We start from the raw sequence: 121,896 nt of genomic DNA on the forward strand, positions 1-121,896 counted from the left end.
GCTGGCTGATGAGGCAAGTCTTGAACACAATTGATTGTGGACTATTAACCTACGCTCAGAAATCAATATTCACTTAACATCACTTTTTAACAGGCAAATGCAGTACCAAATAACAGCAGTTACACAGTGCACACATTTACACACAGAATAAACAGGTCATGAAATAGAACTTGCAGAGGAGGGAGGAGGTTGGGCAGGCAGTGTGGAAGGGGACGATGACAGCTTGAGTACGTCAAGAGGTACAAGGTAGTTGCGGCTCCCAGAGATCTTTTGCAGCTGAATGTCCCAGGGGTTTTGTGGTAAATACAGCTTCAAAGAGCTATGTGCATCCTCTCAGCATTACTGAGAAGGTTTGTCCTGGAGCCAGGCACAGTCATCCTTTGCTAGATAAGACTAAGTTTACTGGAGTTGAGCACAGAAATCCATCTTTAACCATAAAGCCCAAGTCCGTTGCTAGCTGTCATAATGGATGATATATATATATCTGTTGCAAGGGGCAAAACAGAAAAGAGCGAGCATATAAACTGGAGTATGGTGTCCTTGATCTGGGATGGGATTTTTCATGTACTTGAATTAATTTGACAAGGGAACTGAAAGTAATCCAGAACTGGTGTTTACCAGGGACTTTATGTGCATGTTTATTGAGCTTTACTTGCAACCCACCCTGGAACATGGCCGTCTAGTCTTTAGGATGGTATGCTGTATTCTGTGCCTTGACAGACCCACACAAACCTCATCAGGTTCAACAAGGCCTGTTGAACTTCAGCCTGGAGAGAAGCTCTGGGGAGACCCCACTGTGGCTTTTCCATATATGAAGGGGGTAAGAAAGCCTTTTTACTAAGGCCTGTAGTGACAGGACAAGGGGCAACAGGTTTAAACTGAAAAACTGTAGGTTTAGATTAGACATAAGGAAGAAAGGTTTTATTATGAAAGTGGTGAGACACTGGAACAAGTTGCTTATAGAATTTGTGGATGCCCCCACCCTGGAAGTGTTTGAGGTCAGGTTGGATGAGGCTTTGAGCAGCCTTGTCTGGTTAAAGATGTCCCTGTCTGTGGCAGAGAGGTTGCACTAGATGCTTTTTACAGGTCCCTTGCAACCCCAGTTGTTCTACGGTTGTATGCCTGAGGAGTAGCTCCAGAAGCGGTGGTGGTAGGACACGCTGTCAGGTCCCTCCCTGGAGTTGGAAACCAAACCCTGCACAAGTTCTGTCAGAACTCAGACCTCTGTTCTAAATTGTGCTGGAATATTGGTCTGACTGCTACTGAAAATGCTAACGCGGTGGAAGCAATGGCTGCCCAGCATACCTGCAGGGCTCAGCGTAAACTGACTGGGGTAAAGTGGGGTGCAAGTCGGGGGAGGTTTCCAGGGACTGCTGTTCTGGGTTAAGGCTGTTCCATTCCTCTTTTCTGGAAGCCGCCTGTTTCCCAAAGATAAATCAGTAGTGGAAGGTGCCTGGATATAGAACTAGATTAATAATATGGGAAAGAAAGATGCCATTTATGCAAAGTTAACGTGGGCTCAGCAACAAGGGCAGCAACAGTGCCAGTGACGGCCAAGAAATAGCAGCTCCAGAATATACAGAGGAGGCCATAGGCAAACTGCTGTGTTTGGAGATGTCTCGCTGTGTCTTCCCTTCAGCCACCTAGGAAATGAAAAGGAGGAATGAATCTCAGTTAGACACGTTTATGCTCAAATGTCTGGCTGCAGAACCTGCAGTTCTGAGCACTGGTGTGAGACTTTAGGAAACTCCTGTGGCCTCATTTCTGCTCGTCTGTGGGAGAAATAGCTTGAGGTGAAGTGGTCCAGGGTTCTGCATGCATGTGGCATCCCTCGCTTTGATGTCCAAAATCACACATTTCTAGATCAAGTACCATCTCTAAGCCATTAGACTCGCTACTTTGTGAAAGCTACCAAGCAATGCATACCTGGGACATTTCTGAAGCAAGAGATGTGCTGGCACTGTCTCCTTGGAAGCTTAGGGATGATGAATAAAATAAGTCCTCTTGTCTTTCTAGAGCTGTCTGCTTCAGGTGCATTTGAGACCAAATGGTATTTTCTGCAAACAGAAGGAGCGCGAGAATCTTATTGTGCTTTTCTTTCGTACACCTTGGAGTCTGGTGAACAGAAGTCTAGGGGAGCTATTTTAGGAAATGCACTCAGGGGCTGTATGGCTTTGATTTAGAATATGCTTTTCTCTGTTCAGTGAATGGCCTGTTAGTTTGTGGGTTCACTCGTGAGGCTGAGCAGACTGCAAAGGTAATTTGCGCTGTACCCAAGGGCCTCTGGGACTTTCCCAGCTGTCTGTTTGGTAAGGGGCAGGCATATAGTATCTCAGATGGGGCGTTTAGGCTGCAGGTGTATCGACAGTGCTGGGTGTACGGCTTTTCTATACAGCAGGAGGTAGGTTTAAATATTAATCATTTATCTAATGATCTTGGTTTCTTTGATAGCCTTTGGAAGCTTTTACAAACATAAAATATTTAAATCTTATTAATGTCTGTTGCTAAAATGCTAGGGAGATAAAAAAAAATAAAGATTTAGGATTACATAGTTGCATGTAACAGGATTTTTGTAACCGCTATGCTGTTGAATCTAATCCTGGGGTGTGTCAGGAGCTACTTATCTTGACAAAGTGAGAGCCAAAGGCAAGCACAGGAAAGGATGGGGAAGAGGGGAACCTAAAGCCCATAATCCTGGTGCACTGATGTGGTTACGCAGCCACCTATGGACACAGCATGTCTGACCTGCCCTGGTGATTTTTTTGCAACCCCTTCATTTGAATGCTGTTTGGAAATAGCTTCATGGTGTTTGGGATGAACAGAAGTGTTGCCAAAAGAGACACTTCTGAGAGCAGATCCAGCCTGGTCCTATAGGTTGGGCAGGAGACTATGGAGACACTGCAGCAGACAGAACAATATGCAAGGGCAATGCCATGTAGGATCTTAAAATCAAGAGGATTTTAATTTCTCTGTGCTGAGCTGTTTCTCTGGTTCTGTGATATAGTCAATGCTTACCAAGGCATTTGTTGCTCTCAAACATGCCGAGTATCTGGTCACACTTCTCCTTCTGGTTCCCGCTGCTCTCGCACGTACACCACAGGGACACCTCCACGCTGGAGTTACTGATGTAGTTGGGTGTCATGGGCGTGCCTGTCCCAAACCCCCAGAAACTGCAATCAGGATTTACTTCACCAAATGAAAGACACGTTGCGTGCCCTGTTCCATTAAAGGAAACGCTGCCCTGGGGCAGAAGCCTTCCTTTGCAATATGCCTGTGACCCACGAGAGGTCAGGAGCCCCGCGAGCTGACCCAGGCCTGGGGGTCTGCCTAAGTCTGCTGGGCTGTGGGGGAGCGCAGAGATCGCTGCCCCGGCTCAGGCAGTCCGATGGCGAGGTGCAGCGATACCTGAGGCTGGCGCAGGAGTTAGACTGAAGGGTGTGAAGCATCTGCAGGGACTCAACTGTGGTGAGAGCACATGGCAGCGAAAGGTGCTCTTCTTGTGTACCTGGCAACGCTGTGTGTCCAAATGCCTTGTGCCAAACGAATGCTGCACATCTCTAGTGTGCAATTCAGCCAGGCCAGAGTTCCTTTGGCACAAAAACAAAAAAATGTCTGGAAAAACAGAGGGTACAGTCTAGATTTACAGCTTCTGAGATATTGCTGCTCTTTACAGCTCCACTTTTGAGCCACTCTGAAAAAGTATTAGCGGGTTGGCCGTGAATGCCTAAAACCAAAGACGACCTTCCTTCTAACAGCTGGTGGTGCCACATTTTGGCTGGCTCTGAGAAGACAGCGTGTACAATACTAACAAATCATCAGGAGTCTAAAAGGTAGTGAGGGGATGTCATGTGTAATCACTGCTGTGACTGGGACTCCTGCAGCAGGAATGACTTGGTTCATGCAGGCCCAGAGAGCCCTGCTGGTTCGGCATTTAAAGCACAATGCAGCAGCTGAGGATGTAAACATATGTTCAAAAATCTCCATCAAGTGCTGCTGATTTGGCAGCAGAGGATGCGACGAAGTGTGGTAAATGCCGTGAAAGAGCTCTCCTTGGACTGCATTTACCTCAGGAGCAAGAGGGAGGAGCACTAGCATCACTTAGGCAAAGGCCTGTTCACTGTTTTACTGGGCACTGTCTCCTGCAGGAGAGCAAGATGTTCCTTCACAGCATCAGCGTATGTCTGCCAGGCTGTGGCCTGAAAGCATGCAGCCTGTGTGTTTCTGTGGGTATCACTTACCAATCATGCCCATGTAAGCCTGCAGGCACGCGGCACGGCTGTGCGGAGAGCAGCCATCTGGGGACGTGTCTGCAGGTTGACAGTTTTGTTGGAAGTCAGCCAGTCGGGACCTGTGGGAAGGAAAATGAGACCATCAGCGTCGATGCTGTTCTCTTGGCTCATGTCTGCTGCTACTGGACCTACTTGCAGATATGGTCTTCTAAGCAGGAGTCCAGAAGCCAGAGGCAATTTGGTTTGGTGCTGTACTGGAAGGAACAATCGGGAACTATAGTTTTCCGGCGTCGTTCTCCACAGAGTTCATCTTTACATGGACAGAATAGGATCCTTTTGGTGAAATCCTCAGGGACTTTCTCAAAGAAATTCCTTAGCCCTTTGTGGCATTTGCGACGGTCACACACGTCCTCGCTTCCCGCTCCCCTGGTGCAGGTAGAGGCATAGTCTGTGCGCAGCCGAACACACTTCTTGCTCAGATTGCAGACGTGAGTTGCTTTCAGGCATGGATTTGTTGCATCTCCTGATAACTGTGAGCCTATAAAGCCAAAAACAAAGCCAGAAACTGTGAGCCTATAAAGCCAAAAACAAAGCCAGAAACAAAGAAGCAAGTCTCCAGAAAAGATTCTGCATGGAAACAGGAGCAGCCCTGACTGGATGGTCAGATTGGGAACATCAAAAAGAACACAGCAGATTGGTCTTGCTATGTGCCTGTAGTGTGACATGGCAGTTATACTGGTTACAAATATTTTTTTGTTTTGGTTCACATTGGGGTGTTTGTTTCAGAGAATGCATCATTGTGGGTTATTCCCTGTTTCATGGGCCTGGATCTGTGGCTATATTTACATTCAGCAGGGGGGACAAATTGAGGCAAGTATCCAGAGCAGGCATTCCTCTGATTAAAGGGGCCATTACCCCAACTTGTTGTCCTTAATAATTTTCAGCCCCAGAAAATATAAGGAAGGGCAGCATGATATCACATAAGCATTGCAGTCCTTACCTGATAACAGAGCTGCCAGTTTATTATAATCTGTTTGCCAGTGCTCTTCATTTGCTGGATTCTCATAGGGAGAGGTCTCCAAATGGAAATAACCTAGGCAAGATACAAGACATTTTATGCAGTGGGAGAAATACTTTGTGACCAGCTCTTTTTTTGTTTTTGTCTTATTTGTACCAGGTTGTTTCCTCGGGCTGGAGTTCAGAGATGCTCTGTCTTGCTCAAAGCCAAATGCCAAGAATGGTTCTGCTGGACATGCAAAGGTATTACTGTGTAAAAACAGCATTACATTTTGCCATCAGATTCCCTCTGGCTGCAATCTGGTCTGTGTTGTCACTTGTTTTTTTCAGCATCAGTACTAGTGAGATGTGCAGCATAGGTGGTCTTTAGTGGGAGGCCAAGCAGAAGCATCCCACTAAAGCTGGAAAAAGGCAGCATGCTCAAGGGTGCCATTACACCGTGTGTCATAACTGCATGTCCATTTTCAGTGATGGACAGACATGAATATTTTGAGGTGATTTTCGTGGCGGTCTCTCCTCACAGCACTAAATCCAACTGTCTCAGAGTAGCTATCTTTGTTTCTTAGGGTCCCTGGTGTATTTGAAGGGCCGGTCCCAGACCAGATCAGTTTTCTCTGCTTATCAAACAAAGCAGTAATGACTCCTCTTCACGAGGAGATGTGGTTCCAAGGCGATACCTGCAGTGCTGGGACGCGGCCTTTTGCAGTTGTGTTCAGATGGGGGACAAGAGCAAGCCTTACTAGTACCTTGTAAATTCATATTATTTCATCTCACCATCTGTCACGCTGGAGTGAACGGTCCAGAAAATGCGTAAGCAGTGCTCCTGTCTCTTCATGCGCCGGTGACACTTGCAGTGTAGCAAAGAGCTGTTTGCCAGGCCTAGCTCTGCATTCAGACATCGGACCCTGCTCTCGTGGTCCAGGGGAAGGAAGCGAGTCTTAGCAAGGGCACAGTGTTCCAGGGTCCTGTATGTGGCATTGCAGGTGGAGTCCGAGAGGCACAGCTGCTCTGCTGCCACGCAGTCACTTCTTGGCAGAGCCAGGAGGTCTCCTGGTCAAGCAAGAACACGTCGTTAGGATTACAGTAACGATGAACACCGCACAAGCACCTTGTCAGTGTTCTGTGTTCAATAAGGACTGCTCTCAAGAGGCAGAACTGCCCGGGGTCCTTCATATGAAATAGTAAGGAACAAAAGCTGCCTCCATTTAGAAACAAAAGGATGAGTATTAATGCTTGAAGGAGGAAACAAAAGGTTAAAAAGTCTCAAAAATAATTTTATTTAGCAAGCCCTTTTTTTATCACCCTTAACTCTTTCAACTTGCCCAGGATCAGGGACGGCTCTGCATTTTATGGAGTGGTAAATCCCTGTGGAAACCTTGCCATTGCCGAGGCCTGCTTTGAAGAAGCTCCTCTGTCTGGGTAATGAAAACCGCAGTGCAAGAAGCACATAGCAACACCGCCCTGTGTGCTGTGAGTCAGTGCCGCTGCCATTGCTGAGCTACACACCCGTCGTTAAGAGGTGTACTGAGAAAGCCATTTGTAGAGCGTAGAAACAGCTACTGAGCTTGGAAACTTAAGAATGCGTATATTTTGCATAATCAGAGAGATCTTAAACATAAGATGCAAGTAGTTTCGTACAGAAGTGCTGATATGCAATCAGTTTAAGTATATAGAACCCAGTCCTTGAGCTCCCTGCCAAAAACACAGGGATGCAGGCTTGGCCTTCCAGCTTTCATCTGTTCATGACTGTGAACTCTGACTGTATCTCTGTGCGTTGGTATATTTGTGTAACACATGCATACACACATGTATACACACACACAGACACACCCCAGCACCACCTTATGTGGAAGTATTAAGTAATCTCGAACTAACAATATGATCTTTAGTCTTTTTTTCAGCTTTTACATTTTTTTATATGGACTGCTGTCTCCTAAGGGTAATACTGGAATGATACCTAGCATTATGTTGTCACAAATAGGTGAATTCAGTCTATAATCTTTCTTCATTTCTGTAGTATATGAATCTGTGTCTACAGTATAAGTACAATGAACACCTGGAACAAGACTGTTTGATAATAGAATGTATATATAGGATAGTACATTTCTTCCCTTCAGGGTAGCATTGCTTGGCTGGTTTTAGGAATGACACTGCTGAGCCTTATATCTCCCTTTGATGTTCTTTGGGTACATGAGCTTCCCTATCATTCTCTTGTTCAGCAGGTACAATAGTACTATTTCAGCCTGCTTTCTCTACAGATTAGAAAGAAATCTTGGTACAGCTTATATTACCTGGTATACCACCTTCACCATCTATTTATTCTTTCACTTCCTTCGCTTTTGCTGGCTTCATCATTTTTTTTGCTGTAAGCTGCATAATTCCATGCTAGTCTACTTCTCAAACTTTCTACTTTTCCTACAGCCCAGTAATACTATCTAGGTGTCTCTGTCTCACTTTGCAAATTTCTTTGCTTTTCTAGCAACTTAGTGTGCTTTGTTCATCTGGCAGTTACATAGAGACTGTATGACTTCGTAAGCTCCCTGAAAAACTAATCTCCCATGGGAAATGCTTTGCACCCAGCACAGTAAGTTTTGGTTAGGCATTACACCTGGACACAACCTTAATGAACATTCTGAGTGTGATGACATCCTGTAAGGTTGCAATCAGTGCAAATTCCCAATAGCAAATCAGTCCATTCTCTCCAGTAGCTTTTGGAACCCTAATCTGAGTGAATTGGTCTCCCCCACCAGGCCAGACCAAAGTGCCATCTCTGCAGCATCCCGTGTCCAACAGTGGCTTGCAGCAGCTGTTGTAGAAAGCTCGTAAAAGGGCAGGCTGAGAGAGTTGGGGTGTTCAGCCTGGAGAAGAGAAGCTCCAGGGAGACCTTACTGCAGCCTTTCTGTACTTAAAAGGGGCTGATAAGAAAGATGGAGACAGACATTTTAGCGGGGCCTGCTACAACAAGACAAGGGATGATGGTTTTAAACTAGAGGAAGGAGATTCAGGCTGCACATGAGGAAGGAATTGTTGCCCTGAGGGTGGTGAGAGCCTGGCCCAGGTTGGGCAGAAGGGTGGTGGATGAACCATCCCTGAGACATCCCAGGCCAGGCTGGACGGGGTCTGAGCAACCTGAGCTGGTGACGATGTCCCTGTCATGGCAGGGGGGGCTGGGGGAGCTGGGAAGGTCCCTCCAACCCAAACTGTTCTCCGACACGATGTACTTTCCGAGCCTTAAGAATTCTGCTCAGCAATGACCTGAGCTTGAAGTGACATTTTTAGAACTTTAAAGTGATACGGTAATTGCCAAGGTAGAGCAGAGCTGGGTGTAAGCGGATGGACTGTGTTTCTACCACAGGCCTCTATCAGATGCTTCAGGTGAAGGCGCTGTAAACCTCAAATATAAAAGTCCGCCTCTACAGACATAAGTTAATAGCTATGCATTGTCTTAATCCCTAACACTTGACATGCTCTTTCATTTTTGAAACCTTGTCTTAGTACTTCAGATAATAATGTAAAAGAATGAGAAAGCTAATTCTTTCCTAGACCTATGGCCTTGGTTGCAGAACATGTGAAAGGTGCATGTATATGGGAGTCCCTTCTGTAGCTGGAAAAAAAAATTGATAAAATGTGATAATCAATGCACAGCCTATGATTATTTATACCTTAGAAAAGAGGGATAGGTAATATAATACACCTTTATTCTCCCTTTTCACTCCATGTCTTATCAAATATATATGTATTATTTCAATGCCCTTGGTGCACCATGCTATTGGTAGAGGATGACTGCAGAAGGGAAACCTTTCCTTTATTAAGCACAGTTACCAAAGAAGCACTAGTATTTGCACATGGAAGATTGTGGGAAATCTATTGTAATTGTGGCTGTGAGTGCTGTAGTGAGGTCTCCGTGCAGTCACCCGGTTTTATAGCAGTTGTTGTGATATTTAGCAGCTGCAGCTTTTTCTGAATATAAAGTGCTGACATCTCATTGCCAGAGTCTAGGAACGCTTTAGAGCAGTTTTGTAATTTCTGTGTTTCTGGTCACATCAGCCATGAAGACTGCAAAAGAGATTAATTAGGAAGAGGAGTAATTTGTATCCTCAGCTCCTGTGACCTGTCAGTACCAGAACGAAGAGCTGCATCTCTGCAGGAGCTCCTTGCGTTGGTCTTTGCAAACTAAGGCTCATCTCGGAAGCTATCAGCCTGAAGCACTTCAGAGAGGGAACGCCAGGAAGGTTGGTATCAGAACGAGCTTTCGGCAGTGTGAGAGGGGTCCGGCCCGGCTCCGGCCGCGCCGAGGGCTCCGCTGCCGGCCGCTGCCCGTTTCGCTCGAGGGGACCCGGGCAGCTCCTCCCGCCTCCCCCGGGGGACAAGCGTTCCCCCGCGGAGCGCTCTCGGCTCCGGCTGAGGCAGCCGCTCGCCTTGCCCGGCCTGAGGAGCAAGTTCTCCCCGCCGCTCGCGGCTGCCGGGCCGGTGGCCGGGGAAGGGAGGGGCGGCCCGGGAGCCACCCCGCACCGGGCGCGGGTCCCGCTCGCCCCTCGCCGGGAGAGGGACGGGGGACGCGCCGCTCTGCCCCGCCGCGCTCAGCCCGCCCCGCCGCGCCCCGCTCGCCGCCCCGCGCGGTTACCGGCTCGGGTGAGGAGCAGCCCCAGCAGCAGGGCGAGCCCCATGCTCGCGGTCGGTCGCTCCGAGCTCTGGAGCGCAGCTCGCGCACCCCGCGCAGCCCCCGCGGGCTGGGCAGCCCCCGCCCCGCCCCGCCCCGCCCCGCCCCGGCGCCCCCGGCCCGGCCCGGCCCGCCCCGTCCAGCCGCGCGCGGCGAGCGCCGCCCCGCGGCCCGGCCCGGCGCGTGTGCCCGAGGCGCGTGTGCCCGAGGCGCGTGTGCCCGAGGCGCGTGTGCCCGAGGCGCGTGTGCCCGAGGCGCGTGTGCCCGAGGCGCGTGTGCCCGAGGCGCGTGTGCCCGAGGCGCGCCGGGCCGGGGTCTGCGGCGCCCGCCGCCGTGTCCCCGGAGCGCCCCGCGGGCGGGGACGCGCTTCCCAGGCAGGGTTCGCGGGGACGCGTTTGGCAGGGGCTGTGTAGGACCGTTGATTCAGGGCACGTGGTAGCACTGGGGCAAACCTGGGAGCCGGGGCTGCGCGGGAGGAGCCCCCGCAGGGCTGTTCTTCGGTAAAAGGAGGTCCCAACAGAGGGAGTGTTGTTGGAGGGCACGAATGTTGACTGGCTTTCGAATACATGCCCTTTGTGCTTCTTTGGTCTGCAAGGGGGATGAATGAACTTCTGGATCCTCCCTGTTGGCTTTGTTGTGAAGGGTCTTATTTCATTATCTTGCCTGTTGCTGGCTCTTCCTTGGCTGAGCTGTTTGTCTGTATCCACAGTAAGGATGGTGTTTCTGACAGCCCACCTGGCATTAGGCAGCTGGGCTTCAATTTGAACAGGTCCTGCTTTTTAGTTTGCATCCTAAGGTCAAATTAACTGATGCGAAAAAGTAGCCGTCCAATGTTGCATATCAAACATTAGTATACGAAAATGAGGCAAACCTTATGCAGTTCAGTTATTTGCACAAGTAGAGAGACCTGCCCCATCTGCCCCAAAAGCCCAACAGAAAGAGTAATTATTGTGCAAACACATTAGATATTCACAATCCAACTCAGTGGTGCCTTCCTCTTCTTGGGTTTTGAAAAGGATTAGTCCTTCTGCTTACTGCAGGAAACTGCTGTGGGAGAGTTCTGAACGTGAACAAGTTGTCCACAGATGCTGGAGGCTCTTATTTCATGCTTAAGGAGGAAAAAATCATTCTCACCATGGCTCCAAGTCTAATAGTTGGAGAAGCTTAAGAAAAGTGGGACGGATGGATCGGTCCGGCTTGGTACAGGAGAATAGTTTAGAGGATATTTCAAGTTTCCTTCCAGACTGATTTTTCTGATTCTGTGATTATAAATCTTCACCCAAGACCCACTGAAATGATCCGTTAACTCAGCTTTGAATTATGCTCTGCAGCAGATAAAAAAAACATAGGGAAAATTCTTCCTTCCATGTCAAAGCTGGATGCTGCAGCAGGTTTTTCAGGTTGCCTTGGCAAGAGGCCGAGTAGAGGAACCCAAACTTAATGTTCGGTGGAGGGCTGACCAATTGACTGCACTTCCCTTGTCAGCAGAGCCTGTGACTGCAGTGGAATGGTCCCTTTCTCCATTTTTATGTACTTACACGTATCTTTGCCTGGGACCCATGACATACAGGGTCATTTGGTTATTCCTTTTCCCCGCACACATGCAGAGCAGTGCTGTAACCTCATTACACAGGTCTCAGAGTTGGATAATTGCCAGCCTTTCACAACCAGGGCTTTCATCACTCTTTCCATTTGAAATTGTATAGGCCGGCTCTGACCTATGGGGGTCATATACCAGTGTAATGCGTAATATCTCAAAAATCAGTTTCTCTAATTTCATGCCAGGTCCAGGCCTTTGACCTTCTGAAACAGCTGCAGAAACAGTGGTCAACTCTGATCTGTTTTCCTCAGCTTTTAGCACCAGTTCTATGGTTTATGTGATCTTTGTTGCTCTTTGCAGGTTCATACAGGTCCTGGCTGATTTGGGGTTAGCGGTGTCAGCAGGTCCTGTGATGAAATAGATATGTGGCTAAGTCTCATAGTAAGTAAATTCTTGTTAGATCCTTGCCAGTATTTTGTGTTACCCAAAATTCAAGTGTTAACCTTGTGCATCAAAGTTGCATGGGGATTAAACACATGCAAAAACTGGACACCTTGTTCCTTTTCTTCTTGCCCTGGCAGATTTATCCATAGCATCTTGTCAACACCTACTGCAGTAAGCACCATTCTGTTCATAAGGCAAAGCAGCACCTGGACAGTATATCATCACTTAAGTCCTTGACCACACTCGAGCTTGTGAGAACTGTTACTGTTCACACATGGGACCTTGGGGCACAGAGTTGCCCAGACTCATTAAGAAAATCAACTTGCTGGCAGATTCCTTGAGTGCAGAGCTATGCAGTCACATCCGTGTGATCATACTTTTCCTAGAGTCTAGAGAGTTTGCTCCTCAGCAGCTGCATGGAGGTTGTAATCCCTGCACAGATATGAGTGATGGGCAGCACTTCAGAAGAGCTGAGGGAAACATTCCGTGAAGCAGTCTGTCATGGTCAGGTGGGCAATCATTTACCTTACAGAACCAGAGCCAGTGTTATTACAGAGCTGCAGTTCCTTTCTGCTCAATCCTAGGTAGAGAGAGCTCGCGCTCTGACTCCAGAGTGAGCCATCTTCCTCTGCTTTCGTTCTTGGAGGTGAATGCTGCTCTGTCTGGTGCGCATTGAGATTGAAGAGGACAGCTGTATGCGAGGTGATCGGGCATCAGGTTTGCATTGTGTGTTTCATCATGATTTCATCCTCGTGGAGGTTGTGTAGCATTGACTGTTACACTGCGAATCATCAGCCAAGAGAGCAACTGCTTTTCCAACAGTAGTGGGAACTCCGTCCCCCTCCTGGAACATCGCAGGCAGCATGAACAGTAGAGCCCTGTACATTTCTTCCCCTCACCACCCCACCTCCCTGCCCGGGAATACTGCCTTGCTTTGCTTTTCATTTTTGTGTTATCATTCATGAGTCTGGATCCTCTGTACCCTGAAGTGCAGATTACAGTCCAGCTGCCTCTAACGGAAAATACTGGCACCAGACCTCACATCCTTGAAATTTATTGGAGCCACCATTGTTCATCTTCCTCATATTGCTTTCAGGCTATGAAGGACTTGGTCCAGTGCAAGGAATTTTTTCCTCTAACACATTAAGAACTCATTCAGCAGGTTCGGACACAAGGCAGGCCACATCTGTGTCATGCCTTATCATAGGCTGTGTGTGAGGCGCACGCAGGATCCTCTGTGAAACAAGAAATTCATTCACCGCACTGGTGCTGTTTCCTCATTAGTTGCTCCTGTCTTTGGTGGCAGGAAGAGCCCTACAGTATCTGCAGGAAGATAGTTTCAGTTTCCTCTTCTGTTCAAATAGACAGCACTGGACAGTCCTTTCCATTACTGGGAAGCCCTTTTGAACAAACTGAGAGTACACGTTACGAGTTTTCCTCTGAAATGACTGTACATCACTGCAAGGAGCAGTTCAGTGATGTGCTAGGCATTTCTTCTGAACATCTGCGACTGCCACAGCCAGTCCAGAGTGGGCTTGGCCAAGTAAGTATTTTGTTTGCAGTATGTGCTGCGTTAGTTGTACCTTATTTTGTGTAGTACTAATCTTATGAAGATTATAATTATAGCACGCTGGTGCTTCTGGTGCTTTTTTCAGGATTTGATCGCTACAGCCCTTCTCGAGTCCAAACCAGCCCGTGTTACCGCGCGGCGCGGAAGGTGGTGAGGCTCATCGACGGCCCTCAGATCCTGTGCGGAGGCTGTGCAAACACCGACTGCTGTGCCTGGGCTAATATTTGCAGCGCCACACTCTGCTCTTTGCAGGGCTGGAGACAGACAGCGGACACAGTTCATATTAACACCTGTAAACTACAGAAATATTAACCTAATGCAAACAGCCCAGCAGAAGTTAATGTCTATATTCACAGAAAACCAAATAAAAACCTCTTTCATTTCCTAGCACGACTGCTAGTGCCCTAAATAGCTCTCACTGCTCATTGCCAAAGGAGGCTCAGGGGTTTTACATCCACAGCAGCTACACGTAGTTTTCTGCTTCAATACGTGTGGTATTTGGCCACTTCTGGCTCAGAGTTTCATTATTTTGTCCCTATCAATAAAGCATTCAAAGCTGCTCTTGTATTTTAGACTCCGTGTGGCTCACAGCAGGAAGATCATTAGCGCACAGCATTTAGGTGTCTGTCTGGACAGGCACAAAGTCATATACCTTAATGGATAGACTGTATATTTGGTGAGAATAACAGTCTGTACATCATCCTACAAGAAAAAGGAACTAGTAATTTTTTTTTTTATAACAATTTAGGTGAGCGATTGACATGCCGAACAGCAGGACTCCAGTCCAGGGGCACTTTCAGCAATGAGAGGACTGGGTCAGCTGCCGCCTGGTGAAGTTTAGGAGGGAGCTGGAGTTCTGTGACAGGACAGTGAGCCCTTGTACCTGTTCTGGCTGAAGAGCAGCCCCACTGAAAGGGCCCGGGAGTTGCCGTGGACACCAGTAAGCTCTGATCCTGAACAGAGCGGCCCAGGCACCGTGCTGTACTAGGAAGAACATGGCCAGAGACTGAATGAAGTTATTCCTGTCTACTTAGCACTGGCATGGCCACATCTGAACTGCTGTGTGCAGCTCCCTGCCCCTGGAGTCCGAGAGGGATGTGGAAGAGCCCTAGAGGATCCAGCGGAGGGCTACCAAGATGACCTACAGGATAATCTGCACGTGACCTACAAGGAGGGTAACAGAGCTGGGCTTGTTTGCTTGCAAAGAGGTGTTTCATAGCTACTTCAAGGTGAGTTGCAAAGGTGACAAACCCAAACTCATGTTGGCAACGGCAGATGATACAAGAAGTGATGATAGCCACAATTTCTAGCTTGGGTTGCTCAGGCTGGATACTATGAGAAACATTTTTGCTAAGAAGCTGGTGCAGTGCTAGAATGGGTGATCCTGAGATGCGTTGGAGTCTGTATCCAAACTTGTAGAAAAAGCCACAGCTGGCTTGCTCTTGTGTGGGTGGTGGCACTGCCTGGCACACAGGTTTTTTATTAGAAACTCTAAGTCCCTTCCCACCAACCAGTCCAGGCAGTGGTTAGTGTGCACGTGCTTGGATGACAGCGTCAGAAGCAATCCACGTCATGAGCAGCCCAGAAGAAAAATTTGTAAAAGGAAAAGCAAAATATTTCTTCAAGATAGAGTCGCTCCTTAGAACAGCACTACTCTACTACTTGAATTCTAAATATTTTCAGAGACAAGAACATAGAAAGAGTAAGTAGCTTTAATAATGCATTACACTAGATTTTGATCCAAAGACATTTAAGTAATTCACATTGTTCTGGCCCAGGTATATCCACGAGGCATATGGCCAGAGCAGCTACTTGCTCTCTCCTCGTCTGAAGAAAATTCACATGCAGGACAGTGGAGCTGGCGGTGGCAACACACACCCATGGACTACACTGAACATAACAGACAAAAAAATAATGGACCTGGAAACAAGATTTTACTGTTCCTGTAGGCTGGCAAGGTACTTAAACAGGTATGAGAGCTTGCACAACATGTATAAGGTTATTTTCCCTTGATTCGGTAGCAGCCTTACAGCTGCTTTCCGCAGGGAAGGGACTGAGTTTCCAGGCGTTCAGGCTGTGAGACAGAGCACTCCAGGCTCTTGGGCAGCAAGGATCAGCTGCCGCCCTCGTGGCCCTTACGCAGAACCGGGGGCAGCAGGCTCCAGCTGCTTGCTGGCTGTTATTTTAATCACTCCTGAACATTTTCTCCTCTTTGCTTGTAAAAGAGATGGGCACATGGCGGGCAGCAGCACAGAGGCTGTTTACTTTACACCTTATCAACAGCATTAGGTGCTTTAGAGACTACCAGGAAGGACCCAGGTACGAGCCGCTCCCGCATGGCAGGACTTTGGACCACAGCAGAGAGCTGCTGCGTCCAGATGGACGAGGCTTTCTCTACTAGTTCTGCCCCTGGCAACAAGGTTTCTAGGATTTCCAATTTGTCTGTCCTCAAAAAAACCCTCCTTTCCCTCCTGTTATTTTAAAGCATCAAAAAAATTACTTGCCTTAAGAGCAATCACCAAGTTGGGCTGGCTGTCCAGAATACCTCACTGTACTCAGAGGAGTTTTAAGTTTTTATACAGAAGTGAAGGTCACTCAGTGTCAGAATAAAGGGAGACTCCGTGTGCCATATGCAGGGTGTTCCAGAACACAAAGGCTGTTTGGCTAAGAGAGGAGAAGGTAAGGCTTCCCGTGACAGTATATAGACACTGTGGTGTTGCCGGGATTTTTATTTTAATTAAGCTGCGCTGGAGGGAGGCTGTGTCGAGCTGAGGCACCATCACAGGTATGCTTATGCACTTCTTTTACCCCAGCGGTCTAGGCGACTTGTAATAAAAAGGTAGATGTTCTAGCTAACCCTGGGCAGGCAGGACAGCCAGAGGGCACAGGAGCACAGCAGCAGCACGTGCTGGACTCTGCAGCCCACCTAATGCCCCGGGGTGAAATAAAATCCCCTCACGTAGCCCTAAGCAGGCTCAGGAACACCAGATACTACGCAGGGCTCTTCAGTTTCTGTTTGTGCCACTTCTAGCCTAATCCCCCGTTGCTGGGAGCAGGATGTGTTAGAACAGCAGGCAGCTGTCCCAGGCGGTGGCCGCGTCTCTGGCACCGCAGCGGGGCTGAGCGCCGGGCCCCGAGCCCAGCTGTGCCCAGGACTGCGGGACTGGGCCCCCGGGTGCACACTCAGCACCCTCTGTCACCACAGCCCTTACGGACAAGCATGCACTGAGCAGTGCTGAGGGACAATGCTGTGTTTATTTCTATCATCTCCAGAGGACATGCAGAAAAGGTGACGCTCTTTTCCCAGAGAGCGCGATCTTCAGGGTCTCTTGCTCTCAGGTGGGTTTTGTTAGATAAGAGCTGATAGATGAATACAGACACATCTTCTGAGAACCGTAGTCTTCAAAAGTATTGCCTCATAGGGCAGGAGAAAGGTAAAACACACGTGGCTGGTAGGTTGCAGTTCATTTTAATCTGTCACCCAATAGAAATCTAACAGAAAAGCAGTATTTCCTTTTTTAACTCCATGGTCATCACCCCCATGCCTTTTTTAATTGTCAGGAGCTCTGTGGTGACAGGTAACTTAGCTGTAAAGCAGAACATACAAGTTCATCGGGTATGATGATTAACTCTCAATTAGCATTAGTATTCCTTCACTTTGATAATTTTCTCCCGTGTTACATACCACCTCAGAACCCATGCCAAACCGTTGGAGTGGCAGAAGGCAGCAGGACAGAGTTCACCTCGCCCTGGTCTGTCTCTGAAAACAGCCCCACAGGAGGCCATACAAACAGCCAAAAGGGAAGCTTTGGGTAGCCTGCCCTTACGGAGAGCTGTTTGCTCACCTCATCTGTTGGCTGGCGCCATAGAAATATGTCCAATTTTCAGCTTTGTCATCCCCACCCAGACTCTAAATGGAGATACCAGCAATTCTGTTACACTGAGCCACTCCTCAAAAACGAAACTGTAGTTCTAGTTTAACAGCTGCAGCTTGGGAAAGCCATGGCTTAGCAGGTGTGACAGAGTTACCCTTCTCCCGTTTTCATTGTGGATCTTTATGGAAGAATAAAGACTTATTTGCTGGGCATACCTGATCCTGGCTTGTGATGGGCTGAGAAATCATCATTTTAGGCATCCTGCATTCTTCACTTCACACTGAAGTGCCACAGGGAAGAAGGTCCAGTGCTCAAACGCTTTGGTTTGTTCCAACTCTATTTTACCAGTCAGAAGCCACAACTAACAACAAAATCCACAGCGATGTGTAGTATTGAAGCAGCCATGGTGAGAGCTCAAGCGATGACATACGCTGCCTCGCAGTCTTGAGGCAAGACAGCCTAAAAGCTGCTTTAGTCTTCAGTGAGAAAAGCCTGTTCTTTCCTGAGGTGGCTCTGGGGCTCTTACTTCTGGCTTCCTGCTCAGCCAGTGTCTTGCGAAGGGTCAAGACTTTTTAAACTGACCTCCTAATTTGTCCTCGCAGTCTCAGCAGAGCGAGGCAGGTGCCCTTTCTGCTTTTCACTGTCACAGTCTAGCTGCCTGCGGGGAGCTGGACTGCGCGCTGGAAGACACAACTCTTGAGCAGCTTCTACTCCAGATGGCGCTTTGGTGCCCCCGGTTTCCTGAAGCGAATGATCTGTTCCTGCTTCCTTTGCCCTGTAGTCCATGACTTGCACTTGGTGCAGAATTTCAGCAGCTCTACTTTGAAGTCCTGATGGTGCACTGGACAATAGCTCTGAGGTTCACAGAGTTCCTGGTAAGCGGAGGAAAAATGCATAATGTCGAGTGGCTGGTATTTGGAGATTGTGGGCAGACAAAAGTATATAGTTTATCCCAAGAGCAAGAACGTTCTCAGTGTGGGCACAATCACTGTTCATCCACATCAGCACCTACAGGTGAGACACCGGTACAGTCCCCTGGCTAAAACGAACTGGAATCAGGAAGCCCATGAGTCTCTTCAGCTACATCAGTTCCCAAGGGGAGAAAACAATCCTAGCTTTACATGAAAAAAAATTACTAGCTTTGTGCAGACGATTTGGGAGGAAGGTCTTTGGAGTTCCAGAGGACTTCCTGCTACGAAGAATAAACAACAAAACAGAGAAGAGCATTATGTAACTGTATGAACCCCTCCTAGGTCCTCTGTCTCCAGCAATGTAACAGAGACGGAAGAGACACAAACGCTGGCGGCGCGGCTGACGGAGCCGCGCAATGTGTTCTTGGCCAGAGCTGCACGCGCTGGACTCCGCAGCGCAGAGGAGCCGTGAGGCTGCGGTTCCATTCGCCTGCCGGGCAGAAAAGGCGCCTTCGCCAGGTCCTGCGGCCGCGCCTCAGCGGGACGGGCACCTGCGGCCGGGAGACCGCGAACCGCCCCGGTCCCAGAGCCCCCCCGGTCCCAGAGCCCCCCCGGGTCCCAGAGCCCCCCCGGGTCCCAGAACCCCCCCCCCCGGGTCCCAGAACCCCCCCACCCCGGGTCCCAGAGCCCCCCCGGGTCCCAGAGCCCCCCCGGTCCCAGAGCCCCCCCCCCCGGGTCCCAGAGCCCCCCCGGGTCCCAGAGCCCACCCCCCCGGGTCCCAGAGCCCCCCCGGGTCCCAGAACCCCCCCCCCCGGGTCCCAGAACCCCCCCACCCCGGGTCCCAGAGCCCCCCCCCGGGTCCCAGAGCCCCCCCCGGTCCCAGAGCCCCCCCCCCCGGGTCCCAGAGCCCCCCCCCCCGGGTCCCAGAGCCCCCCCCCCCGGGTCCCAGAGCCCCCCCGGGTCCCAGAGCCCACCCCCCCGGGTCCCAGAGCCCCCGCGGGTCCCAGAGCCCCCGGTGCGCGCGGCGGGAGCCGCTCGCGGGCAGCGGTCGCGCGCTGCAGCCGGAGCCCGCAGGCGCGAGCACGCGGGATTAGTTCCGCGCCCCCGCGCGCGCGGGGCCCGGGGGAGGGGAGGGGGCGGCGCCGCCTCTCGGCCCGGCCGAGCGCTCTGGTCCGTCCCGGCGCGCGAGCCGCTCACGCGCGGCAGCGCCGCCGCTCCGCAGGCCCGGCCGCGCGCGGGACGCTGTGCGCCGCGGCGCGGGCGCGCCCCGGAAGCGGAAGCAGCAGCGCGCGGCGCCTCAGTGGCGGCGGGGCCGCCGCCTGGCTTTTCCGCTTCCTCCCGGAGCCGGCGGCGGGCGGCGCGGCCCTCGCAGCGGCCCATGGACCGGCACAAAGTGAAGCGGCAGCGGCTGGACCGGATCTGCGAAGGTGAGCGCGGCGGGCGCCCCTCGGCAGCGGCGGCGCCGCCTGGAGCCGGGCCCGGCAGCGCGCCCGCGGGACCCGGCCCTGCCGAGCCGAGCCGAGCGGGGCGGCCCCGCGGCTCCGGGCCCCGCGGCTCCGCGCCCCCCGGGAGGCTCGGCCCAGCGCTGCTGCTGCCGGGGCGCCGGTGCCGCGGCCGGTCCGAGCGGTGTCTGCGGCGCCTGCCCGAGCCCGGGGACGCCCGGCTGGTGCCCGGTGAGCTCGCGGCTCCGCTCGGTCGCGGAGGCAGCGGCCCGTGCCGGGGCGGGGGCGCGTTGGCGCGCAGGACGCCCGGACCGGGTTTGCTGCAGGTTCCAGCAGCTGCAGTAAAGCGGCACCGTCCGGGCCGCCTCTTTTGTCTCGTTGTTGATCAACGTGATGCCGGTGGCGGAGGGTTTTATTTTTCCTAGCTTCATTTCCCTGCCTGTGTTTCCTGTTTATTTCCTTTGCTTTGACTGATCCTTTCCTAAATACTGTGGAACCCTAACAGAACTAATGGCTTGTTGGACCAGCAAATGAGGGTTCCAGAATTATTGTCTTTGATGTGGTCGCTCCTGCTGACTTTCTTAATAGGCATACGGCCGCCCATTGTGAATGGCCCGATGCCAGCGCGGCCCCTGGTCGCGCTTCTGGACGGACGGGACTGCACCGTGGAGATGCCCATCCTGAAGGATGTTGCTACAGTGGCATTTTGCGATGCTCAGTCAACTCAGGAAATCCATGAAAAGGTGGGCAAGAGAATGTGCAAGCATTCAAACACAGAGCTTTGCCTCTTAGAGTGTGCCTGATTTGGACTGTCTCTTGCTGTAGGTGCTGAACGAGGCCGTGGGAGCTCTGATGTATCACACCATTACCCTTTCTCGTCAGGATCTGGAGAAATTCAAAGCCCTCAGGGTCATTGTGCGTATTGGCAGTGGCTATGACAATGTTGACATCAAATCCGCCGCAGAATTAGGTATGATGACACCATTAGGGCTCTGCTGTGATCAGAACTGAATATGAAGTGGAACACTGCACGTGTTTTTCTGCTTTGTAGCCGAGTGCATTTAAAACCTTTTTATATAAAAAGATTTGGAGCTGCATAGTATCAGGCATCTTTAGGAAGCTGACCGATACTGGAGCTGGTGGGTGGCTTGAAAGATTGATTCTCCATTCCCAGATTGCTCTGCTATGGATGTTGGTGTCTTTGCTATTGTTTGGCATTCAGAAACTTGAATATGGTGTCTAGATAACTTCTGGTCAGGCAGCTTTGAGTTGTTTGTGGGGAAGGAATTGAGCAAAGTCTGATGTCTGAAAGCAGCCTCCAAGTGCTGATGCCGGATAAACTCACTGTAAATGCTTGATAAGTGAGTTTTCTGGTGTAATTTTTTATATGCAGGAAGGTTCTGATTCAACTTTATTATTGATTCCTTTAAAGCCCCAGGCAGGTAAAGAGTCTCTGGATCAGGTGAAAAAAAGCTGCAATTTATTAAACATATGGCTGCGAGACTTTGGGACCTTGTAGTCCCCTAGATGAGGTGCATCACCTAAGTGCCCTTCCCCTTCTTTTTCAGGTTTGTGTCAGTGGTTTGAAATTTTTCTTAATGTAATGCAGATCAGATTAAGCTTAAATCAAACACAAGCATTTACATATAAAATTGAAATAGCCATTACAATTTCTAGATCTGTAAGAACAGATGAATTGCAAACAAATGAAAAGTGCATATTTGTCTAGTGCTTGAATTTGATCTAAAGAGTCTTCTTATCGGAATGATGCAAGGGAGTAGTCTCAAGAGTTCCTGGCAAGCCCTTATCTCTCATCTAGCCATTACAATTTTGGGCTGAGTTTGGGACCTAATCTCCTCTTAGAGTTTTCTACTTAAATTCACCATCCATATCAGATTCATTCACACTCAAAGCTTTCTCTTTCCCCCCACTCCACATTCATTAACTCGAGGAGAAATGGGTCAAGATTCTTTCACTATCAGACTGCTGCTTGGCATATTTGCTTTGGAGCGATAGTACGATGACCTGTAAGCATAGCCAGATTTGCTTTTTCATGGACAATTAATGATTATTTTCATGCTTAGCCAGGCCCTGTAATTCTTTCTGAGGTAAGATACTGTTTACTGTGTGTTCTGGATCTTCAAATCAGACCAAAGGGCTGTTGTGTGTGTTTGCATTTTCTTACATTTAGGCATAATATCGCATGTGAACAGGAATTTGTATCTAGTTGTGTAGGAGACGAATGTATGTGGCATCTGAAGATGGATGAGATGGCAGCCAGTGAGATTAAAAGAAATGAGGTTTCCCTGTCTCCCGTCCTCATGTCCTCTGAGTGGTCTGTGTGGCATTATGGCACAATTGCAAAGGATTTGATAGCAAAAAGGAGTCAGATATCTCACATTGTGTGCGGCCATTGCTCTCCTGGTTCTCTCGGAGAGTGTGGTCTGAGTTCAGTCGAACGTGTCCTCTGTGGTCAGTTCACAAGAGCGTGGTGCATTGCTGAACTTTGTGTGCTTTCAGTCATTGCCTGGATTTTATTCCTAGTTTTTTAGATAGGTGATGGACTTTTGAGGAGGAAGAGTTTCCTTGGTCTGGCAAGTAGCAAGGGTTACATTTGGGCAGAGACCCTTTTTTTCCTCTAGTTATTTTTATTTCTTGGCTGCTCTGTTGAATGAAGGACAGCAGCAGTGAGAAGTGATACGCTGCCAGTCCCCTCCCACACCCGTCCTTCTTTTTCTTTAATAGATTGCTCAGGAGTGAGTAAGTTTTGCTACAGTGTTCCATCTTCCCTTTTCTGACAGTAATTTGTGCTGCCAGGACTTTAACTCTGTTTGCATGAGTAATTTACCTGGTAGTTCTAGTCACGGCCTTTATGGTCCCTTGTGGTTGTGTGTTATTCTAGAGTGGGAGTGTTATCTGTTGTTGTTCTTAAGTGTAACTTGAAATGGATTTAGAGAGGCTCCTGTGGCATCTCTCTGCATTTAATGAGTTAGTTGCTTGTTGTTGCTCCTGGGGAAGCTGGTGCTTGCATTGAACACCCGGACTGTGAGGCACGAAAGAGCTCAACCATCCGTCTTAATTCTTCTAGAGTCTGCCAGTCAGTCTGTCAGGAGTATCGCTGGAACGAGTGCATCATTTTGCATGCAGATGTTCTAAAGCAGACAGTTTATTGCATCACTTGTATGACCTAGTTTTCTCACGTCAGCCTGTTTTGGGGTTTTTTTTGGTTTGGTTTGAATTGGGGTTTGGTGGGTTTGTTTGTTTGTTTGTTTTTCCTGGTGTGTCAGTCAAATGGAAATCTATAAGGAAGGAGTAGTATTTCCTTGGGGTTAAAAAGCTGGCTGGTCGCATCTGTGTTTCTGTAGAATGAGCTTCTGAAATGAATCCCATGTTTCTTGGCAGTAGTTCTGGAGCACTGAATTGTCTTTCAGCACTTACGCCTGAAGATCTCTATGTTGGTTTAGTGTTGCAATGCTAAAAATCCTGTATGACCTCTGTGGCTTTGTAGGCATTGCAGTTTGCAACATCCCTTCCTCCTCAGTAGAGGAGACTGCGGACTCCACCCTCTGCCACATCTTGAACCTCTATCGACGTGTTACTTGGCTCCATCAGGCCATGCGGGAAGGGAATCGAGCCTCAAGCGTGGAACAGATTCGAGAGGTGGCTGGAGGCGCTGTGCGTATCCGTGGGGAGACTTTGGGCATCATTGGACTCGGTAAGTGATGGGAATAGTTAGACTGAGAAGTGGACTGTGAAAGTTTTTGGGAACCTAAGAGTCACAGACTGAAAAAAGTGATAATTTTACAGCTATTAATTCTGGAATACACTGGCATATAAGGAATGCTAGTGCCCTGTTCTGTGATGCTGGATATCTTCAAGATATGGGTGTATGTCATGGGACTGGGGATTTTTTTCCTATTCAAATGGCTAGAAGAATTGAAACGTTCAGGCAGCTTGTCTTGGTGACAGTTTCCCTGTGTGCTAGGCTGTATCAGTAACAAAGCCACCTGAAAGCTACCAATTCCTTCGCCAAGGTCTTGTAGTGAGATAGTTACTGCTGCTTGCTCAGGGTCCAGGTTTGCTTTGAAAAACAGAGCTCCTTCTAGGCCAAGCTCTGGCTACTGCATGGGGAAGGACTAGAATTAACCACGTGGGATCAGCGCTGAGGAACCGCCTCTGGATCCCTATGGCAATCCCAGGGGTTTCCAGGGCTGCAGTACCTCAGGCCCTGGCAGTAAACTCCAGTGTAGGCTCCCAGTCTACCCCAGTATCTTGTCTTTAAAGTTTGTTTTACCTTTCCTTGATGATTGTGGGTTTTCTTTTGTGAAGGCCGAGTTGGACAGGCAGTGGCTCTGCGAGCCAAGTCCTTTGGCTTCAACGTGATTTTCTATGATCCCTATCTGCCGGATGGAGTGGAGCGATCCTTGGGTTTACAGCGAGTAGGAACCCTGCAGGATCTACTAATGCACAGCGATTGCATCACATTGCACTGCAGCCTGAATGAACATAACCATCACCTCATCAATGACTTCACTATTAAACAGGTGCAGCAGGAGCTTGATTTCCCCCACAGAGCACTGTGGAAATGAATGCAAACAGAAACTGCTGCTTTCACAGAGGCTGAGAGCGTGTGAATCCTGCTGCCTCTGCCGTGTGCCTCCTGCTGCCTTTGGAGGCTGGAGCGTGTGGATCCGGGTGCCTGTGCTTTGTGCTGTATAGAATTTCATGTTAAGAGAAGAATAGGATTGGCTCTTTTTGCCAAGTAATTTCATTTATAAATAATGGTTTATGTGATCCAATAATTTCAAATCACAATGCGTAATTGACTTTCCTGGTTAGAGCCAGATGTGGTGTGACAGGGACTGTGCAAGTTTCTTTACACAGCTCTGCCAAATTCTCTCTGCCCAAGCCCACTGCGAAGTCAGTCTCGGGCTCTACTCCACTAGTCTATGAATGCTTTTCAGTGCTTTCATGAGAGACATCTGGACGTTGTAGTCCAGTTTTGTGTAACTGGATACTTGATTCATTTCCTCTTTCTTTTTTAACGTAGTAGGATGATATGGAGTGCAGAACTTGAGAGTTCCACTTTTGCCCTTGTTGTCTTGTGGTTTTGTTTGTTCATTTTTAAAGCAATTTCTCAAGCATTGCTTGCAGGCATTTCCCCTGTGGTTAGCTTTGCAGTGAGAGCACTCCTAATTCGTCCAGGCCTCATCTAATCACTGCAGGCTCCTGCTCATTTCCAGTAGACTTCCCAAATTCACTTAGCTTCCGTGAAAAGTCTCATTCTCAACCCACTTAATATTTTTCTTCTTCCAGATGCGCCAGGGCTGCTTCTTAGTGAACACAGCCCGGGGAGGGCTGGTAGACGAGAAAGCCTTAGCGCAAGCCTTGAAAGAGGGGAGAATCAGAGGAACAGCATTGGATGTGCACGAGTCTGAGCCCTTCAGGTAACGGTGCCCCTGCATGCCTGCTGCTGTCCTGTGACGCACCTACACTGCATGATTCTGCTTTTTTTTAAATGGAGTTACCTTGGTGCCCCAGAGGACAGATGGAAGTATCACTTCTGGAGAGTAACGTATTTCTTCTCTTTCCTTTTTTTCCCCTCCACAGCTTTGCTCAGGGGCCCTTAAAAGATGCACCCAATGTGATCTGCACCCCTCACACTGCCTGGTACAGTGAACAGGCTTCCATCGAATCCAGAGAAGATGCAGCTAAAGAGATCCGCAGAGCTATTACAGGTAATGAGGAAGACTGTGTGCTCTGCAGCTGCTGCTGAATTACTATTCTTTCGTTAGTTCAGTGAAAGAATTGTGCTGATTGTTCTGAAAACTTGGACTCTTACTGGTTTCTGGAACTGGAGTGTAAGTTGAAAATTGTCTCTTTGCCTTCTGAGAATCTTGAATTAATGCTGGAGTGGCACTTTCCCTCCCTGGGAAAGCCTCGTACCCAGTACGTCTTCCAAATCCTTCACAATAATTCCTTTGACAGTTACACTGTAGACCTTTTTTTCTGGAGTAGGACATACTGTCTCTTGGGGAAGGTGAGACTGGGCAATTGCAGCTTGTGGTAAATAATTCCCACCAGATCACAGAAGTGGGAAGGAAGGATCAGTTTCTTGTCTTCTCCAGAGACCAGCTGTTCAGAGGAGTCTCCCCTGCGCGTGTTATTCTGTGGAGGTAGATGGAAAAATGTTGCGTGTTTCCTTTCTACATTCCTTTGCAAATGCTTCAGGGAACAAGCCCTTCCTACTTGTGTCCTGTTTCTTTGTCATTTCTGGCTCTGTTGCAGGTCACATACCTGACGCACTGAGGAACTGTGTTAATAAGGAGTACTTACTGTTAGCAGCTCAGTGGTCCAGTATTGATCCTTCAGCTGTCCACCCAGAACTCAACGGAGCTGCAGCTTACAGGTGAGATATGTAGGTTGTCCACGTTACCGCTTGCAGCCTGTCTTCTGCCGAATCAGGCCAACATCCCCTTTGGGTTTGAGAGCTGCTTGCACCTGCAGGCAGGCACGTTTCTGTTCCTGTAACCTCCATACATGAGCTTTTCCCAGAAACCTAACCACAGCACTTCTGAAGCTGTACTAGGATTTAATATTTATTTGGTGATATTTAGTTCCAGCTGCATACTGGTTAATTTTTCCAAATCTTTGCAAGACCTGCCCAAGATGTAAGAAAGCCTGCTGTGTGACTGAAAAGAGGTCTGGGTCTTAACATTTAGAAGTTGTGCATATCATTATGGCTGTATAAACAAAGCACAGTTCGTATCTGTAGCCCGAATGTGGACTTTAAAGAGATATTGACCAGTGGGTTTGGGCAGTGGCCTAAACAGGGTGTATTTCAGGTGGTTTTGTCTGTTTATAGATGTGCCACGTGACTGTGGGCAGGTTGCTTCCCTTCTGTTTTTCTCCCATCTGGAAAGCAGGAAATTTATTCTCTTCCCTTCTCGGAGGGATCTGCGGAGGTCCAGTTACATTTATGGAGAAGGCACAGTGAGGCAGAACAGATGTCGTGGACGTGGTTCATTAGCATTTCATGAGTATCGCTCTCCGATTTTTCATCTCACGCCCAGCTGCTTTGAGTTCAGCTCCTTACCTTTTCTGTCTGAGAGGCTGGTGAAGGGGATTTCCAGCCCTTCGTGATACCTTCCTACAATGCCTCTGGCGGTTTGCACTGGAGATAAACTTGGTATCAGTGTGTGACCTGAGGCTGCCTGCCTGTCTGAGAACTGGTGTCATTTGGTATTAGGATATAACTGCTGCTCTTCAGCTCTGGAGACTCTTCCTGTGTTCCATATCAGAGCATTTCTGTCAGAAAGAGAGATTTGTATTCAGCAGGTGCCTGAGGGCACGGCTCCTTTCCCCTTGCATAACTGTTGGACAAGCTTGTAATTTCCATGTTTCTCTTGGTTTTAGGTTTCCTCCAGGAGTAGTGGGAGTAGCCACCCCTGGGCTACCAGAACCACCAGTAGTGGAAGGGATTGTAGCTCACGGGATCCCTTCGGTGTCTCACTCTGCGCCGCGTACGCCTTCCCCTGGAGAGACGAGCAAACTGGATGCAGACAGAGAGATTCCTGCTGACCAATAGCGGCATCTTCCTCTCCTCTGGCAGCAGAAAAAAGGAGGGCATCTCCTCCTAGGACCTTCTTTAGCAGCCTGCAGAGACTGGTTCCTGTTCATAAAGGACAGGAGAATGCATTTCATTACTGGCAAACTTTAGCTCTTGCCTTTATTTTGTAACCCTTTAGTTTTAATCTCTCGATGAATCTTTCTCCTTGTCTGGGGCAGGGCAGCAGTGACCTTGCCTCCCCTCGGAGATCCTTGGTTTAACCAGTGATTTTTCCCATGTATCTGCCTTGGTTGTCTGTGACAGGAGACTGTCCTTGTGCACTTGGAAAGAAGTGGAGCTGCCTGGCCAGCGGTGGCTCTTGGTGTCCCTAACGCCAGACTGGAGTGCACACTTTTCAGTTGTGACTTGTAGCTTGAATTTAATTTGGCTGAACCTCTCTAAGTGTAGCCATGGGGAATATTAGAAAAATATTAGTGAATTGGAGAAGTCGTGAATATTGTTTTTATTATGCCCGTGGTAGAATGCAGTCTAGGCTCAGCTCTGTGCAGTACTTCGCTTGTTTCAGTTAAGGTTTCCTATGAGAACAGACATAGCACTGGCATTGCGAGTTCTTGACCATACGAGGTTTTGTCTATGCGTTACTAGGCCTGAAGTTAAAAGTAACAGTCTAACAGTCTCAAAGCCAGCCTGATAAATTATTTGAAAGAGATTAAAATGTCATCAAATGTGTTCTGGTGGCCACTGTGTTTGTGAGGCCTCAAAATAGTTCACCCTGGAGTCTGTGCGATTTGGAGAAGGCAAGAGAATGCGCAAGCAGGATAAACTTGCGCTGGGAGACAGCAAGTAGCAATAACTTGCAGCTGCCGATTCCTCGCACGTGTTCCTCACAGTCTAACGGCGGTGTTTATCCACGGGGTATCTGTCATGTTAAAATTCTACGCTTTGTGCTACAGATTTTTTTTTGTTGTTTTTGGCATAACTGCATTAACTAGAGGTAACATACCAGCGTTAGCGACATTTCTCTGTGCTGATGGAGAAGGCGGCTTTTAACAGTTGACCAAATTACTCTGCTTTGGCTCTGCTAGCGTATGCTGCATCGCCAGTAGCGGGCAGGGCAAGACTTTTTGGTACACAAATAAGCTTTGTGGTACTGAAGGAGAAAGAACGCTCTCAGCTTGTCACCTGGAGCCAAGACAGGATTGTTGCTCTCGAGTCTGTTACCATTTCCCAAATGATTGAATATGAATTGCTGCTTTAAGGGGTATGGAGTCTTCAGCAAAACAAGTTCCACAGGAGATTATTTTCCTTAATTCCAAGTCTTCCTTTAATTTCATTGTTACACTTTAGTTTGTTTTATTTCTGTGCACAAGATGTTACAATTTCTGATTGATCTGTTCATGTTGTGTGGGTATATAAAGGGAGGTGCTGCGTGGGAGGCACTCTGTGGGTCTGTCTGCCTCTGTTGTGTGTTTGCGACTGGAGGCTGAACAGCTGGGAACGGACTGGAAATGCATCCTGAGGCGTGGACGAAATCCTCCGCTGAGGCTGTTTACAGCTGGGAGGCTGAGGAAAGCTTTCAGAGTCACTGTGTTTTCAGATTTTTTCCTGGTTTTACATTTTTCTCCAATACTGCCTTCAGGTAATGGTTTACTACTGATACAGTAAAGTGATTGATTCCTTTCTCCTCGACTCCCCACCTCCCTAATACTCCCCAGCAATTCAAGAACGGAAAATAGGCAAGAAGTAAACTTCAGGTGTTTCCATACGGATTTTTACACTTTAACTTTCTAGCATTAGTGTGACGATATTAGTTCTCTAGTGTTGAGTGGGGTTTTTTTATAAGATATTTGTCTCAGCGAAGGTTCTTGGCTTCTGTGTTTTCATGGATGATGCTGATTCTACTTAAACTTCATTTACCTCCTTGGCTGCTCAGGTTTAGCAGATCAGACTGGGACTGGTGGTAGGCACAAGTTACGGAAGTTTTTTCTGAACAAAAGCCTAGAGCTCAGAAGCACTTTGATTGCAGCTGTACCTAAAAGAACCAGCAGCACTTTCTTGAGTTCTCCAATCTCTGTGAAATCAAATTTTTACTATCTAGTAGCTCAGAAAGCTGTTCTTTGGACAGGCAGATAGGGAGAAGTTTCCGTGGACTGAGAGCTCGTCTTCCGTTACCACATTAGGAAGCAGTCTTTCAATAACTACTCTTTCCTTATTTGCTGCTGAAAATTCCTGCCCTGCTTAGAGGTTCAGGACTGAGATGATTTTGTGGCAAGGGGCTTCTGGTTATGAGCTTTGTGAATACAGAGGATCACAGTGCACGGACCTTGCCTCTTCTAGAGCACAGTGCAAGAGAGGTTTATTTTTTAAGAGGCAGCATTTTTTTTTCTTCTTTGCTGCCAGTATGTCTATAGACCAGTCAAATAACTGAGCAGAGGAAGAGTGGGAAGATGTCACTTGGGGGACACGTGAGTTTCTCAATTCTTATTTTTGGTACCTAGATATACTGGTAGCTATTAAGTGTAGGAATTAAATAACTGATGTTGTAAGAAATGTTTCTGGTTACGGGTACCAGGGAGTTGAAGCTGACAGCATTGATAGTGGCTCTGTTCTGTCTAACACTATGTTGGCTTGCGATTGGATATGAAGGCCATTTTCCCCTTGATTAAAGCCACAGCAGAAAACGTTGAGGTAAAAATGAACAGAACCCTTATCGTGACTCTCTTTGTGCTTATAGGATTACCCTGCTTGTATGCAATTTGTACCTCTGCTTATAGACTGAACCTGTTACCACCAGACGCAGGCAGTTCTGAACAGATAGCTCAGAGAGCTTACCAGCACTGGCGTACCCGGTGGTGTCCGCGCCGAGCGCCCAGCCCTCGCTAGCGCTCTCTTCTCCTCTGGTACAGACTTGCAGCTCACCGTCCCAGGCTCAGTGCAGGACACACAAGTGGAAGGACTCTTCCTTCAGAACTAGCGCAGAGCTTTAATCCCAAAGAACAGACGTCTCCCAGGGCGAGGCAGGAGTGCCCTGGCTGCGCTGGTCTGCTCACAGGAGGTGCTCACACTGTCCCAAGGTACATTCTGTTTGTCAGGGTCACTGCTGCTGACCAGCTTTTTTATAGAGGACTCAGAGTTTCAGAAATATATTTTTGTAGACAATGACTAAACTGTGAAACATTGAAATAAAGCATGTAAACAAAAACTTACAGCACTGTCCTCTGTACAGATGTTTTTCTCACTTCAGATCTATCCTGACTCATTAGAAAATGTTTGATTACTTCTTGGATATATTTTAATAAAGTTCTCCAAAGAACATGGCTGCTGTTTGTGGAAGGGGTGGCCTTAGATACAATATTGAAGGGGAGGGCTGAAAACCTGCACAGGTGAGCGTCTGATTCAGTCCTGCTTTTCTCAAGCTAGAGAAGCTTCCACACAGTCCCTGCATCTGCCACTCTGGCAAGTGATGTTTGGATTCTGGAGCACTGACCATCCACCGAGGCTGTGAAGGTGGCAGGCTGGAGCAGCAGCGTCTGAGTGGGTAAGGGACAGCTTTGGACGTAGCCTGCTGTTCACTTACGTGACTTCTCACATCACGGTAGCTTGTTTTGCAGCCTGTGTGTAGTTTAAATATACCTGTGTAAACAGCAGTAGCTGTCTTCAGCGTTTTACAGTAAAATAGTATGTGAAATACATACAGAAAATCAGCCCCCAACGCTCATTTTTCTGACATGGAAGTTGGTGCAGCAAAATTAGCATAGAAAGGCGGTTAGGTGTTTCATAAATGAAAGTTAATTTCTGGTTTACAGCCTATGCTCCCTGTGTCAATCATCAATGAAGGTCAAGAAATCCCTTCCTGTTCCTGGTGGATTATATCACTATTTGTCTAGCTGGTGCTGTGCACCTTTGCAGTATCCAGCACCACCCTCAGGAGATGGGATATGGGAAATGCTGGTCTGCTCCGTCATGGCAAGTTCAGTCTCGGAGCTGGTGGAATGAGAAGGGAATCTTTTATGTGGTGGTCTTATTTCTGACGTGTAGCTGACGATCTCACTGTTTCAGTGAAGGAACTTAAGACATTGAGGGCAAAGCCTGGTCTTCAAAGAATGTAGTACTGACCTTGGATCTACCAGTCACTCAGACACAAGGCACCACGGCTCTGCTGCCGTCGGTTCTGTCTCATGTATGTATTGGCTCCTGTACGTTTTTCGAATACAAATACAAGAGGGGCAGTTGGCTGGTAAAGCTGGTGGCATGTAGTAAATAAAAACGCAGACACTGTACAGCACAGGTTAGCGCAGAGTTCTGATGTCCCTGTTTGTTCTTAAGTTCTATTATACATAGTTGTTTTAAATACCAAAATATAGACCACGCTTCCAAAAAACTGTCTTGAACCTTTTATTGATATAATAATGTGTCTTAGAATCTGTTCAGTATTTTATCTGTGTGCCACATCAGGACTAAAATCACACCTCAAAGAGCACAGGCAGTGGGACGAGAGGATGAAATGCACTTCAGAGGGCAGGCGCGTTTACCGCCCGGCGCTGGGCAGCGCTTCGCCCGCCTCCAGCACAGCCAACTGCAGCCCTGCGGCCGGGCGGGCACGGAGCTGAAACACGGAGCTGAAACACGGAGCCATCTTTGGAAAGAAGGGGAAGCGAAAGCAAGGAACTCGCCTTTGCGGGGCCAATTCGGTCCAACGCGACTCCCCTGGCCGGGGCAGCACGTGGGGCCGCTCGGGGCTCTGGCGGCCGCTCCCCCGCGGTCTCTGGCGTCGCCGGGCGCCGTGTGAGCAGAACCGCCGCAAAGCCGCGCGTCGCTCCCTGACAGTCTGGGGTCCCCCCGTGTTTGTTTGCTGCCCCGCTATACTGAAGAGGTTCAGCGAATCTCACTGTTCTCCCGGTAACGGTTCACATGTATCACGGATTGTGACAGCCGCACCCTATTAACACAACGATTTGCACCTACAGCCGCCTCTTCAGGACCCCGGCTGCGGCTGCGGCGCTTCCCGCGGCGTCCGGGGCGCCCGGAGCGGCCCCGCGGGTCCCGGGCCGGGCTGGGTTTCGTGCGCGTTCACCTCGCGGTTCCGCCTGAGCCGCCTTCGTTCCTGGGACACGTCCAGACCGAGCGCGGCGCCGCTGGCAGCGCTGCGAGCAAAGGCCGCCGGCCGCGGCTGCTCCGCGCTGGCCGGGCCCGGGCCCCGCCGGCCGCTGGGCTGCGCGACCGCTCCGCTTCCCTTGCGCGGCGGCCGCGAGCTCGGGCCGGGGCCGGGGCCTCTACCGGGGCCTGTGCCGGGACCGGGGCCTCTGCCGGGGCCTGGGCCGGGGCCGTCGCTCCCGCCCGCAGGCCCGACCCGCGGCGGCGCGGGGCCTTGTGGGGCAGAGGAATGGGGGCCCGCGGGCGCGGTGCATGCCGGGAGCGGGGGAGCCTGCGGGCGAGGTGCATGCCGGGAGCGGGGGAGCCTGCGGGCGAGGTGCATGCCGGGAGCGGGGGAGCCTGCGGGCGAGGTGCATGCCGGGAGCGGGGGCCCGCGGGCGCGGTGCATGCCGGGAGCGGGGGCCCGCGGGCGCGGTGCATGCCGGGACGGGGGGGCGGCGCTCGGGGCCCAGCGCGGGGCGGCCGCTCGCTCGGTGTGTCGGGGCGGCGGTCGGACGCTCGGGCCGGCGGCGGCGGAGACTCGTGCCCATCGGGGATGGCGGACGCGGCGGCCTCCCCCGTGGGGAAGCGGCTCCTGCTGCTGCTGGCGGCGGGGCCGGGCGAGGGAGAAGCGGCGGGGCCGGAGCCGGGGCCCGCGCTGCCGTCCCGGGCCTGGCGGAGCGGCACGGTGCGGGCCATGAGCGGGGCCGTGCCCCAGGACCTGGCGGTGAGCGCCCGGCGGCGGGGGCGGGGCCGGGGCGGCGGGGGCCGCGGGCCGGGCTGCCCGCGTGGGCCGCGGCCTCGGGCGGCCGGCGGGGCTGCGGGGCGAGGCCGGGGCCCGGGGCGCCGCCTCCCCGGGCGGGACGCGGCGGCGCCTGCTGGCGGCCTGGGCGCTCCCGCCGCGCCGCGCCCCGGGCTGGCGGGGGCGGGCGGGCCGCGGCCCCGCGGCGGCGGGCGGAGGCGCGGGCCGGGCGCGGCGGGGCCGGGCGCGGCTGCCGGGCGGTTGTTTCCCCGGAGGGCGTTAGGTGTTTTCGGTCAGCCCAGGTGGAGCCCCTTGCTTGGGGTGTAGTTCTGAGTGGAGATTATTGATTTAGCTCCGTCCTGGGTTTTGTTTTCAGTTGTGGGTATTTGTGCGCTGTGTAGTGTGTTCACACACCCTTTAGCGTTTGTTTGGCGCTTGTCTATGTAGTGTGTTCAAACACCCTTTAGCGCTTGTCTAGTGCAGCCCGTCGGGGCGCTGGGCTGCGGATCTCAGCGGGGCTCGCACGGTGTCTGTGCCGGTCCTGCAGGTTCCCGCTGGGGGCGGCACCGTGGGGACCGAGCGCTCGCTCCTGGGAGCTGTGCTGTTAAAATGACCCATGGTAGGGGGAGTGGGCTTCTGTCTGAAGAGTTTTGTTAGTTCTCTCTATGACTGGCTTTTTAAAAATTTGCTGCTGTCATGATAAGTTCCTTGGGCTTCTTTGCAGTTCCCTTGACTCCCCACGGCGATGCTGCGTCCGCTGGCCTTGTTTCAGAGCTGCAGCAGGGCCTCAGCGAGCAGGGCTCTGCCCGCCCCGGTGCCCTCGCGCCCTGTGTCTGTGGTTGAGAGCTGCGGTGATGCACTCCAACTGCTCCTTTATTTATTTGAGGAGGAAGAAAAAACATGCAGAAAGGGGATCTTCAAAAGGAAAACGGAGCAAATTTTTGAGACTCTGTCAGAAACATGAAAATGTCTTGGGGCTGCCTAAAATGTGGTCTGGAGAGCTGCCCTTGGGGAAGACCGTGTTTGCCATATGTATCATCAGTATTCTTGCATTGTGGAATCATCCATCTCAAACATGCGTATGATGTACTGAACTTTTGGTGTGCACCTGATCTTATTACTGTTTTGGTGCCAGGACTGGTGAAGTGTGTGTTTGTTTGTTTGTGGATCTCTGTCCAGTGAAAGGTAGTCCCTTATTTCCTGGTTAGTCGCTGCTGTCCAGCCATACAACCCTAACAATGTAAAAATCAACGTCTGTGCTTGGTAGCGTGGGAAGAATAGGATTTCTCCGGAGTGTGAATTCCTTCCTTTCGTTCAGCCCTGCAGTTCTCACCCCAGTTCCTTTTGTCAATAACCTTTCGCTTAGCACAGCCTCAGTGATGCAGCTGTCTCGAAACAGTATATTCTCCAAATCTATACAAGAACTCTTAAATGTGAACTGTGTAAAATACTTAAGGCAGATTTTTCAGGGTTCCGTCGTGTGGAATATTTAGTGTTGTCATGGAACCTTCCACGCATAATGAATACTGTAACAGTGATAACTATCAGAGAAATATGTCATCTTTTAAAACTCATTCTGCTAGAAGAAAATGACAAGTTGGTACCAGTCAACCACAGTTTAGGAAATACTAATCCAAGGTGAAGTAATAGCGTGAACTAGGCCTGAAAAAGGCTAGAAAAGAAGAAATCTGTTCTACCCTCTGGGCTCCTTAAGCCTGTGCTGTCTCGTGATGTCCTGTAAGGACAGTTCCACTTACTGGCCCGTAGTCTGATGTTGGGCTTTTAGAAATACAAAACTGCAGTCGATTATCTTCTGCACCTTTCTGAGTCAGAAGACTCAGGAGTAGACAAGAAGTACAGAACTTAAGAAAGCAGCTGAAATAGCTTTTTTTTTTTTTTTTTTGAGGGGGGGGGTGGTGGTGTTTTAATATTGGAATTTTGGGGAACTATTACTTGTTCTGGTGTGGTGAAGCCTTTTGCTATTTTTCCCTGTATGGTTATGGAGAGTAGCACTTAAATATTCTTTCTTTGAGAAAACCTGGAATACTTTAATTATGGTTAGTCCATAAAAACTGTATATAGCGGTCAGTCCCAGCTGTGCCATCTTCAGAACACCAGGAGAAATCCTGAGGAAAATCTGTGCTGCTATTATAAAAGAGCTTTACCTCTTCTGACGAGAAACACATCTTGCCCTTTTTCTCAAAATGTCTGTTAGGACAGAATCATAAAAGACTTGTCAGGCTTTATCTTGGTATTGTCCTAAAATTGTGAAAGAGTACGTTACATGTCAATGGCGAAATAGCTCAACCTGTCGCATGTGAGGCAGTGCTGCTTTTGCTTAAGTGGAATAAAACGTGTGTGAGATGAGTGTTTTAATGCACAGACAAGCTGCACAAAGCCCACAGAGTCTGGAGCCCTGGGACACTGGGTGTTTTGGTGTGGAATAAACCACATACGCTTTTTACAGTAGATGGTAGAGGAGGAGATCATGTTTGGGTTTATTTTCTTTCCTTCTTTATGGATACTAAATTACGTCTCACACAGGTTTTCTGTATCTGAGTTTTTATGTATTTCCTACAGCAATCTGCACATATAACTGAATGTGTTCTGAAGACATTTTCACTTGTAGGTGATATGTAGATTGCACAGCTCAACGAAAACATAGTCATCTGAAGTATCCTATTCATAAGGGATTTTATTGAATAAAGCTGATATTTAGAAATTATTTAGAAACTGCCTGAATTGTGGAATAGGCTTAATTTACCTTGCAAGTATAAGAACTGTTTGAGTTAACCATAAATAACAGGGCATTTCAAGTAGTTTTTCGAAGTGGGTCACGTTGGAAGAGAGCGTCTTCCCGCCCGGAGACTGCAGCGTGGGTGAGGGGCCCTGGGGCCAGCCGGGCGGTTCTGGGCTCCGAAACTGCAACAGAAGTGGAAAGAGGAAAAGGGAGTTGAAGCTGCGGCTGCTCCTGCCTGGTGTCTGATGCAGCAGAATCAAAGATTTCAGATTCCCTGGTTTGGATTTAGTGAACCATGGTTATCTGACTTTGGAAAATTCCTGCTCAGATAGGCTTGCTGCTTAAAATGTGTATTCAAGAAATCTCTTACTAGACTTAACCCATTTTCTTTCCACTTAGTGGTAGTAGCCTCTGCAAGTTTTATTTATACCGATAAACAGTATGAAAACTTGTAGCATTCTTGCATGTTGGATTCATAGAAGTATTCAGATCCAGCTTTTACAAGTGAAAGGTGAAAGATGCTGCGCAAAGTTTGTCTGCAGGAACCTCCTTGATTATTTGTTTTGACGTTTTTGAATGTTGTTTTGTAGTGTTGAAGTGTAACAGCACAAACGCGGAGAAGAGGCTAGAAAAACAAAGTGTACTTTGGCAAGACCTCAGATTTTTTCCTGTCGTTGTCAAAACATAGTGTATTTTTTCCTTTGGCTTTTTTTTTCCTTGGGTGCACAGTGTTGACATGGTATGTACATGGCTTGCTTTTTACCGAATAAAGTGCCATAAGCTGGGAATGTAGAAACCATATGCTTTATGGTCTGTTTGGTGAGTATATAATCAGTTCATTTAGCTGAATTTGTAGGTATGGCTACAGAAAGCAGTAGACTCAGTAACAGCTGTGCAAATAGAGTAAAATTTAGAAAGTTGAATACTAGTAGGTGTAATAATAATTTAGGTTCCTGTCTTGACACATTTGTTGGTATGTTTTTCTCTAAGGCGGGTGCATGTGTCACGCTCCAAACAAAACCCAAAGCTTGAACCACGCGCTGGTAAGGGCAGTAGTTCAGCACTGAAGCTGGTACGGGTTTTGAGCCACAGGTTGGCAGCTGTGAGTCCCTTTTGTCGTTGACATGGTTGCAGAAATGCAGGTTTCTGTAGTGTCCACAGTGAGATGTTTTCTCAGTGTTCAGGGGAGGTGTCAGTGGAAATACAGGAGTCTGAAAGGTCCCTTTGTTTGTATGCCTGTGCGAGGTCAGGGCCCTGCCTGGTGCAGGGGCTCCTGCGCAACGTACGCAGTCACATACTGCATTCACATACCTTTTCTGTCAGGTTCCAAATAGAAGACTGATAGTTTTGTAGGAGGTGAAGATACAGGGACTTGTGAATATGGAGCAACTTCTACTCGAAATGCAAGTGGTTATGACAAAGTTATTTTGGGGTTTTGTCTGGAGTTATTACTGCGTTACGTCTCTCTGCTTTGGCAGTCCACTTCATAAACATTTTGGGTGAAAAGAGTAGGCCGGTGTTTTAACTGAGAAGCTGCATCAAGACATCTGGTTTGTAGTTTTAACTTCTTGAGGTACAAAGCGTTAGTGTGTGTGTGCGTGTGTTTGTTTCTGCAGGAAAACCATCTCCTGCAGGTGATGTGTGTATGCATGTTCCTTGGGCAAGTTCTGCGTGCCGAGTAGCTGTTTTCTGTGTGCTGATCTTATTCCGTGCTTCAGTGAATTCCTTGATCATTAGTTGATCATTGGTGGCTTCAAAAATATTTCTATTTAGCCACATCATGTTCTTATAGAAACATTAGAAGAAATGTCTTTCCAAGACATTCAGCCAGTTTAGTGAAAGTTTGTATATCACGTTTATGTTTGGTTGCTAAATAGCTTTGTAATGTGGTCATAAAATACATTTGCTCGTACAGTAACCTCTCTCTGCAGTGTTAGAGCGCTCTCTCAGTAGTCTTAATGCTTCCAGTTCTAACCAAACCCAAACTCGGTTTTACCCCCACGTAGTTGTTGTCCTGGGGCCGCTGTGCTGTGACTGGTACCTGCGCGAAGCCGCGTGCTTTCCCTCGGCGCCGCTGGTGTCCGCAGCTGATCGCTTGTGCTGCCTCTTCTCGGTTAGATGCTCTGTCTAATCAAGGCACCCAGCATTTCAGTCAGTGGCAGATTTCTTTTCTTCTGTAGTTTGTTTTATTTTGAAACCGTCCTTACTGCAGGTTTGTCTGGAGCTGGAAGGTGTCAGCGCTGGTGTCTGGTTACCGTTGGTGAGCTGCCCTGCGCTCCCGCGGCAGCCGCTGCCGCGGTGCCAGGCTCGGGTCCCCGTTCCACAGCTCGCGCGCTGGATGCCGATGCGCGTTCCCAGAACGCAGAGACAAATGGGAAGGGTTTGTGGAGTCAGGTTTTCCTTGCGGTTTTCGTGTGCATTGCAGACCTTTTGCCATCTTCCTGAATTTCCTCCAAAAGCCATGGTTTTGTCCATGTCCACCTTGTCCATTTTGACATTAATAACTGTATTCAGAGATTAATTTCATTTGTTTGGGTTGCTTAGTATCCTAAATGACATTGAGGTGGGTGGTTTTGGAGAGGGGCTGATAGTTTCTTAGACGTTCTTCTAAAGAATGTTATGATTTTCTACTTAAGATGAATAACTTTGGTTTCTTATTTTCAGATTGTTGAGAATGTGGCGTTAAGCTCCATGTTTAAGCTTTTCTTTGAGATTGGATTTATTTTAACTATAGTCATGTGGTCTATCATGTAGTAACCTAAAATAAAGTTTTTACTTTGTCCAGTTTAATCTGTGAAACTGGGGAAAAATGAGATACACTGCTAGTTTTATCACTGATGGGTTTTTTAAGGAAGGTGCCGAACTTGGAAAGGAAAGGAATGGGTGTGAGGCCAGCCAGAATTAGCAATTAGAACAGCAAATTTTAAGGGGCTATGATGGTAAAAACTCCAAAAGCTTCTCAGGTTCTTCCCTGGTCTGCGTAAGGAACCGTTACGCTCGAGGCCAGGAATGTGGCTAAAGAAACTTGATTTCTTTTTTATGCCAGCTTTACCAGTGACATTGTTAATTATGTTGCAATAATAATTCTACTTTCAATGTTAAAACTAATAATTTTCACCTTGCTTTGACAAAAATATGTATGTGTGAAACTCACACTTTCCAATAGCTCAAGTATTTCAAGTTACTAATAGCAGGGAACATTCAAAACTGTTACTTGTAGTATAAATTGAGGAAAAAAGGTGTCACTTTTTGAGGACAGGCCTGGGGAGTTGAGATTCAGTTCGTGGTGTACAGAAGGGGCTGGAGGTTTCGGTAGGAATGCAAACATTTTCTGAAATAAAGTTCCTCTTAAAAAGCACGGTGGTTAATGTCTTTGGCAGCGTGATTACTGGACGGATTTCGGGTGCGGGGCTGGGAGGTGCCCGGCTCTGCGGGGCGGAGTCGGTTGGCGTCACTGGCTTGTGCTGGCCATGCAGCTGCAGCGCTGGGAGGCTACTGCTGGTCCCAGATGTGGCTTGGGTAGTGCTTGTTATCCAAGAGAGGTACCTGGCACAGTCATTTTCTGGTTTGGCGCTAACCGGAGATCTCCGGATCAGCTCGGATCTGGAAGCGTTCAGCTGCCTGACAGTTGTCCTGAGTCTTATCAGATAAAGTGCAAAACAGCCGTGCAGCATGTGAGAGAGACAGCAGCTCCGTTTGTGTTGCTTTCCTTCATGTGTAAGAAAAAACGTATTGATGAAGACTTCAGCGGAAGCGTTTGGTCTGATGTTCTAATTAAGTCAATATAGTAGCTAGCTGCTATAAAAACGTAGTTTTCCCTCCTGTCTCCTGTGCGTGATGCTTCCCTGGACCCTTCAGCAAACAGCATGGAGGAAGACTGCGGGAAATCACCAGTTGCTTGTGTGTGCTTAGTTTCTGGGCCACGTGTTCCATACATGCACACCCTGAGCAGTCCGGGGCGAGCAGTGGGATTTCAGGTTGGGGTTTTTGCCTTTCCTTGTAAGAAATATTTTGAAGCCTAGTTACTATATTGGAAGCTAAAGGTTTTTAAGCATCAGTGTGACATCATCTTTGTCTTACATAACAGATTCCAAAACAATACTTTGATTGCATTAGAAAACTACCGTAGTTTAGTTTTTTAATCTCATTTCCTGGTGCTACTAGCTGCATGAGATCTCCAATGTGTCTCCCAAGTTGAAGTCTCACTATCTACCTTCCCTTTTTTCTTCTCCCCCGTGTTGACAATGTAGTTCTTTCTACATCATGCGTAAGAGGTCATGGACTGACTTGTTACCCAGTTTTACTTGGTAGTCTGCAACAGATTCCTACCAGTGCCTGTTTTCTGGGCATAAGTACTATTATTCCAATTTGCAGATGGGGAAGCTCAGCCAGTGAGACTAAGTGGCTTGGCCAAGGTCATGCAGGAAGCCTCTGAGGAAGCAGGGAGTTGAACCTGGGCCTCTGGCTGCTCTCTAGCAACTGATGGACCATCCTTCCTTTCCAAACTAGGTAAAATTTAAGACCATTTTAAGGGATATTTTTGAATTTCGATTATTTGCCATCTTCTGCTTTTTATAAAATATAAAACTATAAAAGGTAAAGATTTTGTTTCTAACAGATGGCATCTACATTAGACCATGGTGCAATTTCTAATGCAATAAACTGCAGTATTTTTTCTCTTATAAATCGTGTTTAGAGCCTGTGTGCCATGCGATGAAAACAACCAATATATCTGTCTTATCTGCCCTATGGTCTTCCTATTGTTGCTGCTTTTATAGTGGAACTGATGTTGGAAAACTTATGGGGAAGTTGCGTTTGAACCAGACGATAGTTCTTTATGACGTATTAAGGCCTGAAAGTGAGGGTAGTAGCTGGACATGAATGTGTCTTCTGGAAAAGAATGGTTCAGGCTGTCTTTGTGTATCAGAGAAAGCAGAGCAACCACTCTGCTTTCTAGTGGCACTTTTTGTTGGGACAGGCAAAAAAATGGGGACGGAGAAGGAAAGAGTAACAGGTGTGTATGCACCATCCTTCTTTTATATTGGGGGGAAAAAAAGGTCTGGTAGATTTAAAAACAAACAAAACACCAAAATGTTTATTGTTTGCAATTAGAAATGCTTAGGGAAGGCATTTTTCCCCATAGCAGAACTTGGGAAATTCTGCACGTGCATTTTTTTCTAAGCAGCATAATTTTCTTAATGTGATATAGACATTCTAATCTGCACTAATTGCAGGTCTGGTTGCCATAAGCAGCAGCACTTTTAAAAGTAATGGTATTAACACAGCCGCTGCTGTTCTGGTCAGTCTAAACTGACCGAGCAGGACTGGGAGGGTCAGCAGAGATGCGGTCGGTACGTGTCATTCTATGGATTGTAGGGCCATCGACACGTTTGAGAGCTAATTTATTCTCATGTAGCCAGGGCTTTAGCATACACGGTTCCCTCTTGACTCAGAACTGCACCGTTTTCAAGTTAAGGTGGGAAAAAGCCAGGAAATTCTCAGTTATAATGTAGCCACTTTGCTTAAGGCCTCTGGGGTTTACAACTCAGGTGGAGTATTTCTGTTTACCACTTTAAATATCAAAAGAAAATATGTTTATTCGCTCTCAAGTTTGTCTCCTCTGTCCTCACTTTCCTTGCTTTAGTGCTTGTCTCTTGTAGAATCTAAGCATGTTCCACGTGAGTTCATAAATATGCTGTAGATATTTTCTGTAGTAATGCAAAGTGGCGTATACACAAACATGCAGTGTGCTGTGCAAGTCAGCTTCTGCTTCCTACACAGTGCACAAAGTGATTCTGTCACACATTCTGGAAACAGAAACTGAGAATGTAGCTGTTCATGTTGGGGCTTTCATCCAGTTTATTGCTGTGTGATCTGTTGGAAACTACTGACAATTCTGACAATATCACACTGGTGTTGCATGGACCTGGAGCAGCTGCCGTGCGTATCTGTGTGGAGGAAAATGCCGTTAGGTATGGACTTTGAATTAGTAACACCTTTCTAATAGCTGTAAGTCCAAGTTTGGCAGGACCCCATTGCTTATGTTGATTTCACAAAGATGGAATAAAACCTAATATTGAATGTAAAGCATGTAAACCAAACTTGCAATTACTTCTCTGTTTTGAAGGGGAGAGAGATGATCTTAATACGATAATGTAAGGGGGTTTTTTTCTCCTTTTGAACCCGTTAATGGCTCTGGGGTTTTAGAAAGGTAAACTATTCTGTAAGCTCTGTTTTCTGAGGTGAGTGGTAGAATAGAAGAGTCCAGTTGGCAGGTACCTACAGTGACCACCTCGTCCAACCACCTGGCCACTTCAGGGCTGACCAAAAGGTAAAGCGGGTTATTAGGGACGCTGTCCAAATCCTCTTAAACACTGACAGGCTCGGGGCAGCAACCGCCTCTCCAGGAAGCCTGTTCCAGGGTTTGGCCACCCTCTTGGTCAACAAGTGCTTCCTCACTCCTTCATGTCACATCTAAAGCTCCGGTGGCACAGTTTTGGCCATTCGCAGGCATCCTGTCCCTGCATCCCAGGAGCAGATCCCATGTCCCCTCAGGGAGTTGCAGAGCCAGGAAATGGCTCCTCAACCTCCTTCTCTCCAGACTGGACAAGCCCAGAGCCCTCAGCAGCCCCTCGCAGGACCTGTCCTCCAGCACTTCCCCAGCTCCGATCCCTCCTCTGGCTGCGCTGGGGGACGTTCCCATCCCTGTGCAGCGGTGGGGCCCGCACTGCACGCAGGGCTGCAGCCGAGGCTGCGCCAGCGCTGAACGCCGCGGGACAGCCCCCTGCGGCCAGGCACGCCGCGTTTGGTGTCCCCAGGACGTGGTCTGCCCGCTTGGTGCCGGTGTTGCTGCCGGCTCCTCCCGTGCCTGCAGCCGACCAGCACCCAGGTCCTGTTCTGCAGGGCCGCTCCCCAGCCGCTCCTCTCCCAGTTTAGACTGGTGTTGGGCATTACTCCATCCCCAGTGCAGAATCTGCCACATGGACTTGTGACACTTCATGCCACTGATGATTACCCAGTACTCCAACCTGTGTAGATCCCTCTGCAAGACCTCTCGTGCCTTGAGGGATTCAGCAGCACCTCCCAATTTGGTATCATCACAAACTTGCTAATAGTGCATTCAGCCTCTGCATCCAGATCATTGATACACCGGTTGCACAGCACTGGCCCCAGGACTGAGCCCCGAGGAACGCCGCCAGCCAGGTGTCTTCACCCACCGCACTGTGAACAGGCTTATCTCACACTTGGGCGACTTGTCTGGAAGCATTCTGTGCAGGACAGTATCTAAATCCCGAGAAAAATTCAAAAAACAACATCCACCCCCTTCTCTTCATCCACCAAATGGGTGGTCTTATTGTAGAAGGAGATTAAATTAGCTAAACAGGATTTTTCCTCTGTGAACCCATGTTGACTGTGCCTGATGATTATGTTGTCCTTTGAATGTCTCTAGCACCCTGCATGATTTCGGTAGCTTTTCAGGTACTGCGGTCAGACTGAGCGGTCTGTGGTTCCCTGGGTCTTCCCCCATCCCCTTCTTGTAAGGTGGAATGATGTTGGCCAGCGGGGATCCCCCCGGGGGCCCACGGCTCTGGGCAGCGATGGAGCGGGGTCCTGCCACAACATCTGCTGGGCTTTGCTACTGCTTTGTATGTGATGGGTGCACAGTATTTGTCAGAATATGCGATGAACCTGTTAAACAAATGTGGAACACCCATCTTGAAGTTCATCACAGGCTATTTCTTGTAGGTTTTTTTCTTTTTTTTTCTTTTTTTAAATCGGGGAGTAACGTGATAAATTTTCAGCTAGAAGTACAGCTGTTCCACATCATCAATTTATAATGATTCATAGAAATGTGAGGTGTCTTATAGGTTAAGACTGGAAGAAATTTTCTTATAGTCTTACTTCACATGTGTGACAAGGTAAATTGACTTATTTAAGTCTTGTGTGAGACAATAAATGAAAAATAACAGCTATCGTGATTTGATGGGGATGGAGTGGTAACCTGCACTGTGTTGCTTGTTTGAATTTGTCTGCATTTAGAGATCCCTGTCAGCTGAGGGCATGTGCTAGTGATGGGTCCTGTCTGTGTAGTTATGTAGAAAATCTCCCTTCCTTTTCATCAAATTCTTAAATATCTTGCAAAAAGGAATATATTCCAAAGTCAACATTATTCTAATAGTTCTTTCCGTCAGCCTTTTTTCGTATAACCTCTGCGATAAGAGAATCGCAACAAGATGATTGCTTCACCGATACTGTACATAAAAAGAAACAGTGCCATTTTGTTATTCTTGTGTGGTAGTCCTCTCTGTCTCACGTGCTGCCGCCAAAGTAGCTCCAATGTATTGAGGAAGGTACAGGCCCACTGAAACTGAAAAGGTGTTGGGTCCCGTCGCCACTGCTGCTGGGACGTGTGGAACTGGAGGGAGCGTCAGTCTCTCGCTCTGCGAGCGGCTGGAGCAGCGGGTGCAGTTCCGGAGTCCCCCGGGGGTGTCTCGGTCCGTCCCTGCCCGCTGAGCTGGGCTGGGGGAGCAGCGTGCCGCTGTCCGTGCCTCCCGGTGGGCATCGCTGGTGAGCGGAGCGCTGTGCGTTGTACCCCAGTGCCCCGGTCATCGTGGAGTTACTGCAGAACTCTGCTTTGACTGTCCAGCTTATGGTGTTTCTTAACTGACTAGGAATTTCTTGCTGTTCATCTGACATATTTGATTATGTTTGTGTAGTACGTAAGTTCTGTAGATGAAAGGTTGGAATGCAGCCATGTTAATTTAACAGCCCTACTTGTCAGAACATGGAATGAGACTTGTAACCGTGTTCCTGTTCTTGGCATTCTTACTGTGCAGTTTCATAAGGCTTTAACGTTTGTCCTTTGTGGTAGAAGAAACAAGGATGGTATCTCAGAACAGCGATTTAGAATTGTAGTCTGGTTTATATTGTCACACTTGTAAATAAGGTCATGAAAAGTCTAGCGAGTAGATATTTCTGCATAATCTCATGCCATCTAAAATATTTGCATTTGGTTCAGGGAGTTCAGTAATGTACAAGTCAACACAAAATTTCTGATTTGGGATGGATTTCACAAGCTTTCCTGGCGGAAGGATTTAATTCTGTGAATGTCGGTTACGGTGCTGGCAGAGGCTGCCTAAATTCTCTGCACAATTGCCATGTGAAAGAGGCTTGCTTTGTGCCGTCAGCTGTATTTTGTGATGAACCATTTTTACATCTTTAGTTTTGTATGGGGAAATAGCATTTGGAGGCAGTGGTGTGCGTTTGGGGGTAAATAATTTTTCATAGGTTAGTAATTGCTGTGAGTTTGGTTCCTGTTTCTTTTATAATGTTTGACAGCTATGTAGATGTGATGATCTCAGTGTTATCATTACAACACTTATTCTGATTTTTCTGACTAAAGCTGCTGTCTCCTTATCCATAGGGATTGTAGGAATCTATTTTTTCTCTATGCAGTGTCTGAAAAGAGCTGAAGTGCCTTCTGATTTTTTTTTAATCAGATCTTTGTGGAATTTGACGGCTGTAACTGGAAGCAACACGCCTGGGTGAAAGTCCATGCTGAAGAAGTTATAGTGTTGCTGCTGGAAGGATCGTTGGTTTGGGCACCTCGAAATGATCCGGTGACGCTTCAGGGGACGCGAGTGTCCCTGACCCAGTGGCCCGCACTGGTGAGTATGTGGCCAAACGCTCTCGTATCCTCAGAGATTTGCGTCAACACAGCTGTGAAACACAAGGCTTGGATATTGTACCGTTCTGCAGGTACCAAAAATTGCTTGGAGATGGATTTTTTTAAATGGTGAGTAGAGGAGTTAACTGGGAACTGTAGTGCCTCTGGAAAAGCAGCTGAGGCAGCGTGGTTCCAGTTCCTGCCCCAGAAAGGATAAGCTGTTACCCCACGGACACGGGATGTGGTTTACTGCTGGGTCTCTGAAGAAATATGGTACACATCCAAAATTCTTCTTTTTTCCCCTGTTGTAGAACTGGGAGCGTGTTAGGCTTTTCCGAATTGTGAGAATAGGCCTTTTGGTCTTACTATGGACTCTCTAGAACTCTGTATGGTAAAGGCTGATGCATCGTTTTTGCATCATTGAGACTAAAGCAAATAAGTTTTAGCTGGCATACCTGAGTATGCCCGTTCCACAGACACCCTGATGAGCGATATATCTGTATACTCCTCCTTCTCTTAGCAGCTTCCGAAGAGGAAGGATCATTGTATGTGAGAACCCTACCCTTGTGGTCATGATGTCTAATTTGTATTTATTTGCCCTTCTGTTGTTTCTTTTCTCCTCCTGCAGTCCTTGGACTGCCGGGGATCCTACTGTCTGCTTTTTAATACCACATTTTGTGCACAGGCATGCTGACATGTATTTTCGAGCCAAGGACCTTGTGCATTGGCTGAATTTTAATTTAGTGTTTAAATGGATACTTGGGCTCAAAGCAACAAGTTCAGCACTGCCTCTTTTTCTGGGTGCTTCTTTATTGCTTTTGTCTTAAGGCAGAAGAGAACGAGGCCTTTACAGCAGAGATTATGCGTATGGTATTTTTTCCGCAGGCAGAGTTTTCCTTTTTCTGACTTGTCTGCAAGAGTGAACTCTAGTTTAATTTCATCTGGGAAACTTTATGCAGGATCAGTTTCTTTCAGGTGATTCCCAAGTATCTCAGTATCTGGGTAATTTGGGGGCGTCACTGTGGTCCGCACACGGATTGTGTGATGAGTTGTCAGAGCCTCTTGGAGGCAAATATGGGTCCACTCAGACCCCAGAGTATTTCTCTATAACTCAGGCCGTATCTGCAGCCTTGCTGGAGCCAGCAGGTCCGTGCCCGCGCTGCAGCGGGGGCGCTCAGCGCTGCCCCCGGGCGCTGAGCCGGTCTGGAGAGCCAGCTGCTCAGCCTTGCGGAGCGGGTGGCGTGGGGGCCGGTTGGTGGCTTTTGGGGCTTTTTGAGATTTTTTTTGAGATATATCACTTGTGAATGTATATTAGTCCTTCATTATCTCTCTTCTAGTCCTGTTAAATTTTAGGAAATAGTTTTACATAAACTGAGAAAATAAATCTTATATTCATACTGTTGTGTACAGGGGAATGGAGCGTGAACAAACTTGATGAGAGCTGTGAAGGGAAAAATGTCATGAACACTCGTGTGTTAAAGTTGTGTGAGTGTGAGACAGATAACACATTGCTAGGACTGATGGCTGGCAACTTCCTCTTCCATCAGCAAGTTATGGTATAAGGTTATCGTTCTGATTCTGCTGGATATTTTTAGTGATTTGTCTTGCAGCTTGAATATCAATAGTACTTTTGTTATGAATTTCAGTTTTGCACAAAACACTAGCGAGGAAAGCTTACCTTTAATAATATGCATATAAATTACTGACACCTGACACCTTTGCAGGAATAAAAACACTGCTTTCAGAAGGCTACACCCAAAATATGTAGGATAGTTTTAACCATTAACCAAAGCTTTTTTTTAACCTGAGCATGGGAAGGTGCTTACTTGTGAAAAAATGAATACTACAAAAGGTATGTTCAGTTCTGCTTTACGTTCTAATGAAGTGGAGGTAATTTTCTGTAATTCCTTCTTGTACTATGCCACATGTTCAAGAATTATTGACTTAGACATAATGAATAATTGGCATTAAAACTCAGGCACTGGGTGGTGCAAGTTGAGAAATTGAACTTTTTATTCTTTGTGATACTTACATAGCATGTGGAGATAACTGTGGTTGGCTTGTATGTGCGCTCAGTCATTTTTGTAACCTTTGTGTTTTGTTCATCACAGACTTTCACTCCTCTAGTAGATAAGCTGGGTTTAGGCTCTGTGGTCCCGGTCGAGTTTCTTCTGGACAGACATTTACGTTTCCTGTCTGATGCCAGTGGATTACGTTTGTTTCAGGTATTTGTACTGTGTTCAGTTAAAGTGCGAATTTAACTTGGTGCTGTGCTTCGTAGATAACTTTATTTTCTTTTATACTGTTACACATAGATTTTTGTCGTCTTCCTTTCGCTGCCGCGTGTTTGCACGGTTTCCCTGCCTTTCCGGGCGCTCGCGCTGGGCTCCTCCTGGCTCCGCTCGACCCTGCTCCGATGAGAGCGAGCGCTCAGGCATATTGGAGCTGATAACTGCAGTGGCAGTTCTGCAACGGCTTGTGCATAGTTTGTCTCTCTTTCCTCCTGGCATGTTTAGCAATGTTTTTCTTAACTTTCCTGGGGTTTTTTGTGCTTGTCAGTTTCTGAGAGCAGTCCAAGAAGAGCTGGCCTTTAACAACTAATGGTTCTGTTACCTTAAAAGACTATACTGTTATGTTAAAACAGTTTGTTGTTGGCAGATGGGAACAGAGAGTCAAAATCAGATTCTTCAGGAACAGCCTTCACTAAGAGAATCTGTCAATGCATTGATCAGTGACCAGAAACTTCAGGAGATATTTAGTAGAGGTGAGACTGTGTTTTTCTATCTCAGGTCTACTTTGTTGTGGAACAGTTAGAACATGCTGGGATTTGTGAGGAAGAACAGTGATAGTATCTGTTACCGTTTGATTTGGAAGGTAAATTTTCTGTATTGTTTTGCAAATTCTTTACAAAGAAGCATTATTTTAACATAGATACAGGTAAGCAGTTGCTGAGATAGAACCAGAAGTCCCTTCTGGGAATGATCACTGAAGATGTAGTTAAAGTAGGACAACATTTTATTGATAACATCCATGTATTTACAACTTCCCTTATTTTAAGTTTTAGTTTTGAATTTTTAAAGTTTTGGTCCTGTTCTATGGTTCTGTTTTATAGTTCTGGGAATTCAGAAGTGAAGTTACTCTCTAGTTGCTGATCTTTAAAAATTTCTTACGTCAAATTCAAATATTGGCATTTTGAGAATTAATACATGAATTGTTTAAGTTGAAAATATGCTGAGGCTGTGGCTGCTCAGTGTAGAGTTAACACCTTCACTGTTGTCTGGATTGTGTATTGGGGTTAAGCCTGGTGGCAACCTTGTTATCAGGTTGGGGTCCTCTGGGTCAAGTGCCAAAAGTTTTCTCTGCAGAGTTTGAGTTCCTGGGCCAGGTGGCCACCCTGGAGGTAGCCCGCTGTGTTACCTTTGAAGGATGATGTAATTCTTCATGGGGATTTGGTGCCTTTTGGTTAAAAAAATGTTTATTGATAAAAATGCTGTGGGAACAATACTTCTTACACGAGCAAGTAGCTGCAGAACTGTCCGGTTTGGAGCCTTCTTCCGAAGCGCCTTGCTCGCGTTGTGTCAGGTACAGGCTGTTGGATCACTGGGAGCTGGTAGATTGAGGCAGAGAGCAGTGTCCCTGCCTTGGGGATGTCTCAGGTACTGTCTGTATCAGGACAATTACAGGCTGCAGTTGAAAAACTATACATAAAACTCCTATATATTTTAATATAGAAGTAGGTATGTTTGTGAGGGCTGTCTGGAGAGGTGGTGGATGCCCCATCCCTGGAGTCATCCCAGGCCAGGCTGGACGGGGCTCTGAGCAGCCTCAGCTGGTGACCATGTCCCTGCTCATGGCGGGGGGCTGTGTGAAGGTCCCTCCAACCCAAACTCTTCTATGATTCTGTGGTTGAGTGGGTTTTGATGATCTAATACTAATGGGATTTTTGTCTGCATTTAGGGCAGGATGGAAGCTCCGCGTGCTGATGCGGAGAGTGAGGGCAGGGTCGGGGGAAATATTTCTGTAGATGGTTCATTACCTGTGTGCAAATAACTCAGACTCGTTGGTTTAGAGACGTTGGATATTTGTGCAATTATATTACATTTTCCACAGTTACAAATACACGTTTCTGTTCTGACCTGCATGCAGTTTATACTGGGACTTGCTACATCTGAACTGAGTCAGAACGATAGGACTGTCCGCTGGATTGATGCTTCATAATTACTGACCTGTAGGTTAGAAAACAAAAGAGTTTAGTTAGCAAGAAACCCCCATGTAGCTTGATTTTGTCAAAGGAGTGAGTTTATTTTGATCTTCTGCATTTTTTTCTACTGGCAAACTGTATTAATTTTGTCTTTACAATAGCTTTGAGTCGCAGCAGTGAGGGCTTATTCACTTTTTACAACAGTGTGCTTGGCTTATGCAGGATTTGCAGCAGAAGCCCTAGTGTCTTAATTTCCTTCCACCTGAAGGATCACACACCAAGCCCTAATTATGTGCACAGAACTCTTTTTAACTGTATTATTCTTAATTATTATGACACAAAGCCTGTCTGGAAAAGGTACTCAAAGTCCTTCTTTTCCAGGTCCTTACAGTGTCAAAGGCCAGAGAGTGAAGGTTTACCAGCCAGAGGATGAAAACAGCTGGCTCTGTGGTGTCGTGAGCCATCAGGACCCCGTCACTCGTCTTATGGAGGTGTCTGTGACTGAGGTAAAAATATGAAGGACTGCTTTGGTGTTTCCGAAAATACATTTCTCAATATCTTGTGGACAGTGACAGCCTCACCAAAACTTGTGCTTTTGGTTCTTTGTTATTTGCTTTAGAAGATGAGTAATACGTAATTATCCATGTTGTAATTCACAGATTTTTTTTTTTTCCTGTTATGGTGACTTCCCACAATAAATGATGATATACAGCCCACTTCTATAAATGAAGCTATAAGAATTTCTTTGGAAATGAGTGCTATATGAAAAAATATTGGGAGTGTCTTTCTGGATGGGAATGCGTGCTGATGTACAGAAAGCCGCCTTCTGGGTCTGGAATGCTGAGATCTTCCTGTGCCGTTTCTCAGGCAGTGCAGGTCATAGTCAAAACAAACCTGATTGATGTATTTTACCTTAGGCTGTTTACTTTTGTCCTGTTCTTGTCGGGAAACCTCGTAAGTGTTGTGAGCAGCACAGAAGACCTGTGCAGTGCTGGGGCGGCTGGGGCGCGTCCTGTGCGGTCTGGCGGGTGGCTCAGCCGCACCAGCACCTTGCTCCTTTTGCAGGAGCAGCCGGGAACAGGGCTGAGGTGCTGTGTGTAAATCACGGTGTCAGCAGCACCCTTCTCTTTTTCGGGTGCTGTCCTGTGCCCCCGTTCCTGTAGCCTTTTCCGTGTGCAGAACGAATGCACTGAACGTGCCCGGCGAGTCCTGGGTACACTGCAGTAGTCCTGCACTCTGCTGGATCTGTTGCTGGTACACAAGAAAGAAGTGTAATGGTAAATAAGTGAAATTTGTGAAATGTCTGGTAAATAAGTGTAGTGCTTTGCAGAGGCACTAGAATTGTGGAGTGTATGCTTTCAGCAGATACATGCCGGGAAGCACCCATCTAACTGTGTGTCTACTGTGAAATAAAAAGGTAACATCCAAGCGCAGTTATAGAGATTGGGGATTAATTGCTCCTTGTGGGGAGCTGATGGTGCTGCTTAGCATAAATTAACGTGCTTCCTTCCGTTAGTCTTTTCTACATCTAGCAGAGTGGATGTGCAGAAGACTATAACAACACTAAAATTTAAGAAGAGCGGTGTTAGATGCAATGAATGTCTCTAGAAATGCTCAGTAGAACAAATACACAAGGAATCAGTGGTAGGAATCAAATCTGAAAGTTTTTGAAATAGCAAAGGAGCAAAAGGATAGAAGGTAAATTGGAAGGTTGTAGTATAGCTAAGAAAGTGGGACAGAAAAAGAAGGCAAATTGGAGAGGAGCTGCAGAGAAACCCTGTGCTTAAGGTCTCTTATATTGATACTATATGCTCTGAATTAAAAACTAACCTACTCTTTTCTTATTCCTACCTCCTCAATATCAATCTGCATAAAAATTAGAGTGGTGAAATAAAGTCGGTGGATCCTCGACTGATTCATGTGGTGATGGATAACACTTCTCCAAGTGAGGTACTGCAACAATTCAGGTCTTGCATATACAGTGTGAAACTTCTTAAAGATTTAGATATAAAATATCTAAAGCGTGGAAACAACTGAAAGCTGATGTTATGTTCACTGTGGGCTTTTGATAGTGTAGTTGGAAGAGGAAAATTTTCTTTACCGCTTTGAGAAATGATCACAGCTTTCTTTAAACAATCTTCTCTTTTTGTTCAGGCCTGTTTTACTGGGTTCAGCACAGATCTCGGAGGGCTCAGTCGCCATGGTGGCTGCACTCCAGTTTAAGGGGTAGCGCTCTGACAGAGAATGCTGCTCTGCTCAGTGCCTTTTTCTAACAGGATCACTTTGTGCTTCTCCACAGCCCTTTGTAGACGTTTCTAAAAATTGTCATCTGGCTTCTCTGAAGCTGGCTTGTGTGCTTGTGGCATTCCATCGCTTTAGCGGAGAGGTTCCATGATAACATTTGAACCTGTGTTTTTACCCTGGGCTGAAGGTCAAACTATCTCCTGTAGCTGAATTTGGTAGGGTTTGGGTAGTGGACAGAAAGAGTGCCCTTCAGAAGAACTCGGAGCATTAGACTTGTAGCAAAAAGTAGTATGCAAATGGTTTCTATACAAGAGCAAGAACTGTGTCAGAGTGGCTGTGCGCCGCGTTTCCCAGGCTCTGCCACGATGTGGTCCATGCTACAGCAAAGTAGCTCAGCTAAAAACCTTGCTGCCAGGATCCTGTCTTAGCAGAGAAAAGACAAGACTGCGCTTACCCTTGTGCTCTGTGTTCACTTGGTATCTTAGATGTCTCAGTTTGCATTTAAATTTTCCTGTGTGAGAGTAGCGTTATGTGTTCTGTTCTAACAGAAGAATGTTATTTGAACTGGTTTCCTGATTGTTCTGTATAGTGATTGCATGGTTTTATGTATTATAGGGAGGGGGCCTGAAAGCAGCTAAATCATCTAAAGGGAAAAAGAAGAAAGAAAGTCTGGAGGGAAAGGATGGACGCAGGAGGAAAAATGCTTCAGATTCTGGGTTTGATCCTGCAACAAAGAAGCTAAAGGAGAGGGGTGAGGTGGATAGCAATGGTAGTGATGGAGGTGAGGTAAGCAGAGGTCCTTGGAAAGGAGGCTCCAGTAGTGACATAGGACTGGATCCAAGGGCCAAACAGCCTTCATTCGTTCCTCAGATTAATCGCAATATTCGCTTTGCCACTTACACCAAAGAGAATGGCCGAACACTAGTAGTCCAAGATGAGCCAGTTGGTGGTGACACACCGTTGTCCTTCACTCCGTTTTCCCCTGTGGCTGGACAAGCGTTGCTAGTTGGATCTGGATGTAAAGAGGCAGGAAAATCACTGGAACAGGTTGGCCAAGGCACGGTGACTTCTGCAGCTGCAGTTGCTACAAGTGCTTTGACACCAACAACCGTGAGAATCTCTGATACCAGTTTGCCAGCTGTTACTGGACAGGAGAAACTGAAAACGGGCCGGTCACAAGCCCAGGGAGAGGTGAGTAGCCCATGACCCAGCATATTCGAGGCATACGTACATATTTGCAACAGGTGTTGCGCAACATGCTCCTGTTAAAAAACTGTGCCCATGGAATTGAGAAAACTGCTTTTTCTCTTTTTAATTCCTCCCTTCCCAAAGGAAACCTTTCTGTTATCTGGTCTAAGAACTCAAAAGAAAAGGTATTTGGTGGAGTTGTAAGACAGAACTTTTTTAGCACTCTTGCCTTTATTCAGCCTTAGTCTGAGGAGTGCAGCCTTAAAGTCACACAAGCACTGAACTCAATTATATTAACTTTGTTGTGTCATATGGAAGATAACCCGCTTAATATCTCTTGCCTTTATATAAACAAATATGTATGAAAATGTGCCCTGAGATACTTAAAATAAAAGCCTCAAAACCAGAAAAACAGAGAGGCTACATTTAGACAACCTCTTTTAGATGACCAGCTTGTCTGTTACAGCTCTGGCATCTCTGTAGTAGAAAAATGCACCAGTCGCATCCTGTCCTGTCTAGGGCTGAAAACCGAAATAATTAAAACATTTGAGATGGGTACCTTTAGAATAAATTTTGATCAAGAGCTCAGTCTGGAAGCAGCTTGAAGACCTTTTAGTTATGTCTTTGTTTTCAAGGGGAAAAGTAGAAGAGAAGCTCTTCTAAAAACAAAGTAAAAGCCTTTTTACGTAATCAAATGAATGCCTATAAAAACTAAACCAAAAACCCACCTCAGTAAGTATACCGAAAATTAAGAAACTCATAGTCTACCGAATAAAAAAAGAAGAAAATGGGAGGTACGTTAGAGAGCCCAAGGTGACTGCCAGCAGGCTAAAGGGATTAGTTTCATCTCCTTCTTTTATTTTAGCTAACAGAATGGGGGGAAAGGTGAGATGTTGAAATTGGGATAAGGGTTCCTAAATGGTAAGGTGTAAAGGAGAAACAGAATTGTAGAAGGCAGGAGGGTTACGTAATTAAATCGCTGTATTAAAAAAAAGACTGAAAAAAGTTCAAAGTTGGAGACAACTACAAATTGTGTAGGTAAATGGTCAGAATTGTATCTGTCATCAGTGGTATTAAGGAAGCACTTTAATTGTACTGACAAATATTTCAAGCCTGCTGGTTAAGTAGGAGAAGCGTTTCAGGATGATCTTGAGGGAGGGTGAAAATGGGAGATTATTGACAAGCCGTTTCAGTGGAGGTTCCCTTCCTGCTGATTTGAGTTAAAGCAATCAGCAGTTTAAATAACTTGCTTTTCTGTGAATTCTTTCACTTTGTCTTGTGTCTCACTTTTGTTCTGAAGCGTGATAAGACATTAAGTGTTCGTTTTCTCCATATGTCTTTAGTATGTAACGGGCACCATTAGCTCATTAACTTCAATAGCTTGTAGGTAGGAAAAATGAGTCTAGCAGAATTTTTAAAGAAGTTTTGTCATTGTGGATAATTCTGCTGGAAGTTTCTGTTACAGGTGGGTAAGTAGAATGCTAATTGTGCAATAAGATGAGCCAAAGTATTTCTGAATCAAACAGGAATCCTCTGATAGGCTAATGCTTTTACATTTTGTTTTAGAATTCCCGAAATTCACTTTTGGCTTCTTCTGGATTTGGAGTCTCTCTCCCAAGCGCTTCCCAGTCCTCGGTGTTTGGGAGTGGAAGGAACCAATCAAACGGAGTGGTGACTCCAGAAAGCAAGTCTTCTGGGTTTCCTTTCGGCTGTACTGGACCAGAGGCTCAGAAAGACTCTGATCTGTCCAAGAACTTGTTTTTTCAATGCATGTCCCAAAATCTACCTTCTAGTAACTACTTCACGGTCATTTCTGAGAGCTTGGCTGAAGATGCCTCTAGTCGAGACTCGTTCAAGCAGTGTACAGAGAGTGCGGGTGCCGGGATCTGTAAAGGTAAAATAATTTCAGTGGACACTAAGCCAGGAGCCCCGTCTGGCAGTTCTGTGGAGCGGAAGCTGCCTGTGGAGTCCATGCCTACCCTCACTCCGGCCTTTTCACGAAGTCTGTTGAATACTCGCCCCCCAGATAGTCATGAAAACCTATTTTTACAGCCCCCAAAGCTATCAAGAGAGGAACCGTCAAACCCTTTCCTCGCATTTGCTGAGAAAGCAGAACTTAGTCCTTTCAGTGGCTTCGCATCTTCATCTCAGACAGGGGCTTCTACTCCCTCTGCACCTGTGGGTCATAAGGCCACTTCTGGCTGGCCAGAATCGCTCACCTCTGCGGACTCTTCTCTAGCTAAGAAGAAAACCCTGTTTATAACAACTGACTCTTCCAAGATGATCTCCAGTACTCCTGGTTCAGCAGTTGCTGCCAGTGTTCAGAGTCCTTCCGCTATAGGCAATGGCCGCTCCAGCTCACCCACCAGCAACCTGACACAGCCTATTGAGATGCCCACACTCTCCTCCAGCCCTACGGAAGAAAAACCAGCTGTTGGGCCTGGGCAGCAGGACAATCCTCTTCTGAAAACTTTTTCTAATGTGTTTGGCAGACATCCACATGGCTTTTTCTCTTCACAGGCAGAGTTTCCACTGGAGAGCAGAGCCCCTTTTGAAGCTGTGAAAAGGTTCTCTCTAGATGAGCGTAGCTTGACATCCAAACAGGACTCAGACTCCAGTACCAATAGCGACCTGTCTGATCTGAGTGACTCGGAAGACCAGCTGCAGGCCAAGGCTTGTATGAAGGGCATCCCAGACCACCTGATGGCCAAGCTGGGCTCCAGCGCAGAGCGCACCGCTGAGCTGCTGCTGGGGAAGGGGAAAGGGAAGCAAGCCCCGAAGGGCCGGCCCCGCACGGCCCCCCTGAAAGGTGAGGACTTGCGTGAGGGTGTCTTGGAAGCACAGGTGGGTGGAATACTGGAGTGTCTCCTGTGTGACGAACTGTGTGAACCAACCACAGGTGTAAACCTCAATTTATGCTCGTAGGCAGCACACAGGATATTTACAAGGCTAAAGCTTAATGCTCCTTGTCTTCGAATCAACATGTTCACTTTGGGAGATGTTGAAGCATATTTGTCAGGACCTAAGCGTGGTATGCTGCAGACTTGGACAAGCTTAGTGGTTTTGCATGAGTGCGAGCACACAGATGTCTGAAAATATGCTTATTGGGGCCAGCATCCTTTTGCTGTTGCAGTTAACTATGGATTTTTATTTTGCCTCACCCAGTTGGCCAGTCTGTGCTGAAAGATATGAGCAAGGTGAGGAAGCTGAAGCAGTCAGGTGAGCCTTTTCTCCAGGATGGCTCTTGCATCAATGTAGCTCCACATCTGCACAAGTGCCGGGAGTGCCGTCTGGAGCGGTACCGCAAATTTAAGGAGCAAGAGCAGGATGACTCAACTGTGGCGTGTCGCTTCTTCCATTTCCGGAGGTGCTCAAATTCTTCCTTCCTTCATGTGTAGTTTATGTGCAGAGTTTGGACCATGTCCAAGCAGAAAGTAATTATGTTTTACTTATTTAACGTGTTTGGGTGCAATAATGAAGATTTTGAATGTGTTCCATTTCCCTGCATCACCTGACCGGAATTCCCTCACTGGGGCAGGAGGAGCTGATGGTGGAAGGCACAGCCATATGATACTAACCGAGCCTCCGATCCAGCCTCAGGACGTCAAATTTGCCTCGTTGGGTAGAATTTTGCAGAGATAGAATTTTAGTTTGGTCAACAACTAAACATTGCCAGCACAAGGCAAACGTTTGACTAGGTTTTGTTGAGTACAGAACTGTTTTTTAGGAGTAGAACACTGCCTGTGTTTTCTCTGTGTTACATACACGTCTTATGGTTCTTTGACCTGTTACGCTTCTCTTGATCGTCCTTAACTGCCTGTTCTAGCAAGTGCTATGCATCTGTTTAAAAAAATACATATTTGTTCACTTTCTGACGTAAAAAGGATGAAGTGAATTCCTAGTATGTGCCACCCATCCAGTAATGATTATAGCTGCTTCTCTTCCTGAACTCGTTAAAAATTAATCTAGCTCTGAGGTTAAGAGCAAGATTGTTTTTGTTCAAAAATGAAGTTACCTTTAATATTAGCAGGAGACGTTCAGGGTTCTGTAACTTATGTTGTTACACCTTTTACCAAACCAAGAGTAGGAGGATCAAAGCTACCGATAAAACAGTTGTGGCTTGTCTCTGTGGCGAGAGCAGCAGGTGCAGTAAGGGTTTTGTGTGTCTAGTGATGGGAACCGTTAGAGCAAGTGCTAGCGGCCCTAGCCGGAACTGGAATGCTGGTTTACCGAAAGCTGGGGAATAACTTTATCCCAAGTTAAAACAGAGAATGAGAACCATGCACAAGTTTACAAACAACATCGTGCAGCAGCCCATATAAATTAAATTTCGTCATGTCTTTCTATTAGTAGTATAGAGAAATGTGACTTACCAAGCTGTAGCAATTTCCTGCATGTGGAGTTTCCCACCAGCGCTTACTGGGACCTGGGGATTCATTCTGCTGGGTTTTGCGGCTGTTGCCTTTGTGTACCTTATTCTTTGTGTTATTTGGATTTGTATAGTAACTGTACTGGCTGTAGAGTATAGCACTCTAGCTGAAGCCTTTTCCCCCTTTTCTAGGTTTATATTCTGACCTAGATGGCATTATAAGTTAATTAAAGGCAACTTCTCAACTATTCCATCCTGTTTTCTACAGGCTGGTATTTACCCGGAAAGGTATCCTACGAGTAGAGGGTTTCTTGAACCCACAGCAGAGTGACCCTGATGCCATGAGCCTGTGGATTCCTTCCTCCTCCCCTGCAGAGGGGATCGACCTGGAAACTTCAAAATATATCCTGGCCAATGTTGGGGACCAGTTCTGCCAGCTTGTTATGTCAGAGAAGGAGGCAATGATGATGGTGGAGCCACATCGTAAGCTTGGCTTTTGATGTGTTTTTTGCCCGCCTACTCTGTGCAATATGTGTATGGTGCAGTGGAAGACAGTTGCAAGTGTAATAGGATTTCTTGTCAAAGTGCTTCTCCTTTTCTTCCAAGGAGAAGGGTATATTCACTTCTTTGGGGTGTAATTGTGGGAGCACCATTGGGATTTTTCTTTTGGATCAGTGCAACATTACTACCAAGGAAGCCAATGGTAACTTCCCCAGGCGTTTCTAAATTATTTTTCGATAAATAAATGCAGAAATAAGCTGACCCATTTTCCTAAAAAAATAGAAATAAGTCCAGAACACTTATCACACTGACCAGCTATGCTTTAATGAGCAGCTTTTCTTACATATTCCGTTGCTGTTGTGCTCCAGGGACATCACGTAAAAGCTCAGGATCCTCTAGAGGGGAGCAGCACCTGCAGAGGCTCAGCTGAGCAAATAGTTGCCAGCGTTGCTACTATAAGGGATTTAGAAGAAATTTCCTGGAGGTATCCAGTTCAGCCTATTGCATGGATAGCGCTGACTAGCTGGTCTTTTCCCTTTAGCTTCTGGAATGTACGGGGGCAGACACGTGAAGAGGACTTGCCCTTCCTCAGCAAACATGCTGGTTTAGAATCACAGAATCCCAGAGTGTCAGGGGTTGGAGGGCCCTGGAAAGCTCATCCAGTGCAATCCCCCCATGGAGCAGGAACACCCAGATGAGGTTACACAGGAAGGTGTCCAGGCGGGTTGGAATGTCTGCACAGAAAGAGACTCCACAACCCCCTGGGCAGCCTGGGCCAGGCTCTGACACCCTCACCCCAACAAGTTGCTTCTCGTATTCAAGTGGAACCTCCTGTGTTCCAGTTTGCACCCATTGCCCCTTGTCCTGTCCCTGGTTGTCACCAGCAGAGCCTGGCTCCATCCTCCTGACACTGCCCCTTTCCATATTGATCCCAGGAATGAGTCCCCCCTCAGTGTCCTCTTGTCCAGCTCCAGAGCCCCAGCTCCCTCAGCCTTTCCTCACACGGGAGATGCTCCACTCCCTGCAGCATCTTGGTGGCTGCGCTGGACTCTCTGCAGCAGTTCCCTGTCCTGCTGGAGCTGAGGGGCCACAACTGGACACAATATTCCAGGTGTAATCCAAAGAGTTAACAGTCATCTAATTAGTGAAGCTTAATATACATTCTTTGTAGTTTTATAAGTTCATATTATTTGTTCTTAAAACTGGCAGAAGTTTTCTAATTTTGCTGTAATTTGTAAGTGCTTTTTGAAATTCAGTTTCTACAGAACTCTCTAAGGTGCTCCATTTCTTTGGTAGTGGGTGCATTTTGGGGCTTGACTTCAGCCACTCTTAGAAATGGGGATTTTAATAGCATTGCAAGACTAGCAACTCCGAAAATGTGTCTCTGGATGTAAAAAAGTATGTGCTTCTGTACTCTAACCTCAGGTCACGTTTCTGTGCATTTTTTTTAATCAATGTTACTGTCATGTTGCCAAATGAGGTGGGAGAAATGCAAAACATTAAAGCAATAGTTCCTAATCTTCCTTCTCTTTATAGAGAAAGTGGCATGGAAGCGAGCAGTGCGTGGCGTGAGGGAAATGTGTGATGTGTGCGAGACAACGCTCTTCAATATTCATTGGGTTTGTCGCAAGTGTGGCTTTGGGGTCTGTCTGGACTGTTACCGGCTGAGGAAGAATCGTCCCCGCAGCGGTGAGTCCTGGCTTGTTCGGCTTTTCTGTATCTCTGAACTGGCCGCTTCCCGTGGGGGCAGCTTCTGGGAGGTGGCTGAAGGTTTTGGGGGAGAGTTGGTGAGTGTCAGCTTGGGAGGCTGGAGGGCTGGAGCTTGGGCGCTACTGTCTCATGTGCTGCTTTTCAGGTCTTCATTTCCTTAGATGCCTGTGTTTTATCTCTTGGTTAGGATTTGGCTGTGTACTGGGACAGCCTTCTGGATACCTCCACCTTTTCCTCAGAGAGTATACAAGAAAAATTAAGTAGTATCTTAACGGTTCAGAACCGTCATGAAATGAAGTAGTAAGCAGACATGGCAGAGAACTCCTTTCTGTAACAAAGAATTAGATTGGAAAGGTGTTTTTTTTTTATTACTTGATGCACTAGTGTTTGTAATTCAGGAAAAAGTTCAGTAAGTTCAGTTTCTAATGGATAGAGGCACATTGTGCTTACAAAAGTGAATACCTGGTGGCTTTTTAATGTATTTTACAGTATTGAGATTCCGTTGGTAGCATGGGTGTGGACAATGGACAGACTTACTGAGTGTAAGGCTGTTAGTGACAGTTACATTATTACATGGAGCAGATGTGCAAGATACTGGATGGTAATAAGTGTGAGTACTGCTGTCTATTCATTATTATAAAGGTGCCAGAGAACACTGCATGTATCATAAAAGCAATGTGTTTTGAGTTTTTTTCATAGATAGAGTCGCCTATTTTTGTATCATATTTATGGGTTAATCCCAGTAGGCAGCCAGTTGCTCACTCCTCACAGCAATGGAGCTGGGGAAGGAGGAACGGAAGAGCAAAAGCAAGAAAACTTGTGGGTCAAGATAAAAGATGTTTAATAGGCAAAGGAGAAATAGAAGAAAAGAAAAAGAAACCAAACCAGAGCGAGCGCTGCAAGGGGAGCGCTGCAAGGGGAGCGCTGCAAGGGGAGCGCTGCAAGGGGAGCGCTGCAAGGGGAGCGCTGCAAGGCGAGCGCTGCAAGGCGAGCGCGCGCGCCGCCCGCGGGGGAGCAGCCCAGCAGGTGTCCCGGCAGCAGGCGGCTGCCCCGGCAGTTCCTGCGCTCTGCTCTCGTTGCTGACGCGGCTCATGTGGCCTGATCAGCCCCGTCTCAGCCCCGTGTTCGCCGCGGCCCGTGGGCTGGCGGGGCGGGGGAGGAGCGCGGGAGACCTGGATGCCGCAGCTCCAGCCGCGCTGGGGCGTCAGCACCGCGTTGCTCGCAGGTCTAGAGCAGCACCGCACCAGCCGCTGGGAATAAAGTTAACTCCATCCCAGCCAGCCCCAGTATGATAGTGAAGCCCATGAAATTACTGCCAGAATACACCAGAAGAGAGCATAATGATCTTTTGAGATCATTCTTTAAGATGATCAGCCAGTGTACAAGGGAAATAGTTGAAAGTAAGTAGAATGGGGTTTCTTGTATCTGGTACTGTACGTGTTTGGAAGAAACATTTGGGTCTGAATATATCACTGACAGAATGTGGTATAAAGATGTCCATGGTTCAAGGGCAATAGTCTCTTAAGCCACTTTTCTTCTCACAGCAAGGAAATAAATAGAATAACCCAGCCTGTGCCAGGTAAAAATGAAGATATGTCGTGGGCATATGAGAAGTTTTTACTCACTGCTGTTCAGAGGAGGACCGATATTTTACAATGTCACATTAAAGCATGTGTGTGTATATAGTGCTTCTCAATGATGTCTTCCTGAAAACAGTATTGTAATTATGGTTTATTAATCAAGTGTGAAATTTTGGAATGGGCCAAAATGTAGAACCAAGGTATTATTTACATACAACTACTTGTCTCAAGGGGCTTCTGAACTTTGTGCTGTAGAAACAACTTATGCAGGTACCAGGTCTAGAGGACCCTTAAATAAAGTTTTATGTGGTCCTTCTCATATTCTACCCCACTCACCCTTCCTACCCCCTTCCTTTTTAAAGAAAGAGAACGACATGCAGTTTATGCAGCTTCAGATTTGTAGGCCTAACTTGGTTTAAAATGTGAAGAATTAGAAATTAGTCAGACTACTTTCCATGCTATTAATTTGCTGCTTGTTAGCTTTGTAGGTAGATACACGGTCAGGAGAGCGTAGCTTCCTCTTCCTGGAACTGACCTGCAGATACTTCTTGTTGAAAAAGCTTGGAAGGCAATGACAAGAAGAGACAGACTCACTCTTTAACTTAGGAAAGCATAATGAGAACAAGAGCGTGATATGTAGAAATTGAGGCTAGAAGCCAAGATTTAGGTGACCGAAAAGAACAAGCTACTAGAGATGAAAGGAAAATTACTGTAGTGGTTTTATAATCTGAAGAGGCAAAGTTGTTGCTGTAGGTCCTGTTCTAATGGTCTGTATTTATAGCCTGTTTCTGAGATCATCAGGTTAATCCTCTGCACTGTAAAGAACCTAAAGGAACAATATTGATGCAGAAACATTCTGTCTTTTATATAAAATTTTACTTGTTTTATGTCTTTCTTCCAGAGACAGAGGAGATTGGTGATGAGGAAGTCTTCTCATGGCTGAAGTGTGCAAAGGGTCAGTCTCATGAACCTGAGAATCTTATGCCGACGCAGATAATTCCTGGTGCAGGTAATGCTTGAAACATGAAAGGAAAGAGAAAAGTTCCTATTTTTGTCTCAGTTCTGAGCAAGCAAGTGGAAAAAACACTAAGATGGTTGGTGTTCCAGCTGATAACTTTTCTAGCATAGACGTAGAGGAGACCTGAACTTGCTACAGCAGAAGGGTTGAAGAGAAGGTAACCCAAGTAAGGTCAAGCTGTGGGTTTGAAGTGAACACGCTTCTGATACTAGCTGTGACTTCTTCTGCCCAGCTGTTCTTAGTTGTATCCATAAATTTGGTTAACTTGCAAGAAAGATCTTTTTCTGTTGGCGAGAGGGAAAGTATGTGGTCAGTGCTGAGCATTTATTTGACTTGTTTACATAACTGGTCCTGAAGATCATAGAATCATAGAATGATTTGGGTTGGAAAGGACCTTTAAAGATCATCTATTCCAACTTTTCACATCTTTCACTAGAGCAGGTTGCTCAAAGCCTCATCCAGCCTGGCCTTGAACATTTCCAGGGCTGAGGCATCCACAACTTCCATGGGCATCTTGTTCCAGTGTCCCACCACCCTGACTGTAAACAACTGTCTTCCTTATGTGCAATCCAAACCCGCTCTTTTTCAGTTTAGAACCATTGCCCCTTGTTCTGACACTGCAGGCCCTGCTCAGGTTCCTCGGGTGGTCTCAGACCTGACACTGGTGAAGCCCCGCCTGAAGCGCTGTGCAGTTTTGGCTGCCCCTGTGCAAGGACTTGGGTCCATTAGAGGGTGGCCAGAGGAGGGCGACAAGACAGTGAAAGGTCTCGAGGACAAGACTCACTCGTTTGGTTCAGCTTGGAGAAGAGAAGACTGAGGGGGGAGCTCATCGCCGTCTGCACCTTCCTCATGGGGGGCAGCAGAGGGGGAGGTGACCAGTGGCAGGACATGGGGAGTGGAATGGAGCTGCGACAAGGGGAGTTCAGATTGAACATTAGGAAAAGGTTCTTTGCTGAGAGGGTGGTTGGTCACTGGAACGGGCTCCCCAGGGAAGCGGTCACATATAAGTGGTTCCATAAAAGCCTGGCCAACTTGTTGTGAAAGACTCTCAAGCCCTGCTTGGGCAGGTGAATCTCATCAGCTCCCAAGAGACCTGGCTTCTCAAAGGTCAATTTCGTGATCAGAGAAGTAAAACCCTGAGTATGGCACCAGCCATGCAGCCAGGTGTTCACCCGGTCAGCTTGATACCTCCTTCCTCTTACTGGAAGGACAGGGAAGAACACCACCTGTGCTCCAGATCCTTTCAGCATTGCTCCAAGAGATATGTTGTCTCTCTTGATGGTTTGAAGTTGCCTCATTGCAGTATCATTGGACCCGACATGTAACAGCAGGAGCAGATGATAATCTGTAGGACTTGCCAGGTTTGACAGCCTCTTAGTGACGCTGCGCTGTTGGTACGGTCCTCTACGCTGTTCAGAGGGAAGTGTCTCGTTATAGCATGTGATCTTAAAGATACTTGGCAGTAATACTAAAAAACCCTGCCTCTCTGAATATATATTATAAGTAAGGCCTTGTTTTTGTATTTCTTTACATGGGATATTAAAGATTTTAACTTTATTTCTAGCGCTTTACAATATTGGAGACATGGTTCATGCAGCACGAGGCAAATGGGGTATTAAAGCCAACTGTCCATGTATTAGCCGGCAGAACAAATCGGTGTTGAGACCAGCTGTCACTAATGGAATATCACAGGTATGGAATTTGAGGCTGAAATTACCGTGCTTGACATCACATTTTTGAGATCTGTTAAAATGTTAGACTCTAGAGCAGTTCTGTTACTGCTCACATAAAAAAGTCCTCTTGTAAAAAAAGAAATTGAAAAGTCTGGGCTTGTGTTGAAGATGACGTGGTAAGAATTCACACCACAGTGCAAGGTCTCACGTACCTGGAGAAGCAGCTCCTGGACTCTGCTGGTACATAAGCGTAAAGGAATTCTACTGTACAGTTAAAGCAAATGAAAAAGAGAACCAACAAACCCAAATGCATGATATAACTGATATGTCTCCCGAGTTGAACTTTTCCCTTTATTCGACATTTGCCAGGTGTTTACATTTTTGTTTTAGCTTCCAGCTGTAAATCCTAGTGCGCCAGTCTCTGGGAACGAGAGCACCTTTTCCACTGGAGCAGGGACAGCAGGAGTGGGGCAACCAGAAGTGGACGCTGTTCCAAAATCTGAAGCAACTGATGGTAGGATAGAAGAATCTGCAAAAACGGAGACGTCACCAGCGAATAACACTGGTGAAATAAAGAGTAACAGAGCCCTTTGTCCAGAAACAGCTCCATCATCGGCCTTACACTGGCTTGCGGATTTAGCAACGCAGAAAGCAAAAGAAGAAACAAAAGGTGAGCAGAAGACATGCCCTCTGGGGTTGGAATTAAAAGAGGAATGATGGCATACTGCTTGGTTGCTATTCTTTGCGAGAGTGCCTAGCCCTAAATAGAAGAGAACGTGGTCATTTTTCTTCCTTCGCCTCTTAGAAACAGGTTTCTTTTACAGGCTTCGCAATACACAGAGCTGGGAAGATGCTGATACAGCTGAAGATGAAAATACTGTCTTGTCACTCTCCGTTTATTTCTGTACCAGTTCTTGTATTTATTTTCTAAGTAATAAGCAGCTGGTATTCTGATGCAAAATGATAGTAATTACTTTCAGATGCAGCTTTGTCACTTTATAACTATTGAAGTAAATAAAACTGTTTTGTTTGCCACATGAAGAGTGTATTTCCAAAAAACTGAGAGAGTGGAGTCTGCTTTGGAGGGTCTGATGAAAGCTTAGAACTTAGAACTTCTCCAGTAGCCGATAGTTTGAGTGTGATTCTCCGTCGGAACACACCGCCCGGTCGTCAGGCAGCGTGACTGACGCAAGGCTCGTTCCGGTCCGTATGTCTAGCAGGAGCTGTTCTATATGTCAGAGTTAACTGGTCATGACTCTCTAGATTCGCAGGGCTCAGTCACTGAAACGTTTTGACCAGGGTTAAAATTTGAAATATTTCATAGTGAAACAATTCAGAAAGTCAAAGAAATATTTTTTGAATCTGTTACAAAGTTATGGTTTCTTGTGTATCAAACACTTTCAGGTCAAATCTCCCATGTTACTCAAAATTTAACGGCATACTAAGGGTAAAATCTGTGTGAAGTATATGATGTCTTTAATTCCTTTTGAGGTGCTCCATTCACTGTTGCAGTGATAATATACCTTTACCACAAGACTTGGTCAATATCCTATTTAATACAAGAGCAGATAATTGCAGAGTACTTTGTGATAATTTGAACGTCACCATTTTTTTTTCTCTTTTTTTGTTGCTTTTTTCCCCTCCTCTAATGTTGATATTTGTCTTGCAGAGTCGGGATCACTGAGGTCAGTGCTTAATAAAGAATCCCATTCACCCTTTGGACTGGATTCATTCAACTCCAGCACCAAGATTTCCCCACTAACCCCAAAGCTGTTTAACAGCCTCTTGTTGGGCCCAGTGACATCTACCAACAAAGCTGAAGGCTCCAGTCTCAGAGATCTGCTACACACAGGGCCAGGAAAGCTTCCTCAGGTCCCGTTAGACGCAGGAGTCCCCTTTCCTCCGGTCTTTTCTGCAGCTTCTACGGTAAATAATTTTGTTTTCCTTCAATGCGAACAATGATGCAGTTAGTGCTTATCTTCTGTTGAATATATGAAATATATTTAGTGTCTTAAGTATCTTACCATAGGCAAGGCCTCTAGGCAGGCCTTTAAAAAAAAGAAGCACACGATTTAAGATTGTGTCGTTAATCTCTTGTGAATGTTGAACATCCCTTGTTGAGCGTGGACGCCACAACCAGAGCGGCTGTCTGCCAGCGGCTCTGTTGACGTTCTGCGTACAGGAAGCACTTTCTCCTCTCTGTCAGTATTTACTTAACGCTCCCGTGTTCATCAGCTTACCTGTGCCAGGGTTGAATTCACTTTCTTAGTAACAGATAATGGGAAATAGAGTTGAGATATGAAGTTAAGAAAGTATGAACCATTTTTGCCATTAAAGTAGCAGAGTTTAGATCACTTAAGTTTTCTATTCCATGACTGTTTACTATAGCATTTTTCTGATTAGCCTCTAGGAGGTCATTTTAAGTTTGTTATAAATCAGGGCCATAGCTGTTTCTGTTCTTACTGGATACATGCCTGTCACTGACCTGATGTGTTTACTGTTGCAAGATGTCTATGACTAAAATCTGAATGAGAGCAGATATGCATTAATGTGTGTGCTGTTGCAAGATTAAACTTACCTCTGGATTCACATCTTCTAGGGGGCCAAAGGTAAAGCCAGCCTGCCTAACTTCTTAGACCATATCATTGCTTCTGTGGTGGAAAATAAGAAGACATCCGATGCTGCCAAAAGAGCTAGTAATTTAGCCGATACACAGAGGGAGGTGAAGGAAATGGTAATGGGCTTAAATGTGCTGGATCCACACACTTCCCACTCTTGGCTCTGTGATGGTAGACTGCTTTGCCTTCATGATCCTAGCAACAAAAACAACTGGAAGATCTTCAGGGAGTGCTGGAAACAAGGCCAGGTGGGTGACAACAAATAGCCAACTCTTACTGTTGATAAGTATCCTGAAAATTTAACCTGTGCCTTGGTTATTGACAAGTCCACTCAGACTTTAGCCAGTTGCTCCTGAGTGAATATGATGAATAAAGATTTCAACTGTAGCACTATAAACAGGGGACACAGTGGCCCTGCCCACCCCAGGCTGTACTGACTCGAGCCCCTGTGCCCTTGCACGCTGAGCTTTTCTCAGCTTACCGGTGTGAGGGTGTTTGCAGTGACAGTGTCTGTAGCTGGGGTGTGGTGCGTGCTGAGCCTGTGCTGCTGCAGCCCAGTAGTGAATCCACTATGATTCTCTGCACGCATCCTGGCGTCTAGCCTGTACTTGATGCTTTGTAGCCTCAGCAAAAGGTCCGTTCCTTCCAGCTGCAGCATGTGCAAGAATAAAAGTACCGTGTGCAGTAATTTGTGCTGAGTTTCTGCTGAAATTTATGGGTGTACTTGATGCAGTGTCTCATCATGAGCTTACAGCCTGTGTGAGCCCAACTATTGTTTTGAACTCAGCATCTCATGTATTGAGCACTCTCCTGGTTTGTCTGAGGGGTCATCAGACTCTTAGGCCTTGAGTGAAGAGACTGGTCCTTAGACCTGCTGCCAGCATAGCCACTTGTCCGGGCCTCGACCTGCAGCGCTGCAGCTTAGACTTCTCCAGAGTCCTTAAGACTGGCCTGGTCAGACAAGCTGAATCTTAAAAAATGGAGGCGTAGCTGCTGCTGCAGGGGAAGCGCACCCGTAGCTCTAACAGAATATCGTGCCCATCAGTGGTCAAACTGTGCTCTTGGCACTTGGTTCTGCAACTACACCTGACACCGTTACCTTCACTGAGGGCTCAGAATTGAGACCCTTGGTGCTAGGCAGTTATGTGCCTCATCATCTTTTCTGGGGAGGTCCTTGTCAGCTGTCCTGTTGGCACAGTGCGAACGCTCTTGGCACTCGCATTCCATACGTATTTGTGATTGCTCACAAGACATGCGGACTGCTGAGCTGTAGTGGAGGGACAGATCAGGCTGCACGTTCGTCTTTTGGCACTCAGAGTCCGTTCCTGCCAGAAGTACAGTACTTTTCAGTTAAGTTTAGTGTGTCCTATGGGACTGCACAAGCATAACTGACATGTAGCCATGAGGACCGTGGCACCACCAACCTCAGAGTTCCCATTTCTGACTCCTCTAGTCAGCTCCTAATGGGTGGAAGAGGCTGCTGGGCAGCACACTCTCGCCTGCCTGCCTGGGCACTCAGCTGGCTGTTGGTATTGCCAGCGTTCCCCCAACGGCAGTTATCTTCCTGTCCTGGTTTTTTTGAAGTGCACAAGAGTCCCTTTTAATTTTTTATTTTTTTTTTTTTAACCTATTGCATCTTTCTAATTTATGAGGGATTTCAGATCATTCTTTTGCAGTGCTGTGTTGTCAGTCATTTGCCTGACTTGGCAAAAGCTCCTTAGTTTCTGGTCAGTATACTCTGATAATTTTCTCAGCCCTCTCTGTCAGCAATTAATACTGTCTCTCCAAGGAGGATCCTAAATATTTTGGGAATACTTACAAAAGATGTGCTCGCCACTTCCTCTGCACGTGAGACTGGTTAATCACCAGGTACCAGATGCTGCACGTGCCCCTGGGGTTCTTCACTGTTACTGAATCCCAGAGATGGGATTACTGCTCTCCGGGCAGAGGCTCTGGCCACAACTGCTGTGCTCATGTACTGTTGTGATGCTCTGTTTTAGGCTTCGGTCTAGGATGTGCTGTCGATGCTTTTGGATGACTTTATCATCCAGAGGACTCCTTGCATGGCAAGTCCCTTGCTCAGTCAAGGATTCTCCAGTGATGTTGCACTCACTTGAGTTTCCTGCTGAAATGTGGAAAGCGATCTACCTGAACCTCTCTCATTCCCACACAAGAGAGGAGGTAATGCAGGCAGGCATCGCTGTCTTGACAAGGCTATTCTAAACAGAATTCATTCGCGCACAGATTCCCTCCACAAGCGCTGCTCTGTGGCAGCTCTCTCCTGGCTGACATCCTCCTGTACATCCCAGCTGCACCTTTAAAAGTGAGGTCAAGAACATCAATTCCACCACCATCTTCCCCTTCCCGTTCTCTGGGCTGGAAAAGGTTAGTTTGGAAAAAACCTCTTAGCTTAATGTTTGGATAACGAATGCCATGCTTCCAGTGTCATGCAGAAAGAGCAACATTTTTCAAGTCCTTTGTCTTAGAAATTGTCAGAAATCAGTTAAACTCTATCCTATCACAGAATTTTCTGGGAGACCGCAGGATTATTTCTTTCTGAAGCCGTTCTTCAAGAGCATTTTGCTCTCCTGAACATGGTACTTGCTCATCTGGTGATACTGTGAGGATTCTCATCCTACAGCAACCTGTTCTTTTCTGAATTGTCATGCTAGGCTTTCTCTTCTTTGCCGATGCTGAAGATTTGGGGTGTTGTTGAAGGTTTTTGTTTTTTCCCTGCAATCTGAGAGCAGATCTGGCAGGAAATGCCTACCAGCCAAGTCTACTAGGTGTCCCTTTATCTTGCAGCTCTAGCTGTGTTCTTCGCTAGAGAGAGCATTTTCTTTCTTACATGAGAAATTCTCTGCTCAAAAGCTGTAAGGGTTCTGCTAGCTTAAGTAGGGGGTTTTTTTAATTGTTGTGTTCAAGTGGTCAAGGGAATACAGCAGGGATCAAAATCTGTCGCTGTTTTCCTGGGCTGAAGAAGACTAGTTTATTCATCAGTTTGAAGTCTACCTGGCGGCAGTTTCTGCCCATCCTGTGAAAGGTACTGTTATTTTACTCCTCATCCATGATCACTAGGTTTTTGTAGAATGTGCTTAAAACCTTTCCATTGCCTTGATGTTACAGTTCCTGCTGGGATCAGGGAATGTATTTAAACATGGGATCAGTGTATCTGCTCTGTCATCTTAGGAGCTTTGCTGCTTCTTAGGGTCTTGCATTTGGGACACAGTCAAAAGACTGACGAAGCTTGTCTGTCCCTCAGACATTGACCCTGTGCTGCTCTTCTGTATCGGCATGAACAATACCACCTCATATGGCGACTTGAACAGTATCAAGAGTGACTGTGGTGGTCAAGGCCGTGGAACCCAGGTGGTTTTCTTAATCCTGCTGATGAGGAGTAGAGGGGTGGAATTGTCCTGCATGTCATCCATTGTTTCTGCAGAGGGTTTCAACAAGAAGACTTTTGGTTTTGTGGTCATGGGAGCCTCTTTGAGGATTGAGGACTGCTTAGAAGAGATGAGATCCATCTAAGTGGGGCAGAAACATCTTTGCCAACAGTCTGACCAACCTGATTAGGAGACCTGTGAGCCAGGAACAGCAAGGGATGAGAGAGTATGACCGGTGATCAAGAAAGGAAGTGGTTCATTGGGTTGTCAAGCCAGCAGTGTGGGGTGATATGAACAGGAGAAATCTCATACCCCGAGGAACAGGGGTGAAAGGTGTCCACCTCAGGCATATGTGCATAAGTAAGCAACTGTGTGCATCACAGTGTTGTGAGGAAAGCTCTCGTATCGCTTCTGGGAAATCAGCCTGACTGGGTGTCTTCCTGAAGTGCCTGTGCAGGAATGCATGCAAGGAGCTAACAGGAGGAATTAGCGTGCGGCTGTGTGGCCACAATCTCATCGGTATAATGGAGAAGTGGCGGGATAGCTTATGCAGCTGTAATGAAGCCGTGTGTTCACATTTCCTGTGCCAAATGGGGCCATCCCGATATCTGCTGGAGGAACAACACAACAGGTCACAAGCACTCCTGGGGTTTTCTGGAGAGCATTGATGGCAATGTCCTGACACAGCTGATAAAGGAGACAACTAGGGAAGGGTGCTCTGCTGGACCTCATGCCTACGCACAAGGAAGAACTGGTTGTTATGTGAAGGTAGGGGGCAGCTTTGGCTGCAGTGACGATCAGATGGTAAGGTTTGTCTCAAGATCCTGAAAGGAGGGAGCAAAACAAGCAAAATCACAAGCCTGGGCTTCAGGAGAGCAGACTTTGACCTTTTCAGATATCTGCTTGGAAGAATCCTATGCGATATGGTCCTGAAGAGAAGAGAGACTTGAGAATGCTGGTTGAGTCATGCTTAACCTGCCTTGTAGCCTCCTGTGATGAGACGAGCGGCTTGGTGGATGAGGGGAGAGCACTGGATGTCTTTTATGTTAACTTCAGTAAGGCTTTTGACACTGCGACAGCGTCATCAGGCGGACCAATGGAGTACAGACTAGATAAGCAGAGGGGGGGATGGATCTAAAACTGACCGAAATGCCGCACTCAGAGGGTTGTGGTTGCAGTCACTGGTGCTGTACCACAGGGAGCTGGTATTGGGCTGAATGCTGTTTAACCTGTATGGGACAGAACTTACACATCCTCACCAGCTTTGCAGACGATACAAAACTGAGAAAGAACGGCCGATACACTTGCGTGGTTGTGCTGCTATTCAGAGGGACCCGGACAGGATCGAGAGTTGGACCAAGAAGAATCTTACGATGTTCGGCAAAGGAAAACGTGAAGCCCGCACCTCGGGAGCAGCGGCGCCCTGCAGCAGCGCGGCCAGCGGGGGTGGCTGTGTGCGGAAGAACCTTGGGGCCCTGGTGGACAAGGAGGTGACAGAGCCAAGGATGTATCCTTGTGACAAAGGACAGTGGCATCCGGGGCTGCATCAGGAAGAGTGTTGTCAGCAGGCAACGGGCAGTGCTCCTGGTCCTTCCCCTCTGCTTGGAACTGGTGGAGATCTCCCCGGAGCGCTGTGTCCAGCTCCGGGCTCCCCAGTACAGGAACGATTTGGACTTAGTGGAGCAGTCCAGCGAAGGGCCACGAAGATGGTGAAGGGACTGGAACATCTTTCATGTGAAGAGAGGCTGAGAGAGCTGGGACTGTTCACCCTAGAGAAGAGGAGGCTTGGGAGAGTGTGGAGGGGAAATCTTATCAACGTGTGTGAATTCCTGAGGAGAGGGAATGAGGAGGAGGGAGCCCACTGACGAGAGAAGATGCAGTGGGCACAAACTAAAACCCCGGTTCTCGGTGTGAGGGCCGTCCCTTCCAGCCCGGTTCTCGGCGTGAGGGCCGTCCCTTCCAGCCCGGTTCTCGGTGTGAGGGCCGTCCCTTCCAGCCCGGTTCTCGGTGTGAGGGCCGTCCCTTCCAGCCCGGTTCTCGGAGTGAGGGCCGTCCCTTCCAGCCCGGTTCTCGGAATGAGGGCCGTCCCTTCCAGCCCGGTTCTTGGTGTGAGGGCCGTCCCTTCCAGCCCGGTTCTCGGTGTGAGGGCCGTCCCTTCCAGCCCGGTTCTCGGTGTGAGGGCCGTCCCTTCCAGCCCAAATGATTCTTTGGGGTTCTTTTGCTTGCCTTTTTTTTTTCTGATGGTGACAGGAGTAAAGTAACAACCCTTTTTTGTTTTCTTAAACCTCACTGTTCTGGAGTTGAGGTCTCATTGCTGCCTTCTAGAATGTAAGGACTATGTTGTGTTATATTGGAAAACCAAGGCCATTTCTGTTATCCCCAAAGTTGCCCTTTTTTTGCCCCCTCTATTCATTTCCGAATGAAACGTTGTCCTCCCTTTAGGGACTGAAGTGGGTACTCGTTCTGGTAGAGGCCATTGGGCAATGCAGGTGAAGCAGTGGTTCGTTAGCAGCGTATTTTAGAGCAGCATGGCTCGGGAGCTGCTTGTCTACAGCTCTGTGAGCTCTGCCTGATGTGTTGATACTGCTAGAACATCCAGGGGCGTTTGTGCTCCTCAGGGTTCTGCTGAGCTCTTCACGTGAATAAACCCAAGATCCATCTTCAGATCTTTGTTAAGATATAGAGCACAGCTTGGAATTGATTCGAACTTGTATAGACTCTACTTCGTACTTCTTTTCCTTTTCTTTCAAGTCTTGTAACCGTCTGTAGGGATTGCAAGGTGAGAGGAGCTGCCAAGGCCTGGGCCAGTGCTGGGAGGGTTGTCCAGTTTGCCTTTCCCTGGTATTGTTGGTTTAGCAAACAGCTTGAGCATTTACGGGGAAAGGCCACTCAAATCTGGAAGGTATATACATGGATAGCCGAGGCATCTTAAAACCCCTTTTGCAAGTGAGGAGTCACTTTTCTGCTACTTGGTTTTGTACTAGGGAATTAATGGTGATCCGCGATTATACCTAAAGAATGAGTGAAATAGTTTAAAAATTCATATTGGATATGAAAATTTATTATGAGAAAGCTTTACTACAAATGCTGTTTCTTGTGGTAGTTGCATTTGTGCTTAAAAAAGGGAGAGGCGGTGGGATTCAACACCCGCGGTCCGGCACAGGCGGACAGACCGCAGCTGGCTCCGGCACACCGGCCGCGCTCTCGCTCCTCAACGGGGCGGGGAGGAAATGAGGTGGAAAAGCTTGTGGGTCAAAATAAATGCAGGGAGATCACATAGTGATTGCTGTCAGATTCAATTTGTGGAAAAGTAATTGAATTTATTGCCAATTAAAACCAGAGTAGGATGGTGGGGAATAGAGACAAAGCTAACAACACCTTACGCCACCCATCCCTCCTTCTTTCTAAAGGCTCAACTGTATTCCTTCCCCCCCAGCTCTTGTACCGCAGCGGCGCAGGGGGCACGGACAGTGACAGGCGTTGTGGTCAGCTCATAACTCCTCATCTCCGCTGCTCCTTCCTCCTCGCGCTGCTCCCCTGCTCCAGTCGGGTCCCTGCGCAGGACGCTGCCCTGGGCGCTGCTCCCCCCGAGCTCCACGGGCTGCGGCTGCCCCCAGAGCGTCTCCCCTGCGCGGGCTGCACCGCGGGCACCTGCTCCCCGGGGCCGTCCATGGGCTGCAGGGCAGCCGCCTGCCGTCGCCATGGTCTCTTCTGTAGACCACCTTCTCCCCCTCCTTCACTGACCTCAGTGTCCGCAGAGTTGTTTCTCGTACTTTGTTTCCTCCCCCTGCCCGCCAGCAGCTGCAGAGCATTTTCTGCCCTTTCCTGTTATCACAGTGTGGCCTCAGCGCTGGCCAGCAGTGGGTCTGCTGGAGCCAGGCGGAACCATGTGTGTCCAGCACAAGGCGGGTCCCGAGCCCACCCCAGCTGCCAACACCTTCTCCTGCAGACCCGGTGCACTCGCCGTAGCAAGGCCAATCCAATCCAATCCAATCCCATCCAATCCCGCTTCTGAGGCAACTGCACACGGCCTGGAACTGAAGTTTGCCTTGACTCTGGTTACTTATTTGATGCACAAAAAACAGACATGGATGAAGTAGATTTGTGCTGTCTTTTGTATGATGGTAGCCAGGAGTCTCAGCTCTTAAGAAAGTTTGGCTGCATGTGTAAGAAATGTGGTTATGGTGGAGTAAGCATTCATCTTTGTATTCTCAGCCCGTGCTGGTATCTGGTGTCCATAAGAAGTTGAAGTCAGAGCTTTGGAAACCAGAAGCTTTCAGCCTCGAATTTGGAGATCAAGATGTAGATTTGGTGAACTGCAGGAACTGTGCCATAATTTCAGACGTGAAAGTGCGTGACTTCTGGGATGGCTTTGAGATAATATCTAGTAAGTAATATCTATGGCTGACTAGTTTAACTGAGCAGTCTGTCTCGCTACCTTCAACTCCTCCTTTTCCACTTACTTTCTCAAAAAAACAAAAATCGTAATAATTTTAAAAAATCTAAATAGCTGTTGGTCTCATCCAAAGAAGCCGTTGCTCCTTACATGTAGTGCCCCCTAGAAAATGCTTCATTGGTGAAGATTAGGGCAGGGCTGCCCAAGAAAACTTTGTACAGGGCGTGTTGGTGTGTGTTACTTTCTTGTGTCAAAACGTGATCCATTTCGTGGGAAACTACTTTTTTTTTTAACTTTCCTCAGTGAAATTAATCATCAGTTGCCATTATTAAGACAGTAAGTAACTTGGCTTCCCTTACTCTCCTTCCCACCTCAACATTTATTGTCAAACTAAAGGGAATCTGCAGAGCTACAACAGACTGAGGCTTTTAATGCTAAAGCTCAGAACTGGTGGAATACATCACCCAAGTAACATTGACATTGCAGAGAATTTTTGTAGTAGATCATCTGCAAGTACAAACACAGGTTTATGTGTATTACAAACAGCAATGCTTTATGGGTACCTTTTGTGATAACACATTAATTAATCTTTGAGTTCTTTGAGAAAACCTTCTGTCAGGTGTCGATGTGGAAGCTAAACGGTTAAAATGCCTGAGGATATAACTGGTCAGATTAAAGAGCTTATAAAAAGCAGTGTGTTCTATTTTAGATTATACACACCTAAATCAGAGCGTTCTGATGTTTACAGGTGTTAGAGTTGTAAAGGTTCGTTGCAATGTTGCTGATTTTTAGTGTTGCGCTTAAAACATTTTCTGTATTTTTTGCTGTCGGCACATAGCAAAAACGGTGAACTATTGGGTGACGTATTGGAACGTTTGTTCAACAGCAAACAAAATGATAGATTTGTAGACCAAGAATATTCCCTTCCCTAGTTCCAGTCAAAAAGCTCCCAACTTTTGACTTGTTTTTTATATGGTTCCGAGCACAGAGACTTCTATTTTGTGCTGTCAAATTTCATACTCTTTCTGTTATTGCTCAGAAATAAATGGCCGAGAAGGATATAACGGTGTGGTTTTTCTGTATATTAAAGGTGATTGGGAAAGTTCACAAACTCTTCACTTTTGTGCTATAGGGTCATTAATGAGAATAGTCAGTTCGTATGGGTCAGTTATCCTTGAGCACTGCTGTTTGCAGTTTGTCTCCAGGCCGATATGCTCCTTCCAGCAGAATCAGCTGCCGCTTTTCCTCGGGACGGTGCCTTTACCACACTTGTGATTCAGGTTGGAACGCCTGATCACATGTGCTAGTTTCTTTTAAATACATTTTATTTAGTGGTTTTCAGCCATGTGCGATCCCCAGCTTAGTAAAGTATTATTTGCTACTAGTCCAGAGAGTTCACACACTAATTCTTATGAAAACTGTTTGCAAATTAAATTGCTCTGACTTTTCTGCATGACACAGACTGCAGATGTGTCGCATGTGGCTGGTTCCGCCCGCTGCCATACACACACACTCACATGAAGTTATTGGAGAGATTTAGAACAGCCCCTGAATTTGGAGGTAGAATTGGGATAATCCCGTAATTATTCTAAGTTAATTTTAATCTTATGCTGTTTAATTTTAACATCTTTGAGTTGATAGTGGACTTTCGGCAGGTGTGGCCTTTTGTTTCGATGCTTCTTAGACCTGCTTTTCTTTACCGATCAGATGTTTCCTCGGTTTTGTCCAGTTTCGTGTAATTTGTCAGGTCCATGTGTTCTCTTCCAGGAGCTCTTCACTTTGTCCTTTCTGAATATCCTTCCTACAAGTCTCTTCTCCTTGTTTGGAACAAATATCCTTGATGAGTTCAAAATCTTGAATATGGGCAGTTCTGAAACATCTTTAAATTCAAGTCCTTGAGCAAGTTCATTTGCCTCTCTAAAATCTATAGCTCATCGAAATTTGTTTTCTTTAAATCAGTCACTTTAGTTATATACCTGTAGCTCTGAATTCTTAGTAATGTCAGTAAGATCATTTGTTGTATTGCAGACTGAGGCTGTCTTCTGTAGCCTGTTGATATAGAAGGCAGATGTGATTCACAGGTCTCCAAGTCCTGGTTTCTTGGAGCAGCTTTCTCTCGGTGCGGCCAGCGGCTCTGCTGGGTCTGGGTGGCATCGGTTGCTTTTGTTTGCCCGACACTCCTCGGTGAGCTGGGAATGTCCCTTTCTGGGGAAAAGGGGCTGCGAAGGTGTCAGACCGCAGTATGTTCTGTTTTCCAACTGGTGGCTCCGTGTGGCGCGGTGGAGGAGCTGGAGGAGGAGTGAGCCGAGTCCCGCCGCGCCGCGGGCGCCCTGAGCCAGCGGCGGAGCCGGAGCTGCGGCTGCTGCGGGCGGTGCGCGCGGGCTGCGCGGCCGCCCTTGTGCACGCGACGGCATCTTTGTGTGCCTCCGGCTTTCTGTGTTACCGGTCGGGACTTGTGTACAGCTCTTGAAGTGAAGAGCAAATGGCTGAATTTGACATCTTGCGAATTTGAGCGCCAGAGATTATCTTCCTCAGTAACACCTGCCATTTTGCTCTTTTGAGTGAGTCTAGCATGGTTTCTTGCTTTATGCTGGGGTTAGGATTGATTTCAGAGCATGGACCCATAAATTTAATTTTATAGAAGCACCACTCCTCTTGAAATGAAAGATAGAACTCCTTTAAACTTTGGTAACGGGAGTAAGGCAGAATGCTTTGGAAGGGCCTGTTTTCGAAGTTGAATAAAAACCAATCCAACACTCAGCAGCCGAGCAAGATCTGGCAATTTCTGCTCTAGGTAACGGTATGTGGATCTAGCTGTAAAACTGTTGTACTACGATAATGCTTGGAAGCCCAAAGCAAAATGAGGATCGGTTTGCTGTGCAATGTAAGACGTCTTGGTACAGAAGACTTAGAGCTTGGACAAGGTGATGGGCTGTGGTGAGACGATGTAACATGATGAAATGTTAACTTGTTTCTTGCAGAGCGGCTCCGGTCCGATGACGGTCAGCCGATGGTACTGAAGTTAAAGGATTGGCCCCCAGGGGAGGACTTCAGAGATATGATGCCCACGAGGTAAGCAAACCTTGGAGCTGTGCCTGCCGCGCTGCGCTGGGCGCTGCCGGCGGAAAACGTGCCTCTGTTCTCTTCTTGCTCTCCAGGTTTGAGGACTTGATGGAAAACCTTCCTCTTCCTGAGTATACCAAGAGGGATGGCAGACTGAATTTGGCATCTAGGCTGCCAAGCTACTTTGTCCGTCCTGACCTGGGTCCCAAAATGTACAATGCCTATGGTACGTGGGAACAGTTCTGCGGATGTTGATTTTCGTGACTTTCTGTTATACTTTCAGGGTGCGTGCAAGACTGTGGCATCAATGAAAACATGCTTATCCCGGAGCACGCTGTCATTTTTTCAGCTGCTCCGGCGATCTATTCCTGTGCTAGTCCCCTTTGTCAGATGTGCCCTTTTTTGCCTTATGGTTTCCAAGAGATGCACATATGATTTGTCATTTTCTTCATCCATGTCTAACATCACAGACCACAGGCAACATGCACGACATAACTGTCACCGCGTTCAGCTACCCGAATTGGGTATGGTCATCCTCTTGAGTCTGTAACCATGTAGTAGGCGAGTAGCATAGGAATGGAGGAAACCTCTGAACGCATCCCTGCATGGAGCTGTGAAGCGTTAAACTCAAATGATTGTCCGTGTACCAGAGTGTGGAGAATATGTGAACAGTTTAATGCTTGTTGTATCAACTTGAATTATTTCAGTTCCTGAATGTACTGATTTTGAGGTCATGGCCAAAAGTTCCAGGATACTTTTAAATAACCAACTGATTTGGAAGTATGTGCTTTTGCATTTTCAGAGTAACATAAGTAACATTTAAAGTCGTTGCCCAAAACATCAGGTGATACTGATCCAGAGAAAGATGCAGCCACCCCGCAAAGCAAGTATGTAGGAGCAGACTTACCCACTGCCACTTCTGTAGTTGTGTTTGAATATTGATGAGACAGGGATGCAGCAGGTTTTAAGGTTTTGTATTTCTATTATTGATACACTTAGAGTAACAACTCACATGAGGGCATGGAAGATTTTCCATTGTTTCATGTTTTTCAAAAAAAAGCTCAGCAACCAGATGCGTATTAGACTTAAGCTGTCAACTGACACGCTGCAGTTCCGATAAAGTGTTTATAGGGTTATTTTGGAATTTTTTAGCATCATGACCACAAATAAGAGTTAAAAGAATAGAGGTTTGTGAACTTGGGCAGGTTGAGTTGACTCAGTATTTGAGTGGCCAGTGTTTTGGTTTGTACATTACTCGACACGTAAGCGGTACGGCAGAGGACTTTGAATGCCGCCGAGCAGTGTGGTCTGAGCGCGGCGAGGAGCCGGGTGGCCGGGGCTGCTCGCGTGTCCTCGTGCGTTGGTGGTCGCTCGCGGTGGAAGGAACGCATTCATTTTGTTGAATTCATCCCAATGGCAAAGTTCTCTTTTTCTTTATATCTGAGTTTGTGGAGGGAGTGTTGGTGGTATTGTTTTAGCATAGAACATAACTCTCTGCTAGTTGATGTTAGATGTATAGGTCTTGATCTGAAGAGAGAAAGTATTAAACTTGGTTTACTTTCAAGTTAAAAGAAAAAAAAGGTTCTCGATAGTGTTTGGTAAAGTCTTTGATGTGCTTAGCATTAAGGTAGAAAACTGTGTTGTGGTTGTATTTCTCAGCGTATTCTGTGTGAGCTAGACCACTAGCAAATACTTAAGGAAAGAATGACACGTCTTAAATTACAGCCCGCTGCGGGGGCGAAGCAGTTTTGAGGTGGAGTTGTAAGGGCCCTTACTTGAGCTCACTAATTAACCTGTCTTCTGAATTTGTCTGGCCTGGTTTGACCATATATTGCGTTTACCCATGTTTGTATTTCAGTTGTGCTTTCTTAAAGTTCATGTTGCAAACTGTCTAAATGAGCTGCCATTTCTGGTCTGATAGGTACTGTATGGTGACTTGAGTTCTTGTCCCCAGGAGCTTATATTTTAAATAGTAATTAGATAAATATGATGGTGATGCTAAAATATAACCAGTAGTCTTGTGGTCATACTTACGTTGGTGTTTGCTGATACAAAGACTTTTTTAATCTTAATTTTTTTCCCCATGTTACTTGCTAGAGGAGATGGTAAAGCAAAGTAGAGAGAGAATACTGTTGAAGGGTCAGAGGAAGAGAGAAGAATGTGTTATATGAGAAGGTAAAGCAAAGCAAACATTTGAAATCTTTCATAGCCTCTTGAGAGGGGTAAGATCATCCACTCTATAAAGGTGTAAGCACTTGAGAGTCTTCAGGTCTTTTTCCTTACTCAATTGTGATCTGAATTGTGAATGATGAGTTGGAAAATGACTGCTGTGAGTTCAGCGGCTCACACGGGTTCCGCAGCTGGGTGTGAGGAGATAGTGAACCGCCGGGGGCTCGTCCGGGGGCTCGTCCGGGTCCGGGGGCTCGTCCGGGGGTGGCTGCTCGCAGCGCGGTCCTGGCGCCACGTAGCAGCGGTTGGGGTTTCTCCTGTGCCTGCGAGCAAAGGACACAGCGCCGGAGGATGCCCACTGATTTTGTGTTATGAAAGCTGAGTTCGTAGCTACGGACTGTGTAAATGACCCTCAAAGAGACAAAATTGTACAGTAGAAGTTCAGGCTTTGGTTTTAAAATGCTTGTTTTCTCATGGCTTGGGAGAACTATATTTGCTACTTCTATTTCCTGTAAAATAAAAATACTAGTTATCAGTAAAATTCTTACTTAGCCTACATCTGACATGAAAATAACTGCGTCAGCTGCCCTTGGACGGTGGCTTCTGTTCTCGCTGCTGTGTGAAGTTAGCGTTCTAGAAGAGGCTTTTAGGCAGGCTGTTGCTATTAGAGCTTAAATAGAATGTTGTTTTATTTTACACTTTATTACAGGCTTAATTACTGCAGAAGACAGACGAGTTGGTACCACAAACCTGCACTTGGATGTGTCCGATGCTGTTAATGTCATGGTGTACGTTGGGATTCCCATTGGGGAGGGGACCCATGATGATGGTAATGTTTGAGGAAAGCTGTTTTCTATCCATTAAAAATCAATTGTGTGTGTGAGAAAGACGACTGTCTTTTATTGTTTAAGCTTGTCATTTCTATGAGTTGTAACATGAATATACAAGGCGGTTTGCTACATCTGCAGCATATATTTAAAGGTGCAGTAACACCTCATTGGTTCTCAACTGTGGAAGCAGCAAAGTTTTGCTAGAAATAAGGTATCTCCCTGAAGAAAGGAGTAGAAAGGGTGCTACGTTACTCTTCTTTCCCTTGTATTTGAGTCATGGGGTTAGTTCAATTTGAATTCATTGCTGAGCTTTGTGATTAGCTGTCAGTTTACAGAATTTTGTTAAAACGGAGCTTGATGGGCTTCAAAGGGCACTGGATGACGCAGCAGTTGCAGAGGCAACGTGACTGGAGTTAGCGGCTAAAAATGCTCCTTCCTCTTCTGTATGTCAGACGTCAGGAGCTATGTAATCATAGCACTTTGATGTGGATTCTCTTTCAGAGGTTCTGAAAACAATCGATGAGGGAGATGCTGATGATGTAACAAAGCAGCGAATCCATGAGGGAAGAGAGAAACCCGGAGCACTGTGGCACATCTACGCTGCCAAAGATGCTGAAAAGATACGGGAGCTTCTCCGGAAGGTATGTTGCTTACAAGGGAGTCTTGAACCTACACGATTCCTTGCATAGTTTACTTGCAGCAGCCGAATGATAACAAATGGCTGTCAGCATCAAGTGCATGGGTATCCTAATGTTGTCTTTGAGAACATTAATAGTTATTGCATTCCCAGGTCTTCAGCCTTGTCTAGAACCTTCATACTAATGCGCATGTCACTAGTTAAGACCTAAATGAGCTTAATGAAAGTAATGTCCTACCTTGAAATAGCTTGTTTATGTTTTTTGGTACAGAGCTTTTTGTGAGCCAGCAATATCAAGGTGCTGTGTCATGGTTTCCCCCACCCCGTGTCTTGGCCCTAGGTTGGAGAAGAGCAAGGCCAAGAAAATCCCCCGGATCATGACCCCATTCATGACCAAAGCTGGTACCTGGACCAGACCTTACGTAAGCGACTCTACGACGAGTACGGCGTACAAGGCTGGGCGATAGTGCAGTTCCTTGGAGACGCTGTGTTCATTCCGGCGGGTGCTCCCCACCAGGTGGGTGCAAACAGAACTGAGTCCGAGGCACAGCCACACTGCGACTTCAAAATAACTGGTAGTTGATATTGCTGACTTAGGTTTTCTGTGTATGCCATTCTTACAGGAATGAATTTGAATTTAATCTTAGCCATTAAATGGGTAAAAATTATATAAATACCTGAATGATGTGTACAGTACTGTGATGGAATTAAGAAAAGAAAATAAGGCGAATGGTGGGAAAACATTTCTGTGTCATGACGCTTGAGCCAAGAGAACAGCATTCAAAAAGGTGTGGAGAGCCGTAGGGAGCTGGCCTTAGAACACTAGTGCATGGGAGAGAAAGGGGACCGTGAGATGTCTTGTATTTTGTTCTGATTTTGCTGTTGGACACAACTCTGTGAGATCAAATAGGCTTCCATTCCTGTTTCTGATAAGTAAATGGGGAAGAACCTAACATGTGTGGTGAGGGCATTTTGGGGGTTTTGTGTGGTTCATTCAATCCTGATCCATCTGTCCTTCGATACGGGGGTTTAGGTCCATAACTTGTACAGCTGCATTAAAGTGGCAGAAGATTTTGTATCTCCGGAGCACGTGAAGCACTGTTTCCGTCTGACCCAGGAGTTCAGGCACCTGTCTAACACTCACACGAACCATGAGGATAAACTGCAGGTGAGCTTTATGGCAGGAGTCACTAAACACGTCCTGTGTTTTGCCAGCTTTGTTCAGTACTAGAAACGTGTAGCTAATAATTTAAGAAAAAGTAACAACTTTCCACAACTTTGGAGGTTCTCATTTGATAAGTATTTCAAAAATAATTAATGCACCTATGTCTACGGTATTATGTAAACAAAAATAGAAATAAACTTCTGGGTTTCCAGAGAACTTTCCCAGTATCGGAGCGGTGCCTGCGTCGGTACGGGTAGTTTTTAAGTGGCTGAGTCCTGACTGACAGTGGGGCACCGCAGGACACAGCCGTGTTACCAAGGAAAAGGCAGTGCTTCGCTGCGAAGAGACGAGTTTATTTGACCAAGGACTCTTGTATTTGTTTCTTCATTGCCTAAAGAAAAATTGCTCTGAAAGTGAAGGCGTCTTTATTAAAATCAGGGCTGTGCTTTATTGTTGGACATGGCAGCGTTAGGTGTGTGGTTGGACTCGATGGTCTTAAAGGTATTTTCCAACCTAAATGATTCTGTGATTTTAAAATTTGAAGAAGTGTGACTACTTGAACTAATGATTGTGCACAGAACATACTATGCGCTGCAGTAGTACATTGTGTGTAAAACAGTAAGTTCTGCAGGGAGAAGATCATACGAGACCTTTTTTGGTTTCGCCTACATGTGCTTCAGAAGAGTTAGTACCTATTTAGTTTGCAGATCTTGTTGTCGGCATTTCTTGTGTGATCTCATGCCTGTGACATGAAGGAGATCCGCAGAGTGGACGTTCTTACAACAGTGAGTGCTCAGTGTACAGGGTGTTTCAGAAAGATTGTATCCCTTTCAAAAGCTTTGAAAGAAATATTGCAGCAGGTGGAAGGAACATAGAGCATTTATTAAAAGGTTACTAAAACTTAATAACGAATTCAACCATTTGTACATCTTTTTGTAATTGTAGCATGTGCCATCATGCTGTGTACCGCTTTGAAACTGGGTCCATCTTTTTGAAACACCCCGTGTAGTGTTCTCCAGCGCGTCCCCGGAGCGCCAGAACGGGGCCGTGGGGGATCGCTGCAGATTCCTGCGCGGCTTCGCGCGGGATCTTGAAGGAAAGCAGTAGGATCAGTTCTCATTGTGGGGATCCAGCTTCTAACGCCAGCTCCCCAGCTGTAGTGATACGGATCTGGAAGCGTTTCTGTAAATGAATAGGTTGCAAATTAATAATACTTTTTCTTTAAAAATATAAAAAGGCAACAGCTGGCAGAGTGGAACTGAGCACTCCTGTGGAGAGGACGCTGGGTGTATTTGTGCCTACAGCCAAACCCTACTGGTTTTCCTTGTCGTTTTTCGTGTATATTTTATGGTATTTTTATATAAACATCTGTCTCTGTATTTTTTATATATATTTAAAAATACAGAGACGATAACTGTCACATAAATGATACGAGAGACTAAGATCATATGTACATCAGGAAAAAATGATGCTGCTTGGCAGTTTGAGCAAGTGCAGTGAAGCAACACAGAGATGAAACCGTTCTGTTCAGTACCTGGAAACTGAATTCCAATAAGCTTAGATTAGAAAACTCATCAAAGAGCTTTGGTTGTTAAAAAGCTGAGGATGGAGCAGACCGCTGCGAGTACTAGTGGGATTGTTGTCTCTGATCTTGTTTGCCTTTCTGGAAGGTGCACAGATTGGAAGAATTTCTGGCCGCCATACAAAGACAACAGGATGATTTTTTGCGACATCTTAATTTACATAGAGTTAAACCATATTATTTTCTTGCTCCTTTTGGGTTTGATTCACGTGAATCTGTAAGTGACTTGGATGACAAGGACTTCTTCAGAACAAACTCGTATGTGTGACTCCATAGTGTATTTCCTCCTGGCTCTCATGAGTAAATACATGTTGCTGGGTGACCAGAAAATGAGTTAATAAATCAGTGCAGGTGTCTAAAACAGCTGTCGTCTAACGGCGACAGTTAAACTGTGTGCTGTCGATACCCTGGAGCCGTGACAGTGTGTACGTTGTGTATACTTGCGGGCTGGCAAGCATTCTCCGTCATTGACTGTGTAGGCATGTCGGACTCTCCTTGTTGGTCCCGAGAAGCTGACTTCTTTTTTCCTGTGACAGGTGAAGAACATTATCTACCATGCAGTGAAGGATGCTGTTGGCACACTGAAAGCTCACGAATCCAAACTAGCGAGATCGTAGGAACGGCTGATTCCACAACCTGTGAAGTAAGCCTTTGCTCACGGTGAACACGGGGACCGCACACGACTGTCTGCAGGGGCAGAGGCTTTCCCTGAGAGCTGGTGTGCTCAGTATTACACACACTCTTCAGCCACTGTTTTCTACGCTGCCTCAACACTGAAGGTCTAATGGAAGGTCGCGCTGTTACATGCAGAGTTCCAGATTCTAATGAAAGGTGCCATGTCCCTTTCCTGTGGCCTTTTGCAAATTGGAAGAACATGGAAGCCAGTTGGTGTTCCTGCATATTATGATTAGAAATGGTATAAAGAGTGTGGAGGGTGTTTCCTCGTGCCTAGTTAGTCTCCGCGGAGGTAGAGGGGGCGCGCCGGGGCGGCCGCCCTGCTGCGGACCGCGCTGGCAGCTGCTGGAGGAGCGTGACCAGCCGCGGCCCAACCGCAGAAATTAAAGCAAACTTCCCATGTGAGATACAGGCCAAGGAAAAGAAATAAAGCTATTCTCCGCACTCCCCTTCTTGTAGCCGTTTCTCTATACACTGTAGAGTTGCAAAAGTAAAGGGAGAACCCACTTTTTTCCCCCCAGGAGACTCCAGAAATAGGAGAATTGTGTATTTAGTGAAAAACTAGGTTTGTAGTGAAACAGTTAATATTTCATGAAAGTAGATATTTTTAGTATTTTTGAAGTACCACAACTGTTCCTGGATTTTCAAGGAAAGGCGCATTACATTTAGTCTTCCTTTCAATAAAATCAAGAAGTGATTTTTAGAAAGCAGTCCAAAATAGCACAAAAACAGCCAAAGGAGAGTGAATAGAAATTGACCCCCACCTCCCTTACCTGTATTCCTCACTCATCTGCCCGCCCCACGCCACCCCGCTTCCTCTGAACGAGAGTAAAAGGAGTATAAACTCTGTTCTCACGTGGAGATGTTGTGCATCTCGCCCCGCACTGGTGGCTGCAGGCAATAGTTCACCCAGTACCAGTGCGAGCTGAAAACATCTGTCCTTTCCAAGCGAAGGAGAAGTTAACTTTCAGTGTCGACTTTGTCCAGAACTATTTTAAGTCAAATGTTCCCGCTTGATAGAACTGTATTTAGAATTTACTAATGTCGGCATCGATGCAATGGATTTCATTGTCCGGGTACATGGGGAAATGTATCTACCTTATATCCAGCTGTACTGTAGTGCCGCCTGCAGGCCTGTTAATATGTTCACGGTTATTTCATTTTTTTAAAATAAAAGTCATTTACTGTACCGGCCTGGGCAGTTTCTTTCAGGCTCGTGCGCGGCCGTTCTGCCGCGAGTCCTCTCGGCGCTGTGGCGCTGGCGCCTGGCGGCTCTCGCTGCTCCGGCCGGGGTGCTTCCCCGCCGTCCCCGGGGCGGTTCCCGGGGCTGGCGTGGGGGATCGGTCGCACCAGCAGCTGGTTTGCGGGGGGGCGGTCGCCGGGCGCGGGTGTTTCCCTGCCCGGCTCCGGCTGCCGCCGTCCCCTCGAGCTGCCCCCGGGACGGGCTCGGCTGTCCCTGCAACACGAAAGGTTCGTCCCAGACCCACGGGCCGTCCTGTTGTGCAGAATCCCCTGCGCTTCTGTTGTGCTCTGTGCACACACCTCGTTCGGAATGCTTAATTGTGGCTGAGGTGTTTCCCTCATCTGTAGTGCTGTGTTGTCAGCAATTAGCATTATGTAAAGATCAAAAAGACAGACTTGGCTGTGTGTAATGCAATAGCTTCGGGCATTTCCAGTGCAGGGATCTACACCGAAAGTTCTGCATCTCATGCTGAACCCTTGTTTGGTTTGAGCCTGTCAAGCATTGTTGCTGTCTCCTGAATTTCCTCTTTCATTAATTGTAGAGTACAATCAACCTAAAGCAATATTCAGCCAAAATGAAAGGAATGATCAGCACAAAAATTACAGATTAAAATTAAGAAATACATAGCAGTCCAGATTTTAGACCAGATGAGGACAGGAAGCATTTGTAAATTGATCTGGCAAATCAGCTCCAGTAACTTACATATGAAAACTCGTATCCTTTATCCGGATTGTATGCATCAGGGGATGGAGACTGCCACATCTTTGGGTAAGTTTTTTCCAAGCAGGTAGTTCTTTTATATGGGGCACAAAATTGCATTTATGTAGATTCAGAATTCACTTACCTATTTGTGCTTGTTTTCCACCAAGAGAAGGTCTTCAGCTGACCAGAAGCTGTTAATTGTCAGCTCTTAGAATTCTGTTCAATGAATTAAAATTTAGCCATTACTGTACAGCAATGTCAGCATTTCCGAAATAGACTTTGCATGTATTGTGCATCTGCAAACACATGGATTTTTATTTATTAGTGCTAATCAGGTATAACTATATAGAGATAATATGTAATGTTCATATATTTATGGATGTCCATACTATACCTTACTTACACATTGCACTCTGGGTGTGTATGTACACCCCAGACAACTGCAGGGCTTTAGTTTGGGTTTGTTTTGTGTTCCAAACGTGCTTCTCTTCTGTTCTCTGCTGCAGCCTTCCATGGGCAGGATGTTTTATGGCATTGTCATGAGACCGTGAAGCTCGGTGCACGTCTGTCGTGTTGATGCTGGAAGCAGCTGCATCTAGAGCTTCTACTGCATCCTTTGACAGAGTAGCAGGATTTAATTGTTTCGTTTGAAAGCAGGTACCTGTACGTTCCCTTTGAAGCAGCCCGGGCCAGGCTGGACGGGGCTCTGCGCAGGCTGGGCTGGAAAGGTCCCTCCGGCCCAAACCGTTCTGTGATCCATCACAGCAGCTTCAGTGGGATCTGCGAACCTGGCCTGGCCTTGTCCTAGATGAAGCTTTGCTTAAGCTGCTCTGCTCAAAGAACAGTTAGTTTGGTTCCTGTGCCTTATTGTTTAGGGTAGAATAAATCGATAGGTATTGAGTCGCCTATTTTAACCATTTGTAGAACACAAACTTGTCATGAGTTATTTCAGCAGTAGCATATCTTCTAGAAAAATATACATTCCTAATTTGAAAACAATCAATGAATTGCTTTCCTGGGTAGGTGTTAAGATCTTAATTACATAGCACTGTACAATATTACTAGTAATTTAATAAAAAGAATACTACTAATAAATCTATTTTAATTTGACTTGCAGCTGGCTTTTGTTCCAGAAATAGCCCTTTGGTACCAGTAGTTTCTCCTTGTGGGAAGGTAAGTTAATGAATTAATTCCTCGTTCTTCTTTAAAGTATGGAAAGAAATTGAGCTACATATTGCTAACTGTAAATTGCTACAATAGCTTAAAATACCTTTCCTGAAGCTGCTCTTAAGCTCAACATGCAACTTGACAATGAGCTGCCACTTAAGACATTCACAAGACCACCTGCTCTGCTAATATTGATGTTCATGTGCTTTTGTTCATTTATTTCTAATGCACAGTAAATTTCTCAGCACATCAAATAGTTGAAGGCACGTTTAATTCCGGTGCCGCTTACCCGCGCTGCAGTTGTTCAGCGCCGCCGCGCTCCTCATGCACCGCACTCGCCACATCTCTCCATTTTCTCTCTTCTATTTGCATCTCTCGCTCACCTGAGTACGAACACGTTGTTCAGGTACCAGACCTGTTGCCAGGTGACACTGATGTGGTTAGAAGCAATTACTTTGGTGAAGGTTGTGCGTGTTGGTGTTATTTGGCTGTGTGAGAGCAGATTGCCCTTGTCCCATTTGTAGGGCAGTTATGCCACCGGTGGTGTAAATTGTGCAGTTCCTTATGCAATCATTTGGCGGCCATTCACATCCAAACGCAGACTATGACAAAATGTTCTTTGTCTGTAGACACTTGTGTGTTCAACTCTTACATGTAATGGAAAGTTGCTAATGTTTTGTGGTTTTAATCATGGCTCATTATACTGAAGTTCATGCATTCATGAGAAAATTCCTCCAGGCAGCTCTTTGTTTTTGCTCTTTCATAAAGGCCATTTGGCAAGCACGGAGACGTTGCCGTGGTGCCGTCAGGGTCCGTCTGCTTGGCTGGAGAACCGCCACCGTTTGCTAGCTTTTTCTTTTTTAATTAAAAAGAATCTGTGACCTCCGTCCAGCACTTTCTCTTCTGCCGGTCTCTTCCCACAAGTACCAGGGCAAGAGCAGCACTGCGGAGGTTGAGGTTGGGCCTGGGGAGCAATTTCTCCCCAAAGGGCTGCGGGGCATTGGAACAGCTGCCCAGGGCAGGGCTGGGCAGACGGACACGCGGCTCTCGGGCAGGGGTCGGGGGCGCAGGGCCGTGCTGGGTGGCGGTTGGACTCGATGATATTAAAGGTCTTTTTCGCTCAAAACGAGTCATCCTCTGGTTTTAAATCGCGCATGTGCCTGTCCCGCCCCCCGGCAGGTGCCGCAGCCCCGCTCGGCCCCGCCCGCTGCGGGATGCGCTGCGGCCCCGCCCCGCGCCGGCTCCTCCCTTGCGCAGCCGGGCGGGGCTGCGCTGCCGGGCGGGGCTGCGGTGCCGGGCGGGGCTGCGGGGCGGGGCGGGGCTGCGGGGCGGGGCGGGATGCGCTGCCGGGCGGGGCTGCGCTGCCGGGCGGGGCGGGATGCGCTGCCGGGCGGGGCTGCGCTGCCGGGCGGGGCTGCGGGGCGGGGCGGGGTGCGCTGCCGGGCGGGGCTGCGCTGCCGCAGGGAGCTGCGGGGGAGCCGCTCCCGCCGCCGCTCCCGCCGCCGCTCCCGCCGCCATGGTCTCCTGGATCATCTCCCGCCTGGTGGTGTGAGTGCGGCGGGCGCGGGGCCTGTCCCGGCGGAGGCGCCTCGGGGGCCGCGGCCGCAGCGGGGCCAGCGGTTCCGCCGCGGGCTCTGGGCGCTGCGGGCGCGGCCCCGGCCCGGTGGCCCCAGGGCGGTGCCGGGCGGAGCGGCCCAGCCCCGCCGGGGCGGCCGCGGGTCCCGGGCGGCTGCCGGCAGCGGCGGCGGGCGCTGAGCTCTGTTCTTCCCGCAGGCTGATCTTCGGCACCCTGTACCCCGCGTACTCCTCCTACAAGGCCGTGAAGACGAAAAACGTGAAGGAATATGTGAGTGCGGGCGGGGCCGGGCCGGGCGGGGCGCTGGGGACGTGCCCGGGGGCGCTCGCTGGGACGCGCGGTTCGGGCCCTGAGTGCGGCCGTTCGTTCTCTGTGTGCTGGGCGAGGAGAGCGGGAGACGCTGCTTCTGGAAGCATCTGACAGCCCAGGACAAGTTCTCCCCTCTAACTTCATCCTTACTGCGTGCCGTTTTACTGCATTTTCAGTGCTACTTTTGTTTTCTTCCAAAAGGCTGAGTAATTGTGCTTGTTGTGTGTCTTCTGGCAGCCTTGCTCGCGATCAGTGTTTTCTGGTGACCGAGACTTCATCCTCCTCTTCCCGGAATCGTTTCCCCTTCTCTGTTTACATTGTTGTTACAATTATTGTCTTTAAAACAACAAATGCTTTTTAGTGATGTAACGTGCCATCTTCTTACAGCAGATGTGTTCAGGTTGATCAGTGGAGACATGAGCTATTTGGCTTATGGGTGGGATGAGTTTCTGTTTATCTGGAGTGAGGAATAACCTGATAGAGAAGAGAGGTAACAGATGAATGGGTTACAACTTGTCAGGGTTGCTCTGTGGTGCCGTCTGAAGCTGTTCATCCCGCTGGCTCTGTGTGCTCCTTGCGAGATGACACATCAGCAGCGAGAGTGCGGGATGTAGCCCTTGCTTGTCTCGTGCTGTTCCAGTCCTCTGGAATCGCCTGGACCTTTCCTGCGTGTTGGCTTAAAGCTCAGGCCCCTGTTTTCTGAAGGAGCTGAGGTGAGTCTCGCTCGCCGGGAACAGCTTTACAAGCCACAGCAACTGCCTGAGGTGTTTTGTGGCTGTTTTTCAAATACTGGCCTCGGCAGAGAGGGTGAATTGTGAGAGTTCAGCAGACGTTGGTAACCGAGTATTAGAGGTGTAGTCAGAAATACGACAGCCTCACTAAACTTGAAGTTTATTACTTATAACATTAGAAACTGAAAAGAAAGCATGAAAGAAATTATCTGAGTAATCACATCATCCTCTGACTTCATAGTCATCTTTGAAGTTGTGTACGAGGTCGTATCGTACTGTTGTCTTCTTTGGCCTTCTCCTCTGCCCTTCCGTTGCCCGGGACCTTCATTTGTTGCATGAAATGCATTTTTTTTTTCCCGAAATTTTATTCTGGTTCATGGAGCGATTGTGTTGCATTTACAGAGTTGTGTTAACTTTAAGACAGACACAAATTTTTGAGTTTTAAATTGTTTTGTTGAGAACTTGCGGGGAGAAAAATCCCAAACCTAATTTTTTAGAGCAGCCTACACTGCCCTTGTTCTGGAGCTCAGAGACTCAGGAGTATGGAGCCTTTGAATTTGTAGGCATTTTTTTACATTAAAAACCCACTCGTTTTCCGTGGATAGTTGACTGTTGAGGTACATAAATGCTGTGTTTCCTTGCAGAATGTAAATATTGTACGTGTCTGATTTTCTTCTGGTGGATGTTGCCTAAATTCCAGTAACACTTCCCCAATGTGATGCTGAAAAAGAAATAGGATAGAGTACTTGAGTATCATAAAGTTGTTTTAACAATAATATCAACTAATGATCTGGTTGTAAGCCCCGCTAGGGCTGATGTGGAAAAGTATGGCATTTGGGTTTGGTTTTTGTTCAATGCTTCATTGCTGTAGTTTTCTGGAAGCCGACAGCAGCTGAAGCACTGCAGCGGGAAACTCTCTCTTGTTTTTATTTTCAATGACAATGCTGGAGTTGGTTCGATAAAATGTACTTGAGCTGCTCAAATCGATCTTATCTCTAAACCCGTTCTCCTTGAGGGGGCTGCACCAGGAATAAGCGCTCAGCCCAGGCTGCTGCCCGACCCTGGCGCTCCGGAGGGCTCCGTCCCCTCCGCGGGGCAGGAGGGGCTGGGGCAGAGCAGTAACGGATTTCTTGTTACGTGTCATCTTCAGCTTTGGTCAAATCCACGTTCCGGTTACGCTTTTGCATTTACTGGATTTAATTTGGTTCTTGCTGCGAGCTGGGAAGCGGCGCGTGAGCGCGCAGCCGCAGCTGGTGGTTGTCAGCGTGAGCAGCGCGGGCCGGGCTCCTGCCGAGGGGCAGCCTGCTTCGACCCTCAGTTTTCGAAGGTGTTTGCAGTCTGCGGATTACAAACATCGTAAGAAAAAGTAATTAGTCATTCTTCCCCTCAACTTTCTGCTCTTCTTGTTCTTGTTCTGCACTTCCAGAGCCAGAAGTTGAATCCTTCCAGTTTACCTGAGAGCTGTACTTCTTTTTGGCTGTAGAGCGCAGGGTGCTCTTTGTTCCTCTTTCGGAACAATTGGCCTGTAGCTGAGAGACCTGTCCCGAGAACAGCAGAGCGTGAACGCGTGTGCATGTGGAGGACGTTGTTTTGTTTTCTTTGGGAGAAGCACCTGCTGCTCCAGAGCAGGGTGTGAGGGGCAGGCAGACAGCAAGAGCACAAGGGCACTTGGCAAACTGCTCAAGAGCTTAAACAAGATGATGAGGCTCATGCAGCTTGTTCTTCTCTTTCTTACCTCTCACTGAGCCGCTATGTAAAAGGAAAAGAGAAACGCTTCTGTAATTTCTGGGAGTAACGATTTAGGCAAAGAACGTTTATTAATGTGTTAGAGCAAATTGGTTTTGTTGGGTTTTTTCTTTTTGTCCTCCCAAGGAGAAACTTTAAATCAAGAAAATACAGGTCTGCAGTTGAAACTAAACTTCTGTGTATGTGTGTGCTGCTGCGCCCCGGGACGCGGCCTCTCGCGGCCGATCGCAGGTGCCCTGTGGCTCTGGAGCTCATGGGGCTGTGTGCGGACGACGAGTCACTGCTGCGGGGGGCACGTTTGGTGTGTCTGGGTTCTGAAGGGTGTCTGCTGACCGGCCGCTCTCTTGCAGGTGAAGTGGATGATGTACTGGATCGTGTTTGCCTTTTTCACCACTGTGGAGACGCTCACAGACATTGTTCTTTCTTGGTGAGTTCCCTGGAGGCATGGTTGGTTTTTTCTTTTTTCTTCTGGTTTGGTTTGGTTTGGTTTGGTTTTTAAAGAGAGAGGAGTAGCGTTAGCACGCTAAGAATGAATCGTCTCTCCTTCGGGAGTTTTCAGTCACTTTGGAGAGTCGGCAGGTTTGTAGACATTGTGGGTAGAAGCTGCTGTCTTAGCTGTTTCATCTCCTACATTTGCAAACAGTTGGATAAATACACAGCGTCTGTAAGAGGATCAAGTTTGAGAAACGGTGGTCTAAAATACACTTCAAAAAAAAGGCGGTGGAGGGAGGGACCTGGTTTGCTCTGTGAGGCTGTTGTGTGGAGGAGCAGATCGGGTGCATGACTGTGCTCTGGGTGCTGTTTTCCGTGGTAACATTCTCTTCCGCTGGCGCTGGGGGAGGCAAGTTCTTAATCCTTTCGGTGCTGTCCGTCACGCCTGGCAATAGGTGGCAATATGGCAAAAATGACAAATCGTCATTACGTCTCTTCAACTGGACCTCTGGAACAGGATATCTTCAGTTTCTTCGTTGTGTTAGTCTGAGCTTTGCTTACATTTCTCAGAGAATACTTGTCAGGAGTTGCAGCTTTTGAAGAAACATGAAATGGCTACACATGCCTTACAAAAGTGCTCGGCAGTTTTGCCTATTCCTGCATTAATTTTGAAAAGCAGAAAAAGATCTAAAAAGGACAAGAGCTTTGGCTTGTTCCCGTACTTAAAAGGGACCGCTGAAGACAGAAGTCTCTCGCTGCTGATAGAGAGTGTAGGACGTTTGCATTCACTTGATTCAGTCTCTGCTTCCAGAGGCGTCGTTGGGTGAGGGTTAGAGGTGCGAGACATACACGCTGCCCGCGCCTCCTCGTTTATGCCGGTGCCCCCGCGTGCCCGCTCGGGGGCGCTGCTGCAGGCGCCGGCAGCGCGGCCGCCGGCCTCAGAACTCGAGACCTGTTGGCATACGTGGTGCAACATTTTAGAAAATGAGAGGGAAATTAATGTGATATTAACATCCAGTGGATACTCTGAACAAACTTCAGAATGATGAGAGTAGCTATCAGATTGTAATTTGGTGTGTTTGCAGGGCTGAGAGATGCCCTGTTTATGGAGTGTTCATGGCTATGGATGAAAGACTAAATGAGACTCGAAGAAGGTATGTCCTAGGATTCCAAAGAGGGTTCTGTTATTCTGACCTGATGTATATCGATTCCTTTGTTCCTGAGCCCTTGTCTTGCCTTTGCTCTTTCCGCCTGTGCTGCTCTCTGCCAGTTATCTCCGTCTGTCTCTGTGCTGATCTTGATTCCCGTTCTCCATCTTTCTCTCTCTCTCTCTCTCTTTTTTTTTCTTCCCTCTTTCTCTCAGGTTTCCCTTTTATTTCGAGCTGAAAATTGCATTTGTGATTTGGCTGCTCTCCCCTTACACCAAGGGCTCCAGTGTCCTCTACAGGAAGTTCGTGCACCCAACGCTCTCCAATAAGGAGAAGGTACTTGCTCGTTGTTGGATTGTACTGGCCTGTCTGGGAGCTGCCACAATAGAAACTGAAATGCGTGAATCGTGCTTGTGCTGACATTAGTGGATGTAGAATGATTCTGTCTCTGACACGACGTCATGCTGCAGCTGCTGAGGCTGTAACGTAGCCAGTAGTTCGCCTAATGCTTAGACAGCAGTTTGCCTAACCCGGTGTCACGAGCCCTCGGAGTCACTGTCAGTAGTTAAGCTCCTGGAATCCCGGTGGGAGCAGCGTGTTCGGTAGCCGTGCTGGTTTTGCTGTTTTTCCACATTGTCGGTTTAAGCAACTGCTTTGTTTCAGTTGTTACAATTTGGAGATAGCATATTTTAAGTAGAAGTTGCATTTGCAAGCTTTCCGTAAGCAGCAGGGAAACTGCAGTTACGTGGTCTGTGACAGCTGATGCTGGCAGCCTGGGAAAAGGCATCCAGATGAGCTTTGAGTTCTTAAGGGTGGTGGTGGGGAGGCTTTGATCACGTTTGTAATGGGGAGCTAAATGCTGTGTTCCACATTGCCTTCCTAGGAAATTGATGAATACATTACTCAGGCTCGTGACAAGAGCTATGAAACCATGATGCGAGTTGGCAAGAGAGGGTTAAACCTTGCTGCCAATGCAGCAGTTACTGCGGCTGCAAAGGTAATGCAACACTTCTGTCACATTCAGGAATTCCCCAGCACTTCAGTCTCATGTACCAGCAATTGCTGCTTTGGGTCTGTTATGGTGCTGCCACTTGTTGGCACCACCCTACTTTTCCTTTCCTCCAGTTTGCCTTGCAGTTAATCCCATCCTTTGACTAATGAAAAGTGGAGGGAGAGTGGACTGGATTTTGCTTTAACTTTTTCCGTGTTGGTCTTTTATTTCTCCCTTCTCTGTTTTTCCCGGACTACCCTGGTGGGGATTAGGGCACCTCTCCTCCTCTTCTGAGTGATCCCGTGTGAAATAATCTCGGTGAAGGCGGAGTGCCCTTGACCCTGTTGTTTCTGTCCTCCTAGGGCCAGGGAGTTCTGTCTGAGAAGCTGCGGAGTTTCAGCATGCAGGATCTCACCCTGATCCGCGATGAGGACACCGTGCACCTGCGAAGCCACGAGCCGCAGCTGCACCCCGCCGCGGGGAGTCGCCTTGAAACCATCGAGGATTCAGGTACCGGGCAGCGCTGCAGGACCCTGCGTGGGGCTCGTGGTGAGCCGGGATGGCTTCCCGGGGCCTTCCGCTCGTTGGGTCTCAGAAGGGCTACAAGATGCCAGATCATCTGGGAGGATTTACGTTGTCTTCCCTAGTCCCTTCCCATCTTCTAACATGTCTCTGTACTTTTTGGGTGATCCTTCTTAAGGACCGTTGACATCTCCCTTTCATGTGGTCCTTCGGGATGGGCCGTTTTAGACTTCATGTGATTTTTTCCAAAGTATTTGCTAAAACTTCCTCTCTGGTTCCTCAGCTTCCTGTTACTCCTCGGGGGAGGAGAGCAGCGTGGCGCACAGGTCTAACGGGACCCCGTCAGAGACCAGAACGGACCCGTCGGATGAAGACGGAGGAGACAAACTTCCGAAACGTACCCAGAGTCTCAAAGCTCCTAAGAAGGTGATGAAAACTGAGGTGAGCTGATGTGTGGATTCTTTCAAACACCGACTGTGATTTGTCAGCTTTGTTGGAAGGCTCTGTGGCTTCAGTGCATTTAAAAACTCTTTATATAAAGTTGGTTGGACTAAGTCTTTGCTGGTTGAGTCCTGCGTTAGAGGACTTGCTGCTTACTTGCTATACTGGTCTCCAGCTTTGCTATTCCTGTTGTGCCTGTAAGCCCCTGTCATAAGCCAGGACCCAGCTTTGCTTTCATTCAGGTTTTGTGTTGAAGAGTGGGGCATTAGGTATTTTTAACATGTTTTGTTCCTGTATCCTCTCTCCTGTCAGTACAGTCTGAATAGATGCTACTATTGTGAGACTTTTCCCTGGGACAGCTGCTTTCTCCTCATCTAAAATGCAACGGTTCTGTTCCCTCTTAGGCCTTCCTGAACTTCTACATATTAGATATAGGGCAATGTAATTTCCCCTCCATCGCAGCTCCCCGTCCCCCCACTGCTTTTCAGGTTTTGACTCTTACTCGAATGTTTCTTGTGCTTCGATTTATATGTGATAAAATGCTTCTCCCTTATTGTGAAGTTGGGGTTGCCGTTTGCTTGATTCAACTCAGACTCCAAAATTCATTTTGTATTTTTAATTAAGATAAAGAATGCTATTTGACTGGCTCACACTGTCAAGCTTTTCAGACTAAATATTCAATAATTTGGAGGAAGGTAATTGATCAGCGCATCATTGTAAGCCGTCCCATTAGCCTGATTTTACAGCGTTCGGGGCGCCTTTGTGTGTGAGTCCGCTTTGCAGCAGCGGCGCGGCAGCCGAGCTTGGAGGGAGCTCTGGGGGGCCCCTGGTCCAACCCCGCTGCTCAAGCAAGGCCATCGAGAGCCAGTTTCAGGACCGTGTCCAGATAGCTTTTGAATCTCTCCAAGGATGGACATGTATGTCTAAAGATGCGTTTAAAATCAGGCCCGGGCTTTGTTAAATGCCCAAGGCTTACTTGTGAGTTGACCCTCTGCTTTCTTCTCTAGCATATTAAACAGAAGCAGGGAAACAAGAGGAACAAAATTTGATTCCCAGCTTCCTGGTGAGGAATTTTCCAAGTGAAATCATGAAAAGACAGTAACGACTCTTCTATGCTGTTTATTGTGAACACAGAAATTCTGATCAAGCCCTCTGCAGGCGTATTGGTTTTTATGCTTCGGTTCAGATGTAGGAGTTGTGGGTGGTCTTGGAGATCTGAGGTTGACGGGAAGGGATGAATGCATCGTAAATCATAAATGCACTCGTGTCAGTATGTGGAATCAAGGACACTGGAGTAAAGTGTCCAGACTAGTTCAAGATGTTTCTACATGTTTCAGAGAACGGTGTTTCGGATGGCAGGAGGCAGAAGAGTTATAGCAGTGGAGTGTTACATGAATATTACCAGTTAGAAATATCGCTATGTCTAAGCTTTTGTGGAGACAGATGACTTCAGTTTTGTTATCACACCTGTCCTGTTTCAGAATGTCTTCCTGTCCTGGTTGCTATTTGATAGATTGAGTCGATTTCATGGTTTGGATCAGAGTGATTTGTTATACTAACCAAAACCAAATGGAATGGTTAGGTAACCTTCTTTTTGACACAACAAATGGCGTGAGTAGGGTCAACGTGGTGTTGTAGTTTTCTCCTGTTTTCACTCTGCGTTCTTGTATCTTTCTGTTAGACATTTAGGTATCAAACCAACCTTAGACACCTCCTTTTCTTTCTCCTCAGCTTCCAGTAAGAAGTGTGAAAGCCCGTCCTAAGAAGAAAGCTGCAGGCTCTCTTGCTTCTGGCGAGTCATCCTAAGGAGACCTCCCCGTCCCAGCGCTGCCCCGGGACCTGCCTGTGGCTTTTGAGGGGAAGCTCCCCAAGAAAGTGAGCTGAGGTTCATGTACATAACAGATACTGCTTTGTAGAGCTCATTCCAAGGCAAGGGGGAGGCTGGGATTCAGAAAATGGAGCGGAGGATACACATCCTCAGGAATTTTCTCCTTTTCATCTCTCTCCTGGAGGGAATGCTGGTATGTCTGTACATAGCCTGTTGCTTTGGAATTCCCACCGTGTAACCCTAGTTGGGGGATCTTTGCTAGAAGAACTGACCAGGGTTAGAGACATCCATCGCACGGAAGCTGGAACAGTAGTAGACACCGAAGTTTCACAGGGGTGTGTGGCAGCCTAAAACGTCTTCTCTTGCTCTGGGTACTCTGCTGCAGCTTTGTGTTGCTAAGAAGTGCCCACCCTGATCCATCCTCCTACGAATGGGCCGTACCTGTCCATCCATCCCCTTCGAGAACGTGACCGCAGTGACGTGTGCTTCTGAACATGAAGGACTGGCTGTGGAGGAGCGTGCTGTGTGCCTCTTGCTAGTACTAGAAGATGAAGAGATTTTTTTTTAATTTTATTTTTTCTGGAAGGTGAACAGAGATAATTGAAAAACTGAGTAATGAAGAAAATGTGCTGTTATATGCACATGTGGTGGAGTAGATACTGGTATCTGTAAGAGTTAACTCTTGAGAAGGGAAGTTGGGCATCTGTAAGATTTCGGCTCTTTTTGAAGCTGCTTGAGTTTTATTTCGGGTTCTGTTGTTCGCTTTGGTTCCGGAGAGCGCGCGGCGCGCCCTGTGCAGCGGGACACGCGGGCAGGGAGGCCGGTACTTTGCCATTTAGTGGTTGAATTCCACACCATTCTGATGTTGTTACTACAGACAAATTCTCTCATTCTGGCAGATGACGGGAAGGTCTGGCTCACTATGGTCTGTGGGCATCCTTGAGAATTTCAGAAGCCCGTATCTCTCAGCTTGAGGAGATCCAGTCCTCGGAGCGTGAGAACTGGCGAAGAGCTGATGTATGGGTTTCGCTAATTCCTGGATGCTGTTCATGGGGGATAAAATGCAGGGAGTGGGGCGCAGTGCTGTGATTAATCAGTTCTCTTGCTTTATTGCATTGCAGCCCTCGCACGAATTTTCTGTCTGACCATGAGCCACGTTTATCAGTGTCCTGAGACTCGAGAAATACGTAACACTTGGAACAGAACTGTATTGAGTGAGAGAATGTATTGTGGGAGGGGCGCTGCAGGCGTGCGTCACGCCGGCCCGGGTGGAGCCTGGCCTGCTGCACGGTGCTGAGGGCAGGTCCTGTGCCTGTGCCAGCCGGCGGCGGGAGCCGCGGTGAGGAGGGTTCGTGCTGGGGACGTTGCCCCGAGATCCCCGCGGGCGGCCGCTCGGCGCCGGTGCCTGTGCCTGCCCGCGCTCTCGGCGCGGCTCTGGCGTTACGGGGCAGTCCCGCAGAGCCCGGGGTTTGCTGTTGACAATGTATAGAAGCGCTTCTGCAAGTAACATTCCACAAGTGTTTCTGTCCTAACGAACAGCGCTTCAACAGTTCGTAAAGTTGAAGATTAGGACTGAATTTTTTCTTGTTGGTGGCAAATTGTTATGAATTGTCTAGTTATTTTAGGAAGCCAATTAAATTGGTTTTACTTTTATTTGAAGCTTTTAAAAATGGAAGTCTTCACAGACCATGTCAGAAACTTGCATCCTGTCAGAAATACTCCAATTATCCACAAAGCCTCATCCAGCGGCCGGTACAAAACCCTCGATTTGGCTTTGAGTTTAGAGTTTCACAACAAACAAACCGCGCCAGTATTTTGCTCTGTTTAGTTTGTTAGCAAACACTGTACATGTGTCTCACTAGTACACGCAAAAGCATGTCCTGAAGTGGGAATTCTTTGTGTTTCCAAATGAAACTCCTCTTTCCATAGGAGGGATAAAAATCTTTACTGATTATGTGGAAAATTCAGCTGTGATGAATTGCTGACTGAAGTTTTACTGTACTGCAAAAAAATAGAACAATTATTCTCTATATACCAAATATCTCTATGACCACATTTCGTTTTCTTCTTCTCTTTTTTAACTCAAAATGTCCATAGCAAATTATTTATGTAAATCATTGTGAGAGACTTGATGTGGAAGCCCAGGGTTGGTTAGTCTCCCCTTATGCCGTATACTCCATGCGCTTCCTACGCGTTGTCCTAGTCTGGGCTTTCTCAGTGTTCATACAGTGACTTTCCAGAATGTTCTCTAGAATCAGTTCATTTGTAGTAACTCTTCCTGCTTTGATGCTCAGGAGGAATTTCTAAGACTGTTTTGGCATTTGGATTTAGCTTTGTCTTCCTGAACTGAGTCCTGTGCCAAGTGTCTTTTGCTCGGCTTTGGTGCTCGATACCATTAAGCTGGGGGTGAGTGTGGGTCAGTCGTAGGAGGTGAACGGCTTTGGGCTGTGAGGGTCCGGAGTGGAGGCAGGACCGCTGCCTGCTGTGCGGTGCGAAGCAGCAGCACCTGCGCAGAGCAGAGCGGTGTCTGCGCGCGGACAGCCCCGGACCCGGTCCCCGCGGATCTGCTGCCCGCGCGAGCGCTGCGCGGGTTTCTGGGTGTCGTTCTGCGTTGGGTGGCGTGGTCTGCCTAGAAATTCTCTCGGTAATGAGAATGCTGAATGTGCTCGTTTGATAAAATGCTTGTATCAGCTGTTGTTCAGTGCTGTCAGCTGGAAGTGCTGGGATGTGGTTTCTCTTCAGCATCATCTGTGGGCTTCATTGTGCAATTAAGCAAATGGTTAAATCTTCATGTAGTGGTAGAACCCGCTGTGTTCAGAAAGCATTTGTGCCTGTTTCCCAATGCCCCTGAGCACAGAGAGAAACGCAGTAAGAGAATTGTACTTGAAGTGGGGGGGCGGGGAGGTGCTGCATGTGTGTGCCTAAAAATCATCCTGCAGCAGCTGTGCTGCGAGGTGCCAAGTGACGCCGTGACCGCCTTTGGGAAGAAGTGTTGTATCTCCATGTTTTATAATATCATGAGCCAGTGTTCTGCTGTTGGAAAAGAAAATAGTGAAATGTGGTTTCCCTTCTGAGAAACTTGATGATTTGCTGCATAAAAGGGAAAGATGTTTTTTTGCTTGGCAGTATCCTCCACGGTGGGTAAGAAATAGGAAAATACAGAGCAGGCTCCTGTCCGGCTTTGAACCCTGCGCTTCAGCTGAACACCTTCATTTCTTACTCTTCTTTAGTGAGTTTCTGATTCTCCAGCCTTATGTTTCTGAGTCTGGGCATCTGATTTATTTTAGACTGGATTAACTTTGTGGGTAGAGTTGCTTTGTTTCTCAGCTCCCATCCTTTCATGACCCAGTTATGTTTCTTACGTTTTCTCTTATTAAGCAAAGGACTACTTCTGTTTTTCTGACTGTGGACACATGAAAAATACTGTTTTTTAGAGATGAAATTTAGCCTTTTTCCAGTATTTAATCCTATGACCCAGAATCATACAGTGACTTGTACAATAAGGCGTAGGGCAGGATTCCCAGGTGCAGTCTGAGCGCGGTTCCCTTTCCTTGCTGCGGGTCCTGGCTGACACGAGCTCCCCGTGGCCCCTTTCGACAGGAGCGTTGAGCCAAACCGTGTTAGAAGCGCGTTTGTGCAGGGGCTGCAGGAGCGAGCGAGCCCCGAGGGAGCAGGAGTTGAGTCTCGTGCAATTCGCGCTGTCCCAGAGCGTCCGGTGCGGGGTTTGCGCGGCGGCCGGCGCGCTGTGGGACCAGCCGGATCGGGGACGAGGGCCGGGCTGGGTGGCAAGCGTACGAAATACAGGGGAACTAAGGTTTTATCATAAGTTATGCTTGGTAACTTACCAAAAAGAAAGCAAGTTGAAAATTCTTGGTAACTTTATAAAATTAGGAGGCAAATTATCCTGATCATCAAACCTAGTATTGAGTACAGACCTTTTGTACTCGTGCCGCTGTCTTTTTGGGAAAGTGCTGGATTGCTGGACTCCTCACTTTTGACTCCTCTGTTAGATTCTTTCTCACATGATGTGAATGTCACACAAATGAACTTTTTATTTTGATACGTGACCTTGCTGAGCCATGTACGAGATGGCGTTGGCTGAATGGAAGCCCAGTAAGAGAATGGAGAAGCTGAGGTAGATCTCTCCAGGTAAAGGTGACTGAATGACCTTCCTTGAGGTGCAGGAACCAGTGGCTGCGTGTGGCTGCTGGTCGCGCGGGCGCGGCGCTGGCGGGCGGTCCCGCGGGTGCAGTGTTGGCAGGCGGTCCCGCGGGCGCAGTGCTGGCCGGGCGGTCCTGCGGGTGCGGCGCTGGCGGGCGGTCCCGCGGGTGCAGTGCTGGCCGGGCGGTCCCGCGGGCGCAGTGTTGGCAGGCGGTCCCGCGGGCGCAGTGCTGGCCGAGCGGTCCCGCGGGTGCAGTGCTGGCCGAGCGGTCCCGCGGGTGCAGTGCTGGCCGGGCGGTCCCGCGGGCGCAGTGCTGGCCGGGCGGTCCCGCGGGTGCAGTGTTGGCAGGCGGTCTCACGGGCGCAGTGCTGGCCGGGCGGTCCTGCGGGTGCCGCGCTGGCCGGGCGGCGGGGCCGTGCACTCAGCGTGGGCCGTGGGCCGCTCCGCGTGAGCCGCTCCCGGGGGCTCGTTGGAACACCAGTGTTGGAGCAAAACTGTCCACAGATCTTCTTGTTGTCCATTCAAACCATTTTCCAGCTGCAGGGACCAGCTTTGTAAATGCAGTGTTTGTGATGGATTCCCCCCACTGCAATTAACCAGTTTCTGTGTGTTTGTGTACTTTAGTAGTGTTGCCCGAATTTATACTCTGAATTTTATTGTATCTCCTGTTAAGAATGGGCAGTTTCTTACAATTGGATCTATATTGTGTGAAAATAGAAGCAATTTTAATCTAAAAATACAGATGTATCTAACGGTTACTATGGTAATTTGTGACCATGGCAACAGAGAGTTAGCATTCTGAAGAGCACACAGGTTCGAGTGTTTTCTTAACCATACAAGATCATACGAGTACAAGGGATTTTGGCATTGTCTCACCCAAGATCGTGATGGCCGAGCTGACGCAGCGCGGGCCGGAGGAGCACGCGGCGGGGCGGGTGAAAGCCGGCTGAGCGGCAGGCCCGGGCGGCAGCGGGTCCCAAACCGCGGGCCAGCAGCTCGGCTCTGGGTCTGCTCCTCATTAACATCTTCATTAACGGTCGAGGGGCAGAGTGTGCCCTCAGCAAGTTTGCTGATAACACACAACTGTAACAGGAGGAGAGGCCGATGTGCCAGAGGTTGTGCGGGAAGCAGCAAGAGGTACGTGGAGAATCTGCCCTTGCGTCTCAGAACGTGTGGAAACCCCCACGAGCGCAGGGAGGCAGCCTGAGGCTCCCTCTGGTTCGGAAAGGGAGGGTGTTCTACCTGCAGCATCGCAGGTGGAGATGCAGACTGGAGAAGGGTCCAGGACGCACCAGGAGGTTACTGCAGGAAAGAGAAATAAGGAGAGAATATTGTCAGACTTTGTACAAAAAACTCAAGACGTTTCTGTTCTATTTTCCCATCATGTGGTCGGAATTAAATAAACAAGATAGTGCTTTCAGGCAGGAGCTACAAGTTGTGGATTGTCCTGACATAGTTGAGACCCCAAGAGCATCTGTTGCGTTACACGGAACACTCAGTGGTGATATAGTTACATTTACATGGAATCTGTTATTGGGGGAGGTGGAAGGGACTCTGGTGGCTAAGCCTTCTATTGAGTGAACGGCTGTCTCTGCCCGCACAGAGATAATGTAAAGGCTCTTTGCTTCGCAACACTCAATGCCAGTTTTATAAGGAAATGTGCTGGATATAAGTTTGCCAAAGCCAAATCACAGTATTTTCCAAGCTTTCTTTGTTCCGTAGGCCCTGCCGGGGAATCTAGCAACTGAATGGAAATTAAAGCATTGCTGCAATCACTTGCTAATCTGGGGCAGTGGGTGTCTTAAATTAACTAGTATCTAAACTGCATTTAGAAGCGGATGTTTGTGGACGCCCGCTGCTGTGACCGCTCTGTGCTGGCCACAGGGGCACAGCGGCTGGTCAGCGGCGATACCCCGCGCCCAGCTCCCCGTCCCCGACACCCGGTCTGCGTGACCAGCCTGGAATGCACACGCGCTGGGAACGCCTCTTCCTGAGCTGTCACCTGCTGGCCGTGCTCCGAAGGACGGTGACGTGACAGGGCTGCATCCCTGGGCCGTGCTCCGAAGGACGGTGATGTGACAGGGCTGCATCCCCGGGCCGTGCTCCGAAGGACGGTGATGTGACAGGGCTGCATCCCCGGGCCGTGCTCCGAAGGACGGTGATGTGACAGGGCTGCATCCCCGGGCCGTGCTCCGAAGGACGGTGACGTGGCAGGGCTGCATCCCCGGGCCGTGCTCCGAAGGACGGTGACGTGACAGGGCTGCATCCCCAGGCCGTGCTCTGAAGGACGGTGACGTGGCAGGGCTGCATCCCCAGGCCGTGCTCCGAAGGACGGTGATGTGGCAGGGCTGCATCCCCGGGCCGTGCTCCGAAGCGCAGTGACGTGGCAGGGCTGCATCCCCGGGCCGTGCTCCGAAGGACGGTGACGTGGCAGGGCTGCATCCCCGGGCCGTGCTCCGAAGCGCAGTGACGTGGCAGGGCTGCATCCCCGGGCCGTGCTCCGAAGGACGGTGACGTGGCAGGGCTGCATCCCCGGGCCGTGCTCCGAAGGACGGTGACGTGGCAGGGCTGCATCCCCGGGCCGTGCTCCGAAGCGCAGTGACGTGGCAGGGCTGCATCCCCGGGCCGTGCTCCGAAGGACGGTGACGTGGCAGGGCTGCATCCCCGGGCTGTTCTGGGGAGAGGGAGTTGTTTGCATTCTTTCACTGTTTTTTTTGTAGAATCATTAAAAGTTTGGTCACTTGCTGCAGTATTGTGACTTAAGGGTAGAAACCCCAAGGTGTTCCAGTCTCGTATTTTGCTTGCTTTCCTACCCATATTTTTCTAGGTATCTTTTTACACTCTCTTTTGTGAACACTATTAAAGAAAATCATGTGTTCTCTTTTCCACATCTTGCTCTTTTGCTTTCATTAATTTTCTTCTATTTCAAAGGGCCCGTTGTTTTCTTCCATTTCCCCCAGAGCAACCTACAAACGCTTTCACGATGCAGATGTGCTTCCATTCCGCTGGGTGGCAGCTGATCCTCATTTCTCGGTTGTTCTGGCATTGCTCTGGAAGTGGCTTTCCTGGCAAAGTTCCCTTGGAGGCGCGAGGACCTTGAACCTGTAAATACAGCCTTTCTGTTGTGGTGAGAGAGTATTTGGAAAAGCACATTATATTATGTCTGTTCAAGCTGTATCAACTTGCTGAAGATCGTAGTAGCTGGCAAAAAAAGCATCATCCAAGGACTAAACTTTGCATGTGACATATTGCTGCTGTTCTATGTGGTGCTCCAAGCATAACTGAACACAAGTATATGGTGGCACCTCTAGACAAAAGTTGCTTTGATAGAGGCTCAGTTATTGATGTGGGTGGGAGAGAGGTTCTGGAAGTTAGTTATTCACTTTTTAATTCCAGTTTATTTTGACAGATAAATGTCTCATAATTTGAATTGAAATCTGTGTGTCATTAGAATAGGTTTACAGGTTTATGAGTTGCAGGTATGGCTTTTTGTTCTTTGCTAGTGAATTCACATAGTTTCTTTCCACCCCCTGCCCCAGTTTATTATTATTGATGCCTGTGAATATTTTTCTTTAAAAGGCTGCTGTTTTGTTATGTTCTCAAACTGTGCTCCTAAATCGTTTAAATTTATCTCCATGTCTGTCTTATGTGTCTTATTCTTCCGCCTTTCTCCCTCTCCATTGTTGAATAAAGATATGAACATTAGTATAGAGTCCTGCTATTTCTGCCCTGGAAGAATCAAGGCAAGTTTTGAAACTGTTTTGTCCTGGCTTTGTTTCCCCACTGAGACGTCGCCTCTCAGTTGGGTGTGTGCACCTCCCAGCTCTTAGCGGGGATGTGGATTCACACCGCAAGTGTATTTGCTCAGTGGCCTTTTCGCTCCTGCGGGTACCGATGGGTCACGACAGTCGAGTACCGATGGGTCACGGCAGTCGAGTACCGATGGGTCACTGCAGTCCGGTACCGATGGGTCACGGCAGTCGGGTACCAATCGGTCACTGCAGTCGGGTACCGATGGGTCACGGCAGTCGGGTACCGATGGGTCACTGCAGTCGGGTACCGATGGGTCACGGCAGTCGGGTACCGATGGGTCACTGCAGTCGGGTACCGATGGGTCACTGCAGTCGGGTACTGATGGGTCACTGCAGTCCGGTACCGATGGGTCACGGCAGTCGGGTACCGATGGGTCACTGCAGTCCGGTACTGATGGGTCACTGCAGTCCGGTACTGATGGGTCACGGCAGTCCGGTACTGATGGGTCACGGCAGTCCGGTACCGATCAGTCACGGCAGTCGGGTACCGATGGGTCACGGCAGTCGGGTACCAATCGGTCACTGCAGTCGGGTACCGATGGGTCACGGCAGTCGGGTACCAATCGGTCACTGCAGTCGGGTACCGATGGGTCACGGCAGTCGGGTACCGATGGGTCACGGCAGTCGGGTACCGATGGGTCACGGCAGCCGGCAGTGGCCTGTTTAGAACTGCTCAGCACAGAAGAATGAAGTAATGAAATACATGGTTTAGTTCAAGTAATTAATTTAATCCTAATTGGACACTATCATTCCTGCAGTGCATGCATCTCAGCCATGCATCTCAGATGGATTTGTGGGCACAGAAGATGGTGTTTTACTAACTTTACATACCCAAATCTTCGAACGCCGTCTTACAAAATGCGTTCTGATTCGCACTTTTCACGCGTCCCGCGCGCCGCTGTTGAGCAGGGGTGCTCAGCGGGGGCGGGCGGCAGAGCGACCTCCCCGCGCCAGTGTTCGGACACGAAGATCGCGTGCAGTGCCCTTTGCTTGCCGCCACAATATACATCAAATACCGATGCAGCGATCTCTTCCTGCTCCGCAGACCTCGGTCTCTAGGATTCTTTCCAGGTGATTAAAGGTGTTATTTCTTCTTGGAGGACAGTCTTGTCAAGTTGCTTTTTTCTTTTCCTTTTGTTTTTTTTTTAATTAATTTGTTGCCACGATATTCCGTTAACCCTCTGGTGGTGTCATCCTGTCCCCCGAAATCAGAAGGAATGTAGCTGTTAGATACTGAAGATTCCTTTGGTTTTCCTATCTATCCTGTTCATCTTAACTTGCGTTATTTGTGGATTTAATACACAATTTGCTAGTGACCCTGAAGCGTATCGGGTGTTAAAGCATTCTCCTCAGTTCAACAACACTTCTTTATCTCTGTAGGCCTTTCTCAACATAATTGTTATCTAGGAAAATGAAAAATCTGGAAATACAATTTAACATGGTAAAAGTTCTTAATAAAATTACTCTGTTCCTTTCCTTCTGAAATTGCCTGTGTATAATTCCACGTCATATATAATGTGCATACAATGCACTTAACCCAGCGTTCGCAGAAATCACGTTCTTCTGTGCAGCGGGTGCATGTTTGGTTTGGCAGCGCAGCGGAGGTGCCGCCTGGCGGGCGGCTCTGCGCGCCGCTCTGCGCCGCGTTGGGTGCGGAGCCGTATTTCGTCAATACGTATTTCATACATTCGTGTTTGAAGCGTTTACAAAGCGGCAGCTCTGCCGGGCGGGCTGTCTGCGGGTCCTTGGCGGCTCCCGCCGGCGCGTCCGCGGTCCCTGTGTCCTCGCTCTGGCCGTGGCCGGAGGGACCTGCAGCAGGACCAGCTGCGCACGGTTGGGACTTTGAGAGGCGTGATGTTCGTGTTCTTGAAATGAGTCTTTTCTGCTGAATTCCATTTAATTGGTGGTGAGGCCGGTCTCTAAACTCTGCAGTGCCATGAAAACCAAAAACAGTGTGTGGTTTTAGACTCTGGGCATAAGAAAAAGTGACTTTACCTACTTTCATTGCAATAGCCTAAGGTTTGTCTCTAACACATGGGATTTTTTAACATTATAATCGCTAACTTGTGGAATTCATTGCTGCAATGCATCTAGAATGGAGGAGTTTATCAGACTTCAATTAAAATATTTGATTTGCTTTGTAGCATAGAAGATAATTCAAAGTTAAACTATTATGCTAAATGATAAAGCAGAAAACTCGCAGGAGACCAGAGCTGCTGCTTCGCGTGCCGTCCCCGCCGGGCCCGCCGGACCCGCGGCGTGTGCGCTACGGCAGCGCCAGCGCGGGCCCCGAGCGCTTCTGCCAGGGTCAGACTGTGAGGGGCCGCGGGGGTCGCTGCTCACCCCGCCGGGGCAGGGGCGCCGTCCACCAGGCCTGGGCGCTCAGAGCCCGTCCAGCCCCGCGCACCCCAGGGATGGAGCCTCCACAGCCCGTCCCAGGGCCCCACCGCCGTGGGCAAGAGTTCCTTCCTTAGGTCTGATCGGAGTCTGCCCTCGGTTCACTAGGGTTGCCCCTTGTCCTGTCCCTGCAGCCCTTAGTGAAAGTCTCTCTTGGGCCCCCCGTTACAGATGGAAAGGCCGCAGCGAGGCGTCCCCGGCGCCGCTCTCAGCGGGGCTGCTGCAGGGGCTGCTCCGGCCCTGCCTGGTCCTGGGCAGCAGTGCTGGGCGCAGGACCGGGGTGCAGCCCGACCCCCGACGCGCCGGCCGCGCTGCTGGTGCTGCAGCGCGCCGAGTGCCGTGGCGAGCGGCCCTGCTGGCTCCCGGCCCGGCCGCCCGAGTCCCCGCGTCCCTCACAGGGCTGCGTTCCGTCCCCCGGCACTGACGGGTCAAATTCTCATTTCCAATTGTAATAAATAATGGTCAAGGTTGTTGAACAAATCAAGTAGGGTTCAATCATATTATGCATATCGTTGTAAGAAGTAATTGCGTTTGTGCAAGTTTCATTATATTTTGTAAAAAATAGTAGTTAAGCCAATGGCCGGATGCTGGGCCCCAAACAAGCCAACGGACGGATGCCGGACCCCAACCAAGCCAATGGCCGGATGGTGCAACAGATAACAGAGTGGCCGGATGGTGCAACAGATAACAGAGCTCCCAGATGGTGTAACAGATAACAGAACTCCAGAGGCAGAAACACCAAGCGACACCCAGCAACATCTTTCACTGTCGACTAGCCAACCAGGAGCTAACTCGTCAGGGTGTCCCAGCGCGTGAACAAGTGTATAACATATATAAGCACATACGAAAAGTTGAGGTTTGTGCCGTGGCGGAACTGAGTTTCCCCCGGTCACCCAGCGCTGTTTTGCCTAATTACCGCTTGCTTTAAATTCGCTTGCTCAATAAAATTAATTAATTGGCTCAAAGACTTGTCTTCATTTATAACACTTTCACAGTGACACTGAGTGTAGGCTCTAGCTCCTTGGACATTAATAAATAAATATAATAAACTCTTTCTACTAAGAAAATAAGTCCGTTTATTTGGTGTTCTGAGTGTGTGTCAGCAATTTATTTTGAACTCTCAGGGCAGATATAATCGACCCATTTGTCCATACTGTGATTTGTGTACCTAATATGAAACAGAGAATGTGACCGTTTTTTAACTGCATAAAGCACTGGGTAAGGTAATAAATCCTCTGTGTTGCTGAGAAGTATAGACCTGAATTCTTTCTGTCCATCTTGAAAACAGCGCAGGCAGCGGAGCTGCGTGGCGGGCGCTGGAGGCGGCTGTGCCTGTCCGGGGTCACCCCGCCGATCGCGGGGGGTTCGGCAGCCACGCGCTCCCCAGGGGTAACGCGGCCCTGTCTGGAGAGACGGGGCAGCTTACGGGGAAGCTTCTGTGTTAATCCCTTAGAATTAATTTCATTCAGCCATACTGAATGTAAAGTAAGTCATACCTGATTAGCAAGAAACAGCTTTTGGGAACATTTAGTAAGTTAATTTTTTATGAATAAAATATCTGGTGAATTTAGAATCTGCTGGAATCAGAAGGTGCTGATTGCCTTGGGAAACGAGCACTAGCGCAGGAGTGGCGCAGGGTCAGCCACAACCCAGAACAGCGCTGCTTGGACCGAGTTACCTGCCTCGTGGGCTGAGAGAGACAGAGCGAACTGACCACGCGTTCACGTTGCCAAGTGCAAATGTGCAGAGACGGGTGTATTTCTGTGCAAGAAAAACTGGGAAATAAATGTCACATATAATTAAATGTATGACCACATATAATTAATACCTTAAACCGTTGCTCAAGGTATGTTTAAATCTTCCTGAAAGACAGGAAAACGTTTCCGTTGCGCACGGATTTGTGGCACTGTTGTTAATTGTGCCGTTGTACTGCGCTGCTCTGTTCCGCTGGATCCCCTGAACCCAGCAGGCAGAGCCTGGCGGAGCTGGAGGGCCGGACGGGATCCTGCTGCGTTCCCAGCTCTGGGTGCTGAGTATCAATGCGCTTCCATGTCCTCTGAATCCTGTACTTTCAATCTTTTTATCAACAACAACAAAGCTGAACTGGAAGCTGCTGATATTCAGATGATTTTTCTTTGTTTACGACCACAGTTCATTCTGTGAAATGACAGAGTGGGGTAAACTTTTCAGCCTAAGCAAAGAAGGAAAGTTCTGGTACATAAACTGAAACACCTGTCGTGTCCCAGCCCTGTTCATAAAGGAAACCTGAGGACCTACTGCAACCTTGACGAGCTTAATTGGATTACTGGTGTTACCCCTACCGAGGGTGCTGTGAGGCGCCCAGAGCCTGGGGGGTCTCTGGGACGTTCAAAGCCCCGTGCGACCCGCTCTGGGGCGCCGTGCTGGTGGGCCTGGGGCGTCCAGCGGCGCCGTCGGCGCAGCCGGGCTGGGAGGCTGCGAACCAGAGCTGACGGGTTCTGCGTTTCCTTCCCCGCATCAGCAGAAACTTCTGTTCCGCAGAATGCTCCCCTCCCTCGCCGCCTCCGGCGCGTTCAACTCTGGTTAGGTTGCCCTTCAGGAAAGCCATGAAAGCGGAAACAGAGATGTTGTACTTCATAGACCAGAAAAACGCGACTTTTCTCAGTGACTGTTGTGGAGTTGTGCAGCAGAGAAAACAGTTTGCAAGCAGAAAAGAAAATGGTAGCACTCCTGCCGCTTTTGGGAGAATTCTTCATCGTCTGGGGTCCTTTCCCTGCTGTGGGTCCCAGGTGTTTGTTGAAACCCATGCAGAATTCAAAGCTGGAGGGAAACAAGCTGGTGCAGGACAGGGGGCACCCGTCTGCGGTGACATGGGAAGATCTATGGCAGCCGTGGTGAGCTGTGCGCCGCACCGTGCGCTGCACCGTGTGCTCCGCACCGTGTGCTGCACCGTGCGTGCTGCACCGTGCGCGCCGCACCGTGCGTGCCGCACCGTGCGTGCTGCACCGTGCGCGCTGCACTGTGCGCTGCACCGTGTGCTGCACCGTGCGTGCTGCACCGTGCGCGCTGCACTGTGCGCTGCACCGTGTGCTGCACCGTGCGTGCTGCACCGTGTGCTCCGCACCGTGTGCTGCACCATGTGCGCTGCACCGTGCGTGCTGCACCGTGTGCTCCGCACCGTGTGCTGCACCGTGTGTGCTGCACCGTGTGCGCTGCACCGTGTGCACTGCACCGTGCGCTGCACCATGTGTGCTGCACCGTGTGCTGCACCGTGTGCTGCACTGTGCGCACTGCACCGTGTGCTGCACCGTGTGGAGGACAAGGCCGAGAAGGCAGAACAGGAGCAGGGAGGTTGGAGCATGAAGGTGGTTTGTGAATAGCTGAAGGCCAGAAGGAACTTCACTGATAACATTACCCACCCTGCTAGATAAATACAGGTAAGCAGAGCACCTAAGGGCACCTGAGTTTGAGCTGGTGAATATCTTTGTGAGAAACATGCATTTTGTTTTCTTAAGGACAGCAAAGAAAGGCAAATGAATGCAGAGCCCTGGGGGGGTTGGCAATGCCTAATTTATGTACAAGAACTGCAACTGCTTGTGGGAAACAAGCCAACCAGCGTACTGTGTGGAGTATGTAGCAGCAATTAGAGTTTCTCATTAGCATTTTCAGATTTAAAGATACTGGTTTGAAATTTCTGTCATCATGGAACAGGATTGTCTTTTTCGCTTCTTCTTAAGGCCCTCGTATAAAAACGATGTATTAAATTACCCTTTGATCTGAAATACACAGAATTTCTGTGTGTTGTATTTAAACGCCCCAAGACCCCCAGGACACAGCGGCTGAGGCGCCTGGGCCAGCCCGGCTCTGCGGGGCTCAGCTGGGAGGCTGCCGGGGGTGCTGGTAACTGTCCTCACCTGGCTAATGGTGCTTCTGTTAACCAATTACCGAGCTGTAGTTTGGATTTTGCCTTGAAGGAGCAGTGCTGGTGGGACAGGGAAGAGTGTCTGTGAAATAAATCCAGGCTGAAACATGCTGATAACCGGGTGTTTTCTGCACGTGCTGAACGTCGTGTGGCTCCGTGGTGTTTCATACAGTACCGTGGGTTATGTACTGTGCAAAAATGTATTTCCTTTTTGTTTCTTGGTGTTCCTACACTTGTATTCTGAGAGGATTAGCCCTTATTTTTCTTTTATAGTTTTGTTGCATCTTAATTGTTCCTTCTGTAAAAGCAAGACTTTTGAACTTTTTGACAATTCTTCTATGCTTCATTGAGCTTTGTCTTTGGAGAAACTGATGGATCAGGTCTCCTTAACCCATCGAGTTCTTGGCTGTGAGTTTCCGGCAGAGGGTGCTGATAATATATAACAAACGAAGCAACCGCAGAGGGATCTTTCTTTCTCCTGCCCTCGCTGTCCAATGTCCCCTTAGGCAATTCCTGAGCCAGAGGCTGCTTCTCAACGTTATGTTCAATAATCACCAGTGGATCTGCCCTTCATTAGTTCGTGTAGCCTGTTTTGTAACGGGTAATACCTACAACCCGTGCAGCATCATCCAGCATTGAACTCCATTGTGTGCTACTGCAGAAGCACTTTTGCTCATTTGCTCTGGACTCGCTGCCACGCTGCTCCATGCGCTCGCCCTTTCGCTCTAACCTCACATCAAATCGTATTTGGGAGCTTCGCCTTTCTTTCAGGGTTCTTTCTGAAGGGCAAGTAGCCTGAAGTGCGTGAAGAAGGACAGAAGGGGTTCTGTAATGAGCTGGTATTATTTTTGTTGTGACAGAAACCTCTCAGCACTTTCTTGGAGTGAAGCAGCTGGTGCTCGGTGCGGCGCGAGGCCGCTGTTCTCACCCGCTGCTGCCCTACCCAGGGCCCTTATTCACAGCACCTGGCGTCTTTATTGACCAGGGGAGAAAGGGACCGGGAACACGAGGACGTGTTTTCACAGTGGAAGGGGAATAAAGAGCAGCTCCAGCTTTGCTGTGGGAGGGAAGCTGGTGCTTTCCTGTAGATTTCTTTTCTCCCTGCAAGTCTGCATTGGGCCAGCTCTTGTCTCTGACAGCTCCGGAGTCCCTGGATGCCTGAAGAGTCTGATGCTGGGAAATTCCAGCCTGAGACCGATAAGTGTTTCATCTTGGGGTTCTCAGTCTTGGTTGTGAGTAACAATACAACACAACATGCAAGTTGTAAATCCAGCTAGAGCAGAAAATTATTTCCCGTGAGAACACTGGTGTCCTTGTACTCAGGTACAACCTTTCACTGCTCTGTGGTATTTCTTCATCCTCCTGAGTACTTGTCTGATGCGTCTTGAGTTGCCACAAAGTCGGTTCAAAACGTTACTTTCGCTTTTCCTTGCCTGCATTTACCAGTCAAAGGAAACAGTGCTGCTTAGTTTTGTCCATGAATCCAAAAGCATTCTGTAGCAAGTATACGCAGCTGCTGCAGCATCTGGGATTGCGGCTCGAGACCTGCCCGTCTCTTCTTGTAAACGCTGTTTGAGATGTAGCGGAGCAACACAGCACAGCTAACCCAGAGACTGTACGACTGGTCTGTGATAGCATCCCCGCGGTAATGCTCCTTGGTCCACATCTGTGGGACAGACTGGAGATGGAGAAGGGCAATTGTCAGAAGGATACCGGCTAACACAAGAAATTGGCCTTTCCTGGCTCACAGACAGAATACAGAAGACTCCAAGCCAAACTCCTCCCCGGGAGCAGGACACCGAACATCAGCTCGAGCAGCATCCCTGGCATTTAATGAGATCCAGTTCCTCAGACAGTAGCGAGATCCTTTGCTGACATCACAAAGTCGTTGTCATGGTTACAAAAGGAGCAGCTGCTAAATACAGAGTATTAGAAAGATGCAAACAGAGAAAATCGATGTCCAAGCAGAAAAGATGCAGAGTGGATGAGATGACTTGAGGTCGGGGAGAAATAACGAGAATGGGGACAGCAGCTGGGGAGCTAAGCAGGAGATCAGCGCGAGGGGAGGGTGAGCTCAAAGGCAGACACCGAGACAGGTCGTCCGCGAGCAGCCCCCGTGGGAACGCGACCTGCTTATGTTCGTAATTAATGAAAAGCCTTCAAAGAGAAGTCTGGAAACCATATTGCAGCACAGAAGCATCTTTTGGCTTATGCTCTTTGAAACTGTGCAAGTTACATCCTGGAGCAGCATGAGCTGTGAAGGAGGAAGGCGTGTTCTGATACTGAAGGGTGGACAGAGACTTTTCCCCCTGAGCCAATCCAGCCAGTGCCATAGGTGAAAAACAGAGCCCAGTATGGGATGCAGGACAGGAGGTTTGCACAGAGCACTCTCGGCTCTGCGCGGTCTCCAATTGTTGGCATTTTGGCCAGGCTCCTTTTGAAATCACCGTTTTCCAAGCCGTAGCCTCTCTTTCCTGTGCCCTAGTTTTGAGGAGGTAGGGATTTAGATGGCCTATTTTTGTTGAGTTAGTGAAAGCTAACTCAGCCTTTTGTTCTGATAAAAAATAATGAAAACAGTGTGCGAGATAATAAAGTGAGCCTGATGTGTGTTAATATAATAGTGATTCCCCGAGCAAGTGCATTGGGATCTTCAGTTAATTCCTGCATCAGGATGGGAAAGCAGTTTCCATGGATACGGAGCCAGAAGCAGCACTGACACTGGCAGAAACACCAGCTTGGTTTCACCACAGCTCTGAGCAGGGTTCTCTCCCTCCCTGCCCCCACCCAGGGCCCTCTGTTCTGTATTTTGAGAGGAAAAGAGGCAAATGGAGATTTGAGAAATGGGTGGAGGAAAAAAAATACTCTCTCTTCACCTAGAAAATGAACAGGACATGCAAGGGATTTCACAGCCCTAAACTACAATTAAGATTGAATGTTTGGCTCTGCAGCAGTGTAGACAGGACAGGACGAAGCTCCTGTGCCCCTGGCCCGATGCAGTCCGGGTGCGCGCTCCCGGCTGCTCCCGGCCGGCTCGCCGTGGCGGGTGCCCCGGCCGCAGGGCCGCCCGCGGCAGCGCCGCGCGCCGTCTTAGCTCCTCATGGAGCTGCTAAAAGCTCGGCCAGGGCCAGCTGGCAGAGCAGTTACAGCTTCACCTTCGTTGCCAGCAGCTGGATTTATGAATAAGCAAGGCCATGTTTTCTTGTTTGACTAATCATTTTGTGAAATATTCATGACTATTTTTTTCACACCAACCCATTTTTAATAGGTAGGTAGACTATTATGTTTTGATGACAGTCAATATGAAGGAGCGCCGTGTTTCGGGTGTACCTCGTACAGAGATCTGTAAAGCTGTTGGACTGTAGTTCTCAGAGGGTGGCCTTAGCTGACTGCTTGTTTTCAGTCATTTCAGGTCTTTCTTGAGCTTGTTAGCTTCATGTTAAGTCAGATGAAAGCAACACCTTTTACAAATAACACCTGGAAAGGACCTTTAAGTTGCATTGGCAGGGCTTGGAGAGAAAGACAGTCATTGTGAGGCAAAGCCGCAAATGTAAAATACTTACTAGTCACATCAAGCACTCTGCTGGGTCCACTGCACTTGCTCAAAAGCAATTCAGAATTAATTGTAAAATCATCCTTGTTATTTCATTTATTTGTATTAAACTAGTATCTAGAAGCCCTTGAACACAAAAGATTTTCTGCATATCTTAAACCAAGATATTCAGCTATTGAATCATTATGTATGGGATTTGGGTTTGTTAAGAAAAAGGAAAAGCACTGAATCACGTGTTCAAAATAGAGCGTTGGCCTGCGGCTTGACATGGAACGAACAGTGTGACTTCTCTCCATCAAGAGCAAGTACCAAAGAGCCCATGTGCAGTAGGTGCCGTTCGGTGATACAGGCTGCAGATAAGCGGGAGCGCTCTACATGATTCCTGGAGGCACCGTGTGGCTGCAACCTGTAGCTGGTTTTAGGGTGGAAATGCGGGGGGCACTGCACAGTGTTACTGCCAGGACACAGCCCTGAATACAGCGGGGCAGGTGACAGCAGCTTAAATCTGTGACAGCGAGCGGACAGAACCCTGCCGTGCTCGCAACTTGGATATAAACCGCAAAGGCGCCAGAGCCTGGTGCTGTCGCTTACACAGCAAGAGAGGGGGCCGGGCACCCGGGGGCTGCGGCCCCGCTCTGCGCCGGGATGGCCCGGGAACGGCAGCAGGCGCGGCGGCTGCGGGCAGGCTCTGGGCAGTGCTGCGGGCAGGCTCCGGGCAATGCTGCGGGCAGGCTCTGGGCAGTGCTGCGGGCAGGCTCCGGGCAATGCTGCGGGCAGGCTCTGGGCAGTGCTGCAGGCAGGCTCTGGGCAGTGCTGCAGGCAGGGCAGTGGGCAGGCTCCAGGCAGTGCTGCGGGCAGGCTCTGGGCAGTGCTGCGGGCAGGCTCCGGGCAATGCTGCGGGCAGGCTCTGGGCAGTGCTGCAGGCAGGCTCTGGGCAGTGCTGCGGGCAGGCTCTGGGCAGTGCTGCGGGCAGGCTCTGGGCAGTGCTGCGGGCAGGCTCTGGGCAGTGCTGCGGGCAGGGCAGTGGGCAGGCTCCAGGCAGTGCTGCGGGCAGGCTCCAGGCAGTGCTGCGGGCAGGCTCCGGGCAGTGCTGCAGGCAGGCTCTGGGCAGTGCTGCAGGCAGGCTCTGGGCAGTGCTGCGGGCAGGCTCTGGGCAGTGCTGCGGGCAGGCTCTGGGCAGTGCTGCGGGCAGGCTCTGGGCAGTGCTGCAGGCAGGCTCTGGGCAGTGCTGCGGGCAGGGCAGTGGGCAGGCTCCGGGCAGTGCTGCGGGCAGGCTCTGGGCAGTGCTGCGGGCAGTGCTGCGGGCAGGCTCTGGGCAATGCTGCGGGCAGGCTCCGGGCAGTGCTGTGGGCAGTGCTGCGGGCAGGGCAGCGGGCAGGCTCCGGGCAATGCTGCGGGCAGTGCTGCGGGCAGGCTCCGGGCAGTGCTGCGGGCAGGCTCCGGGCAGTGCTGCGGGCATGTCTGGCTGCCCCTGCCCGGCGCTGGGGATGCCCACAGCCAGCGCCTGAGAGCGGGACCGGCCAGCCGCCCGTGCCGTGGGCAGCAGCAAAGGCGCCCGGCGTTCCCCGCCGTCTCTGCGGGGAAGGGAGCGCCGTCCGCGGCAGAGCACGGAGCCGCAGGCGGCGGCGGGCCGATCCGCGAGCGGGAGTGGCTGCGCTCCGCGGAGCTCCAGCCCGGTCAAGCAATGGGGCCCCGGCGGAGCCCCCGGCACGGCCCCCGCGCCCGGGCGACCCGGCGGGGCTGCGGCTGCGGCTCCCGGCGCCGCCCACGGGCCCCGCGCACTGCGGGGAAGCCCTCGCGGCCGCGCACGCGCACTGCGGCCGCACTGCGTCGCCGGTACCGCCTGGCCCGGCGCCAGGGGAGTCCCGCTCCGGCAGCGGGGCCGCCCGGGCGGGGCGGAGCGGCGGCCGCGTCGAGCGCCTATTTATAGCGCGGGAGGCTCCCCTGGCCCGGGGAGTGCTCTCCCGCGGCTTCGCGCCGTGCGTGCCGCCTCGGGCGGACAGCCCGGGCTCCGTGCGGAGCCGGTGCCGGGGACAGCCCGTGTCGGAGGGGCGGGCGGGAGCTGCGGCTGCGCCAAGGGACAGCCCCGAGCGCTGTCACTTTCTGTCGCGCCGTAGTCAATGGCGGCGGCGGCCGTCCGGTCCCCGGGGCCCTGGTGTCCGCAGTGTCCGTGCGGGCGGGAGGCGCGCAGGGCCCGGGTCTGCCCCGGTGTGGCGCCGCGGGCAGAGGTGCTCCGCTCTCGGCGGGAGCGGGCGGAGCAGGGCGCTCCCGGCGCCCTCCGGAGATCCCCGGGCCCGGCAGCCCCCGCCCAGGGCGCGCTGCCAGCGCTCAGAATACTCCCCCGCACCGGGGCTGCCGAGCGTGCGGCGCTGCTGACCGTCAGCCGCCGCGGAGAGGGGGGCGCGAGTAGCGGAGCCGAGCACGCGGGCTGGGGGCGAACGGCGGCTCTGCCCGCGGGCCCGCGGCGGTGTCGGGGGCTCCCAGACCCGCCCGGGCAGCAGCGGCAGCGCGCTCCCGAGGGCCGGGGCCTCCGCGCGCTCCCGCGGCCCGGGGGCGGGCGCGCGGCCCGGCGGCAACCTGGCTCCCGCGCGCGGGCTCCCCGCGCCCCCCGCCCGGGGCCGGAATCGCCATATAAGGAGCGGGAAGCCTCCGCCGGAACCAAGACTTATAAGGCTGTTTCCTAATATGGAAAGTGCGGCGGGGCTTCCGGCGGGCGGGCGGGGGCGCGCTGCGGCCGGAGACCCCGCGCCCCGGGGCTGGCGGCGCTGCGGCGGCTGCGGCGGCGATGCCCGCAGCGGGGGACAGTCCCGCAACGGGCGCGGGGCTCCCGGCGCGGGGCGGGCGGGGCCCCCACGGCCCGGCTTTCCCCGGTGCCAGCCGCTGACGCCAGGCGGGGTCCTCCAGCCCGCGTCCATATAAGGGCTTCCTCCTTTCCATATATGGCCATGTACGTCAGGGCCGGGGCGGGCCGCGCCGGTGAGACCCGATATATAGAGGCGGCTCCGGGGCGGGCGGGGAGCCTAGCGCTTCCAGCGGGCAGCGCCGGGGGAGCCCCGGGCGGGCGGGCGAAGGGGGAGCCGAGCACTTGCAGCCGACAGCGCCGGGGAACCGCGGCGCGGGGCTCGCAGCAAGCGACGGCCCGTCCGCCGGGCCCGCGGCGGCGGAGCAACCGGCCGTCAGAGCCCCGGCCCGGCGCCCTCATGGCCGCGGCCAAGGCAGAGATGCAGCTCCTGCCCCCGCTGCAGATCTCCGACCCGTTCGGCGCCTTCCCGCACTCGCCCCCCGCCATGGACACTCACTATCCCAAGCTGGAGGAGATGATGCTGCTCAGCGGCGGGGGCCCGCAGTTCCTCGCCCCCCCCGGGGCGCCCGAGAGCGCGGGCTTCGGCGCCGCCGGGGAGTCCGGGGAGCAGCACTTCGAACACCTGGCGGCAGGTAAGCTCCCGGCCTCGCCCGGGCAGGCAGGGAGTCCCGGTCCGTCGCGGGGTCAGCGGCGCCTGCGGGGGATCCGCGCTGCAGAGGCGCCTCCGTCCCGGCGGCTGCGCGGGGGGATTCTCCGGTGTGCGTCAGCGGCTCCGGGCTCGCTGCTGCTGGAGACCCGCCAGCGCCGCTGCAATATGTTACGCTCAATTATTAATTACCCAGAGCACGGATCTGGGGCTGCGCTGCGCGGGGATGGCTCGCGAAACGCTGGCAGCAGCTGCAGTGGCTGCTGGAAGTAATAGCTATTCCTCTTTTCAGACACTTTTCCCGAGATCTCCCTGAACAACGAGAAAGCCCTGCCAGAAACCAGCTACCCCAACCAAACGACGCGCCTGCCACCGATAACCTACACGGGCCGCTTTTCCCTAGAGCCGGCCCCCAACAGCAGCAACACCCTGTGGCCAGAGCCCCTCTTCAGTCTCGTCAGCGGGCTGGTGGGCATGGCCAACGCGCCTCCCACCTCTACGCCTTCTTCATCATCACCATCCTCCTCCTCGCAGAGCCCCTCTCTGAGCTGCTCTGTCCAAGCCAGCGAGAACAGTCCAATTTATTCAGCTGCGCCAACTTTTCCCAGTTCCAGCTCTGACATTTTCCCTGAACCGCAGACCCAGTCCTTTCCCAACCCCTCTGGAGCCCCTATCCAGTACCCACCTCCAGCTTACCCGACTGCTAAAACCAACTTTCAGGTGCCAATGATCCCCGATTACCTGTTCCCTCAGCAACAGGGGGAGCTCAGTCTTGTTCCGGCTGATCAGAAGCCCTTCCCAGCCCTGGAAACCAGAGCTCAGCAGCCTTCCCTCACGCCGCTGTCCACTATTAAGGCGTTTGCTACTCAGACTGGCTCCCAAGAGTTGAAGACTCTCAACACTAACTATCAGTCCCAGCTGATCAAGCCCAGCAGGATGAGGAAATACCCAAACCGTCCCAGCAAGACCCCTCCTCACGAGCGACCCTATGCCTGCCCAGTGGAGTCCTGTGACCGCAGGTTTTCGCGGTCCGATGAGCTAACGCGGCACATCCGCATCCACACGGGACAGAAACCTTTCCAGTGCCGCATCTGCATGCGGAACTTCAGCAGGAGCGACCACTTGACTACGCACATCCGCACACACACAGGAGAGAAGCCATTTGCCTGTGACATTTGTGGCAGAAAGTTTGCCAGAAGCGATGAGAGGAAGAGACACACTAAAATCCACCTTAGGCAAAAGGACAAGAAAGTGGAAAAGGCAGCTCCAGTCTCAACTGCTTCCCCAGTTCCTGCCTACTCATCCTCTGTGACTGCATCCTACCCGTCCTCCATCGCCACCACGTACCCCTCCCCAGTGCGCACGGCGTATTCCTCCCCGGCCCCCTCCTCCTACCCCTCCCCTGCACACACCACGTTCCCGTCCCCTTCTATAGCAACCACTTACCCCTCTGGCACCGCCACTTTTCAGACCCAAGTGGCGACCTCCTTCTCATCTCCAGGGGTCACCAACAATTTCAGCTCCCAGGTGACCTCAGCACTTTCAGACATGACATCAGCCTTTTCTCCAAGGACAACTGAGATTTGCTGAGGTGACCCCTGGAACACGAGAAGTCACCTCTTCCATTGGTACTATCAGACACGGAGTCTTCAATTGCTCCCCCAACACCAGATGTTGCAAGGCCGTTTAACTTTTCTTTAAACTTCAGCTGCCTGAAACAACTGCCGTTTAGGTTTACCACCTCTGTTGAATGACTTAATTTGCATGGACTGTGGATATAAGTTCAGTATAATTTTCCCCGTAAACAATAGTCTTTTATTAGGAAGAAAGGACTTTCGATTAAGTATGTAGCTGATGTAAATTGAACATGTGCCATGGTTTTGCTTTCCTTTAGGTACTATTGATGTGAAAAATCTTTGCATATCCATATTGTATTATTTGGAGTTTGCAGGGCCATATTTGTAAATGTTAATTCTATTCAGTGACAATGCTGTAATGAGTTTCAAACTTCTTTGGGAACAGCACTTACTGTTATTGAGCATGTTAGAGTGATGCTGTGTAAATATCACCTGATGAGACACTCACATGTGGCAGAAGTTTTGTTTTTAAAGTTACACGTCTTGGTGCCTTTTTGTGAAGCCTTGCTGACGTCATGCATTTGTGTGAATGGATGCTTTGCATCTTGCCTTAAAGTGAAAGGGATGCTACTCAAAGAATGTCAGGGAGAGCAGGGAATGGTGGGGAGGGAAGCACGAGAAAGCCCCGGGGGACAGAATGTAAGCAAAAAAAACCCCACACCCCTCAAAGTCTATTTTTGTTACAAAAATGTAAATATATATATATATATTCAGGAGTTGGAATGTTGTAGTTACCTACTGAGTAGGCAGCAATTTTTGTATGTTATGAACATGCAGTTCATTATTTTGTGGTTTATTTTTATTTTGTAATTGTGTTTGTTAAAATGAAAGTGACTGTTTGGCTTCTAAACACATTGAATGCGCTTTCCTGCCAATGGGATATTTGGTGTACAATACCCTCCAGAAAAAAATAAATAAAATATCAAATCATGCAGACTTACACATTTTCCTTTAAGCTGCTACGCAGGAAGACTGTGCTGCAGCAACCCCGGCTCCTTGAGGGGCTGGGAAGCAGTAAGTGCTGCTTGTCTCCTGGAGCAAGGAGGGGAGACAATCGCTCCTAAGTCCAGTTGCTCATGAAGGCATGACGGAGCACCCGCTTCCTTGCATTAAGTGCATCACCTTAAGTAGCCACAATTCCTGTTTTCTGGCCTCTCTAGAAGCACGTGGGCTAATCTGAAAAGGAAAACAATCCTCCCCGTGCTGAAAATGAGGTTCGAAGATTAGAATCTCAGCTGTGTGCTCACAGGTAGTGATCTCACTGGACGGCGAGGTCTCGGGGCGGTTTCCAGGCGGGCTGGTGGAGGGCAGCCCTGCCGGCCCGAGGACTGTCACGGCACAGGGCGCGGGCGCGGCCCGACACCGGCCAGCGGAGGCGCTTCAGCACCTACCGAAGGAAAGCGCTTCCGGACACGGAGGTTTGAAACGCATCTCGGGGGCACGGGAACTCTGCACAGCGAACTCGGAGGAATTCGCACCCGTGAGAGCCGGCGGCGCCGGGGCAGGAGGTTCTGGTGCCGGTCGCTCCAGGTGAGCTCTCTACAAACCGCGCGGAGCTGGGACGCGGACACAGGCCCTGAAATCAGCCCCACTGGCGAGGAAGGGCA

At 48.7% G+C, this 121,896-nt stretch overlaps 5 protein-coding genes and 1 long non-coding RNA gene across 11 annotated transcripts; 4 read left to right on the top strand and 2 right to left on the bottom strand.

The window, feature by feature from the left end:
* Positions 1 to 1,508: 1,508 nt before the first annotated feature.
* Positions 1,509 to 9,913, bottom strand: GFRA3 (GDNF family receptor alpha 3; the record flags this gene model as incomplete). Its single annotated transcript, XM_080353167.1, has 8 exons — positions 1,509 to 1,643; positions 1,927 to 2,057; positions 3,016 to 3,150; positions 4,239 to 4,348; positions 4,422 to 4,767; positions 5,230 to 5,322; positions 6,021 to 6,296; positions 9,871 to 9,913. The coding sequence occupies 8 exons, from the start codon at positions 9,911 to 9,913 to the stop codon at positions 1,509 to 1,511; spliced, it is 1,269 nt and encodes a 422-aa protein (XP_080209293.1).
* A 9,631-nt stretch (positions 9,914 to 19,544) lies between these two features.
* On the top strand, positions 19,545 to 30,764 carry LOC308045978 (C-terminal-binding protein 2). Its single transcript, XM_080353562.1, has 9 exons — positions 19,545 to 19,673; positions 20,277 to 20,431; positions 20,514 to 20,658; positions 23,197 to 23,403; positions 24,018 to 24,232; positions 25,005 to 25,135; positions 25,299 to 25,426; positions 25,977 to 26,097; positions 27,105 to 30,764. The coding sequence occupies exons 1-9, from the start codon at positions 19,625 to 19,627 to the stop codon at positions 27,274 to 27,276; spliced, it is 1,323 nt and encodes a 440-aa protein (XP_080209688.1). The 5' UTR covers positions 19,545 to 19,624; the 3' UTR covers positions 27,277 to 30,764.
* Positions 30,765 to 31,629: 865 nt separating this feature from the next.
* LOC308045994 lies at positions 31,630 to 32,703 on the bottom strand. The gene is made up of 2 exons (XR_013922841.1): positions 32,333 to 32,703; positions 31,630 to 32,197 (listed from the first exon to the last, which is right to left on the bottom strand). It is a non-coding gene; the product is annotated as an uncharacterized lncRNA (long non-coding RNA).
* A 148-nt stretch (positions 32,704 to 32,851) lies between these two features.
* KDM3B (lysine demethylase 3B) lies at positions 32,852 to 85,719 on the top strand. Of its 6 annotated transcripts, none has more exons than XM_080352957.1 (25): positions 32,852 to 33,118; positions 45,374 to 45,541; positions 47,652 to 47,765; positions 48,199 to 48,304; positions 50,123 to 50,247; positions 51,623 to 51,691; positions 52,601 to 53,176; positions 54,740 to 55,982; positions 56,339 to 56,540; positions 57,811 to 58,025; positions 59,580 to 59,732; positions 62,235 to 62,342; positions 63,916 to 64,043; positions 64,415 to 64,694; positions 65,694 to 65,709; positions 65,806 to 65,950; positions 66,624 to 66,890; positions 74,244 to 74,415; positions 77,406 to 77,496; positions 77,583 to 77,713; positions 80,366 to 80,485; positions 80,988 to 81,127; positions 81,464 to 81,640; positions 82,157 to 82,291; positions 84,407 to 85,719. In XM_080352957.1, exons 1-25 carry the CDS (start codon positions 32,948 to 32,950, stop codon positions 84,485 to 84,487), a joined length of 5,133 nt encoding a protein of 1,710 aa, XP_080209083.1. In that variant the 5' UTR covers positions 32,852 to 32,947; the 3' UTR covers positions 84,488 to 85,719. The 6 variants fall into 6 exon arrangements, 5 of the variants coding, with proteins under 5 accessions (XP_080209083.1, XP_080209082.1, XP_080209081.1 ...); XM_080352956.1 differs by having other exon boundaries at positions 64,415 to 64,538; positions 64,623 to 64,694; positions 65,694 to 65,950; XM_080352955.1 differs by having other exon boundaries at positions 65,694 to 65,950.
* Positions 85,720 to 89,134: 3,415 nt separating this feature from the next.
* Positions 89,135 to 97,398, top strand: REEP2 (receptor accessory protein 2). Its single transcript, XM_080353563.1, has 9 exons — positions 89,135 to 89,205; positions 89,431 to 89,503; positions 92,370 to 92,446; positions 93,537 to 93,605; positions 93,815 to 93,935; positions 94,483 to 94,596; positions 94,953 to 95,100; positions 95,396 to 95,553; positions 97,285 to 97,398. The coding sequence occupies exons 1-9, from the start codon at positions 89,174 to 89,176 to the stop codon at positions 97,357 to 97,359; spliced, it is 867 nt and encodes a 288-aa protein (XP_080209689.1). The 5' UTR covers positions 89,135 to 89,173; the 3' UTR covers positions 97,360 to 97,398.
* Positions 97,399 to 118,346: 20,948 nt separating this feature from the next.
* On the top strand, positions 118,347 to 121,219 carry EGR1 (early growth response 1). The gene is made up of 2 exons (XM_080353376.1): positions 118,347 to 118,638; positions 118,945 to 121,219. The coding sequence occupies exons 1-2, from the start codon at positions 118,404 to 118,406 to the stop codon at positions 120,240 to 120,242; spliced, it is 1,533 nt and encodes a 510-aa protein (XP_080209502.1). The 5' UTR covers positions 118,347 to 118,403; the 3' UTR covers positions 120,243 to 121,219.
* The last annotated feature ends 677 nt before the right edge of the window (positions 121,220 to 121,896 follow it).

Source organism: Nesoenas mayeri (genome assembly GCF_963082525.1).
Source record: "Nesoenas mayeri genome assembly, chromosome: 14".
Classification (NCBI taxonomy): domain Eukaryota; kingdom Metazoa; phylum Chordata; class Aves; order Columbiformes; family Columbidae; genus Nesoenas; species Nesoenas mayeri.

What these genes read in the sequence shown, in the direction of transcription:
- LOC308045978 (XM_080353562.1), top strand. Translation starts at nt 19,625, where the DNA reads ATGGACCGGCACAAAGTGAAGCGGCAGCGGCTGGACCGGATCTGCGAA. An exon ending in ATGACTTCACTATTAAACAG is followed by an intron (nt 24,233 to 25,004) that starts GTGCAGCAGGAG and finishes TTCTTCTTCCAG; the next exon opens with ATGCGCCAGGGCTGCTTCTT. An exon ending in CACGAGTCTGAGCCCTTCAG is followed by an intron (nt 25,136 to 25,298) that starts GTAACGGTGCCC and finishes TCCCCTCCACAG; the next exon opens with CTTTGCTCAGGGGCCCTTAA.
- KDM3B (XM_080352955.1), top strand. Translation starts at nt 32,948, where the DNA reads ATGGCGGACGCGGCGGCCTCCCCCGTGGGGAAGCGGCTCCTGCTGCTG. An exon ending in CCGTGCCCCAGGACCTGGCG is followed by an intron (nt 33,119 to 45,373) that starts GTGAGCGCCCGG and finishes TTTTTTAATCAG; the next exon opens with ATCTTTGTGGAATTTGACGG. An exon ending in GCAGATAATTCCTGGTGCAG is followed by an intron (nt 62,343 to 63,915) that starts GTAATGCTTGAA and finishes CTTTATTTCTAG; the next exon opens with CGCTTTACAATATTGGAGAC.
- REEP2 (XM_080353563.1), top strand. Translation starts at nt 89,174, where the DNA reads ATGGTCTCCTGGATCATCTCCCGCCTGGTGGT. An exon ending in CGCTCTCCAATAAGGAGAAG is followed by an intron (nt 93,936 to 94,482) that starts GTACTTGCTCGT and finishes TTGCCTTCCTAG; the next exon opens with GAAATTGATGAATACATTAC. An exon ending in AGAAGGTGATGAAAACTGAG is followed by an intron (nt 95,554 to 97,284) that starts GTGAGCTGATGT and finishes CTTTCTCCTCAG; the next exon opens with CTTCCAGTAAGAAGTGTGAA.
- EGR1 (XM_080353376.1), top strand. Translation starts at nt 118,404, where the DNA reads ATGGCCGCGGCCAAGGCAGAGATGCAGCTCCTGCCCCCGCTGCAGATC. An exon ending in CTTCGAACACCTGGCGGCAG is followed by an intron (nt 118,639 to 118,944) that starts GTAAGCTCCCGG and finishes TCCTCTTTTCAG; the next exon opens with ACACTTTTCCCGAGATCTCC.